Here is a 144179-nt window from a genome sequence, read left to right on the forward strand (position 1 = left end):
TGCATGTACAAAATAAGTTTGCAGACAAAATCACTGAAGAAGTACCTCAACCCAAAAATTGCAATTGTCTGGGGAATTCCTCTGCCAAGAATGACCAAAGAGTTGGCTATGACCAGGTGCCTGAGAATCAAATCAGTGGTCCTTAATATACAGTCATTGTAGAAAAGGACTAAATGATAATAAAGCAGAGAGAAATTTCCCAGGATTCCAACTGCAGACTGTGATAAGAGCATCAGTCCCATGGCCACGTCTCTGGAGTCCATTCCCTCTCTCAGCAGTTATTCCTCTGAATGATTGCAACCGTTCTTCCTGTGAACAAAATGACTCATTAAAAATTTTGTAGTGAGGCTCAGTGGTTTAGACCTGTAGTCACCAGCTCCTCAGGAGGCTGGGGCAGAAGTGTGGTTTGAACTAGGCATTAAAACTCAGCCTGAGAAATATTGCAGTCTCTGTCTCTGGGTGTGTATTTTCACCAAGTACAACTTTCATTGTGAAAATATCAAGATGTACATATGAATGGGGGGGTTCCCAGATTATCTTCTTAGAGAATTCAACTTTAAAAATCAGGTGATGATAACCTGGAGGAAGCAATGGAAAATGAGAGCAGTGGAGAGAAGCATAATTCAACATGTGCAGCATAAACTGATATTTGATAGTCATTTTGAAAAAAAAAAAGAGAACTATTTTGATCCCCTCAGTGGAAATGAGTCCTTACTTTTTCATTATCTTTTTTTTCTTTTGTTTTCTCCTCTTTTATGTGTTTTGCTGTGCTCACTGGTTCACACACATATATACATACACAAATTTGTTAATTTTTCCCTCACCGTAGCATTTTTAAATGTCTATCATTTTTAGAATATTTCCTTGCCTTGTCTATTGAGGGTTGGGGTTTTGATGAGTAATCTGGGTTTGTTTTCTATTGTTTTCATTTGTCTGTTTGTATGGTTTATTTTCTCTCTTTTCTTCTGTGACAGCCAAATTCTACTATTTTCTCTTGCATTCTCCCTTTGTTACTTTTAACTTTCCATTCTTCTTTTTTAAAAATATTTTTAGTTGTTGATGGACCTTTATTTTACTTATTTGTATGTGATACTGAGATTTGAACCCAGTGCCCCACACATGCTAAGCAAGTGCTCTTCCACTGACTAAAACTTCAGCCTTTTCCCTCCTCCCTTAAACATGCTACATCTCCTCTGCATTCTCTCATTCAATCTTTCAAATCATGAACTCTTTTACACCTTCTTATCACATGTCCTTTTCTCTTAGTTAACTCTGTTCTTACCATCTTTTAGCACTAATTGTTTATATAACTCCTGACACCACCATTAATGCTGTTGCAATTATTACTGCTGTGGGTGCCATTCTTGACACCTCTTGTTGCTTTAATGGCAGATAGAGCTCGTGGTTACTTATTGTTTTTGTTTGTTTGTTTGTTTGTTTGTTTGTTTTTGCTGCTGGAAATTGCTGACCCTACCATTTCTGTTTTTTGTTGCAATTAGCAATGTAAATGGCATAGTAGGAACCAAGTATTTAGTTTAATGCTGTATAATGTTTACATAGGTTGTTGTTTATTGTTTGTTTGCCCCTTTTCTGTGAAGTGCTGGAGTCTATAATGACACTATGAGTTCACAGGGTAGAAACTCTGCTGCTGAAATAAATTCAGTCAATGACATACAAATTAATGACACTCAATCTTCAGCTATACCTTAATATAAAGAATAAAAGAAACAAACAGCTGAACTAATGACCAGGCCCCAAGTAGAAACATCTAGGGGTGGGCCCCCAGGTCCCACCTATCAACATCCAATGCTATAGTTGAAACATAGAGAAGTAACCCAAAGACAGCACACCCATGAGAAGTTCTCAATACAGATCTCTCTAGGACACTTTTTTAAAAAAATAGACTATATTCTAGGTTACTATGTAAGTCTTACAAATACAAAAAGAAAAATGCTATTATCCTGTGAATCCAATCAGATCAGAATGCAATGAAACTACCAGTCAACAGCATGATATATAGAAATCATAAAAAATACACAGAAATTGAAAAATACATTTTTAAGTGAGGGATAAATAATAGAATAAATGAGAGAAGAAATAAAAAGTTTTTAGAAATAAATGAGAACAGAGATAAAACATACTAAAATTCCTGGGACAGTATAAAGGCAGTTCTAAGAGGAAAATTCATAGCATTGAATGCCTTCACTAAAAAAAATCAGAAATATCCCCAATAAATAATCTAATGCTAATTTAATGCTAAAAATGAAGACCCTTAATTCACCAAAGTAGGAGGTTACAAGATCAATGTTCAGAAATCAATAGCTTTACCATATTCTAACAGTTACACTGCTGGGAAAGAAATCAGGAAAACAATCCCATTCACTGTAACCTCAAGAAAAAATATATAACTGGCAATAAATCTAACAAAGGAGGTGAATTATTTCTATAATTAAAAGTACAGAACCCTGAAGAAAGATATTAAAAAGAACCTTAGAAAATACAAAGACCTCACATATTCTTGGATAAGCAGAATTAATTTTATCAAAATATCTGTATTTTTAAAAACATTATACAGATTCCTTGAAATCATCATCAAAATACCAAATAACTTTCTCCATAGAACTAGGAAAACAGTCCTAAAATTCACTTGAAATAATAAAAGTCCCAGAACAGCCAAAGCAATCAGGAGCAAGAGTAGTCCTAGAGAAAACATAATACTGTACCTCAAATTATACCACAGAGTTATAGGAGAAAAAGAGCAGATATTGGCATCAAAAAGATATGAAGTCCAATGAAATAGAAGACAGAGAGTTACAGCCATTTGATACTTGACAAGATTGGCAAAAATATATGTTGGGAAAAAAGAGCCTTTTTAACACATGGAACTAGGAAAAAATGGATAACCATGTGTAGAAGAATAAAATTAGATCCTTATCTCTAAACCTGATCAAAAGTCAAATAAGTGGATTAAAGACTTAGGAATTAGATTATTTGGGTGAGTTTTTGCTGTTTTAGTAGGAATTGAACCCAGAGGCACTTAGTCTTCAAGCTACATCTTCAGCTCATTTTTATGATTTATTTTGAAACCGGGTCTCTCTAAGTTGCTTAGGACCTTGCCAAATTGCAAAGTCTGGAAAAACTTTGCTACCTCTAGAACAAGAAATAGACTCAACATCGCAACATATTGGTGCAGACACCAACTTTCTTAACAAGACCCCATAACTCAAGAAATAAAACCAAGAGAGATGACATCAAATTAAAAAGCTTCTTAATATCAGTGGAGATCATGAAGAGAGATTCTGCAGAATAACAGAGAACCTTTGCTAGATTCTCTTCTGACAGAGGGTTAACATTCAGAATACATAAAGAATTCAAAATGTGTAACATCAAAAGTAAAAACGACACAATACAAAACAAACAAGTATCCCCTGGGTGCAGTGATGAAAGTCCATAATCCCAGCAGTTTGGAAGGTTAATCAATAGGATTGGGAGTTCAATTCCAGACTTTGCAATTTGGCAAGGTCCTAAGCAACTTAGAGAGACCCTGTTTCAAAATAAATAATAAAAATGAGCTGAAGATGTAGCATGAAGACTAAGTGGCCCTAGGTTCAATTCCTACTAAAGCAACAAAAACTCAGCCAAATAGTCAAATCAATAAATGGGTTAATGAAGAGGCATTCCCTCCCCCCCAAAAAAGAAATATAAATGGCACTCAAATATATGAAAAAAAAAAGTGTTCAACTAGCTGGAAATAAGGGAAATACAAATCAAAAGTACACTAACATTCCATCTCACTCCAGTTAGAACAGCAATCATAAGAATACAATAATAAATGATGGCAGGTAAGTGGTGAAGGAGGTTCACTCACTGTTAGTGTGACTGTAAATTAGTTCAACCACTTTGGAAAGCAGTATGGATATTTGTCAAAAGATTAGAAGTGGAACCACCATATGACCCAGCTATCCCACTCCTTGGTATTTATCCAAAAGAACAAAACTGACCTACTATAGTGTTGCATGCACATCAATATTTAGTGTAGACCTATTCATCATAACCAGGTTATGGAACAGACCAGGTGCCCATCAGGAGATGAAGGAATTAAGAATATTATTCACAATGGAGTTTTATGCAGCCATTATAAAGAATGAAATTATGGTATTTCCAGTAGGTGGATAAAACTGGAGAGCATCATGCTAAGTGAAATAAGAGACTCAGAAAATCAAGGAGTAAATGGTTTCTCTCATAGGTGGAAGCTAGTGTGAAGTAAGGGGATCGGGGAAGGGGTCTTACGAGGGAAGAGAGGTGGAGCCAGAGAATCAGATTAAGGGGGAGGGAGAAGGGACAGAGAAGGGAGGAAATGGGGAATGAATATGACAATATTACACTATGTCCATGAATACATAGGCCACAGTGAATTCCACCTGTATGCATATCTATAAAGGGCAATTAAAATTGATAAATAAAAGGAAAACCAGTACAATTGGCAAAGAAAAATGGAAAGAAGGAGAAGGAGAGAGAAAGAGGAAGCACTTGGGACTGATACGGAGCATGGTTGGTTAAGTCAAAAGGAACCTACTATACTGCAAAACTATAATGCACCAATAAAAGCAAAAGTCATAGTAGAACAAAAATAAAGTAGAATAAATAAATAATTATTGAAAAATACTTTTTTCTAAACCATGACGCATGAAATACTAATAGCTAATAAAATAGGATAAAATTAAGTCCCTAGAAATTTCATTCTAAAAGCTTATATTGACCAATACCTATTAAACTTCTGATAAACAAATGCAAGTTTTGAAAGGCAAAAGAAAGATTTACATGGAATATGAAGACCAGGAACTCCTGGGCGCTGTGTGGATTGAAACACAAATCAATACACGTCAGGGACTTGGGTTAAGGTGAGAACATTAATAAACCAGAGGAAACAACACAAAGTACCTTTGGTCCTGAAAACCACTGTCCAACACTCATAAAGATATGTCCCTTACCTGGTGCATTCCAAATTTATCAGGGGAGGAATTCTCACCTCAAGCATCACACACCATAGGTGATTCCTTGGAGACACAATTTCTATCTCCACTGAGAGGATCAGAAATGGATGCTGGTCTGGATTTCTGTTCAGTATTAAGACATTCTCATGGTTTTATCCTCATCTTCACTGTAGGCATGAAGACATGGTAAAAACAGCTACAATGATACCGATTTGGTCCATGATGTACTGTGGACAGCAGGGTGCTTTAACTACCACAGTGCTTCAGCACCTACACAACCAGATTTCAGTATCAACATCTGGGATTATTAACAATAGTCAACCTCAGTGAGGACTTGATTACATTCCATCTGGAGCCATCCTGGGTTGACACCAGGTCAGGGACACGACCCCTGTTACTAACTCAGCTCATAACACAAAAATTCTTCCTCTCCCTGTGTACAACAGGCTCCAAATCTATTTCTACTCCAAATTCTCTTCCTCAAACTTCCCTCCTTACACACTCTGTCTCAGAGACGCAAACAGAAAACACTCACTGTGCTTCTTGTGTGCAAGGTGGTGGGCTCAGTGTGAGGTCCTGACAGCCAGCATGGAGGGAGGGAGGCAGCTGGGCCCTGAGATAAAGGTCTGTGCTCCTGTAACCTCTCTTCCCCTCAGGGCTGCAATTATCACTTCACTTGTAGAAGCAATGACAGTGCAGGCCTAGGGACACTGTTGAAAAACTTTTTTTTTTCTCACTTGCTAATTACTAAGGCAATTATGAGTTCCTTGTTAGTAACTTCAAAGTAAATGTTGAGGAGTTTGAGAGAGGTTGTTGCTTTTCCATGATCCCTGGAGGCTCATAGGGTCTCATATGGAAGGTTCAGAAAATTTTGAGGTGTGACCTATGAGGGACTTGCCAAGAATTTGTGTGTCTCACTGGACTCCAGGCTTGCCTGAGTTCTTCTACCCTAATTATTATTAATTCTTAATATTCAGATATTTGAGTTTCTGAGTCTCAAAAACAAAAAAACAGAAAGAAATGGAGCAGACAAAATAAATACATATATGCATAAATAAAATGGGAGAAATCTGAGAAGGATGTCTAATGAGATAAAAGGAAAAGCAAAAATATAATGTCATGATTTAGAATGACCTGGACTTATTTGTATAATTGAATATGACTTAATTTGAATATTATGATACGAAATATTGTAGGAAAATTAATTTATGAATATTACCCCAGCAGCGGTAGGAAGTCAAATCAAAACAGTATCACTAGAAGAGAGAAGTTTATGAAACTCTTTCACAAACTCTCCAGCATTAGAGGGATCATATTTATTGAGTCTCATACAAACAGATGCTACCACCTCAATCCAACAGCACTAAAAGTTTTTCAGAATCATTAAACATAATTTTCAGGCAAATTAAAGAAATTTTCATTGATAGGCTAAAGAAGTAAGGAAAAAAGGTGAATTTTCATGGTCAAAAACATCGTTTGGTTTATGAAAAGTTGAACCATGTCCACCCTCTATTTGTCCATGAGGGTTTTATGCCAAAGTAGAGGTTGAGGGACACAGGAAACAAAAGATAACAATCACCTCTGACCCATCTGTCAGTCTGGGGATTCCCCTCAATCACTCTTGGACTCCAAAACTCCCTAGAAGCACTCATGACATTCACAGAAAACTGTTGTGCCCATGATTACCATTCATTGTAGGTTAGGGATGCATGTTACAGCCAGCCCAGGGCAGACGCTGACAGGCAGAGTCTAGGGGAGGATCCCTCTAGCCCAAGACCAGCTTTCATTAAAGAAGATGCGAATCATGAGAAAATGTTAGGGAGTTTTAAATTAAAGAGACAAGACTCTAATTACCTTTAAAATCAGCTCCAGGATGGCTTCTCCTAGCTCCAGCCTCCAACCATCATTGTGCTAGAGAGGTTTACTGAAGAGGCTAGCGAGAGAGAGAGAGAGAGAGAGAGAGAGAGAGAGAGAGAGAACAAGGCAGGGAGTGAACTTTTATTGGGGTACAAAAATTTCAGGGGAAAATCCCATCCAATGAAATTAAGGGGGGTAGCATCCCAAGGTCAGGGGCAATGATTGAGTCTTTGGGGGCAGTGGCCAGACACACCTCTGCACAGACAAGCCCTCAGACCTGGAGAAGGGTGGGAAAGCTCTGACACAGCTGTGTCTAAGCTCTTGTCACCCACACTGTTGCAGTAATTCACTTGCAGGTCAGCATGGGAAAAGAAAGAAGAAGCAGAGCAAGCTAAGCAGCAGCAGAAAAAAAGTCCTTTATTGTGTACAAGCAATCTTTTTATAGTATTGTGAACAAAGAAGGCAGCCTTCCTGGGGAAGGCGCCTCCTTAGGACTGAACCATACATTGCAGCCACTTCTGCACAGTGGGATAGGACCTCTACTTTCGCCTGCATTGTTTTATAAATTAGAAGGGGGAACTGTGGTAAGCCATTGTTGTAGATTGTGGCCGCCATTAGAAGATGGCGCCAGCTTCCACTGTGACCTGTGGTAAACAAATCCTTTTATGGAGAGTTGGCACGCTATCCCTTGCCACCCTATAAGAAAGATCCACGTGGCGGCTTAAGATTGGTACGTGGGAGGCTTTATTAGGCTGTGCTTGGGCGCTCGGGAGTAGAGGGGGTCACTAAAAGATACTTTAATCAAGGCCTGAATAAACTGCTGAAAGAAGATTCCTGAGTTGCGTCTTCCTTGAGGGCAAGGGGTCGCGACAAGTGGTGCTGAAAACCCGGGAACCAGAACTTTCAGCAGTCAGGGGTGGTGCACCGGTTAGTCCCAGGTAAGTGGGACCCGCGGTCAAAGCGGAGGTCAGTCCCAGATAAGTGGGACCCGCGGTCAACGCGGAGATTAGTCCCAGGTAAGTGGGACCCACTATCAAAGCGGCAGCTCCTCTGTAAAGCCAGAGAGAGCATTACATCTTATTGCAGCTGCACTGTGTACTTTCGCTCTTACTTTCACTTTGGTTTTTTGTGTGTCTTTTGTTGTCATGGGTGCCGTATCTTCAAGTCCGCTTCTCCTGGCCCTAGATAACCTGTTACGTTCCAAGGGCCTAGAAGTGAAACGTAGTACTTTACAGAGATTTTTACAGAAGACAGATATTGCTGCACCGTGGTTTGCGTTCTCGGGCAGCCTTACTATACCTAGCTGGGATAAGTTAGGCACAGATCTTGACTTTGCTTCTGAGCAGGGCATATTAGAGGGTGGGGTGATACCCCTTTGGAAGATGATCCGTAGTTGCCTCGCAGATGGCAGATGTCAGGAAGCACTTACTAAAGGACAAGAAGTTTTAGAGCAATTACATGAAGAAAGATCAGAAATGGCAGGCAGTGAGGTATTTCAGGAGGGTGGGAGTGTGCGGAGCGAGAAACAGGGGAGGAGGCGATTGTCTCTGGCACAGAGTGAGATATTTCAGGAGGAAGGGAATGTGCAGAGCGAGAAACGGGGGAGGAAACGCTTGTATCCAGATCTCAGTACACTGCACACACTCCCATGCAAAAGTGGGTCAGAAGAGGAGGAGGATGAGCAGGAGGAGCTCGGGAGACTGTCTCGTCAGCTAGGGAGTCTAACTATGGGAGAAGGGAACAAAAATAAACAGGAGCTCAAGAAAAATGATCCTCCGGACCCGCCGCCGTACGGTGGGGGTGTTTCGAGGAAAGCTTTCCATGCCCAAACATGGAGGGCTGTTAACACTGAGATGGGTCTTGCTTATCCAGTTTTCCAGGATGACAATAGGGGAAGATTCCATGAGCCCTTAGATTTCAAAATTGTGAAGACCCTGGCAGAGTCTGTGCGCACTTATGGGGTGGATGCCGCCTTCACACTAACTCAGGTGGAGAGTCTGTCTAGATACTGTATGACTCCCTCTGATTGGGCTAGCCTTGTTCGGGCTTGTGTCTCTCCAGGCAAATATTTGGACTGGAGAGCCTTTGTGCTAGAGGGCGCTGTAGAGCAGGCCGCCCAAAACTATGCGGCAGGACACCCCCATTGGGACAAGGATATGCTTTTGGGACAAGGCAGATTTGCTAATCAACAGACAGGATTCCCTCCTGAGGCATATGATCAAATTAACAACATTTGCATTCGGGCATAGAAGTCACTTCCAAATAGAGGAGAGGTGTCTGGTAACTTAACTAAGATTCTGCAGGGCCCTACAGAACCCTTTTCAGATTTTGTAGCAAGGATGGTGGATGCCGCTGGAAAGATTTTTGGGGACCCTAATAGGTACCTACAGGGGCGTAAGCATCCTGTGCAAGGTCATCAAAAGCTTAACAGGTTTGGTCTGGGTTTTTCCTAGGGGCCACTGGGGCTCAAATACCCATAACATGGCTCACCGAGGAGCCTGTTTGGGTGCCTCAGTGGCCTCTTCCCTCGGCTAAACTGGCAGCAGCCCATGATATAGTCAAAGAACAACTTGATTTGGGTCACATCCAACCTTCTACTTCTCCATGGAATACTCCCATATTTGTCATTAAGAAAAAATCAGGGAAGTGGCGCCTACTGCATGATCTACGAGCAGTTAATGCTCAGATGCAACTTATGGGGCCCATTCAAAGAGGGCTGCCTCTGCTCTCCTCTGTTCCTCAAGGCTGGCACATAATTGTTATTGACATTAAAGACTGTTTCTTTTCCATTCCTTTGCATCCTAAAGATTCACAACGTTTTGCTTTCACCCTTCCCTCGTGTAATCACGAGGAACCAGATCAAAGGTTTGAGTGGGTGGTGTTGCCACAGGGGATGGCTAACAGTCCCACGATGTGCCAGATGTATGTGGGGAAGGCACTCGCACCTCTCAGACATGAGTATTCCTCCACCAAGATCATTCACTATATGGATGATGTGTTATTGGCCGCAAAATTAGAACAGACAGTTAATGAGGCTTATAAAGAACTCGTGATGCTGTTGGCTCAACATGGACTGCACATCGCACCTGAAAAGGTTCAAAAGGGGGATTCTATCAGGTATTTGGGAGCGACAATTGGGTATGACAAATTAAAACCGCAAAAAATTACCATCAGGACTCAAGATTTCCAAACTCTAAATGATTTTCAAAAATTGCTGGGAGATATTAATTGGATAAGAGGATATTTACATATTCCTAATATTGTGCTCCAGCCTTTGTATGCTATTCTTAAGGGTGATCCAGATCTTGCTTCCCCTCGTAGCCTCACTACTGAGGCTAGAGCAGCCCTTATAAAAGTAGAACAAGCTATACAGCATGCCACTCTATGCAGACTCCAGAGTGATAAACCTTTCCAGTTATGTGTGCTTGCCACTATGCGGCAGCCTACTGGGGTACTGTGGCAAGATGGGCCTTTACTATGGATCCACCCACATGTATCCCCAGGAAAATCCTTAGAATATTATCCTGATGCTGTTGCAGCATTGGCACTTAAAGGGATTCAACAAAGCATTCAATTTTTCGGCCAATCACCTTCTTCTCTTATCATACCCTACACTAAAGCTCAACTTAATGTTTTATGTGCTACTCTAGACAACTGGGCTATTCTGTGTTGCTCATTTCAAGGGGGTATTGATAATCACTACCCTTCTCATCCATTACTCCATTTTGTTAAAGAACATCCCATCATTTTCCCTAAGGTAGCTTCATCCAGTCCTATTCCGGGGGCTGTTAACATTTTTACTGATGGTTCCAAGTCTGGAATGGGAGCTTATGTAATTAATGACTCTCCCCCTATCCAGCATCAATTTGCTCCTGGAAATCCACAATGGGTAGAACTACAAATTGTTATTGAAGTTTTTAAACAGTGTTCTTTTCCTTTTAATCTTATTTCGGACTCCAGCTATGTGGTACAAGCACTAAAAGTCCTGGAGGCCGTGGGAACTATTAGTGATGCCCACAATGTGTCTGTTTACTTTACTCAGCTTCAACAACTTATCTCTAACCGCACTGCTTCTTTTTATCCAATGCACATCAGGGCTCACACTTCTCTTCCTGGTCCGTTATCCCAGGGTAATGCCTGTGCGGACTTAGCCACTAGAGGCCAATTGATATGCTTGGCTTCCTCCTTAGAGGGGGCTAAGTTGTTTCACCAAAACTTCCATGTTAATGCACTAACGCTACGCAGGCGTTTTTCCATTTCAAGAGCGGATGCTCGGCAGATAGTATTGCAATGTCCCCATTGTGTCACATTTCTTCATCCCCCTAATTATGGAGTAAACCCACGGGGATTGAAGCCATTGGTTGTTTGGCAAATGGATGTGACACATATACCTGACTTTGGTAACCTCAAGTATGTGCATGTTTCCGTTGATACGTGCTCTGGAGTTATCCATGCTTCTGCTTTATCGGGAGAAAAGGCACGTAATGTCATTACTCACTGTTTAGAGGCATAGGCAGCATGGGGTGTACCTGCATCCCTTAAGACTGATAATGGACCTGCTTATACTGGCAGACAATTTACAGCTTTTTGTTCTACTATGGGAGTGCAACTTACTCATGGTTTGCCTTACAATCCTCAAGGACAAGGCATTGTTGAGCGTGCTCATCGCACCTTAAAGGAAACTTTACAAAAACAAAAAGGGGTAATAGGAGCTGAACACACTCCTAAAGAACGCCTGTCCTTAGCTCTCTTTACCACTAATTTTTTGAATTTGGATATTCATGGTCGCTCTGCGGCCGATAGACATGTGTCCCCTCAGCCCTCTGTGATTGGCTATGTTAAGTGGAAGGATGTTCTTACGGGCCAATGGAACGGCCCTGACCCCATGCTGACATGGGCACGAGGATCTGTATGTGTTTTTCCCCAGGATCATACGGAACCGTTGTGGGTCCCTGAACGCTTGACAAGAAGAGTCTCGACATCAACTGACCAGCAACAAGAGATACCACAACAATCCTGTGATGAGGATCTTCATTCAATTCTCTGTTGTATAATGCCACATTGCCTCCTGCAATGGTCTGTGTCCAATCCCCTTTCTTATTCCTTTTGGCTAAGGCCACCTCGTCGGGGATGCTGGATTGTTCTCATACTACCTGTCTCTTATCTGAATGTTGGAATGGTTCCTGGACTGTAGCAGTGGTTATGAAAATTCCAACTTTTGTCCCAATCCCGGTCACTGCGGATCCTGATAAATTCCCTATTGTTGAGCTACTTAGAGTCCGCAGAGATTTTGGAATCACAGCGGCTATAGTGACAGCCGTGGCGGTATCTGCTGCTGCAGCGGTTACCGCCGGAGTGGCTATGGCCAATCAAGTACAAACTGCTGCCACCATTAATCAAGTTGTCCAACAAACTTCCACCATACTTGAATCCCAAAATACAACTAATCAACATATTTTGTCAGGGATTTTAGCTGCCAACCAAAGAATAGATTTACTCCAAGCTCAGGTAGAAGAATTGGCTGACTTAGTGCTTTTGGGTTGTGTTGACCAACGTGCACATTTATGCATAACCTCTGTCAGATTTAATGATTCCAGGAATGCTTCCCGCATCATTGGCGAATATTTGGCAGGAAATTGGTCCATCGAAGCGGAAGACATGATCCAGTCTCAACTAACCCAGATAGCTGTCTTGAATAGCACTCGTGTTGATCCCGTGACTTTGAGTCAATTCACCAATTGGATATCTTCTGCTTTTTCCTTTTTTAAAGAGTGGGTGGGGGTAGGCATTTTTGGTGCAATGTGTTGCTTTGGTATGTTTCTCTGTTTGTGGTTTCTCTGTCGCCTCAAGGCCCGCAATGCTCACGATAAGGCTATGATCATCCAAGCTTTTGCAGCTTTAGAAAATGGCATGTCTCCGCAAATCTGGCTTGCACATCTTAAACAGTGATTTTCTGGGCATGGCCACTGCACCCCAAGTTAATTTCACATTGCACTGGGATTGGCATGTCCTCTTTCTTATTCTCCCCCAGTACTGAATAGCCCTTGCACTCTGCAGGTCTTGTTACCATTGCACGCAGATGGGTTTTAGGACTGGTCTTTCTTCTCGGCTACAAACTCTTTACTTTCCTCTGGGACTTAGGGATTGTGTTGCCAACTAAAAATTTGTTATTGTTACCAGGCTACCTGTGTTGCCCTACTTCTCGCCGTCGTCACGATGCAGGATGCGAGGCAAAGCACTGCACTTGAGTGATCCCTCAACGAACCTCAAGGAAAGCATGTCCTATTACATGCGGGTTTGACGTCCACGCCCCCGCCCTACGAAAAAAGGCGTCGGCTGATATGGGGTCAGGTCTGGGGAAGGCGCCTCCTTAGGACTGAACCATACATTGCAGCCGCTTCTGCACAGTGGGATAGGACCTCTACTTTCGCCTGCATTGTTTTATAAATTAGAAGGGGGAACTGTGGTAAGCCATTGTTGTAGATTGTGGCCGCCATTAGAAGATGGCGCCAGCTTCCACTGTGGCCTGTGGTAAACAAATCCTTTTATGGAGAGTTGGCACGCTATCCCTTGCCACCCTATAAGAAAGATCCACGTGGCGGCTTAAGATTGGTACGTGGGAGGCTTTATTAGGCTGTGCTTGGGCGCTCGGGAGTAGAGGGGGGTCACTAAAAGATACTTTAATCAAGGCCTGAATAAACTGCTGAAAGAAGATTCCTGAGTTGCGTCTTCCTTGCGGGCAAGGGGTCGCGACACCTTCCAACATCAATAAATTAGGCCTTTCAGCTAATTAAACATAGCATACAGAAGTTTTACTTTCTAATCAGAAGTGACCCGCTTATCATGGCTAATCTATTTTCGACCCAGAGTATGTTGAGCTCTGCTCTTTGTTAAGAACAGATAATAAATTTTTTCTCAGCGCCCTCCTAGCCCACTTGGCAGAACATCCCATATGCAGGCAAGTCCTCCCAAGGACAGCAGACACCTCGTTTTCAAGCATGTCTGCTGTTACCTATCTATACCTTGACAGAATATCCCGTTTGCAGGCAGACTCCATCAAGGACAGTAATAGTAACGCAGTTACATCTGATTCTCTACACACACAGGGAGCTAACTCAAATCACGTGTGAAGATGGCCTCCTACCTATTCCCTCTTTTTTCTTTTAAAAAGCATGTGATGATTTACTCTCTTGAGTCTCTGCACTATTGCTCTGAAGATTTGCCATCCTATAATTACAACACAAAAAAGAATTAACAGCAAAGAGAACAATCCAATAATGTACCAGGCTGAGTGTTTAAGAATATTTCCAGGTTAAATCCATTTAATTCCTCCAATATTTGATTAGCCAAAGAAGAACGATCTGAAAAATCAGCTCTATTATTTTGAATATCTTGATATGGTGATGGAGTTTCAAAAGATCCAAGCTATTATTATTATTTTGCCAAATATCCAACAAATGGTTCTTAACCTTCTCTCAATCCCAGAGAGAAGCATTGTACTTGGCAGCTGTAACACACGCATATTTATAATTTGTGTGACATTTAAGCCTTTCCTTAACCTTTAAAGCCAAAAGTTCATTACCTATATTTATAACAGTCATCTCTAAGGTGTTTAACTTAATCTCAATCCTTTCATTAGTATTCACTTGATTGCACATAGCCTTGGAAGTATTTTGGGCTAAATTATTAAGAAATTTTTATGTTGAAAATTTGAGATAAAGTTAACGAGGCTGTGACAGTGGATGCAATGAAAGAAACCAAGGCCAAAACTCCCACAATTATAATTCCAATGGCATGTCTAGGTCTCACTAGCTGGGTATGAATTTGCTGTAAGACTTGAAAAAACAGCATCAGCGTACCATGGCTCTGAAATATTAGCAGGCAATAAAACAAAAGAGGGCTGATGAAATACCAGCAGTACTTTTCCTCTATTATATCTAGTAATACAATTGGTTAGGTTACATTTGTTACATGTTACAACATATCTGTCATCTATCCAATTAGCTTTTACATTTCTAATCATTAAAACATAAGGAGATTTGACACAGGTTCGTAAACCATAGCAAGATTCCTCCTTACAGCTCTTGCCAACAAATTTTGGTAAAGGCTTGTTTGTAAAATGTAAGAACTTTGAGGCAGCAATTAAGTGCCAAACAACTTTTTTAATACTATCTTCACTATCAGTCAAAATATTGCTAACAAATCCTGCTGGTGTCTTAGCAGAACTTTTTTGTAATTGTCTTTATCAATTTTTGGAGACCAGTCTAAAATATACCCACTATCTTTAAACACCTTATGTTGTACAGGAAAAGTATTTACACAATCTATCCATCTAGGAAAGGTGCCAATCTCAATTGTAGAACTACTAGGACAATGAGGTATTCGTGGAAGTTTTGCAGAAAAGACTGGTTTGTTATGGGAAAGTCTCATTTTGATCACTGATCTAGTATAAGGTTTTAAGTCTCCATAAATAGTATGATTAACAATCTAGGTCTCCTAATCACTGTCTTTTCTTCAAATGATACTCTGAGACAGCCAGCATGTTTATCATGGGACCAACACAAAGGTAATTGGGCACTGTGCCAGAATAATTAAATCTAGTCATGTGATTGGGAGTAATATGAGTATCTGTAAATACTCCCATCATGAATGAGTCATTAGTAAACACTGGAATAGATTCTCCAATCCACACAGCTGGGTGTACCAGGGGTGGATCTGGGAAATATGTCCAGTAAGTGCCTGCTCAACTCCCTTTTGCCTGACAGCCCCGCAGGGCAATCACTGTAGCTAACATCATCAGTGAACTCTCATTCCTCCTAGGAGTTGAATTATTTGTTAAGCGTGTGTTGTCAGCTTCTTCACATCTTCCCATGGTATCAGCTTTTCAGCTGGGTCATGCTGGTTCCTCTTCATTCTTCTTCAATATCTCTTCCTTTTGAGTGGAGGATTCTCTGGATCTATTTTCAGTCCTTGGAATCTCAGTTCTATCTCTTCCATGTCTGATTGTGTGTTCAGGCACCCAGATATGACGAAAAGCAGAAGAATACAACTGACACTAGGATTGATGTATGTATACACATGGATGCATATCCAACATGATCCTGCAATCTGTACACATGGAAAAATGAGAATTCATACCATATTTGAATCAAATGTATGATATGTCAAGATCATTGTATTATCTTGAGCAACTAGTAAAAAAAGAGGAAGAGAGCATTATGTAGCTTAGGATAGCAAGAACATATAAGTACAAGAAAATCCAAAAGTTAAGTTTGAGCTGGCATGGTGATACACACCCATAATCTCAGGGACTCAGGAGCCTGAGACAGGAGGATCACAAATTCAAAGACAGCCTCAGCAATTTAGTGAGGCCCTGTCTCAAATTTAAAAATTAAAATTTTAAAAAAAGTTAGTTTACCACTAACTCAGTGGTAAAGCACCCCTGGGTTCAATCCCCAGTGTGGTGGTGGTGGTGGTGGTGATGATGATGATGATGATGATGATGATGATGGAGGAAAAAAGAAAATAGAAAAGTTTGGGTTAAAGATCAGGAAAATCAGTCAGATGCAGTGGCACATGCCTGTAATCCCACCAGTTCGGGAGGCTGAGTCAGGAGCATCCCAAGTTCAAAGCTGGCTCCAGCAATTTTGCAAAGCCCTGGGTAACCCATCCTGTCTCAAAAAATAAATAAATAAAAAGGGCCAGGGATGTGGCTCAGTGGTTAAGTTTCCCTGGGTTCAATCCCTGGTGCCAAAACAAATAAACAAACAAAAAAGATCAGGAAAATCTTCCTGAGACCTATCATTTTGCTGTTCAGTCTCCTGAGGAAGTGATAGACACTTTATCTCCGGAGGCAGATATTTAAAGTTATTAAAATAAATAAATAAATAGATAAATAAATAAATAAAGATTTAAAATAAACAAGGCATGGTTGAGGCTATTTTGGGCAGTCATAAACCTATTCCCCCCTTTTAGTTTTTGTAATTGCAGCTTAATAGATAAATGAGCTTGTTCCACAATGGCTTGACCTTGGGGGTTATAAGGAATCCCTGTTTTATGGTCAATTAGAAACTCTTGGCAAAATTGTTGAAAATAAGAGCTTACATAAGCTGGTGAACTATCTGTTTTAATCTGTAAATAAAATACTAACACAGCAAAGGCTTCTAGGCAGTGAGAAATTACATGTTGAGTATTTTCTTTTGTACGTGCTGTGGCAAAAAATAAATTTGGAATGTGTATTAGCTATCACATGTACATAACATTGCTTACCAAATTGAGGAATATGAGTTACATCCATTTGCCATATTTGATTTGGTTTTCATCCACGGGGATTTACCCCTGATGGCAGAGATGGAGTGTGAATAACACACTTAGGGCAGTGACTTACAATTTGATGAGCTTGTTCTCTGGTAATATTAATTTTTTTACGTAAGCTTGAAGCATTTTGATAATGTAAAGAATGTGAAGCTTGTGCACAATCATATGGAGACATCTGTTGACAAACATCTACCAATTTATCAATCTTGTCATTACCTGAAGTTAAAGGTCCTGGAACATTAGAGTGAGCTCATATGTGACCTATGAAACATGGGTATTTTCGCATTTGCATCGCCTTTTGTAGATTATGAAATAATTTAAATAGCTCTTGTGATGAGGTATAACCAATAACTGAAGTTTCAATATTTTTGGTAATTCAAATTGCATACAAGCTGTCAGAATAAATATTAATAGGCTCATTTGTAAAGTAATTTAAGGCACAAATGAGAGCTTGTAGCTCTGCACTTTGGGCAGAAGTATATGAGGTTTGTATTACCTCTGTGTGAACATGACTATAAAAACCTGCTTTACCTGAGCTTGAACCATCAGTTAACACTGATAGGGCTCCATTTATGGGCTGGGCATGTACAATCTTTGGAAAAATAAGTGGTGTTATTGATGCAAATTGAATAATTTTATCACAAGCATAATGACTTTCTATCTGATCAGGAAAATCAGCAAAAGCTATTTACCATAAACTAGAAGCTTGAAAAAGCCAATTATTTTGATGAACAGAAAATGGAATAATTATAATATCAGGTTCAGACCCAATTAATTGCAAAACTCTCATTCTACCTTTAATTACTAATTAAGCAATAAGGTCATGAAAAGGAATTAATGTCTTTTGGGGAGAGTGGGCTAAATGAATCCACTCAATAACTCCCAATCTTTGCCATATAGCTCCCACTGGGGTACGCACAGTTGGAAATATTAATAAATACATTAGTTCTTGAGGATTAATTCTAGTAAGCCATGCATTTTTAATTGCAATTTCAACCTTTTTTAAAGCTGTTCTAGCCTCTATTGACAGCTGACATGGAGAGGTTGGAAAAGGATATCCTTGTAATATCTGAAATACAGGACTTAAATCAGAAGTATTCAGTTTTAAGGATGGCCTCAGCCAATTATTATGTCCTAATAATTTTTGAAAGTCATTAAGTGGGAAGGTATATAAATCCTCCAAAGATAAACTTACCATAACCCTTTTTACTTTAAACTTTTTAAATTTGGATTCATCAGGGCTTAGTGCTGTGGAAAGGCACATGTGTCCAAAAAATACACATAAGCCAAAGGTACTTTGGAAGGATATTCTAACTGGACAATGGAAAGGTCCTGACCCAGTGATTGTCTGGAGTCGGGGGTGTTTGTGTGTTTCCACAGGGAGTACAGCAGAGAGACTAACTAAAGTGATTTCTACAGACCAAAAAGAGGATGATTTGGCTCAAATCCATAACAGTTGATATCCAGAACTCCAGTTCAGCTATTCTTACATCTGTGACAATGGTTCTCCCACACCTGGAGGAGTGAGCACCATTAAGGCCTATTTCAAATGTAAAAAACCTTGAGGCTTACTTGTGGCAATACCTTCAAACCCATATGCAAGTTACAGGAAGAAGGATGAGATATCAAAAGAAGAGTCAAACGCAGGTGATAGCCAGGATGCTTCTTTCTATTTTATTTTTTGAGCTCATACAGATCTAGGTTAATGTTTTTCTGATCAGTTTTATTTTTTGATCAACTGTGGAGTTTTTAAACATTGCAATGGAAATTTCACCTGTGAAAAGCTACAAGGCCTCTACTATTGTGTTATGTGTGCACACTTGTGTTATGTGTTGTATGTTATGTGTGCACACTTGTGTTATGTGTTGTATGTCTGTATGTGCATATGTCCATATATCATTTATGAGGAGCACTCATGAAAAATTTTTTAAAAATGGATCCAAATATCTTTTATTGACATGATTTAAACAGTTTAATTTAAATTGGGTAAACAGATGAAAGTAAAGATATCTTTTAAATTAAGCTTACAAGTTTTTCTAGGTATTCAAAATTTGATGTCTATGAAATAATCTACCTAAATTCAGAAATTTACAAGGATTTTTTTAAAATGTGAACAAAAAAGAAGGTTAACAGATCTGTTTGTTTACTTTCACCTTTGCTTTTCATTATATCCAACAATTTTGTTCAGGATAATGTACTAAATTGATCAGAAAATTGTTTTCTTAGTGCCTGCTGGAATGCTACACAATTTTCTTTAGCCATCATAATTTTCTTTAGCCATCATTTCCAGAATTCCTACCTCCATCCCAGTGCCAGTAAAGACAAAAATAGAAGAATTTCCAGTATTATTGAAACAGCAAATGAGACTTCGGAATTACAGCTGCCATCATCATAGCTGTTGCTGTTTCGGCTGCTACTACTACAGCTTCTGCGATAGCTATCACAACAAACTGTATAAACTGATGCATCAAAATGAGTAATGTAACTCAACAAGTAATGCTCAAAGAGTCGATTTACTTTAAGAAGAAATAGATATATTAATGGATTCCTCTGATGTAAGCTGCTTACAGAACTTACCTGGACTGTGTATCATTTATATGCATTTTGAACTAATCTATAGATAATTGTAATAGTAGCAGGGTATATTTGCTGACAGTGTCATTGGTGGTAAAATTTTTCCAAGGGCTTCTTACTTGGAGTCGTTATTGGCTTGGTATCGTGGCATTCTCCTTCTGCTTGTGGCAGGTTGTTTATGGTGTTTGTATAAAAACCACTATTGTGGTTATCCACAAGTATGGTTAAATATATTGGGCCGGTAGTCAAAGATGGGTAAGATCCAATTACAATGGTACCAACCTAAGCCAGGAGGCTGACGATTTGAGGTCAGACCATCTAATGACGGGTAAGGACCATATGTAGTATTGGACAACCTAAAACAGGCAAGATCCCTAAACCACATACTTGTTGTTTAATAAAACAGAAGGGAGGAGATGTTGGGGACCCCATATCAAGTCAAGATGGCACCTGGCAGTTTGCCAGGAGGAGTGGTTTGTGAGGCAATGCCACTGAGCCATTAAGATGGTAGGGATTAATTATTGGCTGATTGCTGTAACTGGATGATGCTAATTGAGTCAAGCTGTGTGTAATCAATTAGGTATATATACCTCTGAAGTTTTGTAATAAGGCGGGTCCTGCTACCTTGGGTGCCCACTACCTTGAGTTCCCGCTCAGTTCCTGCTGAGTTTCCCCGTATGGGCCACCATTTGCTACAATCTGGCTGGGCGAAATAACCAGGAGGTGACAAGCAACTTGAAGTTGAAGCGGGAACTGCTTTATTGTGGGGAAACTCAGCAGGGAAGAAAGTCCGAGCTTCAATGATCCCATAGGCTGAATTGCATGGTTTATTGCCCTTAAATCCTGTAGTAATCTCCAATTACCTGACTTTTTCTTAATAACAAAAATGGGGGTGTTCCAAGGACTAAGCGTTGATTCTATATGACCAGCCTGAAGTTGTTCCTCAACTAACACAAGAATTATCTTAAGTGTTTCTATTGAGATGAGCCACTGAGAAATCCATATAGGCTCTTCTGTGAGCCAGGTCATCCTTTCTGCTGTCTTTTGGATTGGGGAGACACTCAGGGCCCCTAGTAAAAGTTTTAGTTTGGAGTATTTACTAATCTGTCGAGGATACTGGTTTGTAAGCAGATACTTTCCCTGATAAGTTCCCTCATTATCTCCAGGAAAAAGCCCTTGATTAATTTCCTCAAATGATCTCATAGAATTTGGAGTTACTAATAATAATCCTATTTTGCTTAATATCTCTTCCCCATAGGTTTACTGGTAAGGGCTCTAACACATAAGATTTTAAAACTCCACTGTTTTCATCAAGATCCTCCCAATGGAGATATTCTGAACTTTGAGCAGGCTGTGAGATTTGTCCAATTCCCTCTAGGTTAGCTGGTGCTATATATAAGGGCCAATTTTTAGGCAAGAAGTGACTAGACAGGATAAATATGTTGGCCCCTATGTCCACTACACCTTTGAACTTTTTATGATTAATTTTCATTTCCAGTAGTGATTGAGACCAGTACACTCTGGTGGTTTGGAAACAGAATTTACTTGTGGGTGTCCATTCGAATTACAGGGTAATAAAATTAATTTAGCAAATGTATTTTTTGGAGTAAGCCAAAGTGCATAATTTGATTTTAGAGTAACATTTAATTATCCTTCAAAACAAGAATCTATTACTCCAGGTATTACCTTGATGGCCCCTTTTAAATTGTTACATCCCCAAATTAACCCTATAGTTTCTCTAGGGAGTGGCCTGAAAATCCCAGTAGGGATTTGTTGTGGCCCTAATTTAGGATTTAATTCAATTGTCATTGAGGGTCGTAAAGAAACTATGAGATTCGCTCTGGTAAAAATGGCGGCTCTCCATGGTCAGCGGTGATGATGATAAATTGCACCACATTCCTTCTGGTTCTCCTGGTTTTGGGGCCCAGGGGTGGGCCGACCTTAATTTTTTGCCTTCCTACTAGGCGGAAGTGAGGGCAGGAAGGCGGGCTGATCAGCTCCATCTTGGTCAGCCACATGGTCTTCAACCCTGTAATATCTATTACCAACAGCAGAGGGAGCCCTGGGCTTAAAATCACGAACATTACAATTCCGTGTGTAATGCCCATTCCTTCCAATGAAAGCATCCCCTTCAGGGTCTGCATACTAAATCTTGAGGCTGCAGAGTTTGTTTTAAAGCCGCAGCGAGCTAATTGTTTGTAAATGGGCTATATCAATATCAGAACACAAGTGAATAAATTCTGAAACTGTGCCCTTTTTTCTATGGGGTCTGAGAACATCCTGACAATATTTATTTGAATTTTCAAATGCCAGTTGCTTAACAATAAACTCACAAGCACCTGGATCGCCAATGGAATGGTTAGCAGTTTGGTAGAGTTGCGCTACAAAATCAGAATAAAGCTCATTGGCACCTTGTTTAACTTTAGTCAGAACTAAGTTAGATTGGTCCCTGGAGGCAATCTGTCTCCAGGCACGCTTTGCACAGGCTATAATCTGATAATACACTGCAAATTTATAACTTAGCTGCCTTTCTAAATCAATAAATTCACACATTCCTAAAAACATTTCCACGGGTGTTTGGAAATCTTACCTCTGATTCTTTTATGCTTGCTCAGAACAAAAATCTTTCCAGTATGATCTCCAAAGTAGAAAATCCCCCCCCCCACTCAAGCAAGCCTTGGCAATGGAAATCCAGTCACTGGGTGGGAGCAGTTGAGAGCATATAGTCTTAAGCAAGCTCTGCAGGAATGGTGAATTTGGACTGTAGACCTCGCAGGCATTTTTTAAATCTTTAATAGCTTTAAAAGAATTACTGTGTGGACGCCAACATGCTGGTCTTGATCATTAACTTGTGCAAAAACTGGGAAGAGCTGAAATTTGCTAGTATCTTCCCCAGCTTCCTGTGCCATCCTAATTCCCCACTGGAATAAAGTAAGAAAAGTCATTAATAGCTCAGAGGATCTGTTAAAATTCATTCTGTTAACAGACAATGGCCAAATTTGAATGGCCGGGGCAGGTGCTGTTATGTACAGCCTGTTGAAATGTCCTGGTAGGTCTTGGATTTCATTGTTCAATTCCTCTCCCTCAGACTTGGATTCCTCTGTAGATTCTCCCCTGTGGCCATGTTGAATCTGGGCTTCTAAGCCACATGGAGGAGGACTTTCTATCTCTCTATGAATACCTTCTATATTTTCCTCTCCAGGAGTAGGACATTCTATCCCCCCAGAGGCTTCCTCTCTATGATTTTTCTCTCTATGATCTTCCTCCAGACTACTCTGGTTTGGTTCAGGCAGGGCTAAGTTTTTTACTTTTGGTTTTGTCCAAGGTTTTTTTGTTTGAATATAATTTGTCTTCATTTTTTTAGCTGACTTAGAGGAAAAGAGATTTCCTTAGCCTCAGGCAATTTTCCATTTGAATACACTTAATGGCTCTCTGAATACCTTTCAATAGATCTTCAGGGGGCCACAGACTATGGCCCATGTAATCCAAAAGACAGTTCTATAATGCAGTCCAAACCTTTGGAATATTCTCAAAGTTTCCAGGTAATTCATTAGAAAGGCAAATTTTATGTAATTTTCTTCCTAATTTGTCCCATGTATGTAAATTTGGTGAATCTTGGTCATAAAACCAAGGGCAAAATTCACCTACAACCTTTAAGAATTGTAGCAACTGAGTCTTTTTAACTTGCTTCCCCTTCTGATTAATTATTGTCTCTAAAATAGTTAAATATATGTCTTTATCAGTAGAAGTTGAATTCCCCATTATTAAAATTTTTAATGTCCCTTCACTCCAAAAACTGCCTGGTACTTCCATGACCTTAAAAAATGTCACAAATTCCATATTTTTATAGCACACTCCCAAACTCAACTTAGTCAATATACTTATGCTTCACTGCTGGGTACCACTTCTGCCACTCCACCAGCGCTGGCTTCATAAAAGAAGGTTTGATTCATGAATAAATGCTAGGGAGTTTTAAATTAAAGAGACAAGACTCTCATTACCTTTAATACCAGCTCCAAGACAGCTTCTCCTAGCTCCGACCTCCAGCCACCTAATGTGGTGGTGAGGTTTACAGAAGAGACTAGCAAGAGAGAGAGAATGCCCCAGGGAGTGGGCTTTTATTGGGGAACAAAAACTTCCCGGGAAAATCCCATCCAATGAAGGTTAAGAGGGGCAGCATCCCAAGGTCAGGAGCGATGATTCTGTCTTCGGGTCAGTGGCCAGACATGCCTCTGCATGAACAAGCCCTCGGACCTGGGGAAGGGTGGGGAATAGCTCTTACACAGCTGTGTCTAAGCACCTCACACCCAGCCAGAGAGGTAACTCAAATCACGTGCAAGGATGGCCTCCCAGAGATAGTGTTCACTTTGATATTTTATTCAAAAGACACAGCTGGGGAATAACCATAATATGTAGATAAATGAAAAATACATGTCACTTGTTTACACAAGTTAATAAACCAGAATAACAGAAAATAAGGAAAGCAGATTTTATGCTGAAGAATTCAGCAGTTGTACTTGGTATAAGGAATCTAAAATTAATGTGTTTTACATCTTTTTTCTCAAATATTTTTGGATGGACAATAAAATAAAATCTAAGTGATATACATGTGCACATACTCAGGTACACACATACACACACAAGAACACGGTATAATAAACAAGTGTATGTGTTGATTGTCATTCTTGGAGATATGACTATATCACTATTCTTTCAATTTGTGAGTACAAATGAAGAAACACATAAGAATTGTGCAAAAGTCTACAATTTACATGTTCCTCCTGACATTGGGGATTTTCCTATTTCTTATTCCAGAGAGACTGAGCCTGGATGCACTGGAGTCCCTGCTCATGAGCAGAAAGGGGCTGACAGCTGGGAAACTCCCAGAAACTATTGCACCCATCCTTACAAGCAGTCAGTGGGGATTATAAATAACAACCACACAAACCTGAAAGATGCAGGAAAGTGTGTAAAAAAACACAAAGGTTCTCACCAGGAGAAGGATGGTTTTGGTGGATCTGAAATCAGGGGAGGACCTGGGGGTGCTGGTCTTGTGAACATACTGCATTCTCTAGTTGTGCCTGTGCAGTATGAGCACCATGGAGCTGCTGGCCCAGAGCATGAGCCCCACACACAGGGCATCAGAGAATGTTACCAATACTGCATACAATGATAGTGAGTTTTTGTCAGGATGAATGGAAGAGCAGTATCCATAATCTTTCATGCTTGTGATAATATTTTTGCTCCTTTTTCTAGTCATATATGAAATAATCATAATATTTACAAGCAGGTACAGAATCCAACTCAGGTATATGGAGAAACTAATGTATTTGGGAGATTTCACTTTAAGCTTTGAAAAGCTGGAATTCTCAGGACTAATCTTCATGACTTGGAAGACACTCAGGAGGCAAGTGCTGCCAATGGACAAACCAATGCCCACCCTGTGAAGATAGAAAAGCAGCTTGCACCCAAAATCACTGAGAAAATCTTTCACTCCAAAAGCTGCCACTGTCTGTGGAACTCCTCTAACCAGAAGAGCTAACAATTGGCCACAATCAAGTGCTGAAGAATCAAGTCTGTGTGTCTTATCTTGAATCCCACGAGGTAATGGACCAGATAATGGAGGAGAAGAGAGGAATTACCCAGAGCTCCAGTCTGTGACAGGAAGATAATACCTACAGACACATCACTGGCTGCCATTCTGCCAGTTCTCTGCTGTGCCACCAGTGGGTACAGCAGGGAACAGGAGGACTAGAATCTACATATCCTGTCAACCAAAATCCAGTATTGCCCACTCTTGAGAGTTACCACTCTGAAAACTTACAAATGGTCTTATTTCACTAGCAGGTTTTAATGAGGTTAGTATGGAAAGTCAAGGCAGGAAGTGTGTGTAAATCCCTGTTGTGAAGCCAGCACATGATGATTCATCTTCAAACATGAGACAGGAGCTGAGATGAGCAGGAGAACTTGTGCACACATTTGTTTAGTCTCTGTCCAGATTCACACTCTGTTCAGGTGTACAGAGGGGTCTGGAACCTGGCTGAGTGCTTCAGAGAGCACAGCAAGAACCATCAAGCTTCCCTAAAGGTCACAAGCAGGTTCTTCTATCAATCCAGCTCATATTTTCTTCAATTTTTCTATATTCATATTGTGATCAAAATTACTGACATTTTTAAGTTTTTATTGTAAAATATTTCCACTTACTTGAAAATATTTACTTGGTGTAAAATGTCACTTATGAAGGAACATTTAGATATTGACTCTAATGACAACAGAAGCACTTAGGAACTACACCACTGCAGGCACCTGTGCCATGGTTAGTCCCATGCAGAGAGGCAGGACTGACTCCACATCAGGACAGCTCCCCCATGACTCATATGGTTGATTGTTAGGAACACAACCTCAATGGCCCTTATAACAGATATTTTGACACACTCTTAGGCTATGCTGTACATCTTGGAATACAAAGAAGTAACACGTGACAAAAAGAGTATAGTGTAGAAACAAAATATTCACTTTTTTAGAAGACTCAGAAATGAGTTAATTAATACTTAAGAAAAAATGTTTCAAAAAAACAAGATTAGTGAATGATAATACAATAGGAGCCATCCATAAAAATTGGTATGTGTGAGTATTTAAAACTTGAAATACTAGAATTTTTGCATTCATTTGAATGCATATATTTTAAAAAATTATTAGGTAAAAAAATTAGGTCCACTTGTTTCTTAATAGATGGTGAAGAGCTTTCCTATGCCCCCTGCACATTCATACCATGCTCCACTATCAGATTTCTATGCCACATGGGGCATTCAATACAATCAGAAGATATCCCACATGAAAAAAATTTAAAGCTCTTACAGTTGGTAATAGAATTCTGTAATATTCTTGTCGACTTTTCCATACATGTCCCTTTCTACAGTACAGAGAAATGGCCTCATTATCCTTGAATTGTGATGCTTTCAGGATTGCTACAATTACTCTGTCTGTTGGCTGCACCACTCTGAGAGTCAGAGAAAATGTTCTGCCTGAACAGTCACCATCAGCTCTCTCTCTGCACAGGACTAAGAAGATTCCTGTCAGCTCCTCCTACTCCACACACAGACAGAGATATACTGTGAGTCTGGACCTAGAAATCATGAAGATTTAGTGTAGACTTCCTGTGAGGGAAACTGAGCAGCTGGGTGACTTTAAAACAACCTCCTTGTGCACCTTGAAAATCACATTTAATTTTCACTTGGACTAAACCACAGCAATCCCCGTCAGTAAGAATCACATTGAGTTAAACTAGGACCCATGGTGGTTTGGCATTTAGGATAGGATCCATTATCTTTGCTACCTGGAGCCATTCTTCATCAACCATTTTAATACTGTGTGGCTCTGGCTTCTGGAGGGTTCAATCAAGTGTCTCCTTTTCAGCTGTGATCACTTACCCAGACTCTTGATGGGTCTCTTCCCACAGATGCTGCTCTCAGAGTCACCCTGAGTCACTCTCCAGGCTCTTCCTCTCTGCCAGGATGGTGACCTCAGTGCAGAGACCTCTCTGACCAAGACATGTGCTGCAGGGAGGCGGCCAGTTCCTGAGATATGGGTCTGTGGCTCTGTGACCTCACCTCACTGTGCCAGCAGCAGCAATGGCTGTGCAGGCTGGGGGAGCTAAGGACACTGATGAAAACTTTCTCCCCAGGTGACACTTACGAAAAACAATTTTAAACTTTCTTCATAACATGTCTTCAGAGGATATTATAGTGTTTGGAGAGACTCTTATTTATCCATGAACCTGGGAGATGAACAGGATGTCACTTGGAGGGGTTGGGAAATACTGAGGTCTGTCATATGAAGAGCTGGCAGTGAGCTTTGCATGTCTCATATTATTTCTTACTTCCCTAGGAAAATTTCTACCCCAAATCTAGGTGCTTCCAATTCTTTATTTCAATGAATGGCACCATATTGTAGGTATGAGCAGAGAAATGCAAAGAGAGAAAACACATAGGAAGGATATTATACAGGTACAAGGAAAGGAGAGAATGTGATGCTAGTAGTTCACCTTGGAAGGCACGAAATTCATCTCACAAAGATGAGTGAATTCATTGGATACATTTACGTAATTGAATGTTAATTCATATCATAATTTTGTGAATAAATATGCCCTGTCAATATTGACCTCCACTACTGACAGGAGGGAGAAACAGAGCAATGTCCATCAAACAAACAGAATATAATAAAAGGCTCCTTCAACAATGTCATAAACAGGATTTTCTGACTTGTCTGAGCCAAGATTTCTGTAAATACCAGATATTCAAGGGATACAAACATTAATTTAGTAGCCCCATGGGGTGACCACAGCACAGGAGCCCTTTCAGTTACTGTACTCCCTCCAGCCCTGCAAGGACAATGTACGCACTGAGGCACCTTAACTGATGCTGTGAGATCTACCATCCAGGTGAAAACCTGTGGTGTGAACACAGATGAGTTTTGGGCAGTGACAATAAATGAGAGTGAGACTGAAGTGCTTAAAAGAATAAGGACATGAGGAATGGATGGGCAGGGAAAAAGATGGTAGAGCTACTGTGATATGAAGGAGAGAGAGTGCAAAAGAGAGAAGGTAAATGCCAAAAAGGCAAAAACTCATTAATTATCCAGAAAAAGCTCATGGACATGCCTAGGTGTAGGCACACATGGGGTGAGGAGCCAAGGGACACAAGGACATAGGGTTAACCAGGTAAAAGAGACATGGGGTACATGGTCACACAGGAATGAAGATGCTTCTGTGGATGGGGACAGGATACAAAATAATGTTGAAGGTTGCTGGATGCAAAGCCTCTGAGGTGTTCATAGCTCCATGTGGTGGGAAGATGTGAACACAACCAGGGGAACTGTGTCCAAAACAGGCCCAGATTGTGACAAAAAAGTGAGTCTATGCAGAGAAAATGAGCCTTGGAGGAGACAAATTAGACAGAGAACAATGAAAGAGCTGAGGAAGGTGGTGGGGGGAAGAGCTAAGGGGGCCATGAGGCTAAAAGTGGAAGGAAACACAAATGTAAATGTGTACACTTCTAGATTTCAGGACTAATATGAGTCCCCACAACCATGCGGTGTAACTGAGTGACAGAAAAGACACCCGTGAAACAGGGAAAGTGTCTTGATTGAGGACCAGGCACACGTGGAGGACATAATATGAAGAGCTGTGCCCCAGGAGGAAGGTGGAGGACGATGGCCCTGGCTGCAGTCGCATTGGAGCCTGAATTGGGTGTTGAGAAGGCTGAGTTGACCTTGGACATTTGGTTGTATGGGGCCCAGGGGCCCTGGGGACAGACTGAGGTAATGGATTTGAGAATGGATACAAGAGAAGACAGAGCTCTGATGATGAGTCTTGTTGGGTTAATGGAAGGCAGAAGCGCAGTCCTGAGGCCACTAGGAGAGACATCACTGAGAAATGAACATGAAATGTGTCACAACACAGCTGTGTGTGGGTTGGGCGTGGAATGGGTTCATGGCTCTAAGGGTTGGGAGAGCTTCATTGTGTGACTACAGCTCAGAGTGAGGAGCCAAGCCTCCCTGAACAGTAGGGGAACATGCGTTCAGACACAGCCCTGCTTTTGGAGGGGTGACTGACAACTGACTTTGTGTACATTTGTGGTGTACACGAGGAATCCACATGGGTAGATACTATGGAATGATTACCAAAAACCAGGTAATTTACCTACGTATCATGTAATGTACTTAACTTGTGTGGGGGACATTGAAGATCTCTCAGCACATTAGAAGCACACAACACTGTCTTGCTATCTGCAGGTTCCATGCTGTACAGCAAATGACCAGGGTTCATTCATGTAGTAATGGAACTTTGTGCACTAACAATAATCCCCCATATCTTTCACTACCCACCTCTTTACAGCCCTTCTTGCACTCTGTTTCTGTAAAGTTAACTTTTGTAAAAGTTAAAAGTTTGGAGTCTGGTGGGGCAATGTTAAGACATAGTGGAACTTTTATGAGATGACCCTGGTGGAGGTTGACAGGTCACTGGGTCTTTGTCCATTGAAATAATCAAGGTATTTCTCATGAGATTCTCCTAATTCTCAGGAAAGGGTTGATATAAGAGTCTGCTCTCTAGTTTTCAAATTCACCATGTGATCTTTCACACACACATTCCTCTCATGTTGCCCACCATCTCATTATGACACACAATGCACCCACACATGAACTGAGCTAATGTGGGTGGCATGCTTATGAGGATGCTAAACTGTGAAATATGATATCTCTCTCTCTCTCTCTCTCTCTCTCTCTCTCTCTCTCTCTCTAATACAAAACAATGTAAAATAAAGATATTGTGTCCACCTAAAACTTAAAAATAAATAAATACTTTTAAAAAAATACCCGACTTCTTGTGTTTTGACATAGAAGAGGCTAATAAACAATCTTTCTGCGATATCTATATGAGATCATTAGACTCTTCTCTCGGGATTGCACAGACCCTCTTTGATCCTGATTTCAGCCTCCTCAGATCATCTCTTCCTTACGATGATCTACATTTTCATTCTGTATTTTAAATAATAAAGCTTTGGGGCATCAGTTCTTCTGACATCCATGTTTTCACACCACACTTGGGACTTTTACCTGGCCAAGAAGTACAATCTGGAAATAAGGCAGTGAGCCATCCCAAGGCACAATATCTGGAACATATTCATTAGAGTGGGACAAGTTTACAGTTGGCTTTAGTATTGTATCACAAGGAGGATTTTTTTCAAAAAAAATTATCATAGTATTGACATTATTCATTGTTGGGTGAGCATGATTTTGTGATGGGAGCCCTTAGATGACCTGTCCCTCACTTCCCATTTCATGGCCTTATAACTCACTCCCATGACTCCTCTCCATAAAGGTGGAGGATCTGGGGACTCCTCAGGCACAGCTCTTCCAATGGATCTCCAGAGCCTTTGATGTTTTAGGTGTTTCTCTTCCTTTCCTGGACTCTCAGTTCTCTCTGCACTCAAAGACATTTTCCACCCTTAAAGTCGATGTTACCCTAGGCTGCTTATTAGCATAAACAACCTTGAACAACAGTCCATAGAAAAAACAGAACATCCATTGTCCTGTGTAATGTTCACATCACAGAAAAATCAAGAGAATTCTATTTCCATCAGGCCCACATGTGTATTTATATACTCAATTCACATACACATTTTTTTAAAATAAAGGTGTATTTGGATTTTGATGTTTTAGTGAATTTTGACATTTTTATTTCTTTTGTATGTACATATCTGTTTCGAGCTCAGAATTCAGAACCAGGGACATAGGGCAAACCAAGTCTTGAGATATATAGCTGAATGTCATTGTAGTATTAAGGGATACCAATAGGGCTATAAACTCTAAACAGTAACCACTTGTCCTCATTTCTCATTAGGGAATAGCCAATAGTCCATTCTTAAAGAAAAGATACATAGAACCTCTTAATCTGCAAAAGATAAAGTGACCCAGATTATATGCAGGCCACTTTAGGAAGCTTTCCATTGCTGTGACAAAGGCACCCAACAAGGATTACCTAGAGGAGGAAGATTATGTGAGTTCATGGTCTCAGAAGGCTGAGTGCATTGATGACTGATGTCATTCCTCTGGGCCCAAGGTGAGGCAGAGCATCCAGGGAGATGACATGGAAGAGGGTACCTGCTCCCCTCAAGGCAGACAGGAAGCAGAATGGGAAGACATGAAGAAGCCACAAGGAAAGATGCCCTCTTCCAGTGCTCACACCCAGTGACATGTCTCCCCCAGTGACACTACACCTGACTACAGTTCCAAAGGATCAGTCCATTCAAACTAATGTGGATGGGTAAAGTTACAGCTACCACAATGGAATCACTTCAGCTCTGAATATCCCTAAATTAGCACAGGAGATTTATATCCAAGCCATAAAATAAGCCAAACTAATGTGTAACTATAACATAGCTGGATATATATTGAAATGTTCATTTCATGAAATGTATGTCTCTCAAACCTTGGATTAAAAAAAAATTGCCCAGCTACCCCCACATCATCAGACATCCCAGTGTGGAAGCAGACCAACTCCATCTTGAAAAACCTTCCTCACCACTTTAAGGTGGCCATGGCTACCAGTTTGGATCACCATTTGTGCAGGCACCTGATTTCCAATTCCTTCCCCCTCCCCAATGGTGTTAACTAGGCACAGTGGCCACCTAGCACAAGAAGAGCTCTCAGATGGACAGGAGTGCAGTGGGGACAGGGCACCACCCACCTTGAGTGAGCCTGGGGGTGACAGATCCGGCAGTTGGGACCTGATAAATAAGAGAGTGAAGGGGACTAAAGTCTGGAGCATAACAGAGAGAACAGGATTTGGGAAATCTCCAGGCAAGAGAGGGAGACAGTACCAGGGTCTCAAGTCAGACAAGTGGTCACAAAAAAAGACCCGTGAGGCACTGTTTCCCTGCTGGGACTGGTGGGCAGCACTCCCCGCTTCCAGATGCTCCACACCAGATCCAGTCTTCACACCCTTGTTGCCTACACCATCCTGAGGGTAGGGACACCTAGTGAATGAGACCACCCCACCTACTGCATGAGAAGAGAAAGAAACGGATCTGTAAGAGTATTTTTTCTTTCTTTTTTTCTCCTCTTCTTTCTCTTATACCCCTCTATTCTCTGGTCCTCACATCCCCAACATATGTAAAACCAAGAACTTTGCATGAACTGGGACTTTGAGAACTGAGTGACCTAATTAATATAATATAAAGGAATTGCATAAGCCCTTTCTTCTTCTTCTTTTTTTTGATTCTTTTTCTTCTCTTGTTTTTTTCTCTATTTCTTTCCTTTTTTTCTCTTTCTTCTTCCTTCACCCTTCAAATCATACTATTTTAACATCTTGTATTTTTCTAAAAACATATGTGTGTTTTATGTACTCTCCTGTCTTCCCATGTAATTGTCTACCACAAATTACCTCCTATCTATTCTCCTGCTACTAACCCTCTTCACTAGATTTCTCCTTAACATTTCCTAAGATATATTAACTATATATGCTCACATCTTCTCCCCTAAATATATCGTCTTATGCTTGACCCCGGTTCATTATCCACTGCCAGAAACTGTAAACCGTTTTATGAAACTACTGACTATATTTAAGATAATAATTGAATCCAACATTTCTGGACATTGAGACTAAACTGTAAATGTCTTAATAACAACAATCTGTTCATAGGTAATGTATTGTTTATATTGGGAACTGTTGAGATTGTCCTTCCCCACAAAGGAGAGATCTTGGAAATCTACAAGAGCACTACAATTTTATAGGGTAAAAAAAAAACATACCAGATCCACAGAGTGGAAAGGAAGACACATGAGCAACATGAAAAGACAAAGGAAGAAAGTACCATAAACAAATCAAGACAACACATCATTAGAAGCATTGGCAGCTACAGCAGAAAAATTACAAAGATTTCAAAATATACAGGGTTAAAACCTTTTGGAATATCAAAGAAGACATAAAAGAACAAATACAGACAGTGAAAGGCACTTCAACAATGAGCTACTGCTGGAGTCCAGCGCCAACGAGGGTCTCAGGAGACGAACGAATGGTGAGGAGTCGGTGAAAGGGGGTGGAGAAACAACACAGACACCAAAATGAAGGTGCTGAATCCCAATCTTTACTTGTGAAGTTAATCATATATACTTTTCATTTTGGCAGGATCACAGTACTTTGTGGTTACAAAACAGGAATCATTATTCAAAGAAACAAAGTATTATGTAACTACAATTAGAAGAGAAGAATGTATCTTGGCTTATGCATAAGCAAGCATTTTTCCTTTCAGTCGCATTTTGCTTTTGAGCTGTTTCTGCTTAGTTAACTTTTAATAATAGTTAGAAATGTCCCAAACTATTGGCCTATACCTTGACTATTCTTTCTTGACTTACTGACTAGAACCAGTGTCATGGTTACGGCCAGTGGTTATCTTGAAAAGAGAGGCTACTAATTTTAATCAAACAAGAGTAAGAGCACAAACCATTGTGCACAGGAACAAGAACAAGTTGCCCAGTACTAAACACTAATCTGTCTTCTTAACATTAATTCTTCTTCTCTAAATTTTAATTTAATTTCTCAAAAACTTCCTTGACAGGAATACAGAAAGTTTTTCATTAAACATTAACAATTTACACTCCACAGCTGAATCATTGCATTTAGAGCATACAGATCTATTCTTTAGAAGTAGTTGCATTAATTGGGAAAGTCATGTTTTTTTTTCTTCATACTTAATGTTCATATGAGAAGCTGCAACTATACTTATTAAAGGAATACAAAAACAAACAGCCCATTCCCAGAAACATACTGTGCTCCTCCAGAGTATGGAAACTTGTGCCATCCACCTCAGTAGGGCCTTGCCATTGCCTGAGTCAGGGGAGGGGAGCAGCAAGCTACATAAACAAATCCAAGAAGCAAAAGATCACCTCCACAGAGAGAAGAGGCTCTACAAAAAAACAGAAATCCTTGAAATGAAAGAAATAATAAACCAAATTAAAAACTCAAATTAAAGCATCAAAAACAGAACAGAGCACTTAGAAGATAGGACATCAGACAATGAAGATCAAAAAAGTCACCTTGAAAAGAACATAGACACACAGTGAAAATTATAAGAACCCATGAGCAGAACATTCAAAAAATATGGGATAGCATAAAAAGACCAAATTTAAGAGTTATTGGGATAGAGGAAGGCATAGAGGTCCAAACCAAAAAAATGGACAATCCATTCAATGAAATAATATCAGAAAGCTTTCCAAACATTAAGAATGAATTGGAAATCCAAATTCAAGAAGACTACAGGACACCAAATGTACAAAATTACAACAGAACCACACCCAGGCACATTACAATGAAAATGCCCAACATACAGAATAAGGAGAGAATTTGAAAAGCCACAAGAGAAGGGACTCTGATTACATATAAGGGAAAATAAATTAGGATAATGGCAGATTTTTCAACATAGACCCTGAAAGCTAGAAGATCCTGGAACAACATATATCATGCTCTGAAATATAATTGGTGCCAACCAAAAACCTTCTAACCATCAAATTAACCTTGAGATCAATAAATGGAAAGGAATCAAACTGAAAAGTTTTTTTCTCAGCAAAAGAAACAATCTTTGAGGTGAACAGAGCCTACATCCTGGGAGCAAATCTTTATCCCTCAGACATCAGATAGAGCACTAATCCCTAGGGTATATGAAGAACTTAAAAAGCTAATCACCAAAAAACAAATAACCCAATCAACAAATGGGCCAAGGAGCTGAACAGACACTTCTCAGAAGAAGATATACAATGAATCAACAAATATATGAAAAAATGCTCATCATCTCTAGATTAGAGAAATGCAAATGAAAACTACTCTAAAATATCATCTCATTTCAGTCAGAATGGCAGCTATTATGAAGACAAAGAGCAATAAGTGTTGGCGAGCTTATTGGGGGGAAAGGTACACTCCTACATCTCATATATTGCTGGTGGGACTGCAAATTGGTGCAGGCAATATAGAAAGCAGTATGGAGATACTTTGGAAATCTGGGATTTGATGCCGCTATCCCTCTCCTCAGACTATACTCAAATAACTGAAAAACAGCATACTACAGGGACACAGCCACATCAATGTTTATAGCAGCACAATTCAAAACAGCTAAACTATGGAGCCAACCCAGATGTCTTCAGTGGATAAATGGATTAAAAATGTGGTGTATATATACAATGAAATTTTATTTAGCAATAAAAGTGAATAAAATCATGGCATTTGCAGGTAAATGGATGGCATTGGAGAAGAAATGCTAACTGAAGTTAGCTAACCCCAAAAAACAAATGACGATTGTTTTCTCTGATATAAGGAGGCTGACTCATAGGGAGGGAAAACATGGGAGGAATCGATGAATTCTAGTTAGGGAAGAGGGGAAGGAGGAAAGGGAAGAGGCAGGAGATTATCAAGGATGGTGGAATGTGATGGACATCATTATCCAAAGTACATGTGTGAAGACTCAAATTGGGTGTCAACATACTTTATATACAAACAGAGATATGAGAAATTGGGGTATATATGTGTAATAAGAACTGTAATGCAAAAACATACATGTATAAAGACATCAATTGGTGTGAACATACATTATATACAAAATATGAAAAATGTGCTCTATATGTATAATAAGAATTGTAATACATTCCACTGGCATGGATTTAAAAAAAATAAAATCAATTTTAAAAAAAGAAGAAAATTAAAGGGATAAAAATAGGAAAAAGTAAAATTTCTTCTTTGCAATTAATATAATCCTGTGTTGAGAAGGTACACACAAAATACTTGCAAAATATTTGTAGAGGTGATAAATTCAGTAAAGTAGCAGAATATAAAATCAACACAAAAATCAGTCAATTTTCTATATGCAAACAATCAATCTACTGAAAATGACATTAGAAAAGTAATCCCATTCACAATAACACCAAAATTAGAATACCTAGGGATAAATCTAACGAAGAATATGAAAGACCTCTAAAATTAAAACTAGAAAACAATAAAGAAAAAAATTGAAGTAGAATGTAGAAGATGGAAAGACAACCCATGTTTTGAATAGGAAGAATGAATATTATAGGACTGAACATATAATCAAAACCACTTTAAATCTTTAATGCATACTAACTAAAATATCAATGACAATCTTCACACAATGAAAAAGTGACACAAAAGAGTTCTCATAAGAAATGAGATAGAAAAAAAAATCAACATATAGGAAATCATAAATGACCACAAATAGACAAGAGGAAAATAGATATTCCAAGAAACATCACAATCGTCACAGAAAATTAAGACAGAATATTAAAATCTACAAAAGAAAAAAAGCATCAGATCACATTAAGAGGCAAATCTTAGGATATCCCATTGAGATTCACCTTTGAATTCAATGTCTTACATACATAAAAACTTACATACATACTAACTCTGCAAATAAATGGTCTCTACTACCCAATTAAAAGACATAGATTAGCAGAATAAATCAAAAGGCAAGACCCAACTGGATGCTGTTTGCAAGAGACTGATCACAGAGGCAAAGATGCCCAAAGGCTGAAGTTTGTAAAAGGACATTTACATATCACACAAATGGGATCTGAAAACAATCAGGAGGAGCTAGCTATTCTCAGATGAAACCAAAGGAGATTTAAAGCAAACATTAACCAGAGAAGAACAGGATATTCTAGTAAAAGGAACAATTCAAACAGAAGTAAATACAGTAGTAAATACACATGCTCCAAAAGTCAGGACCAATTAAATAAAATAATTCTTGACATTAAATTCCAGATACACAGCAATAAAATAATACCTAGTGATGTTAACACACTTTTGTCACCAATAGATAGGTCATCCAGAGATAAAATCAACAAAGATATTATCAATGTAAATAATACTTTCAACCCAATGGACCTAATAGACATTTAGAATACACCTCACCATGTCACCTCTTCCTCTCACACACATTATTCCCCTAATATCATCCAGCATCTTTTGACATAACCCAGGAGACTCACAGGAACTGAGCTGCTGTTGGTGCCATACTTGTGATCTTCTAAAAACCATGAGACAAACTCTTCTCTCTTCAGGGAACTGAGCTTCTGGGGATTTGTCATAGAAGTGGGAAACAGGCTTATGCATGTTGCCTCCTATCCCTGTGTGAGATGCAGAGACTCTTCCCTCTGGAAGATTCCCAGTTCTACATCCAGCCTTCAGGCTCTCCTGACTTCAGTCTCCTGGGGTCATCTCTCCACCTGGGATGGGCTACATTCTTCTGTATCTTTGAAACCTGCAGCTTCATGGAACAGGCACCCAAACCTCTTCTCTCCTTGAGGCTTGTCCTTGGACACACAGCACCCAGGAGGGTTCACAAGTCCACAAACACAACCTGAGGATGAGGCAGGGAGTTCTCCAAGGCCTTGTGTCTGTGGCCTGTTTGTTGTAGTGGGACAAGTCTACAGTGCCCTCTGACATGGGCTCATGGGCAAGGTGCACTTAAATACATGTGTAACCCAGAATGTGGGCAACCAGCATTCATGGCAGAGGCTGCATGGCCCTGTTCCCATGAGAGTCATTTACTTGGGATGGCTTTATATCTCCTCTAGACATCTGTTGTTGTAGCTTGAGGATCTGGACACTAGGGCATATCATCTTCTATGGATCTCCTAAATTCTTGCTGTTCTTTGGTTTCAGTCTTGTTTCTCTCTACAGTAACCAAACCTGGATTCTGCCCCCAAATTTGACACAATCTCTATCACTGAAGACTCTCAATTACCTTCAACCTCCATGAATGAACAGGATGTGTCAAGAACAGCACATGCACCCGCCCTTGAGAAATGAGCACACACAGGAAACTAAATCAACATGAAAAAATATCAAGACTCATTTCTTCACTGTGTTCATGCTAGAAACGGTTTCCATGAGTGAATACTTTAGTAAAACACTGATTCAACAAATTCAGTCATTAGGACCAACTTGGATTTATTTTCTTCAACATCATTTAATAAAGATTGATGTGACTAGGCATTCAGACAAGGAAGTTAATACCTGTAGTCCGAGCTACTCAGGATCTGGGGCAGGAAGATTGCAAGTTTGAAGCAAGCCAGAGCAATTTAGTGAGACCAAGCTACAAACACAGTGTTTTATAAAGGAGGCTGGGATATAACTAAATGGTAAAAACCTTGCTTTACATGCAGAATGCCTCATGCTCAATCTCCAGAACAGCAAAAACAAACAAAGAAATAAATAAGAAAGCCAAAATCAAAGTGACATTAAAGGATTCTGTGCACAAGAATGAGGTCAACCCACCCTACTTACCTGCACCATTCCCAGGTCAATTCTACATGCAACTAGCTGAAATACCCTTGTGTCACCCTAGAAAGCTGTGTGAAGTGAGCAATTAAATAGTTGATAATTGTGCATAAACATACAATCAACACACTTGTGATAAGATTTGGGAGGGTTGCACTCCAGAGCCTGGATAGAAAGGAATCTAGGTAATGTAAAGACATGATGTGGTCATCCAAAAAACCACAGAAAATAGCAGAGAAATCTTTACCAACCACACATAGGATTATACAAAGTAGGAAATGAGAAGCAAAGGGCTTTTTGCAGAGCTCACAAAGCCCAAGGTGGTTCTGGGGCACAGCCAGCATCATGCTACACCCTCCACACAGCAGGGATTCCCAGTGCCTTCCAGACATTTTATTTTCTTAAACAATGAAGAATTTAAAGATGTCTGCAGACACATTAAGAGCAGTTACCAGCAGGATGTTAATATTTTCAGCAAATAGGCTGAAAATTTTCTCACTTGGATGAGGATGTTACAATCTACACCATCTGGAAGTGGGGTAGGTAACCAATAAAACATGACCAATTACCTGGTAGATAATGTGTGCCCATACATATCACTGGATCAAATGGTTGTAATGCTAAAAGAACCACAGGGCCACATGGGGAGAGTGCCCTTTAGAGCTGAGCATGAATATGGAGTCCCAGCAGTCAGGAAGTGGAGAGAAGCTGGAATGAAGGTGTCCATGTGTCCTTCAAGGAGCCTGCAAGGCATACAAGCTGCATAAAGAGCTACTTTTTTAAATTCTGGATGGTCACTTGACTGAACACAAAGGATTGAACATCGGTGCAGAGGAGGAGTTATCCAGAGCATTGCAAAAAGCCTTGGCTGTGCCAACAAGCACATCTCATTTCTGACAGATGATAGAGGCCAGTGCTGCAGGGGAATCAGATGTGGGTGCAGCTGTGTTGGGGAGACCAGTGATGGGAGTTAGCAGATGAGGACCTTCCACAATCTCATGACTTCCCTAGCACACCCTACCTGCCTCCTCAACACAGAGGAGGGTTCTAGGAAGACCTAACTGCACCTCAAATTTGTTCCCTTGGGTATGGTTTTATTCTAGGAGTAAATACCTCACTCATACGTATGTATGTATGCCATGTGTGTATATATGCTCAAATTAATCTTCATAGATACATAAGAAAAGGAAATCTTCAATTGTGTAAAAACACAACTTTTTAAAATATGCTTGATATGTAGAACTTCTTTGAGAACAGAGCACTAAAACTTATTGAGGATAAGTGCAGTATACAGAGAAGAATTGTTAAAACACGTATCAAATGCTTTATTTATCAGGGTGTATATGAAAATGGAAAGCTACTTTTGAGAGTTATGTAGAAGCCTATTGTTTTTAATTCCAGAATGACTTTAGAGATGTTCCTAATAATAATTCATTGCCTACATTAACTGTGAGTTAGGTTTACAACAGCTGCATTTTACATTTTCCTTCCTGGGGAGAGAAGACCAGTATATTTGTTTCTTCTTGGAAAGCATGAAGAATTTAGAAGAAAACTCACTTGATCCATGAATATCTGTTACTTCAGGAGAAAAGTGTTTATTATGTGGCACCCACAGTGGCCACATCAATGAAAATGGTGTGCTGAGGTAGCAGTCTCATTAGAGATGTAGTTCTTGATGTTTAATAAATCAGACCTTACCCTGCTGCTTCTGATCACCAGAGATTCTAACTGTCGTAGCACAGTTTAAGAACACATGCCAATTGCTATTTACTATTTTGAAAATTCTGTAGAAATTAGTTGCTTACAGCAAGAAGTGTCCTCCCATGTAACATTTTCCTCTCAATTGAATGTGAAAAATGTAAATTTCATAACAGCATTATTTTTTCAGGTTTAATTCTAATAATATTTTGCTTTTCTTCATGTTCAGGTTAATAAAAGCATTTTCTTCTTCAAAAATATAAAAATAAAAGTACGAGTACCTGATGGGTTGAAATTCCTAGAAATATTTGGTAAACTCGGGTCATACATGCTAAAGGCAAGCCTATATAAACCTATAATCAGAAAAATGTGTGCAATTTGTAGATATTTATACAGAAAAATATGTTCACATATATACATGTATGTGAAGAAACACATGAAAGTATCATGAAAACATGTCACACATCCCACATGTCAATGCTGATCATGATGCTCCAAACTGAGAGAAAATAATATGTCCTACTGATCAGTTTCTGCTGCATATCCAAATGCCTACACAATGCCTTATAAAGAAAGAAAATTTATTGAACTACATTCTGGAGATTCAGGAGCATGGTGCCTGCATCTGCTCAGCTCTGGTGAGGGCCTCATAGGAGATGGAATTACAAAGGTAAAAACAAGTACAATAGAGACCACAGAGCAGAACTTGAGTAAGAGACAGTGGAGACAGCTGCACTGGCTATAGTAAACACATGTTCACATGGAAACTAATAACCCATCATTAATCCCTGCCAAGGTGACCTTCCCATGACCAACCACCTTTTATTGCATCCACTTCTCAAAGGTTTCACCACACAACAAATCACACTGGGGTAAAAACTTCCAACACGTGGAATTTAGGTTGGAAACATAAATCACATCCATACTAGAACATGTGTGCATCAAGGGAGAAATACTAGAATTGTTTGAAATTTCTGCAGTTAGATTCTATCATCAACAACATGGGAAAATACAAATTTGAAGCATATGGTTTTTCTTTTTTTTTAATTGATTTTCTCTTTTTAAATACATGCAGTGGAATGCATTACAATTCTTATTACACATATAGAGCACAATTTTTTATATCTTTGTATGTAAAGTATGTTCACACCAATTCATGCCTTTATACATGTACCTTGTGGGGATTATTTGCATTACAATTCTTATTACACATATATACCACATTTTTTCATATCTCTGTTTGTATATAAAGTATGTTGACACCCAATTTGAGTCTTCACACATGTACTTTGGATAATGATGTCCATCACATTCCACCATCCTCACTAATCCCTTTCCCTCTCACCCCTCTTCCCTATCTAGAGTTCGTCAATTCCTCCCATGTTCCCCCTCCCTACCCCACTATGAGTCAGTCTCCTTATATCAGAGAAAACATTCACCATTTGTTTATTTGGGATTAGCTAACTGCACTTAGCATTATCTTCTGCAACACCATCTGTTTACCTGCAAATTCCAGAAGCATTTGGAATTTTCAAAGTCAAATATAAAACAGATGATGTTGAATGATTTTATTTATGTAAAGTGCAGAACGTTGAAAGTGATCTCTAATGTTTGAGGTCACATACTGGTCACTATTGGAAACACATACAGGAAAGAGGAATCATACCAATTAGGATATTGTTACCATGTAGCAGCTGCTTGCACAGGTGTTTTCAATTTGTGAAATTTGATTAGAAACACATGCCAACACATACATACAAACGTTTCAAAGATACATGTCACTTATTCAATATTAAGTAGTGAACTAAAATTTATTAGTACACAGTGTTGTAAACAAACAAGGTAGACATTAAATAAAGGTAAAACCTAATTAGCTTATGAAAAGAAGAAATATTGCATTGTGAAAATCACAGCACAGAAATCAATAAATTCAATATAAGCTGTTTAATAAAGAGGCCATCGGTAGACCTTTGCTTCCCATCTTGTCCAAGATTACATGAAAAATGTCTCATTTCATTGCAAAAGACTTGATAGTGTTCATTTTGAGATTTCCTTCAAAAGACACAGGGAAACATAAACATAATATGTAGATAAATGAAAAATATGTATCACTTGTAAATAAAGTAAAATAAAGAAAGCAGATTTTATGCTGAAGAATTTGGCTGTTGTTGTAATTGGTCTGAAATTTATATTTATTACATCTACTTTTCCCAAAATATTGATATTGTTGGGTGGACAATAAAGCCAAACCTAAGTGGTATACATGTGCACTTACTCAGGTACAGATACACACACACACACACACACACACACACACACACACACACACACACATGCACACACTGTAATAAAAAGCACATGTGTGTTGATTGTCATTCTTAGATATATAACTGTATCACTATTTTAATTTGGGAGTACAAATGAAAAAACAAGAAAGAATTGTGCAAAGCCTACAATTTACATGTTCCTCCTGACATCAGGGATTTTCCTATTCCTTATTCCAGAAAGACTGAGCCTGGATGCACTGAAGTTCCTGCTCATAAGGAGAAAGGGGCTGACAGCTGGGAAACTGACAGCAACTATTGCACCCATCTTTACCAGCAGCCAGTGGGGATTATAAATAATAATCATACAAATTTGGAAGATGCAGGAAAGTGTATAAAAAGACACAAAAGTGCTCACCAGGAGGAGGATGGTTTTGGTGGCTCTGGACTCAGGGGAGGACCTCAGGGAGCTGGTCTTGTGAACATACTTCATTCTCTGCTTGTGCCTGTGCAGGATGAGCACCATGGAGCTGCTGGCCCAGAGCATGAGCGCCACACACAGGGCATCAGGGAATGTCAGCAATGCAGAATGCAATAATTGTGAGGTTTTGTCAGTGTGAACAGAAGAACAGTATCCATAATCTTTCATGATTGTGATATTATTGTTGCTCCTTTTTCCAGTCATATGCGAAATAATTATAATATTTACAAGCAGGTACAGAATCCAGCTCAGGTATATGGAGAAACCAATGTATTTAGAAGCTTTCACTTTAAGCTCTGAACAACTGGAGTTCTCAGGACTGATCTTCATGGCCTGAAAGACACTCAGGAGGCAGGTGCTGCCAATGGACACACCCCTGCCCACCCTGTGAAGATAGAAAAGCAGCTTGCATCCAAAATCACGGAGGAAATCTTTCACTCCAAAAGCTGCCACTGTCTGGGGAACTCCTCTACACAGGAGAGCTAACAAGTTGGCCACAAGCAAATGCTGAATCATGAAGTCTGTGTGTCTTACCTTGAACCCCATGAGGTAATGGACCAGGAAATGGAGGAGAAGAGAGGAATTACCCAGAGCTCCAACCACAGTCTGTGACAGGAAGATGATACCTACAGCCACTTCACTGGCTGCCATCCTGCCAGTTCCCTGGTATCCCAGCCAGAGGGTCCTGGAGGAAAACAGGAGGCCTGGGCTGCACGTGTCCTATCAACCAATATCCATTATTTCCCACACTCCAGAGTTTATACTCTGAAAACTTATTTAAGGTTTTATTTTCACTAGCAGGTTTTAATGAGGTTCATGACTAGTTAAGAAGGAAGTGTGTGAAAATCCTTGTTGTGAAGACAAAACATGGTGATTCCTGAATCTTCATGACACGACTCAGGGGCTGAGATGACCGGGAGAATTTGTGCACACACATGTTAAGTCTCTGTCCAGACTCATACTCTGATCAGGTGCACAGTGGGGTCTTGAACCTGGCTGAGCATTAACTAAGAGCATAGCATGAACCATGATGCTTTCCTAAAGGTTGTGAGCAGGTTCTTCTATCAATCCAGCTCATAGTTACTTTCATTTGACTATATTCCTATTGCCTTCAAAACCAATAGTATTGTTTAACTTTTCATTGTAAAATGTTTTGATTTAGATGTAAATATTTATTCTATGTACAAGGTCAATTATGAAGGAACATTTTGATATTTTAATACCTGCAGATGCACTGAGGGAACTCTAGCCCTGCAGGTACCTGTCCCATGGTAAGCTATCTGCAGTGAGGCAGGAATGGCTGCACATCAGGACAGCTACCATATGACTCATGTGGTTATGTTTTAGGAGCACAGCTCAGTGGCCCCTGTGATAGGAATTTTGCCACATTCCCAGGCCATGCACTGTTTCTTGGAATACCAAGAAGTAACACATGATTAAAGAGCATAGTGTAGAAGCAAAATATCCGCTTCTTCAGAAGATACAAATATGAGTTGTTTAATATCTAAGAAAAAATTCCAAGAGGTAAGATTATTAAATGATACTACAATAGGATCCATCCATGAAAATTGGTATGTGTGGTCATTTAAAAATCAAAATACTAGAATTTCTGCATTGATTTGACTGAATATATTTAACAAAATTTATTGGGTAAAAAAATTAGGTTCACATGCTAGTGAACACATGGTGAAGAGCTTTCCTGTGTCCCCTGCACATTCATACCCTGCTCCACTATAAGATTCCTATGCCACATGGGGCATTCACTACAATCAGAAGATATCCCACAGGAAAAAAAATATAAAGCTGTTACAGGTAATACTGGAATTCTGTAATAACTTGTTTACTTTTCCATACATGTTCCTTTCCACAGTATAGAGAAATCAACTCACTATCCTTGAATTCTTACGCTTTCAGAATTGCTACAATTACTCTCTCTGTTGGCTGCACCATGCTGAGAGTCAGAGAAAATGTTCTGCCCAAGCAGTCACCATCAGCTCTCTCTCTGCACAGGACTAAGAAGATTCCTGTCAGCTCCTCCTACTCCACACACAGGCAGGAGATACTATGAGTCTGGACCTAGAAATCATGAAGATTTAGTGTAGACTTCCTGTGAGGGAAACTGAGCAGCTGGGTGACTTTAAAACAACCTCCTTGTGCACCTTGAAAATCACATTTAATTTTCACTTGGACTAAACCACAGCAATCCCCGTCAGTAAGAAGCACAATGAGTTAACTAGGATCCATGGTGGTTTGGCATTTAGGATAGGATCCTTTTATCTTTGCTACCTGGAGCCATTCTTCATTAACCACTCTAATACTTGTGTGACTCTGGCTTTTGTAGGGCTCAACTGAGTGTCCCCTTTTCAGCTGTGGTCACTTACCCAGACTCTTGATGGGTCTCTTCCCACAGATGCTGCTCTCACACTCACCCTGAGTCACTCTCCAGGCTCTTCCTCTCTGCCAGGATGGTGACCTCAGTGCAGAGGCCTCTCTGACCAACATGTGTGCTGCAGGGAGGTAGCCAGGTCCTGAGATATGGGTCTGTGGCTCTGTGACCTCACCTCCCCTGGGACCTGCAATTACCACTGTGTCAGCAGCAGCAATGGCTGTGCAGGGTGGGGGGACTGAGGACACTGCTGGAAACTTTATCCCAGGTGTCACTTATGAAAAACAATTTTAAACTTTCTTCATAACATGTCTTCAGAGGATATTCTAGTGTTTGGAGAGACTCTTACTTATCCATGATCCTGGGAGACCAACAGGGTGTCACTTGGAGGGGCTGGGAAGTACTGAGGCCTGTCATTTGAAGGGCTGGCAGTGAGCTTTGCATGTCTCATTATATTTCTTCCTTCCCTGGGAAGATTTTTACCCCAAATCTAGTTGCTTCCTGTTCTTCATTACAATGAATGGCATGATATTGAAGGTATGAGCAGAGAAATGAAATAAGGGAAAACTCATAGGAAGGATGTTAACACAGGTGTAAGGAAAAGAAAGAATATGAAGCTAGTATCACCCTGGAAGTTACTGGATTCTTCTGCACAAATATGGGTAAATTCATTGGATAAATTTATGTAATTGAATGTTAATTTATATTCTACTTTGTGAATAAATACGTCCTCCCAATATTGACTGCCACTACTGAAAGGGGGAGGAACAGAACAATATCGCTCACACAGAAAGAAGTAAAAGTCTCCTTCAAAAATGACATCAGCCAGATCAGTTCGACTTGTCTGAGCCAAGATTTCTGTCATATCAAATCTAATATTAATTTACTAATTAACATTAGTAACATTAATTTCCAATTAATTATAAATTACTTATAATGGTATTAATAATTACTAATATTAATTCATCCCTGCAAGGACAATATATACACTGAGATACCTTAAGAAGTGCTGTGAGATTTACCATCCAGGTGAAAACCTGTGGTGTGAACACAGGTGTTTGGGGCAGTGACACTCAATGGGAGTTATATTGAAGTGGTTAAAATAATAAGGACATGATGAAATGGTAGACTGGAAAACAGGCCTGAATTGGGTGTTGAGAAGGCTGAGGGTGGACCTTGGACATTCGGTTGTGTGGGGCCCAGGGGGGTGGACTGAGGTAATGGAGTTGAGCGTGGATACAAGAGAAGACAGAGCTCTGATTATGAGTCTTATTGGGTTAATGGAAGGCAAAGGGCTGTCCTGGGGCCACCAGGAGAGACATCACTGAGGAACGGACATTAAATATGACACAACACAGCTGTGGGAGGCCATCCTCACATGTGATTTGAGTTACCTCCCTTACTGGATGAGAGGTACTTAGACACAGCTGTGTCAGAGCTTTCCCTACCCTTTTCCAAGACCGAGGGCTTGTCCATGCAGAGGCGTGTCTGGCCACTGCCCTGAAGACCCAATAGTAACCTCTCACCTTGGGATGCTGCCCCCCCTTAACCTTCATTGGATGGGATTTTCTCTGGAATTTTTTGTTCCCCAATAAAAGTCCACTCCCTGTCATGTTCTCCCTCTCTTGCTAGTCTCTTCTGTACTGCATTAGGTGGCTGGAGGTGAGAGCTAGGAGAAGCCATCCAGGAGCTGGTATTAAAGGTAATTAGAGTCTTGTCTCTTTAATTTAGAACTCCTTAGCATTTACTCATGAATCGAACTCTCTTTAATGAAGCTAGCTCTGGTCGCATGGCGGATGTGGTGCCCCAAGTAAGGCTCATGAGTTAATTGACTAGGTTGAGTTAGGAAGTGTGGTATAGAAATACAGAATTTGTGTCATTTTTAGAGTCATGGAAGTACCAGGCAGTTTTTGAAGTGAAGGGACATTAAAAAAATTTTTAATGATGGGGAATTCAACTTCTACTGATAAAGACATGTATTTGACTATTTTAGAGACAGTAATTAATCAGAAGGGAAAGCAGGTTAAAAAGACTCAGTTGCTACAATTCTTAAACATTGCAGGTGAATTTTGCCCTTGGTTTTGTGACCAAGATTCACCAAATTTACATACATGGGACAAATTAGGAAGGAAATCACATAAAATTTGCCTTTCTAATGAATTACCTGGAAACTTTGAGAATATTCAAAAGGTTTGCACTGCATTAGAGACCTGTCTTTTTTATTACATGGGTGATAGTCCATGGTCCCCTGAAGATCTATTGAAAGGTATTCAGAGAGCCATATTCAAATGGAAAGATTGCCTGAGGCTAAGGAAATCTCTTTTCCTCTAAGTTGGTTAAAAACTAAAACAAATTATATTCAAACAAAAAACCTCGGGGCAAAACCAAAAGTAAAAAACTTAGCCTTGGCTCAACCAAACAGGAGTAGTCCAGAGGAAAACCATAGAGAGGAAAACCATAGAGAGGAGGCCTCCAGGGGGGATAGAAAGTCCTTCTCCCGGAGAGGAAAAGCCAGAGGAGATTCATAGAGAGATAGAAAGTCCTTCTCTTCCACAGACTTAGAAGCTCAGATTCAAGATGGCAATAGGGAAGAATCCCCAGAGGAATCACAGTCTGAAGGAGAGGAATTGGACAATGAAGTCCAGGATTTACCAGGGAATTTTAACAGGCTGTGCTTAATAGCACCTGCCCCATTTGAATTCAGCCATTGTCTGTTGAAAGGACGAATTTTAACAGATACTCTGAACTGGCAATGACTTTTCTTACTCCATTCCAGCAGGCAATTAGAAAGGCACAGGAAGCTGGGGAAGATACTAACAATTTTCAACTCTTCACAGTTTTTAACAGGTTAATGATCAAGACCAGCATGTTTGCATCCACATGGTAATTCCTTTTAAAACTATTAAAGAGTTAAAAAATGCCTGTAAGTTCTACGATTCAAATTCACCATTCATGCAGAGCTTGCTTGAGACTATCTGCTCTCAACCGCTCCCACCAAGTGACTGATTTCCATTGCTAGAGCTTGCTTAAGTGGGGGGAATTTTTTACTTTGGTGGTCATATTGGACAGACTTGTTCAGAGCAGGCAGAAAGTAATCGGAGTCAAGATCTTCAAACACCCGGGGCCATGTTTTTAGGAATGGGTGAATTTCTTGATTTGGAAAGGCAACTAAATTATGAATTTGCAGTGTGTGATCAGATTACAGCCTGTGCAAAACGTGCCTGGAGACAGATTGCCTTCACTGACCAATCTAGCTTAGTTTTGACCAAAGATAAGCAAGGTGCCAATGAACTTTATTCTGATTTTGTAGCGTGGCTCTACCAAACTGCAAATGGCTCCATTGAAGATCCAGGTGCTTGTGAGTATATTGTTAATCAATTGGCATTTGAAAATGCAAATAAATATTGTCAAGATGTTCTCAGTCCCCATAGAAAAAAGGGGACAGTTTCAGAATCACTTGTGTTCTGATATTGACCCAGCCCATTTACGAACAATTACACTTGCAGTGGCTATAAAACAAACTCTGCAGCCCCAAGAATTAGTACGCAGACCCTGTGGGAGATGCTTTCATTGTGGGAGGAATGGCCATTACGTGCAAAATTGTAATGTCCATAATTTTAAGCCCAGGGCTCCCTCTGCTGTTGGTAGCAGATATTACAGAGTTGAAGACCATGTGACAGGCCAAGATTGCGCTGATCAGCCCACCTTCTGGCCCTCATTTCCGCCTAATAGAGAGTCAAAAAACTTCCAGTCAGCCCATCCCCAGGCCAGAAAAACAGGGGAATCAGAAGAAAGGTTGCACAATTTAACATCATCACAGCCAACCATAGAGAGCCACCATTTTTACCCAAGCGGATCTCACAGACAGTTTCTTTATGACCCTCAAATTATCTCCATAGGGAGGATCCTGATGGGAATAGTGGAGTTTTTAAACCTTATATGTTAGAATCCTTACCAGTAAACCTATGGGGAAGAGATATATTAACCAAAATGGAATTATTATTAGTAACTCCAAATTCCATGAGGTCATTTGAGGAAATTAATCAAGGGCTTCTTCCTTGAGACAATGAGGGAACTTATCAGGGAGAGTATCTGATTACAAACCAGTCTCCTCAACAGAGGTTAGTAAATATTCCCAGCCAAAATTTTTACTAAGGGCCCTGAGTGTCTCTCCGATCCAAAAAACAGCAGAAAAGATCACCTGGCTCACAGAAGAGCCTATATGGATTTCTCAGTGGCCCATCTTAGGGGAAAAACTTAAGATAATTTATATGTTAGTTGAGGAACAACTTCAGCCTGGTCATATAGAATCAATGCTTAGTCCTTGGAACACCCCTATCTTTGTTATTAAGAAAAAGTCAGGTAATCGGAGGTTACTACAGGATTTAAGGGCAATAAACCATGCAATTCAGCCTATGGGATCATTTCAGCCCAGACTTCCTTCCCCCACAGAAATTCCCTTAAAATATAGGTTAATGGTAATAGATCTAAAAGATTGTTTTTTCTTGATAAGGTTGCATCCTGAGGATTGTGAAAAATTTGCTATTAGTGTCCCAGCAATTAATTTTAAAGAACCTGTTAAAAGATATTGCTGGAAAGTTTTGCTTCAAGGGAGGCATAATAGTCCAACTATATGTCAAAAATTTGTGGGTCAAGCGATAACTCCTATAAAAAATAACTTTCCTGATGCATATATTATTCATTTTATGGATGATATATTATTGGCTCATGCTAATTCAGAAGTACTTTCAGAAATTTTTACTAAGATAGAGGCTTCACTTACAGTAATGGGTTTGTGCATTGCTCCTCAAAAGATACAAAAGATGCCTCCCTTTCAATATTTAGGTCAGATGATTCAAAGATATACAATCTGTCCTCAAAATCTACAGGTAAAAGTTAAGGAATTACATACCCTTAATGACTTTCAAAAATTATTAGAAGATATTAATTGTCTGAGGCCATCTTTAAAACTAACTACTTCTGATTTAAGTCATTTATTCCAGGTATTGCAAGGAGATTCTTCTCCAACCTCTCTTCATTAGCTGACAATAGAGGCTAGAGCAGCTTTAAAAAAAGGTTGAAAGTACAATTAAAAATGCACAACTTACCAGAAGTAATCCTCAAGAACTAATATATTTATTAATATTTCCAACTGTGCATATCCCTATGGGAGCCATAGGGCAAAGATTAGGAGTTATTGAGTGGATTCATTTAGCCCACTCTCCCCAAAAGACATTAATTCATTTTTAAGACTCTATTGCTCAATTAGTAATTAAAGGCAGAATGAGGGTTTTATAATTAATTGGATCCGAACCTGGTATTATAATTATTCTATTTTCTGTTCAACAAAATATTTGGCTTTTTCAAACTTCTAGTTTATGGCAAATAGCTTTTGCTGATTTTCCTGGTCAGATAGAAAATCATTACACCCGTGATAAAATTATTCAAATTGCATCAATAACACCACTTATTTTTCCAAAGACTGTATGTGCCCAGCCCATAGATGGAGCCCTGTCGGTGTTCACTGATGGTTCAAGCTCAGGTAAAGCACGTTTTTATAGCCATGTTCACACAGAGGTAATACAAATCTCATATACTTTTGTCCAAAGAGCAGAGCCACAAGCTCTTTGTGCCTTAAATTACTTCACAAATGAGCCTATTAATATTTATTCTGACAGCTTATATGCAGTCATAGTTATCAAAAATATTAAAACTTTAGTTATTGGATTTCCCTCATCACAAGAGCTATTTAAATTATTTCATAATCTACAAAAGGTGGTGCAAATGCGAAAATAACCATGTTACAGAGGACACATACAAACTCACACTAATGTTCCAGGATCTTTAACTTCAGGTATAACAGAATTAATAAATTGATAGCTGTTTGTCAACAGATGTCTCCATATGATTGTGCACAAGCTTCGCATTCCTTGAATCTTCAGAATGCTTCTAGCTTATGTAAGAAAAAAAATTAATATTACTAGAGAACAAGCTCGTCAAATTATAAGTCACTGCCCTAAGTGTGTATTTCACACTCCATCTCTGCCATCAGGGGAAATCCCCATGGATTAAAACCAAATCAAATATGACAAATGGATGTAACTCATATTCCTCTATTTGGTAAACTTGTTATGTACATGTAATAGTTGATACACATTCCAGATTTTTTGCCACAGCACATACAAAGGAAAATACTCAACATGTAATTTCTCATTGTCTAGGAGCCTTTGTTGTGTTAGGATGCCCTTTATAGATTAAAACAGATAATGCACCAGGTTATGTAAGCTCTTCTTTTCAACAATTTTGCCAAGAGTTTCAAATTGACCATAAAACAGGGATTTCTTATAACCCCCAAAGTCAAGCCATTATGGAATGAGCTCATTTATTTATTAAGCTACAATTACAAAAATTAAAAGGTAGGAATAGGTTTATGACCCCCCAAAAAATAGCCTCAACCATGCCTTGTTTATTTTAATTTTTTTTAAATTGTGACGCAGAAGGTCACACTGCAGCTGAGAGACACATGTCTTCCACAACAACAGGCCCTTTAGGCAGAGTTTTCTGGAAAGACTTACAGACTGGTCAATGGAAAGGCCTAGATCCAGTGATTATGCTGGGCAGAGGTCATGCTTGTATTTTTCCAGAAGGTGCTTTCCGTCCTATCTGGGTGCCTGAACACACAATCAGATATGGAAGAGATAGAACCGAGATTTCAAGGACTGAAAATAGACCCAGAGAAGCCTCCACTCAAAAGGAAGTGATATCGAAAAAGAATGAAGAGGAAGCAGCATGACCTAGCTGAAAAGCTGATACCATGGGAAGATGTGAAGAAGCTGACAAAACACGATTCATGAATAATTCAACTCCTAGGAAGGAATGAGACTTCATTGATGATGGTAGCTACAGTGATTGCTCTGCGGGGCTGTCAGGTAAAAGGGAGTCAAGGAGACACTTACTGGATATATTTCCCAAATCCATCCCTGGAACATCCAGAAGTGTGGACTAGAGAGTCTATTCCAGTGTTTAATAATGATTCATTCATGATGGGAGGATTTACAGATACTCATATTATTCCCAATCATATGACTAGATTTAATCATTCTGGCTATAGTGCCCAATTACCTTTGTGTTGGCCCCATGATAAACAGGCTGGCTGGCTGAGAGTATCACTTGAGGAAAACACGGTGATTGGGAGACCTAGACTGACTTATCATACTATTTATGGAGACATAAAACCTTATATTAGATCTGTTATCAAAGTGGGACTTTCCCATAACAAACCAGTCTTTTCTGCAAAACCTCCACGAATACCTTATTGTCCAAATAGTTCTACAATTGAGATTAGCACTTTTCCTTGATGGATAGAATGTGTAAATACTTTTCCAGTACAACATAAGGTGTCTAAAGATAGTGGGTATATTTTAGACTGGCCTCCAAAAATTGATAAAAGACAATTATGAAAAAAAATCTGATATGACATCTGCAGAATTTGTTAGTAATATTTTGACTTATAGTGAGGGTGGTATTCAAAAAGATGTTTGGCACTTAATTGCTACCTCAGAGTACTTACATTTTACACACAAGCATTAACCAAAATTTTTTGGCAAGAGCTGTAAGGAGGGATCTTGCTATGGCTTATGAGCCTATGTCCCAATCTCCCTATGTTTTAATCATTGGAAATGTAAAAGTTAAATGGATAGATGACAGATATGTTATAACATGTAACAAATGTAACCTAACCAATTATATTACTAGATATAATAGAGGAAAAGGAGTGCTGGTACTTCATCAGCCCTCTTTTGTTTTATTGCCTGCTAATATTTCAGAACCATGGTACACTGATGCTGATTTTCAAGTCTTACAGCAAATCCTTACCCAGCTAACGAGACCTAGATGTGCTATTGGAATTATAATTGTGGGAGTTTGGGTCTTGGTTTCTTTCATTGCATCCACTGTCACAACCTCAATAACTTTATTTCAAAATATTCAACATGCAAAATTTCTTAATAATTTAGCCCAAAATACATCCAAGGCTCTGCACAATCAAGTAAATATTGATGAAAGGATTGAGATTAAGTTAAACACCTTAGAGGCGACTGTTCTAAATATAGGTAATGAACTTTCAGCTTTAAAGTTTAAAGAAAGTCTTAAATGCCACACAAGTTATAAATGTGTGTGTGTGTTACAGCTGCCAAGTACAATGCTTCTCTCTAGGATTGGGAGAAGGTTAAGAACCATTTGTTTGGTATTTGGCAAAATAATAATAATAGCTTGGATCTTTTGGAACTCCATCATCATATCCAAGATATAATAGAGCTGACTTTTCAGATCCTTCTTCTTTGGCTAATCCAATATTGAAGGAATTAAGTGGATTTAACCCTGGAAATATTCTTGAACTCTTGGCCTGTTACATTATTTTATTGTTCTCTTTGCTGTTAATTCTTTTTTTGTGTAGTAATTTTAGGATGGCGAGTCTTCAGAGTGAGAGTGCAGAGTTCCAAGAGAGTAAATCATTACCTGCTTTCCAAAAGAAAAAAGGGGGAATATGTGGAAGGCCATCCTCACACGTGATTTGAATTACCTCCCTGGTTGGGTGAGAGGTGCTTAGACACAGCTGTGTCATAGCCTTCCCCACCCTTCTCCAGGTCCAAGGGTTTGTCTGTCTGCCCACTGCACCAATAACCCAATCATCACCCCTGACCTTAAGATGCTGCCCCCCTTAACCTTCATTGGATGGGATTTTCCCTGGAATTTCTTGTTCCCCAATAAAAGTCCACTCCCTGGAGTGTTCTCCCTCTGTCACTCATCTCTTCAATAAACCTTGCTACTGCATTAGGTGCCTGGAGATGGGAGCTAGGAGAAGCCAACCCAAAGCTGGTTTTAAAGGTAATTAGAGTCTTGTCTCTTTAATTTAAAACCCCTAGCATTTACTCATGAATCGAACCTTCTTTAATGAAGCCAGTGCTGGTCAAGTGGCAGACACAGCTGTGTGGGGGTTGGGTGTGGAATGGATTCATGTCTCTGAGGGATGGAGGAGCTTCAGTATGTGGCTACAGCTCAGAGTGAGGAGCCAAGCCTGCCTGAACAGTAGAGGAACATGTGTTCATACTCAGCCCTGCTTATGGAGGGGTGACTGATAACTGAATTGTGTACATTTTTGTTGTACATGAGGAGCTCACATGGGTAGATACTATGGAATAATTACTGAAAACCAGTTAATTTATCTACCTATCATGGATATATTTAACTTGTGTGGGGGACATTGAAGATCTCTCAACAAATTTCAAGAACACAACCTTGTCTTGCTAACTGCAGTTTCTATGTTGTACAGCAGATCCCAGAGTTCATTCATGTGGCAATAGAACTCTGTGCCCTTCCAACCAGCTCCCCATGTCTCTCACTAACCATCTCTTTACAATACTCATTCCACTCTTTTTCTGTGAAGTTTACTCTTTTAGAAGCCACATGGGTGAGATCAAGCAGTATTCTTTTTTGTTGTTTATTTTGTTGTTGTTGTTTTGGCAGTGCTGGGGATTAAACCCAGACCTTGTGCATCTGAGACAAGCACTCTACCAAGTGAGTTATATCCCAGAACCTCCAACAGTATTCTTATTTCCAATTACATGCTGCCCTCCAGAATCATTGGTCAGCACAGGGGCAGGATTTTCCTGGGTAGAAGGCTCAGTACCATTCCCCTGCATGTTAATGGACACACCACCTCTCCTACACACCTGCACACCCTGGTGGACATCACATCTCACCTTGCTGCTGTCTTGCCTGTTGTGAACAGTGCTGCAGTGAACCTGGAGGTGCAGACATCTTGTTGACTATGAATACTTTCCTTTAGATGCACAGCAGGGAGTGCGATTGCTGCCCCACAGGTGAGTTTTACTCTCCATTTTCAGAGGCATCCTCCTGCGCTTTTCCATGGTGGGTGTGCCAGGTTACCTGATCTCCCACATAATCTTCCCAAGGTTGACTTGCCCCATATTCCTGCCAACACTTGTTTTCTCTGGTGTTTTTCATATTAATCATCCCAACACTTTGTGGGGTAATATCTCCTTATATTTTTGTGCATTTTATAGATTAGTCTCTACAAGCAAAATTGACATATATGCTGGCCACTCTGTCTTCTTGAAAACTACATATACTCACATACTTTGTCCAATTTAAAAATGATAAATTTTACTGTGAATATTAAATTAGAAAACAGGACACCATAAATATAGCAAAATGGTCACTAGAATAGAACAAACTCATCCAAAGTCTCCCATAAATACACATGTCAAGAACACTAATCATGTGATTATGTGGTAAAAATGCTATTCAGAATACAGAACCTCTAACATAGTCAGTATATTATACCTGAGATTTCCTTAACTGTTCACCCTATTTCCTATCTGGTGGGTTTTTACCCACAGCCATGGGTAGATGAATATTTATATGAATCCCATGTTCTGTGGAGTCACTTTCTTCCTTTAAGAGATTGCCAGCTCTGGCAGAGCTAGTCTTCCCAAGGCTGGGGCCACCTTGACTATCCCCAAACTGCAAATAACAAGAACATCTAAAAAATATAATGAGTCCAGTGATTAACAGTTGTCAAATAGACTAATACAGACAAAAACTGAACTGAAAGCCACACAGAAGAGTTTGAAAAACACTTGTGGTCACATAGGGCCCTTTTTTCAAATATACTTCATGTGTTCCTCTTTCCCACATCTTGATCTGAACACTCTTCTATGCAGCTCTAGATACCCAGGTCTTCCTAGGTGACCTGAGGACAGGGAGAAAGAAGCAACAGAGAGGGAAATCTCTCTTGCAGCAAGCATGTTTGCAGTAGAGGTCAGATCACTCTTTTTCCAGGTGGTCACAAAAAAAAAAGTTCCTCCTGCATCTGCCTCAGCATGATGTCTGTGTTTGCAGTCTATACCTTCAACTTTGTTTTCTCCCCCTTGTGTTATACCAGATACTGCTTTGTTCTTCTGAGCCAGTGTGCTGTGTTTACCATATCCACTTGTATGAAGTGGATTTAGTCTTTGCCAAGATTGGTGTTGAGTTTGCTTTTCTGCAAAGGAATTTACCATTCTTTCTTTCCTGGGTGGAGTTCACCACTGCCTATGCCTCGCTCTGCCCTTTCATGGAGTTTTGGAAGGGCTCACCCTTCCTTGTAAAAATTGATGACTTTACCACTTGATGTGGTGTGTCTCACAAGGATTTTAATTAGAAGCTTGGTGTCTGATGTGGCAATGTTAAGAGGTTGTGGGACTTTTATTTCTAGGTGTTTTAATTTTGGTGTTATTGTTTTAATTTTCGTGGTATTGTATCTGCAGACACATTAGGAGAGGTTACCAGCAGGGTATTAATATTTTCAGGAAACAGATTAAAATTTTTCCCACTTGGATGGGGCTGCTACAATACCTAAGCACCAGAGACTGGGGTAGGTAATGAAAAGTACATAATCCAGTGGTCTGGTACATAATGTGTGCCTGCACATATCACTGGACCAACAGGGTGTAATGCTAAAAGGACCACTGGGCCACATGTGGAGGGTGCCCTTTAGAGCTGGGCATGAAGATGGAGTCCCAGCAGTCAGGAAGTGGAGAGAAGCTGGAGTGAAGGTGTGCATGTGTCCTTCAAAGAATATGCAAGGCACACAAACTGCAAAAGGAGGTATTTTTAAAATTCTGGACGGTTATTTGACTGAACCCAAAGAATTGAACATCAGTGCAGAAGAGGAGTTATCTAGAGAATTGCAAAAAGCCTTGGCTGTGCTAACAAGCACATCTCATTTCTGACACATGGTAGAGGCCAGCACTGCAGGGGAAGCAGATGGGGTGCAGCTGTGTTGAGGAGACCAGTGAAGGGAGTTAACAGATGAGGACCCTTCCACAGCCTCATGGCATCTGCAGCACACTCTACCTTCCTCCTTGACACAGAGGAGGGTTCTAGGAAGACCAAGCTGCACTTCACACTTGTCCCCTCGGGTGTGGTTTTATTCTAGGAGTTAACTAGCTCACTTATACATATGAATGTATGCCATGTATGTATGTACAGGCTCAAATTAATCACCATGGATACGTAAGCAAAGCAATTCTTCAGTTCTGTGAAAACAAACTTTTTCAAAAATTATTGATATGTAGAAATTCTTTGTGAACAGAACTTTAATCCTTATTGAGAATAAGTGTAGAATACAGAGAAAAGTTGCTAAAATACATATCAAATATTTTATTAATCAGGTTGTATTCAAAAATAGAAATCTACTTTGGAGAGTTATGTAGAAGCTTGGTGTTTTCCATGCCAAAATGACTTTAGAGATATTCGTAATAATAATTCATTGACTACATTTAATTGTGAGTTAGAAGGTTTACAATAGCTGCATTTCACATTTGACTCCCTGGGGAGAGAAGACCATTATTTTTCTTTCTATTGGAAAGTATGAAGAATTTGGAAGAAAACAAGTTTGATCAATGAGTACCTGTTACTTCAGGAGAAATGTGCTAATTTTGTGGCACCCACAGCCCACACTGGCCACATCAATCAATATGGTGCACTCAGGTAGCAATCTCTTTAGAAATGTAGTTCTTGATGTTTAACAAATCAGAACATATCCTGCTGTCTCTGATCAGCAGAGATTCTATGTCATAGCACAGATTAAGAGCATATGCCAATTGCTACTTACTATTTTAAAAAATCGGTATGAATTAGCTCATTGCACCAGGAAGAGTCCTCACATGTAACATTTTCCTCTCAATTGAATGAAAGAAATGTAAATTTCAAAAGAGCATTATTTATCCATGTTTAATTCTAATAAGATTTTGGTATTTTTCATATTCAGATTAATAAAAGCATTTTCTTCTTCAAAAATATAAAAATAAATGTAGGTGCACAGAATGGGTTGACATTCATAGAAACATTTGGGAAACTCTAGTAATATATGCTAAAGACAAGTAGATATAAACCTATGGTCAGAAAATGTCGGTTATTTGTAGATACTTATATGTACATATATGTTCCATATATATGTGTGTGCAAAGATACACATGAAAGTACCATGAAAACATGTCACACATCCCACATGTCAGTGCTGATCATGATGCTCTAATGTGTTGTACTGATCAGTTTCTGCTGCCTATCCAAATGCCTACACAAACACCTTATAAAGAAAGGAAATTTATTGAACTACATTTCTGGAGACTCAGGAGCATGGTGCCAGCATCTGCTCAGTCCTAGTGAGGGCCTCACAGCAGATGGAATTACAAAGGTAGAAGCATGTACAGAAGAGACCACAGAGCAGAACAGGGAGCAAGAGACAGCAATAATCCATCATTAATCCCATCCTAGTGACCCCCCCATGACCAACCATCTTGTATTGCACCCACTTTTCAAAGGTTTCACCGCCCAGCACATAACACTGGGGCAAAAATTACAACTCATGGACTTGGGTTGGAAACATAAATCACATCCAAACCACAGCATGTGTGCATCAAGGGAGAAACGTTAGAATTGTTTGAAATCCTTTATTGAGATCCTATCATCAACAACATGGGAAAATACAAATTTGAAGAATATGGCATTTTCAAAGTCAAATATAAAACAGCTGATGTTAAATGATTTCATTTATGTAAATTGCAAACCGTTGAAACTGATCTCTATCCTTAGAAGTCACATACTGGTCACTCTTGGGGACACATACAGGAAAGAGGAGTCATACAGACTAGGGCTTTGTTTTACCATGTAGCATTTGCTTGCACAGGTACAATTTGTGAGATTTTATTAGAAATGCATGCCAACACATACATACAAACATTTCAAAGGGACTTATCACTGATTCAATAATAAGTAGTAAAATAAAATTTATTAGTACCCAATGTCGTAAATGACACAGATAGACAGTAAATAAAGAATAAATTCTAGTTATCTTATGAAAAGAAGAAATATTGCATTATGAAAATCACAGTACCAAAATCAATGAATTCAATATAAGCTGTTTAATAAAGAGGACACCAGTAGCCTTTGCTTCCCATCATGTCCAAGATTATATGAAATGTATGTCTTATTTCATTGCAAAGGTAAACATTTGATAGTGTTCACTTTGACATTTTCTTCAAAAGACACAGCTAAGGCATAACTATAACTTGTAGATAAATAAAAAATACATGTCACTTGCTTACACAAGCTAATAAACTAGAATAGTAGAAAATAAAGAAAGCAGATATTATGCTGAAGAATTCAGCAGTTGTTGTACTTGGTATATGATATCTAAAATTTATATTTGTTACATCTCCTTTTCCCAAATATTGTTGGATGGACAATAAAACCAAATCTAAGTGATATACATGTGCACCTACTCAGGTACACACATACACACACATGGACACAATATAATAAATAAGTCTAGGTGTGTTGAGGGTCATTCTTGGAGATATTACTGTATCACTCTTCTTTCAATTTGTAAGTAAAAATGGAGAAACATGTATGAATTGTGCAAAAGCCTACAACTTACACGTTCCTCCTGACATTGGGGATTTTTCTATTCCTTATTCCAGAGAGATGAGCCTGGATGCACTGGAGTTCTTGCTCATGAGCAGAAAGGGGCTGAGAGCTGGGAAACTCCCAGAAACTATTGCACCCATCTTTACCAGCAGCCAGTGGGGATTATAAATAAAAATCATACAAACCTGAAAGATGCAGGAAAGTGTGTAAAAAGACACAAAAGTGCTCACCAAAAGAAGGATGGTTTGGGTGGCTCTGGACTCAGGGGAAGACCTGGGGGAACTGGTCTTATGAACATGCTGCATTCTCTGCTTGTGCCTGTGCAGGATGAGCACCATGGAGCTGCTGGCCCAGAGCATGAGCCCCACACACAGGACATCAGGGAATGTTACCAGTACTCCATACAGTGATAGTGAGGTTGTGTCAAGACGAACAGAAGAGCAGTATCCATAATCTTTCAGGCTTGTGATATTATTGTTGCCCCTTTTTCCAGTCATATGTGAAATAATCATAATATTTACAAGCAGGTACAGAATCCAGCTCAGGTATATGGAGAAACCAATGTATTTGGGAGCTTTCACTTTAAGCACTGAACAGCTGGAATTCTCGGGACTAATCTTCATGGCCTGGAAGACACTCAGGAGGCAGGTGCTGCCAATGGACACACCCCTACCCACTCTGTGAAGATAGAAAAGCAGCTTGCATCCAAAATCACTGAGGAAACCTTTCATTCCAAAAGCTTCCACTGTCTGGGGAACTCCTCTACACAGGAGAGCTAACAAGTTGGCCACAATCAAGTGCTGAAGAATCAAGTCTGTGTGTCTTACCTTAAACCCTATGAGGTAATGGACCAGATAATGGAGGAGAAGAGAGGAATTGCCCAGAGCTCCAACCACAGTCTGTGACAAGAAGATGATACCAACAACCACATCACTGGCTGCCACCCTGCCAGTTCTCTGCTGTGCCAGCCAGTGGGTCTGGCAGGAAACAGGAGGACTGGACTGAACATGTCCTATCAACCAAAATCCAGTATTGTACACTCCTCAGAGTTACCACTCTGAAAATTTACAAAAGGTCTTATTTCACTAGCAGGTTTTTATGAGGTTGGTATGGATAGTCAAATCATGAAGTATATGTAAATCCCTGTTGTGAAGGCAGCACATGGTGATTCATCTTCATGACATGAGCCAGGTGCTGAGATGACTTTGCTGATGACCAAGAGAACTTCTGAACACAGATATTAAGTCTCTGTCCAGATTCACACTCCAATCAGGTACAGAGGTGTCTTGAACCTGGCTGACTGTTTACAGAGAGCACAGGAAGAACCATCAAGCTTCCCTAAAGGTCGTGAGCAGGTTCTTCTATCAATCAGATCATATTTTCTTCCATTTGTCTATATTTATATTGTCTTCAAAACTAGTGGTATTTTAGACAATTCATTGTAAAATGTTCCAATTTACTCTGAAATATTAATTCTATGTGCAAGGTCACTTATGAAGGAACATTTAGATATTGACTTAATGACTGCAGATGCACTGAGGGAACCACAGCCCTTCAGACACCTGTGCCATGGTGAGTCCCATGAGGGAGGCGGGACTGACTCCACATCAGGACAGCTACCCATGATTCATATGGTGAATTGTTAGGAACACAAGCTCAAGGGCCCTATCTCAGGAATTTTGCCAATTCCCAGATCTTCTCCTAAGTCCTGGGATACTAAGAAATAACACATAATTAAAGAGTATAGTGTAGAAACAAAGTATTCACATTTTAGAAGACTCAGATATGTGTTAATTAATACCTAAGGAAAAATGTATCAAAAAAACAATATTAGTGAATGATATTACAATAGGAGCCATCCATGAAATTTGGTATGTGTTAGTATTTAAAAGTTGAAATACTAGAATTTCTGCATTCATTTGAATGCATATATTTAACAAAATTTATTGGGTAAAATAATTTATGTCCGCTTGCTACTTAACAGATGGTGAAGAGCTTTCCTATGTACCCTGCACATTCATACCCTGCTCCACTATAAGATTCCTATGCCAAATGGTACATTCACTACATTGAGAAAATATTAGACCTGAAAAAAATATGAAGCTCTTACAGATGGTAATAGAATTCTGTAATAACCTTGTCCACTATTTCCATACACGTTCCTTTCCATAATACAGAGAAATGGCCTCACTATCCTTGAATTCTTAGGCTTTCAGTATCGGTACAATTACTCTCTCCATTGGCTGCACTATGCTGAGAGTCAGAGAAAATGTTCTGCCTGAGCAGTCACCATCAGCTCTCTCTCTGCACAGGACTACGAAGATTCCTGTGAGCTCCTCCTACTCCACACACAGGCAGAGAGATACTATGAGTCTGGACCTAGAAATCATGAAGATTTAGTGTAGACTTCCTGTGAGGGAAACTGAGCAGCTGGATGACTTTAAAACAACCTCCTTGTGCACCTTGAAAATCACATTTAATTTTCATTTGCACTAAACCACAGCAATCCCCGTCAGTAAGAATAACAAGTAGTTAAATTAGGACCCATGGTGGTTTGGTATTTAGGATAGGATCCTTTTATCTTTGCTACCTGGAGCCATTCTTCATCAACCATTTTAATACTGTGTGGCCCTGGCTTCTCGAGGGTTCAACCGAGTGTCCCCTTTTCAGCTGTGGTCACTTACCCAGACCCTTGACGGGTCTTTTCTCACAGATGCTGCTCTCACACTCACCCTGAGTCACTCTCCAGGCTCTTCCTCTCTGCCAGGATGGTGACCTCAGTGCAGAGGCCTCTGGACCAAGACGTGTGCTGCAGGGAGGCCGCCAGCTCCTGAGATATGGGTCTGTGGCTCTGTGACCTCACCTCCCCTGGGACCTGCAATTACCACTGTGCCAGCAGCAGCAATGGCTGTGCAGGCTGGGGGGCTGAGGGCACTGCTGGAAACTTCCTCCCCAGGTGTCACTTATGAACAACAATTCTAAACTTTCCTCATAACATGTCTTCAGAGGATATTCTAGTGTTTGGAGAGACTCTTACTTAGCCATGATCCTGGGAGACAACAGGGTGTCACTTGGAGGGGCTGGGAAGTACTGAGGTCTGTCATATGAAGGGCTGGCAGTGAGCTTTGCATGTCTCATATTATTTCTTACTTCCCTAGGAAAATTTCTACCCCAAATCTAGGTACTTCCAATTCTTCATTTCAATGAATGGCACCATATTGTAGGTATGAGCAGAGAAATGCAAAGAGAGAAAACACATAGGAAGGATATTATACAGGTACAAGGAAAGGAGAGAATGTGATGCTAGTAGTTCACCTTGGAAGTCACCATATTCATCTGCACAAACATGAGTGAATTCATTGGATACATTTACACATTGAATGTTAATTCATATCATAATTTTGTGAATAAATATGCCCTGTCAATATTGACCTCCACTAATGACAGGGGAGAGAAACAGAGCAATATCCATCAAACAAAATGAATATAACAAAAGGTTCCTTCAACAATGACATCAGCAGGATTTTCTGACTTGTCTGAGTCCAGATTTCTGTAAATACCAGATATTCAAGGGATACTAACATTAATTCAGTAGCCCCACGAGGTGACCACAGCACAGGAGCCCTTTCATTACTGTACTCCCTCCAGCCCTCCAAGGACAATGTACGCACTGAGGCACCTTAACTAATGCTGTGAGATTTACCATCCAGTGAAAACCTGTGGTGTGAATACAGGTGGGTTTTGGGCAGTGACACTAAATGGGAGTGAGTCTGAAGTGGTTAAAAGAATAAGGACATGAGGAAAGGGTGGACAGGAAAACAAGATGGTAGAGCTCCTGTGATATGGAGGAGACAGAGTGCAAAATAGAGAAGATAGATGCAAAAAAGAAAAAAAAACTCATTATCTATCCAGAAAAAGCTCATGGACATGGCTAGGTATAGGCACACCTGGGTTGAGGAGCCAAGGGACACAAGGACATAGGGTTAACCAGGTAAGTGAGACATGGGGTGCAAGGTCACACAGAAATGAAGATGCTTCTGGGGATGGGGACAGAATACAAAATAATGTTGCAGGTTGCTGAAGGTAAAGCCTCTGAGGTGTTCATAGCTCCACGTGGTGGGAAGTTGTGAACACGGATGGGGGAACAGGGACTGCATTAATTTGTTGTCCAAAACAGGCCCAGAGTGTGACAAAAAAGTGAGTCTATGCAGAGAGAATGGGCCTTGGAGGAGACAAATTAGACAGAGAACAATAAAAGAGCTGGGGAAAGGGGTGGGGAAAGAGCTAATGAGGATGATGGCCCTGGCTGCAGTCACTTTGGAGCATGAATTGGGTGTTGAGGAGGCTGAGAGTTGACCTTGGACATTTGGGTGTGGGGCCCAGGGGCCCTGGAGACAGACTAAAGAAATGGAGTTGAGGGTGGATACAAGAGAGGACAGAACTCTGATGATGAGACTTGTTGGGTTAATGGAAGGCAGAAGGGCTGTCATGAGGCCACTATGAGAGACATCACTGAGGAACAGACATTAAATATGTCACAACACAGCTGTGTGGGGGTTAGCATGGAATAGATTCCTGGCTCTAAGGATGGGGGAGATTCAGTGTGTGGCTACAGCTCAGAGTGAGAAGCCAAGCCTCTGTGAACATTAGGGTAACATGCATTCAGACTGAGCCCTGTTTATGTAGGGGTGACTGACAACTGAATTTGTGTACATTTGTGGTGTACATGAGGAATTCACATGGGCAGATACTATGGAATGATTACCAAAAATCAGGTAATTTACCTACGTATCATGTAATATACTTAACTTGTGTGGGGGACATTGAAGATCACTCAGCAAATTAGAAGCACATAACACTGTCTTGCTATCTGCAGTTCCATGCTGTATAGCAGATCCCCAGGGTTCATTCATGTAATAATGGAACTTTGTGCACTAACAATAATTTCCCATGTATTTCACTATCCACCTCTTTACAATCCTCATTACACTCTGTTTTTGTAAAGTTCACTTTTGTAGAAGTTAAAAGTTTGGTGTCCTGTGTGGCAATGTTAAGAGGTGGTGGAACTTTTATGAGATGACCCTGGGGGAGGTTGACAGGTCACTGGGTCTTTGTCCATTGAAATAATCAAGGTATTTCTCATGAGACTCTCACTAGCTCTCATGAAAGGGTTGATATAAGGGTCTGCTTTCTAGTTTTCAAATTCACCATGTGATCTCTTACACACACATTCCTCTCATGTTTCCCACCACCTCCATATGACACACAATGCAGCCACACAGGAAATGAGCCAATGTGGGTGGCATGCTCATGAGGATGCTAAACTGAAATATGATTTCTCTCTCCCTCTCTCTCTCTCTCTCTCTCTCTCTCTCTCTCTCTCTCTCTCTCTCTCTCTCTCTCTCTCTCTCTCTTTCTCTCTCTCATACCCAAAATGTAAAATAAAGATATTGTGTCCACCTAAAACTTAAAAATAAATAAATACTTTTAAATAAAATACCTAAATTATTGGGTTTTGACATAGAAGAGGCTAATAAACAAGGCTTTCTGTGATATCTATATGAGATCATTAGACTCTTTTCTCGGGATTGCACACACCTTCCTTGATTCTGATTTCAGCCTCCTCAGATCATCTCTTCCTTACTATGATCTACATTGTTATTCTGTATTTTAAATAATAAAGCTTTGGGGCATCAGTTCTTCTGATATCCATGTGGTCACACCACATCTGGGACTTTTACCTGGCCAAGAAGTACAATCTGCAAATAAGGCAGTGATACATCCCAAGGCACAATATCTGGAACATATTCATTAGAGTGGGACAAGTTTACAGTTGGCTTTAGCAGTGTATCACAAGGAGGATTTTTTAAGAAAAAAATAATTTATCTATAGTATTGACAATATTCATGGTTGGGTGAGCATGATTTTGTGATGGGAGCCCTTAGATGACCTGTCCCTCACTTCCCATTTCATGGCCTTATAACTCACTCCCATAACTCCTCTCCATATAGGTGGAGGATCTGGGGACTCCTCAGGCACAGCTCCTCCCATGGATCTCTAGAGTCTTTGATGTTTTAGGTGTTTCTCTTCCTTCCCTGGACTCTCAATTCCCTCTGCACTCAAAGACATTTTCCACCCTTAAAGTCGATGTTACCCCAGGCTGCTTATTAGCATAAACAACCTTGAACAGACAGTGTATAGAAAAAATGGAACATCCATCCTCCTGTGAAATGTTCATGTCACAGAAAAATCAAGAGAATTCTCTTTCCATCAGGCCCACATGTGTATTTATATACTCAATACACGTACACATTTTTTAAATAAAGGTGTATTTGGATTTTGATGTTTTAGTGAATTTTGACATTTTTATTTCTTTTGTATGTACAGATCTTTTCAAGCTCAGAATCCAGGACCAGGGACACAGGGAAAGCCAAGTCTTGAGATCTTTGGCAGAATGTCATTGTAGTATTAAGGGATACCAATAGGGCTATAAACTCTAAACAGCTACCACTTGTCCTCATTTCTCATTAGGGAATAGCCAATAGTCCATTCCTAAAAAAAAGATACATAGAACCTCTTAATCTGCAAAAGATAAAGTGACCCAAATTATATGCAGGCCACTTTAGGAAGCTTCTCATTGCTGCGAAAAAAGCCTCCAACAAGGATTACCTAGAGGAGGAAGATTATGTGAGTTCATGGTCTCAGAATTCTCAGTGCATTGACGACTGACATGATTCCTCTGAGCCCAAGGTGAGGCAGAGCATCCAGGGAGATGGCATGGAAGAGGGTACCTGCTCCCCTCAAGGCAGACAGGAAGCATAATGGGAAGACAGGAAGAAGCCACAAGGAAAGATGCCCTCTTCCAGTGCTCACACCCAGTGACACGTCTCCCCCAGTGACACCACACCTGACTACAGTTCCAACGGATCAGTCCATTCAAACTAATGTGGATGGGTAAAGTTACAGCTACCACAATGGAATCACTTCAGCTCTGAATATCCCTAAATTAGCACAGGAGATTTATATCCAAGCCATAAAACAGGCCAAACTACTGTGTAACTATAACATAGCTGGATATATATTAAAATGTTTATTTCATGAAATGTATCTCTCTCAAACCTTGGATTAAAAAAAAAGTACCCAGCTACCCCCACATGATTAGACATCCTGATGCTGGAAGCAGACCAACTCCATCTTGGAAAACCTTTCTTGCCACTTTATGGTGGGCGTGGCTACCAGTTTGGATGCCATTTGAGCAGGTACCTGATTTCCAATCCCCAATGGTGTTAACTAGGCACAGTGGCCACCCAGCACAAGAACAACTCTCAGTTGGGCAGGAGTGCAGTGTGGACAGGGCACTGCCCACCTGGTGTGAGCCTGGAGGTGAGAGGTCCTGCAGTTGGGACCTGATAAATAAGAAAGGGGAGGGGACTAAAGTCTGGAGCATAACAGAGAGATCAGGATTTGGGAAATCTCCAGGCAAGAAAGGGAGATGAACCAGGGTCTCAAGTCAGACAAATGGTCACAAAAAAAGACCCGCAGGGCACTGTTTTCCTGCTGGGACTGGTGGGTGGCACTCCCAACTTCCAAACGCTCCACACCAGGTCCAGTCTTCACACCCTGGTTGCCTACACCATCCTGAGGGTAGGGACACCTAGTGAATGAGACCACCCCACCTACTGCATGAGAAGAGAAAGAAACGGATCTCTAAGAATATTTTATCTTTCTTTTTTCTCTTATTCTTTCTCTTATACCCTTCTATTCTCTGGCGCTCACATCCCCAACATATGTAAAACCAAGAACTTTGTGTGAAAAAGGACTTTGAAAACTGAGTCACCTAATTAATATAATATAAAGGAATTGCATAAGCCCTTTTTTTTTCTTTTTTTTGCCTCTTTTTCTTCTCTCATTTTTTTCTCTATTTCTTTCCCTTTTTTCTCTTTCTTCTTCCTTCACCCTTCAAATTATACTATTTTAACATCCTGTATTTTTCTAAAAACATATGTGTTTTGTTTTATGTACTCTCCTGTCTTCCCATGTAATTGTCTACCCCAAATTACCTCCTATCTATTCTCCTGCTACTAACCATCTTGACTAGATTTCTCCTTCACATTTCCTAAGATACATTAACTATATACCCTCCCATCTTCTCCCTTCAACATATTGTCCTATGCCTGACTGCCAGTCCATTGTCCACCACCAGAAACTGTAAAACTTTTCATGAAACTACTGATTATATTTTAAATATTAACTGAATCCAACATTTCTGGACATTGAGACTAATCATTAAGAGATTAATCATTGAGACTAATCATAAATGACCACAAATAGACAAGAGTAAAAGAGATATTCCAAGAAACATCATAATCATCACTGAAAATTAAGACAGAATATTTAATCTACAAGAAAAAAAAGTATCAGGTCACATTAAGAGGCAAATCAATAAGATTCACTTTTGAATTCTCAACTCAAGACACCAATATTAAAGAAACACTAGAATGAGGTATTCTAAGCTGAAAAAAAAAAAACCTTTGCATCAAGATTGCTATATCCCCAAAAAAAATCTATTTCAAAATGAGTGGGGAAATTAAAACATTGCATGACAAAGATAAACTCAAAGAAATCACAACAACCAAGTTATAGCTATGAAAACTATGCAAAGATATGCTGCACACAGAGAAATCCAGAACAAACCCCAAAGATATCAAGGGGATGATGCCTACTGTAAGAGTAAATGAAAAATCTAAATCAAATTAAATATAGCAAAAATATCAGAAAACTACAAACTTATATTCAAGCTAACTCTAAAAAATGGTCTCTACTTCCCAATTAAAAGACATAGATTAGCAGAATAAATCAAAAGATAAGATCCAACAGGATGCTGTTTGCAAGAGACTGATCACAGAGGCAAAGATGCCCACAGGCCAAAGTTTGTAAAAGGACATTTACATATCACAAAAATGGGATCTGAAAACAATCAGGAGGAGCTAGCTATTCTCAGATGAAACCAAAGGAGATTTCAAGCAAAAGTTAACCACAGAAGGACAGTACATTCTGCTGAAGTAACAATGCAAACAGAAGAAATAACAGTAGTACATACACATGCTCCAAATGTCAGGACACGTTAAATAAAATTATTCTTAACATTAAATTCAATATATACTACAATAAAATAATACCTAGTAATTTTAATTCACTTTTATCACCAATAAATAGGTCATCCAAAGATAAAATCAACAAAGATATTACTAACGTAAATAGAACTATAAATCCAATGGGTCTAATAGACATTTAGAATACACCTCACCATGTCACCCCTTTCTCTCACAATATTATTCCCCTAATATCATCCAGCATCTTGTGACATAGCCCAGGAGACTCACAAGAACTGAGCTGCTGTTGGTGCCATACTCATGATCTACCAAAGCCATGAGACAAACTCTTCTCTCTTCAGGAAACTGAGCTTCTGGGGATTTGTCATAGAAGTGGGAAACAGGCTTCCGCATGTTGCCTCCTATCCCTGTGTGAGATGCAGAGACTCTTCCCTCTGGAAGATTCCCAGTTCCATATCCGGCCTTCAGGCTCTCCTGACTTCAGTCTCCTGGGGTCATCTCTCCACCTGGGATGGGCTAAATCCTTCTGTATCTTTGAAACCCACAGCTTCATGGAACAGGCACCAAACCCCTTCTCTCCTTGAGGCTTGTCCTTGGACACACAGCACCCAGGAGGGTTCACAGGTCCACAAACACAACCTGAGGATGAGGCAGGGAGTTCTCCAAGGCCTTGTGTCTGTGGCCTGTTTGTTGTAGTGGCACAAGTCTACAGTGCCCTCTGACATGGGCTCATGGGCAAGGTGCACTTAAACACATGTGCAACCCAGAATGTGGGCAACCAGCACTCATGGCAGAGGCTGCATGGCCCTGTTCCCATGAGAGTCATTTACTTGGGATGGCTTTATATCTCCTCTAGACATCTGTTGTTGTAGCTTGAGGATCTGGACACTAGGGCGTATCATCTTCTATGGATCTCCAAAATTCTTGCTGTTCTTTGGTTTCAGTCTTATTTCTCTCTACAGTAACCAAACCTGGTTTCTGCCCCCAAATTTGACTCAATCTCTATCACTGAAGGCTCTCAATTGGCTTCAAGATCTATGAAAGAACATAATGCAGAAAAAAGAGCACATGAACCTACCCTTGAGACACAGGAAATGCAACCAATGTGGAACAATGTCAAGACCCATTTCTTGAAATCGCCCCGCAGCTAGAGTCTGCGGCGCGCGCTGGGAAACGACAAGATAGCAATGCAAAGATACAGTGCTGCGGATTCTGCGGGCTCCTGCCAGCTGTTCAATTACTGTACTCAGTGCTGAATTCTGGGTTTGAAACGGGGAAGGAAGCAGTCCAATTCGGTTCTCCACACCGGTCAGACCACAGAGGAAGCCAGCGGCCACCATCTTGGAGAGCTAACGTCACCATCCCTGTTTTCGACTGATCGCAGCTCATTCAGCTATAGAACAGGTAATTTCAGGCTGCCATTCGCCTGCGTCTCGCAGACAAATTACTCAGGCTCAGTGCTAAAGAACCCGCGGAGAACACACACGGAGCCCAGATCGGCTGCATTCAAGCTCCGGTTCGCCTGCGTCTCGTGACTCAGCACTAACAATCCCGCTGAAATAACTGGTCGGCCCCTCTGAATTTACAGAGGTAAAAGCCAACTGAGCAGTGGCCACAGGATTGAAACGGGGCTTGGGAGAGAGACAGTCAGGACCCACCCATTGCATTGGTCACCCGGCAAAGGGAACAAACGGTCACCATTTGCATGGGATACCACCATGGCAGAGAACTGACGTCACGGGAGGAGGCGATAACTTCACTGAAACCAGCGATGACAGGTGTGTAATCCCCGAGCCTTCCCTCTCCACACAGTGGGGAAACCTTAAGGGCCCCTCCCAGCTCTCCTGTAAGGACCCCTCCCAGCTCTCCTGTGAGTGCAATAGCCAGACCGAGGGAATCAGGAGTGGCGAGGGACTTGCGGTGTGGAACTCCCTGCTACCGCTCCCACCCGTGCTGACAACTGAGGTCTCTTGCACCAGATACCAGGGACGTGGCTACCGGAGGCAAGCAAATTCACTGGGGGTTCTCAGCCCCAAGCTCTACAAACTTAGGGTCTGAGGGAGGCAAACAGGGAGAGTGTGCCCAGGCACTCATGAAAACAGGGCTCCCAGGAGCAGCAGACCTGGCGTGTAGCCAGTATTGTGGTGAGCATCTCAGGTGAGCGGGGCCTGGCTCGAGGAAACACAAGAGAAGGCCCTAGACACTCAGGATTGGAGACCCACCCAGTCTGGGAGGAAGAGCTGCTGCACAGTGATTGGTTCCCACCTATTGAGAGGAGAAGCTTGGCCCAGTTGGTACAGCTCCACCTACTGGATGAGAAGTTAATCGAACTCTATGACTGCATTTATTATTACTATTATTATTTTTTTTTTAGTTTGGGTTTTTTTTCTTTCATTTTCATTTTTTTGTTGTTGTTGTTCTTTAAATTTTTTTAATGTTTTTAATTTTTTTAATTTTTTTATTTTATTATTATTATTATTATTATTAAAAATTTTAATTTTCTTTTTTAAATTATCATTATTATTTTTTAAAAAAACTTTTTTTTCCTTTCCTTATTTTCTATTTTTTTCTTTTGTCTTTTTATTTCTTTTCAAATTTCTTACTCCTCCTTCCTTGAATTCTACCTGCCTACTCTCATTCTTTAGTGACTTCTTTCCTTCCCTTCTAATATCTTTCCTCCCAAGCATCAAATAAATTTATAAGAGTAAACAGTAACTCAGCAATCAAACAGAACAAGAAGTAACATGAGCAGCATAAAAAAAACAAGGAAGAAAGGGAGTACAAACAATGAAGGACTGCCTAAATATTCAGGAGGACCTAGAGTCACCAGAAAAATGGTCATATAAAGAACTCAAGGAATACCTTAGACAGATGGAATGGAAACTTAAAGAGGATATGAGACAGCAAATCCAAACAGTGAAAGAACACATTGAAAATGAATTACATAAACAGATAAAAGAAGAAGTAAAGCATCTTTATTAGGAGATAGAGATTATTAAAAAAATCAAACAATAATTCTAGAAATGAAGGAAACAATAAACCAAAGTAAAAACTCAATTGAGAGTATCACTAACAAAGTGGAACAATTAGAAGCCAGAACGTCAGATAATGAAGAAAAAATATATCATCTTGAAAAGAGTCTAGCCATCTCAGAAAGGCTGGTAAAAAAATCACGAGAAAAACATCCAAGAGATATGGAATAACATAAAAAAACCAAACCTACAAATCATCAGGATAGAGGAAGGTACAGAGATTCAAACCAAGGGAATGAGTAAACTTCTGAATGAAATAATTACAGAAAACTTTCCAGAAATAAAAAAGGAAACAGATATACAAATTGTTGATGCACACAGAACACCGTGCACACAAAATCACAGTAGATCAATGCCAAGACACATTGTTATGAAGATAGCCAATATACAGAACAAAGAGAAAATATTAAAAGCTACAAGAGAAAGGAGACAGATTACATTCAGGGGTAAACCAATAAGGTTAAAAACGGATTTTTCATCACAGACGCTGAAAGTGAGAAGATCCTGGAATAACGTATTTCAAACACTGAAAGACAATGGATGCCAACCAAGAATTCTGTATCCAGCAAAATTAAGCTTCAGGTATGACAACGAAATAAAAATCTTTCATGATAAACAAAAGCTAAAAGAATTTGCAGCCAGAAAACCAGCATTGCAAAGCACCTTGAGCAAAACACTACACAAGGAAGAAATGAAAAACAACAACCAAAACCATCAGTGGGAAGTGCCTCGGTAATGACAGAGGGCAGGGGGGAAAGCTAATCATGGAGAAACAAACTAAATTTTAAAAAAAAAAGATAAATAATCAAACATGGCTGGCAGTACAAACCATATATCAATAGTAACTCTAAACGTTAATGGCTTAAACTCTCCAATAAAGTGACATAGGCTGGTAACATGGATTAAAAAAACAAATTCAACAATATGTTGCCTCCAGGAGACACATCTGATTGGAAAAGACATACACAGGCTGAAGGTGAAAGGTTGGGAAAAAATATACCACGCACACGGTCCTCGTAAGCAAGCAGGGGTGACCACCCTCATATCGAATAAAATCGATTTCAAGACTAAGTTAATCAAAAGGGATAAGGAAGGACATTATATACTGTTAAAAGGAACCATTCACCAACAAGACATAACAATTATTAATATTTATGCACCAAATAATGGTGCTGCGACGTTCATAAAACAAATTCTCCTCAAGTTCAAGAATCAAATAGATCACAACACAATAATTATGGGTGACTTCAACACACCTCTCTCACCATTGGACAAATCCTCCAAACAAAAGTTGAATAAAGAAACTATAGAACTCAATATCACAATCAATAACCTAGACTTAACTGACATATATAGAATTTATCAACCATCATCAAGTGGATATACTTTTTTCTCAGCAGCACATGGATCCTTCTCAAAAATAGACCATATATTATGCCATAGGGCAACCCTCAGTAAATATAAAGGGGTGGAGATAATACCATGCATTTTATCTGATCATAATGGAATGAAACTGGAAATCAATGATAAAAGAAGGAAGGAAAAATCCTACGTCACATGGAAAATGAACAATATGTTATTGAATGATAAATTGGATACAGAAGACATAAAGGAAGAAATCAAAAAATTCTTAGAGATAAATGAAAACACAGACACAACATATCGGAATCTATGGGACACAATGAAAGCAGTTTTAAGAGGGAAATTCATCGCCTGGAGGTCATTCCTCAAAAAAAGGAAAAACCAACAAATAAATGAACTACACTTCATCTCAAAGCTCTAGAAAAGGAAGAGCAAAACAACAGCAAATGTAGCAGAAGGCAAAAAATAATTAAAATCAGAGTGGAAATTAACAAAATTGAAACAAAAGAAACTATTGAAAAAATTAACAAAACTTAAATTGGTTCTTCGAAAAAATAAATAAATAAGATCGACAGACCCTTAGCCATGCTAACAAAGAGAAGAAGAGAGAGAACTCAAATTACTAACATACAGGATGAAAGAGGCAATATCACAACAGACAATTAGAAATTATTTTGAAAACCTATATTCCAATAAAATAGAAGATAGCAAAGACATCGATAAATTTCTTAAGTCATATGATTTGTCCAGACTGAGTCAGGAGGATACACACAATTTAAACAGAACAATTTCAATGGATAAAATAGAAGAAGCAATCAAAAGACTACCAACCAAGAAAAGCCCAGGACCGGATGGGTATAGAGTGGAGTTTTACAAAAAATTTAAAGAAGAATTAATACCAATACTTTTCAAGTTATTTAAGGAAATAGAAAAAGAGGGAGCTCTGCCAAATTCATTCTATGAGGCCAATATCACCCTGATTCCGAAACCAGACAAAGACACCTCAAAGAATGAAAACTACAGACCAATATCTCTGATGAACCTAGATGCAAAAATCCTCAATAAAATTCTGGCGAATCAGAAACAAAGGAACATCAAAAAAATTGTGCACCATGATCAAGTAGGATTCATCCCTGGGATGCAAGAATGGTTCAATATATGGAAATCAATAAATGTTATTCACCACATCAATAGACTTAAAGATAAGAACCATATGATCATCTCGATAGATGCAGAAAAAGCATTCAACAAAGTACAGCATCCCTTTATGTTCAAAACATTAGAAAAACTAGGGATAACAGGAACTTTCCTCAACATCGTAAAAGCTATCTATGCTAAGCCTCAGGCTAGCATCATTCTGAATGGAGAAAAACTGAAGGCATTCCCTCTAAAATCTGGAACAAGACAGGGATGCCCTCTATCACCACTTCTATTCAATATGGTTCTCGAAACACTGGCCAGAGCAATTAGACAGACGAAAGAAATTAAAGGCATAAAAATAGTAAAAGAAGAACTTAAATTATCACTATTTGTGGATGACATGATTCTATACCTAGAAGATCCAAAAGAGTCTACAAAAAAACTACTAGAACTAATAAATGAATTCAGCAAAGTTGCAGGATATAAAATTAACACGCATAAATCAAAGGCATTTTGTATATCAGCGACACAACTTCTGAAATGGAAATGAGGAAAAACACTCCATTCACAATATCCTCAAAAAAAATAAAATACTTGGGAATCAACCTAACAAAAGAGGTGAAAGATTTATACAATGAAAACTACAGAACCCTAAAAAGAGAAGTAGAAGATCTTAGAAGATGGAAAAATATACCCTGTACATGGATAGGCAGAACTAACATCATCAAAATGGCGATATTACCAAAAGCTCTCTATAGGTTTAATGCAATGCCAATCAAAATCCCAAAGGCATTTCTTGTAGAAATAGATAAAGCAATCATTAAATTCATATGGAAAAATAAAAGACCCAGAATAGCAAAAGCAATTCTAAGCAGGAAATGTGAATCAGGCGGTATAGCCATACCAGATTTCAAACTATATTACAGAGCAATAGTAACAAAAACAGCATGGTACTGGTACCAAAACAGGCGGGTGGATCAATGGTACAGAATAGAGGACACAGAGAATAATCCACAAAGCTACAACTATCTTATATTTGATAAAGGAGCTAAAAGCATGCAATGGAGGAAGGACAGCATCTTCAACAAATGGTGTTGGGAAAACTGGAAATCCATATGCAACAAAATGAAACTGAATCCCCTCCTCTTGCCATGCACAAAAGTTAATTCAAAGTGGATCAAGGACCTTGATATCAAATCAGAGACTCTGCATCTGATAGAAGAAAAAGTTGGCTCCGATCTACATATTGTGGGGTCGGGCTCCATATTCCTTAATAGGATACCCATAGCACAAGAGTTAATAACAAGAATTAACAAGTGGGACTTACTTAAACTGAAAAATTTTTTCTCAGCAAGAGAAACAATAAGAGAGGTAAATTGGGAGCCTACATCATGGGAACAAATTTTTACTCCTCACACTTCAAAAAGAGCCCTAATATCCAGAATATACGAAGAACTCAAAAAATTAGACAATGAGATAACAAATAACCCAATCAACAAATGGGCCAAGGACCTGAACAGACATTTCTCAGAGGAGGACATACAATCAATCAACAAGTACATGAAAAAATACTCACCATCTCTAGCAGTCAGAGAAATGCAAATCAAAACCACCCTAAGATACCATCTCACTCCAGTAAGATTGGCAGCCATTCTGAAGTCAAACAACAACAAGTACTGGTGAGGATGTGTTGAAAAGGGTACTCTTGTACATTGCTGGAGGGACTGCAAACTGGTGCTGCCAATTTGGAAAGCAGTATGGAGATTCCTGGGAAAGCTGGGAATGGAACCACCATCTGACCCAGCTATTGCCCTTCTTAGACTATTCCCTGAAGGCCTTAAAAGAACGTACTACAGGGATACTGCCACATCGATGTTCATAGCAGCACAATTCACAACAGCTAGACAGTGGAACCAACCCAGATGCCCTTCAACAGATGAATGGATAAAAAAAATGTGGCATTTATATACCATGGAGTATTACGCAGCACTTAAAAATGAGAAAATCATGGAATTTGCAGGGAAATGGATGGCACTAGAGCAGATTATGCTTAGTGAAGTTAGCCAATCCCTAAAAAATAAATACCAAATGTCTTCTTTGATATAATGAGAGAAACCAAGAACAGAGCAGGGAGGAAGAGCACGAAGAAAAGATTAACATTAAACAGAGATATGTGGTGGGAGGGAAAGGGAGAGAAAAGGGAAATTGCATGGAAATGGAGGGAGACCCTCAATGTTATACAAAATTACATATAAGAGGTTGTGAGGGGAAGGGGAAAATAAACAAGAAGGGAAATGAATTACAGTAGATGGGGTAGAGAGAGAAGATTGGAGTGGAAGGGAGTGGAGGGAGGATAGTAGAAGATAGGAAAGGTAGCAGAATACAACAGTTACTAATAGGGCATTATGTAAAAATGTGGATGTGTAACCGATGTGATTCTGCAATCTGTATTTGGGGTAAAAACGGGAGTTCATAATCCACTTGAATCTAATGTATGAAATATGATATGTCAAGAGCTTTGTAATGTTTTGAACAACCAATAAAATAAAATTAAAAATAAATAAATAAATAAAATTATAAATTTAACAACTTCTAATAAAAAAAGACCCATTTCTTCCCTGTGTTCATGCTAGAAACTGTTTCCATGAGTGAATACTTTAGTAAAACAGTGATTCAACAAATGCAGTCATTGGTTTTATTGGCTTCAAGCAACATTTAATAAAGATTGATGGGACTAGGTATTCAGACAAGGAAGACCTGTAATCCCAGGTACTCAGGAGCTGGGGCAGGAAGATTGAAAGTTTGCAGCCAGCCAGAGCAACTTAGTGAAACCATGCTGCAAACACAGTGTTTTATAAGAAGGCTGGGATGTAACTAAGTGGTAGCAAACTTGCTTCACATGCAAAATGCCTTATGCTCAATCTACAGCCCAGCAAAAACAAAGAAATAAATAAGAAAGCCAACACCAAAGTGACATTAAAGGATTCTATGTACAAGAATGAGGTCAACCCACACTACATACCTGCACCATTCCCAGGCCAATTCTACATGCAACCAGCTAAAATACCCTTGCTTCCCTAGAAAGCTGTGTGAAGTGAGCAATTAAATAGTTGATAATTGTGCATAAACATACAATCAACACACTTGTGATAAGATTTGGGAGGGTTGCACTCCAGAGCCTGGATAGAAAGGAATCTAGGTAATGTAAAGACATGATGTGATCAATCCAAAAAAACACAGAAAATAGCAGAGAAATCTTCACCGACCACACATAGGATTATACAAAGCAGGAAATGAGAAGCAAAGGGCTTTTTGCAGAGCTCATGAAGCCCAAGGTGGTTCTGGGGCTCAGCCAGCACCATGCTCCACCCTCCATAGAGCAGGGATTCCCAGTGCCTTCCACGTATTTTATTTTCTTAAACAATGAAGAAGTTAAAGATGTCTGAGACACATTAGGAGAGATTACCAGCTGGATGTTAATATTTTCAGAATGTAGGCTGAAAATTTTCCCATTTGGCTGAGGCTGTGACAATCTGTACACCATCTGAATGTGGGGTAGGTAACCAATAAAACATGGCCCAATTACCTGGTAGATAATGTGTGCCTGCACATATCACTGGACCAACAGGTTGTAATGCTAAAAGAACCACTGGGCCACATGTGGAGGGTGCCCTTTAGAGGTGGGCATGAAGATGGAGTCCCAGAAGTCAGGAAGTGGAGAGAAGCTGGAATGCAGGTGTCCATGTGTCCTTCAAGTAGTATGCAAGGAAGACAAGCTGCCAATGGAGGTATTCTATAATTCTAGATGGCCACTTGACTGAACAGTCAGATTGAACACCAAGTGAAGAGGAGGAGTCCACCATGCGGCCAGCGCAATGGTTTCATTAATGAGGTTCTTGGCATAAAAGTTACCTAGCAGAGATCGAAATAAACACACAGACTCAGTTACCTTTTTCGATGACCAGGTCTGAGATGGCTCCCCTCTCTGGTTCCCTCCTCTAACCGGCCAGCAGAGCAGCAAGGATTACTCAGGGCTAGCAGGAGAGAGAGAGAGCGCACGCCAGGGAGTAGCCTTTTATTGGGGAGCAAGAAACTCAGGGGATAATTCCATTCAATGAAGGTTGAAGGGGGGGCCACACTCCAAGGTCAGGGTCAGTGATTGGGCCTCCAGGGTCAGTGGTCAGTTACACCCCCACACGGACAGGTTCTCTCAACAGGAGAGGGCCGGGAAAGCTCCAACGCAGCCAGAGCGCCTCAGACCCTGCCCGGGAGTCACCCAGTCACGTGTGAGAATGGCTCCCGACATATTCCCCTTTCTTTTCGTAAAAATGAGGCGGTGGTTCACTCTCTGGAGTTTCTGCATTCTTGTTCTGAAGACTCGCCATCCTACAATTACAATGCAATAGAGAATTAACAGCAAAGAGAATAATCCAATAATGTACCAGGCCAAGTGTTTGAGAATATTTCCAGGGTTGAATCCATTTAACTCCTTCAATATTTGGTTAGCCAAGGAAGAAGGATCTGAAAAATCAGCTCTATTATTTTGAATGTCTTGGATATGGTGATGAAGTTCCAGAATATCCAAGCTATTATTACTATTTTGCCAAATACCTAACAAATGGTTTTTAACCTTCTCCCAATCCCAGAGAGAAGCATTGTACTTGGCAGCTGTAACACAAACATAATTATAATTAGCATGGCATTTAAGCCTTTTTTTAAATTTTAAGGCTGAAAGTTCATTACCTATGTCTATAACAGTTGCTTCTAAGGCGTTTAATTTAGTTTCAATCCTTTCATCAATATTTACTTGATTACGCAGAGCCTTGGAAGTATTTTGAACTAAATTATTAAGAAATTTTGCATGCTGAATATTCTCAGACAATATCAGAGACGCAGAGACAGTTGATGCAATAAAAGAGACTAGCGCCAAAACACCAACAATTATAACTCCAATAGCACGTTTAGGTCTTGCCAGCTGGGCATGAATTTTCTGTAAGACTTGTAAACCAGCATCAGCATACCATGGCTCTGAAATATTAGCAGGTAATAAAACGAAAGAGGGCTGATGAAGTATCAGCACTCCTTTTCCTCCATTATACCTAGTAATACAATTGGTTAGGTTACATTTTTTACAAGTAACAATATATCTGTCATCTATCCATTTAACTTTCACATTTCCAATAATTAAAACATAAGGAGATTGGACACAAGCTCGTAAGCCATAGCAAGATCCCTCTTTACAGTTCTTGGCAATAAATCTTGGTAAGAGTTTGTCTGTAAAATGTAAGAATTTTGAGGCAGCAATTAAATGCCAAATACCTTTTTGAATACCACCTTCACTATAAGTCAAAATATTACTAACAAATCCTGCAGGTGTCATAGCAGAATTTCTTCATAATTGTCTCTTATCAATTTTTGGAGACCAGTCTAATATACACCCACTATCTTTAGACACCTTATGTTGTACAGGAAAGGGATTTATACAATCCATCCATTTAGGAAAGATGCCAATCTCAACTGTAGAACTATTTGGACAGTGGTGTATCTGTGGAGGTTTTGCAGAAATGACTGGCTATTTATGGGAAAGTCCCATCTTAGTTACTGATCTAGTATTAGGTTTTAAATCTCCATAAATAGAATTATTTGTCAGTCTAGGTCTACCAACTGCTGTCTTTTCTTTGAATGATACTTTCAGACAGCCAGCATGTTTATCGTGGGACCAACACAAGGGTAATTGGGCACTATAGCCAGAATAATTAAATCTAGTCACATGATTGGGAGTAATATGAGTATCTGTAAATCCTCCCATCATGAATGAGTCATTAGTAAATACTGGAATAGATTCTCCAGTCCACACAGCTGGGTGTACCAGGGGTGGATCTGGGAAATATGTCCAGTAAGTGTCTACTTGATCCCCCTTTACCTGACAGCCCAGTAGGGCAATTACTGTTGTTACCATCATCATTGGGGTCCTGTTTTCTCCTAGGTCTCGAAGTATTTGGGAAGCCTGGGTTATTAGCTTCTTCACATCTTTCCATGAAATCAGCTTTTTGGCTGGGTCAATCTGGTCTTTCTTTATCCTTTTTCGATATCTCCTCCTTCTGGATGGGGGCTCCTCTGGGTCGATCCTCAGTCGCTTGAATCTGGGTTCTATCTCTTCCATGTCTGATAGCACGTTCAGGCACCCAAATAGGACGAGAAGAAGTTTCTGGGAAAATACAAGCATGCCCTCTGCCCCATATAAGCACCGGGTCTGGGCCCTTCCACTGGCCGGTGTGTAAATCTTTCCACAAAACTCTGCCTAAAGGGCCTGTTACTGAGGGAGACATTTGTCTCTCAGCAGCAGTGTGAACTTCTGCGTCACAGTTTAAAAAATTTAAAACAAACAAGGCATGATAAAGGCTATTTTGGGAAGTCATAAGCTTATCCCCCCTTTTTAATTTTTGTAATTGAAGTTTAATAGATAAATGAGCTCGTTCTACAATGGCTTGACCTTGGGGGTTATAAGGAATTCCTGTTTTATGATTAATTTTAAACTCTTGACAAAATTGTTGAAAAGAAGAGCTCACATAAGCTGGAGCATTATCTGTTTTAATCTGTATAGGGCATCCTAAAACAGAAAAAGCTGCTAGGCAATGAGAAATTACATTTTGAGTATTTTCCTTAGTACGTGCTGCGGCAAAAATAAATCTAGAATAAGTGTCCACTATGGCATGCACATAACATTGCTTACCAAATTGAGGAATATGAGTTACATCCATTTGCCAGATTTGATTTGGTTTTAATCCACGGGGATTTACCCATGATGGCAGAGATGGAGTGTGAATAACACACTTAGGGCATTGGCTTACAATCTGATGAGCTTGTTCTCTAGTAATATTAAATTTTTTACGTAAGCTAGAAGCATTTTGATGATGTAAGGAATGGGAAGCTAGTGCACAGTCATATGAAGACATCTGTTGACAAAAGGCTACTAATCTGTCAATTTTGTTATTACTTGAAGCTAAAGGTCCTGGAAGATTAGTATGAGCTCGTATATGTCCTATGAAACATGGATATTTCTGCATTAGCACTGCCTTTTGTAAATTATGAAATAATTCAAATAACTCTTGTGATGAAGTATACCCAATAACTGAAGTTTCAATATTTTTAGTAACTCTGACTGCATATAAGCTGTCAGAATAAATATTAATAGGCTCATTTGCAAAGTAAGTTAAGGCACAAATCAGAGCTTGAAGATCTGCTCTTTGGGCAGAAGTATAAGAAGTTTGTATTACCTCTGTGTGAACACGACTATAAAATCCTGCTTTACCTGAACTAGATCCATCAGTGAACACTGATAAGGCATCATCAATAGGATGGGCATGTACAATCTTTGGAAAAAATAAGTGACGTTAATGATGCAAATTGTATAATTTTATCACGAGGATAGTGACTATCTATCTGGCCAGGAAAATCAGCAAAAGTGATTTGCCATGAGCTACAAGTTTGAAAAAGCCAATTAATCTGTTGAACAGAAAATGGAATAATTATGATATCAGGTTCAGATCCAATTAATTGTAAAATCCTAGTTCTACCCTTAATTACTAATTGAGCTATAGAATCATGAAAAGGAATTAGTGTTTTTTGAGGGGAGTGAGATAAATAAATCCACTCAATAACTCCTAATTTTTGCCATATGGCTCCTGTTGGTGTATGTTCAGTTGGAAATATTAATAAATACACCATTTCCTTAGGATCAACTCTAGTAAGGTGTGCATTTTTAATTGCATTTTCAACTTTCCTTAAAGGTGTTTTAGCCTCTAAAGTTAGCTGACGTGGAGAGGTTGGAGAAGGATTTCCTTGTAATATCTGAAACAAAGGACTTAACTCAGAAGTAGTTAGTTTTAAGGATGGCCTCAGCCAATTAATATCTCCTAATAGCTTTTGAAAATCATTAAGGGTATGTAACTCCTTAATTCTTATCTGAAGATTTTGAGGACTGATTGTGCGTCCTTGAATTATCTGACCTAGATATTGAAAAGGAGACACTTTTTGAATTTTTTGAGGAGCTATGCATAAACCCATTGCTGTAAGCGAAGTCTCTAACTGAGTAAAAATTTCTGAAAGCACCTTTGGATTATCATATATCATCCATAAAATGATATATCATCCATAAAATGAATAATATATGCATCAGGAAAGCTATTTCTTATGGGATCTATCGCCTGGTCTACGTATTTTTGGCACAGAGTAGGACTATTACGCATTCCCTGTGGGAGTACTTTCCAGCAATATCTTTTAACAGGTTCCTTAAAATTAATTGTTGGGACAGTGAAAGCAAATCTCTCACAATCTCCAGGATGTAACCTTATAGAGAAAAAACAGTCTTTTAAATCTATTACCATCAAGCTATAATCTAAAGGGATGGCTGTGGGAGAGGGAAGTCCTGGCTGTAAGGATCCCATAGGCTGAATTGCATGATTTATTGCCCTTAAATCCTGTAGCAATCTACAATTTCCTGACTTTTTCTTAATAACAAAAATAGGTGTGTTCCAAGGACTAAGCGTTGGCCCTATATGACCAGCCTGAAGTTGTTCCTCAACTAACCTATGAATTATTTTAAGCTTTTCCCCTGAGATGGGCCACTGAGAAATTCATATAGGCTCCTCTGTGAGCCAGGTGATTTTTTCAGCTGTCTTAGGGATTGGGGAAGTACTCAGGGCCCCTAATAAAAATTTTGGCTTGGAGCATTTACTAATCTTTGTCGTGGAGACTGGTTTGTAAACAGATACTCTTCCTGAAGGGTCTTCTTATCATCTCCAGGAAAATACCTCTGACTAACTTCCTCAACTGATCTCATAGAGTTAGGAGTAACTAATTATAATCCCATTTTGGTTAAAATATCTCTTCCCCATAGATTAGCTGGTAAAGTCTCTAACACATAAGGCTTGAATACTCCACTGTTCCCATCGGAATCTTTCCAATGGAGATAGTTGGCACTTTGAGCGGGCTGTGAAATCTGTCCTATGCCCTCTAGGTTAGCTGGCGCTACATGTAAAGGCCAGTTCCTTGGCCAGAACCTACTAGAAAGAACAGAGATATCAGCCCCTGTGTCAATTATTTCTAGGAATTTTTTATTATTAATTTTAAGTTCTAATAAAGGACGCTCTTGTCATACTAACTGTGACCAGTATACTCTGTCCGGTGGCTTAGAAGCTGAACCTACCGGCAGATGTCTCCCTGCATCACAGGGCAATAAAATTAATTGGGCAAATGTATCTCTTGGAGTGAGCCTTAGGGCATAATTGGATCTTACAGTAACATTTAATTGTCCTTTAAAATCTGAATCTATCACACCAGGTATCACCTCAATGGCTCCCTTTAAATTATTACGTCCCAAAATTAAACCTATACTATTATCAGGAAGCGGCCCGAAAATCCCAGTAGGGATTTGTTCTGGTCCTGATTCAGGACTTAATTCAACTGTCCTTGAAGGTCCTAGGAAAACTGTCTGCGATCTACGTTCTGGTAAAAATCGCTCCGGAAAAAATCGCGGGCTGTCCTGGTCGGCGCCAGTGACGTCACACGACCTTTCCTCGAATTCCCCGTATTGTTGCTCGGCCCGGGAAGGGGCCGAGCGGAAGTTTTTTGTCCTCCCGCTAGGAGGAAATGACGACGAGAAGGCGGGCTGATCCGCGCCATCTGGATCCGCCATGTGGGGTCAAGTCCTGCAATATCTATTATCGCCAGTAGATGGAGCCCTGAACTTGCGCATGCGACACTCCCGCGCAAAATGATTGTTTTTTCCACAAACGTAACATTTTCCGCAGGGTTTTCGCCCTAAATCCTGTGACTTTAAGGTTTCTTTTAGGGCTGTGGCTAAAGCTACAGTCTGTAAATGTGTAGAGTCCACATCAGAACACAAGCGAATGAACTCAGAAACTGTGCCCTTTTTACGGTGAGGTCGGAGAATATCTTGACAGTACTTATTTCGTTTTCAAATGCCAGCTGGCTGACTATGAATTCACTCGCCCCTGGGTCTCCGATAGACCGGTTTGCAGCCTGGTACAACTGAGCTACAAAATCTGAATAATGTTCACTGGCACCTTGCCTGATTTTGGTAAGAACTAAATTGGATTGGTCCTTAGAGACTATTTGTCTCCAGGCATGCTTTGCACAATCAGTTATTTGATTGTATATTACAAAGTCATAATTTAACTGTCTTTCTAAATCAGCAAATTCACCTGTCCCTAGAAACATTTCTCCTGGTGTTTCTATATTACGTTTCCTATTCAGTTCTGCCTGTTCAGTACAAAAATCAGTCCAATAAGTTCTCCAGAGCAAGAAATCTCCCCCGCTCAGACAGGATCTGGCTACAGAAATCCAGTCGCTAGGAGGAAGGGGCTGGGAGCAAATATTATCTATCAGACTCTACGAAAGGCGAATTTGGACCGTACGTCTCACATGCACTTTTTAGTTCCTTAATGATTTTAAATGGAATTACAGCATGAACTCTAACTCTCTGATCTTGCTCATTAACTTGCTCAAAAACGGGAAAAAGTTGAAAGCCACTAGTATCCTCCCCCAATTCCTGAGCCTTCTTAATACCTCACTGGAATGGGGTAAGAAAGGTCATTGTTAATCTAGCATACCTGTTAAACTTTGTTCTTTTAGCAGGTATGGGCCGAATTTGAGTAGACTGGGCAGGTGGTGTTAAACGCAGCCTGTCGAAATTTCTCTGTAAATCCCAAATTTCAACATCTGATTCTTGTCCCTCTGACTCTGAGACAAGGTCAGATTCTGCGCTATCACCATTTTGAATTTGGGCTTCTAAGTCACGTGGCTGAGAGGAACTCTGAGCCCCTCTAGGAATCTCTTCTGCATTTTCCTCTCCAGGAAGATCGTTTACCTCCCTTGGAGGGCTTTCTAGGACCTCGGAGGTATCTCCTCTGTGATATTGCTCTCCATAATCTCCCTGCAGAGTAGCCTGATTTTGCAAGTTTAAATTTACATTTTTAACTTTGGGCCTGGCCCCTAGAACCTTCGTTTTTAAGCGGCTTAAAGGAAAAGGAATTAACTTAGCCTCAGGCGGATTTTCCATTTGAATAGACTTGATGGCCTGTTGAATGCCTTTTAGCAGGTCCTCAGGGGGCCACGAACTCTGGCCCATATATTCAAAAAGACAAACTTCCAAAGCCTTCCAGGTTCTCTGAATATTATCTATGCCTCCAGGTAATTCATTAGAAAGACAGACCTTTTGTAACTTTCTTCCTAATTTCTCCCAAGTAAGTAAATTTGGAGATTCTTGTTCACAAAACCAAGTAAAATATTTACCTACAATCTCTAAGAATTGTAATAACTGAGCTTTCTTTATCTGTTTTCCTTTCTGATTAATTATACTATCTAAAATAGTCAGATACATTTCCTTATCCGTAGAAGTTGAATTTCCCATTTTAATTAATTTAACGTCTCTTTCCTTCAATATCTTAAGGTACTTTTGTGACCCAAATTGTCACCACTTCCTTTTGTGACCCAAATTGTCACCACTTCCTTTATCTTTTACTTTTTTCTTTATCTTTATAGCGCGCGCTCCCACTCAATCTAGCTAATCTAGAATGCCCCACGTTGGGCGCAAATTCTACCATGTGGCCAGCGTAATGGCTTCATTAATGAGGTTCTTGGCATAAAAGTTAGCTAGCAGAGATCGAAATAAACACACAGACTCAGTTACCTTTTTCTATGACCAGGTCCGAGACGGCTCCCCTCTCTGGTTCCCTCCTCTAACCGCCCGGCAGGGCAGCAAGGATTACTGAGGGCTAGCAGGAGAGAGAGAGAGCGAGCACGCCAGGGAGTAGCCTTTTATTGGGGAACAAGAAATTCAGGGGATAATTCCATCCAATGAAGGTTGAAGTGGGGGCCGCACTCTAAGGTCAGGGTCAGTGATTGGGCCTCCGGGGTCAGTGGTCAGTTACACCCCCACACAGACAGGTTCTCTCAACAGGAGAGGGCCGGGAAAGCTCCGACACAGCCAGAGCGCCTCAGACCCTGACCGAGAGTCACCCAGTCACGTGTGAGAATGGCTCCAGACAGAGGAGCATTGCAATAAGCGATGGCTGGGCCAAAAAGCACATCTCATTTCTGACAGATGGTAGAAGACAGCGCTGCAGGGGAAGCAGCTGTGGGTGCAACTGTGTTGGGGAGACCAGTGAAGGGAGTTAACAGATGAGGACCCTTCCACAGCCTCATGGCATCTGCAGCACATTCTACCTGCCTCCTAGACACAGAGGAGAGTTCTAGGAAGATCAAACTGCACCTCACACTTGTCCCCTCAGGTGTGGTTTTATTCTAGGAGTAAATAGCTCACTCATACGTATGTATGCCATGTATGTATGAATATGCTCAAATTAATCTTCACGGATACATAAGCAAAGCAAATCTTCAAAGCTTTACACACAAAGTTTTGTTGTGTAAAAACAAAACTTCTCTTTAAAGATGCTTGATATGTAGAAAATCTTTGAGAACAGAGCTCTAACACTTATTGAGGGATAAGTGCAGTATAGAGAGAAGAATTGCTAAAACACATCAAATACTTTATTTATCAGGTTGTATATGAAAATGGAAAGCTACTTTTGAGAGTTATGTAGAAGCCTATTGCTTTAAATCCCAGAATGACTTTAGAGATGTTTCTAATAATAATTCATTGCCTACATTTAATTGTGAGTTAGGTTTACAGCAGCTGCATTTCACATTTGCCTCCCTGGGAGAGAAGACCAGTGTATTTGTTTCTTCTTGGAAAGTGTAAAGAATTAGGAAGAAAACTCCCTTGATCAAAGAGTACCTATTACTTCAGAAGAAATGTGCTTATTATGCGACACCCACAGCCAACACTGGCCACATCAATGAAAAAGGTGCACTGAGGTAACAGTCTCATTAGAGATGTAGTTCTTGATGTTTAACAAATCACACCTTATCTTGCTGCCTCTGATCAGCAGAGATTCAAACTCTGCTGTAGCACAGTTTAAGAACACATGCCAATTGCTATTTACTATTTTGAAAATTCTGTAGAAATTAGTTCATTACACCAAGAAGAGTCCTCACATGTAACATTTTCCTCTCAAATGAATGTGAGACATGTAAATTTCATAACAGCGTTATTTATCCAGGTTTAATTCTAATAAGATTTTGCTTTTCTTCATGTTCAGCTTAATAAAACCACTTTCTTCTTCAAAAATATAAAAATAAAAGTACGAGTAACTGATGGGTTGAAATTCATAGAAATATTTGGTAAACTCTGATCATACATGCTAAAGGTAAGCCTATATAAACCTATGTTCAGAAAAATGTATGCAATTTGTAGATATGTATACATAAACATATGTTCGCATATATACATGTGTGTGAAGACACACGTGAAAGTATCATGAAAACATGTTGCACATCCCAATGTCAGTGCTGATCATGATGCTCCAATGTGTTGTACTGATCAGTTTCTGCTGCCTATCCAAATGCCTACACAAACACCTTATAAAGAAAGCAAATTTATTGAACTACATTTCTGGAGACTCAGGAGCATGGTGCCAGCATCTGCTCACTCCTAGTGAGGGCCTCACAGCAGATGGAATCACAAAGGTAGAAGCATGTACAGAAGAGACCACAGAGCAGAACAGGGAGAAAGAGACAGTGGAGACAGCTGCACTTGCTGTAGGACAACCCATGTTCTCATGGGAACTAATATAATCCATCACTAATCCCCTCCTAGTGACCCCCACATGACCTACCACCTTGTACTGCACCCACTTCTCAAAGGTTTCACTGCCTAACACATAACACTGGGGCAAAAATTCCAATACATGGAATTTGGGTTGGAAACATAAATCACATCCACACTACAGCATGTGTGTATCAAGGGAGAAATGCTAGAATTGTTTGAAATTCCTTCAGTTAGATTCTATCATCAAAAACATGGGAAAATACAAATATGAAGCCCATGAAATTTTCTTCTTTTTTCTTTTTTTTAATTCATTTTGTCTTTTTAAATACATGACAGTGGAATGCATTACAATTTTTATTACACATATAGAACATAATTTTTATATCTTTGTATATAAAGTATGTTCACACCAATCCATGCCTTTATACATGTACCTTGTGGGGGTTTTTTGCATTATGATTCTTATTACACATATATACCACAATATTTTATATCTCTGTTTATATATAAAGTATGTTGACACCCAATTTGAGTCTTCACACATGTTCTTTGGATAATGATGTCCATCACATTCCACCATCCTTGCTAACCCCCTGCACTCTCCCTTTCTCTCCCACCCCTCTTCCCTATCTAGAGTTCATCTACTCCTCCCATGCTCCCCCTCCCTACCCCACTATGAGTCAGCCTCCTTATATCAGAGAAAACAATCAGCATTTGTTTATTTGGGATTAGCTAACTGCACTTAGTATTATCTTCTCCAACACCATCTGTTTACCTGCAAATTTCAGAAGCATATGGAATTTTCAAAGTCAAATATAAAACAGCTAATGTTGAATGATTTTATTTATATAAAGTGCAAAACATTGAAAGTGATCTCTACAGTTAGAAGTCACATACTGGTCACTATTGGGAACACATACAGGAAAGAGGAGTCATACCAACTAGGATATTGTTTTACCATATAGCAGCTGCTTACACAGGAGTTTTCAATTTGTGAAATTTGATTAGAAACACATGCCAACACATACATACAAATGTTTCAAAGATACATATCACTAATTCAATATTAAGTAGTGAACTAAAATTTACTAGTACCCAGTGTTGTAAACAAACAAGATAGACATTAAATAAAGGTTAAAACCTAATTAGCTTATGAAAAGAAAAAATACTGCATTGTGAAAATCACAGCACAAAATTAATAAATTCAATATAAGCTGTTTAATAAAGAGGACATCAGTAGACTTTGCTTCCCATCATGTCCAAGATTACATGAAACATGTCTCATTTCATTGCAAAAGACAAACACTTGATAGTGTTCACTTTGATATTTCCTTCAAAAGACACAGCTGAAACATAAACATAATATGTAGATAAATGAAAAATACGTGTCACTTGTAAATAAAGAAAGAAAAATAATGAAAGCAGATTTATGCTGAAGAATTTGGCTATGGTTGTAATTGGTATATGGAGTCTGAAATTTATATTTGTTACATCTACTTTTACCAAAATATTTTTGGGTGGAAAATAAAGCCAAATCTAAGTGGTATACATGTGCACTTACTCAGGTACACATACAAACACACATGCACACACTGTAATAAAAAAGCACATATGTGTTGATTGTCAATCTTAGAGATATGACTATCACTATTCTTTTTATTTGGGAGTACAAATGAAGAAATGTAAGAATTGTGCAAAGCCTACAATTTACAAGTTCCTCCTGACATTGGGGATTTTCCTATTTCTTATTCCAGAGACACTGAGCCTGGATGCACTGGAGTCCCTGCTCATGAGCAGAAAGGGGCTGAGAGCTGGGAAACTCCCAGCAACTATGGCACCCATCTTTACCAGCAGCCAGTGGGGATTATAAATAACAATCATACAAACCTGAAAAATGCAGGAAACTGTGTAAAAAGACACAAAAGTGCTCACCAAGACAAGGATGTTCTTGGTGGCTCTGGACTCAGGGGAGGACCTGGGGGAGCTGTTCTTATGAACATGCTGCATTCTCTGCTTGTGCCTGTGCAATATGAGCACCATGGAGCTGCTGGCCCAGAGCATGAGCCCCACACACAGGACATCAGGGAATGTTAGCAATGTTGCATACAGTGAGTCTGTGTTTCTGTGATAAGGAACACTAGAACAGTATTCAAAATTTTTCATGCTTGTGATATTATTGTTGCCCCTTTTTCCAGTCATATGTGAAATAATCATAATATTTACAAGCAGGTACAGAATCCAGCTCAGGTATATGGAGAAACCAATGTATTTGGGAGCTTTCACTTTAAGCACTGAACAGCTGGAATTCTCAGGACTAATCTTCATGGCCTGGAAGACACTCAGGAGGCAGGTGCTGCCAATGGACACCCCCCTGCCCACCCTGTGAAGATAGAAAAGCAGCTTGCATCCAACATCACTGAGGAAATCCTTCACTCCAAAAGCTGCCACTGTCTGGGGAACTCCTCTACACAGGAGGGCTAACAAGTTGGCCACAATCAAGTGCTGAATCATGAAGTCTGTGTGTCTTACCGTGAACCCCATGAGGTAATGGACCAGGTAATGGAGGAGAAGAAAAAAATTGCCCAGAGCACCAACCACAGTCTGTGCCAAGAAGATGATACCTACAGCCACATCACTGGCTGCCATTCTGCCATTCCCTGCTGTCCCAGCCAGAGGGTGCTGCATGGGAACAGGAGGCCTGGGCTGCACGTATCCTGTCAACCAAAATCCAGTACTGCCCACACTCAAGAGTTCCCACTCTGAAAACTTACCTAAGGATTTATTTTCACTAGCAGGTTTTAATGAGGCTCATGACTAGTTGAGGCAGAAAGTGTGTATAAATCCCTGTTGTGAAGGCATCACATGGTGATTCCTGAATCTTCCTGACATTACACAGGGGCTGAGATGACCAGCAGAACTTGTGCACACACATGTTAAGTCTCTGTCCAAACTCATACTCTGATCAGGTGCACAGAGGGGTCTTGAACCTGGCTGGGTGTTTACAAAGAGCATAGCATGAACCATCAGGTTTCCATAATGGTAATGAGCAGGTTCTTCTATCAATCCAGATCATATTGACTTCCATTTTTCTATATTCCTATTGTCTTCAAAACTAGTGCTATTCTTAAACTTTTCATTGTAAAATGTTTCCATTCACTTGGAAATATTTATTCTATGTACAAGGTCAATTATGAAGGAACAGTTAGATATTTTAATACCTGCAGATGCACTGAGGGAACTCTAGCCCTGGAGGCACCTGTCCCATGCAGAGTTACCTGCAGCAGGGAGGATTGACTCCACATCAGGACAGATACCCCAAGACTCATATGGTTGTGTGTTAGGAACACAGCTCAGTGGTCCCTGTCACAGAAATTTTGGCACATTCCCAGGCCATGTACTCTTTCTTGGAATACCAAGAAGTAACACATGATTAAAGAGCATAGTGTTGAAACAAAATATTCACTTCTTCAGAAGATACAAATATGAGTTATTTAATAACCAAAGAAAAAATATTTCAAAGAGGTAGGATTAGTAAATGATAGTACAATAGGATCCATCCATGAAAATTGGTATGTGTGGTCATTTAAAAGTCAAAATGCTAGAATGTCTGCATTGATTTGAATGAATATATTTAACAAAAATTTATTGGGTAGAAAAATTTAGGTTCACATGTTAGTGAACAGATAGTGAAGAGCTTTCCTATGTCCCCCGCACATTCATACCCTGCTCCACTATAAGATTCCTATGCCACAATGCATTCACTACAATTAACAGATATCTGACATGAAAAAAATAAAAGCTCTTACAGGTAGTACTAGAAACCTGAAGTAATCCCATCCATTATTTCCTTTTCACAATATAGAGAAATGGGCTCATTATCTTTGAATTCTTAGGCTTTCATGATTTCTACAATTACTCTCTCTGTTGGCTGCACCATGCTGAGAGTCAGAGAAAATGTTCTGCCTGAACAGTCACCATCAGCTCTCTCTCTGCACAGGACTAAGAAGATTCCTGTGAGCTCCTCCTACTCCACACACAGGCAGGGAGATACTATGAGTCTGGACATAGAAATCATGAAGATTTAGTGTAGACTTCCTGTGAGGGAAACTGAGCAGCTGGGTGACTTTAAAACAACCTCCTTGTGCACCTTGAAAATCACATTTAATTTTCATTTGCACTAAACCACAGCAATCCCCGTCAGTAAGAATCACATGTAGTTAAATTAGAACCCATGGTGGTTTGGTATTTAGGATAGGATCCTTTTATCTTTGCTACCTGGAGCCATTCTTCATCAACCATTTTAATACTGTGTGGCCCTGGCTTCTGGAGGGTTCAACCGAGTGTCCCCTTTTCAGCTGTGGTCACTTACCCAGACTCTAGATGGGTCTCTTCCCACAGATGCTGCTCTCAGAGTCACTCTGAGTCACTCTCCAGGCTCTTCCTCTCTGCCAGGCTGGTGACCTCAGTGCAGAGGCCTCTCTGACCAAGATGTGTGCTGCAGGGAGGCGGCCAGCTCCTGAGATATGGGTCTGTGGCTCTGTGACCTCACCTCCCCTGGGACCTGCAATTACCACTGTGCCAGCAGCAGCAATGGCTGTGCAGGCTGGGGGGCTGAAGACACTGCTGGAAACTTTCTCCCCAGGTGTCACTTATAAAAAACAATATTAAACTTTCTTCATAACATGTCTTCAGAGGATATTCTAGTGTTTGGAGAGACTCTTACTTAGCCATGATCCTGGGAGACAACAGGGTGTCACTTGGAGGGGCTGGGAAGTACTGAGGTCTGTCACATGAAGGGCTGGCAGTGAGCTTCGCATGTCTCATTGTATTTCTTTCTTCCCTGGGAAGATTTCTACCCCAAATAAAGTTGCTTCCCATTCTTCATTTCAATGAATGGCACCAGATTTTAGGTATGAGCAGAGAAACGGAAAGAGAGAAAACACATAAGAAGAATATTAAAACAGGTACAAGGAAAAAAGAATGTGGTGCTAGTAGTTCACCTTGGAAGTCACCAGATTCATCTGCACAAACATGAGTGAATTCATTGGATACATTTACACATTGAATGTTAATTCACATCATAATTTTGTGAATAAATATGCCCTGTCAATATTGACCTCCACTACTGACAGGAGAGAGAAACAGAGCAATATCCATCAAACAAAATGAATATAACAAAAGGTTCCTTCAACAATGACATCAGCAGGATTTTCTGACTTGTCTGAGCCAAGATTTCTGTAAATACCAGATATTCAAGGGATACTAACATTAATTCAGTAGCCCCATGAGGTGACCACAGCACAGGAGCCCTTTCATTACTGTACTCCATCCAGCCCTCCAAGGACAATGTACACAATGAGGCACCTTAACTAATGCTGTGAGATTTACCATCCAGTGAAAACCTATGGTGTGAACAGGTGGGTTTTGGGCAGTGACACTAAATGGGAGTGAGTCTGAAGTGGTTAAAAGAATAAGGTCATGAGGAAAGGGTGGACAGGGAAACAAGATGGTAGAGCTCCTGTGATATGGGGGAGAGAGTGCAAAATAGAGAAGATAGATGCAAAAAAGAAAAAACTCATTATCTATCCAGAAAAAGCTCATGGACATGGCTAGGTATAGGCACACCTGGGTTGAGGAGCCAAGGGACACAAGGACATAGGGTTAACCAGGTAAGAGAGACATGAGGTACATGGTCACACAGAAATGAAGATGCTTCTGGGGATGGGGACAGAATACAAAATAATGTTGCAGGTTGCTGAAGGTAAAGCCTCTGAGGTGTTCATAGCTCCACGTGGTGGGAAGTTGCGAACATGGATGGGGGAACAGGGACTGCATTAATTCGTTGTCCAAAACAGGCCCAGAGTGTGACAAAAAATTGAGTCTATGCAGAGAGAATGGGCCTTGGAGGAGACAAATTAGACAGAGAACAATAAAAGAGCTGGGGAAGGGGGTGGGGAAAGAGCTAATGAGGATGATGGCCCTGGCTGCAGTCACTTTGGAGCATGAATTGGGTGTTGAGGAGGCTGAGAGTTGACCTTGGACATTTGGGTGTGGGGCCCAGGGGCCCTGGAGACAGACTAAAGAAATGGAGTTGAGGGTGGATACAAGAGAGGACAGAACTCTGATGATGAGACTTGTTGGGTTAATGGAAGGCAGAAGGGCTGTCATGAGGCCACTATGAGAGACATCACTGAGGAACAGACATTAAATATGTCACAACACAGCTGTGTGGGGGTTAGGCATGGAATAGATTCCTGGCTCTAAGGGATGGGGGAGGTTCAGTGTGTGGCTACAGCTCAGAGTGAGAAGCCAAGCCTCTGTGAACATTAGGGTAACATGCATTCAGACTCAGCCCTGCTTTTGGAGGGGTGAAGGACAACTGAATTTGTGTACACTTGTGGTGTACATGAGGAATCCACATGGGTAGATACTATGGAATGATTACCAAAAATCAGGTAATTTACCTACGTATCATGTAATATACTTAACTTGTGTGGGGGACATTGAAGATCACTCAGCAAATTAGAAGCACACAACACTGTCTTGCTATCTGCAGTTCCATGCTGTATAGCAGATCCACAGGGTTCATTCATGTAGTAATGGAACTTTGTGCACTAACAATAATCTCCCATGTATTTCACTATCCACCACTTTACAATCCTCATTACACTCTGTTTTTGTAAAGTTCACTTTTGTAGAAGTTAAAAGTTTGGTGTCCTGTGTGGCAATGTTAAGAGGTGGTGGAACGTTTATGAGATGACCCTGGTGGAGGTTGACAGGTCACTGGGTCTTTGTCCATTGAAATAATCAAGGTATTTCTCATGAGACTCTCACTAGCTCTCATGAAAGGGTTGATATAAGGGTCTGCTTACTAGTTTTCAAATTCACCATGTGATCTCTTACACACACATTCCTCATGTTTCCCACCACCTCCATATGACACACAATGCAGCCACACAGGAAATGAGCCAATGTGGGTGGCATGCTCATGAGGATGCTAAACTGAAATATGATTTCTCTCTCTCTCTCTCTCTCTCTCTCTCTCTCTCTCTCTCTCTCTCTCTCCCCAAAATGTAAAATAAAGATATTGTGTCCACCTAAAACTTAAAAATAAATAAATACTTTTAAATGAAATACCTAAATTCTTGGATTTTGACATAGAAGAGGCTAATAAACAAGGCTTTCTGTGATATCTATATGAGATCATTAGACTCTTCTCTCGGGATTGCACACACCCTCCTTGATCCTGATTTCAGCCTCCTCAGATCATCTCTTCCTTACTATGATCTACATTGTTATTCTGTATTTTAAATAATAAAGCTTTGGGGCATCAGTTCTTCTGACATCCTTATGGTCACACCACACCTGGGACTTTTACCTGGCCAAGAAGTACAATCTGGAAATAAGGCAGTGAGACATGCCAAGGCACAATATCTGGAACATATTCATTAGAGTGGGACAAGTTTACAGTTGGCTTTAGCATTGTATCACAAGGAGGATTTTTTAAGAAAAAAATAATTTATCTATAGTATTGACAATATTCATGGTTGGGTGAGCATGATTTTGTGATGGGAGCCCTTAGATGACCTGTCCCTCACTTCCAATTTGATGGCCTTATAACTCACTCCCATGACTCCTCTCCATATAGGTGGAGGATCTGGGGACTCCTCAGGCACAGCTCCTCCCATGGATCTCTAGAGTCTTTGATGTTTTAGGTGTTTCTCTTCCTTCCTTGGACTCTCAATTCCCTCTGCACTCAAAGACATTTTCCACCCTTAAAGTCGATGTTACCCCAGGCTGCTTATTAGCATAAACAACCTTGAACAGACAGTGTATAGAAAAAACGGAACATCCATCCTCCTGTGAAATGTTCATGTCACAGAAAAATCAAGAGAATTCTCTTTCCTTCAGGCCCACATGTGTATTTATATACTCAATACACGTACACATTTTTAAAATAAAGGTGTATTTGGATTTTGATGTTTTAGTGAATTTTGACATTTTTATTTCTTTTGTATGTACAGATCTTTTCAAGCTCAGAATCCAGGACCAGGGACACAGGGCAAGACAAGTCTTGAGATCTTTGGCAGAATGTCATTGTAGTATTAAGGGATACAAATAGGGCTATAAACTCTAAACAGCTACCACTTATCCTCATTTCTCATTAGGGAATAGCCAATAGTCCATTCCTAAAGAAAAGATACATAGAACCTCTTAATCTGCAAAAGATAAAGTGACCCAAATTATATGCCACTTTAGGAAGCTTCTCATTGCTGTGAAAAAAGCCTCCAACAAGGATTACCTAGAGGAGGAAGATTATGTGAGTTCATGGTCTCAGAATGCTGGGTGCATTGAAAACTGACATGATTCCTCTGAGCCCAAGGTGAGGCAGAGCATCCAGGGAGATGGCATGGAAGTGGGTATCTGCTCCCCTCAAGGCAGACAGGAAGCATAATGGGAAGACAGGAAGAAGCCACAAGGAAAGATGCCCTCTTCCAGTGCTCACACCCAGTGACACGTCTCCCCCAGTGACACTACACCTGACTACAGTTCCAACGGATCAGTCCATTCAGACTAATGTGGATGGGTAAAGTTACAGCTACCACAATGGAATCACTTCAGCTCTGAATATCCCTAAATTAGCACAGGAGATTTATATCCAAGCCATAAAACAGGCCAAACTACTGTGTAACTATAACATAGCTGGATATATATTGAAATGTTCATTTGTTGAAATGTATCTCTCTCAACCCTTGGATTAAAAAAAAAGTACCCATCTATCCCCACATGATTAGACATCCTGGTGCTGGAAGCAGACCAACTCCATCTTGGAAAACCTTTCTTGACACTTTACGGTGGGCATGGCTACCAGTTTGGATGCCATTTGAGCAGGTACCTGATTTCCAATCCCCAATGGTGTTAACTAGGCACAGTGGCCACCCAGCACAAGAACAGCTCTCAGTTGGGCAGGAGTGCAGTGTGGACAGGGCACTGCCCACCTGGTGTGAGCCTGGAGGTGAGAGGTCCTGCAGTTGGGACCTGATAAATAAGAAAGGGGAGGGGACTAAAGTCTGGAGCATAACAGAGAGATCAGGATTTGGGAAATCTCCAGGCAAGAAAGGGAGATGAACCAGGGTCTCAAGTCAGACAAATGGTCACAAAAAAAGACCCGCAGGGCACTGTTTTCCTGCTGGGACTGGTAGGTGGCACTCCCAACTTCCAAACGCTCCACACCAGATCCAGTCTTCACACCCTGGTTGCCTACACCATCCTGAGGGTAGGGACACCTAGTGAATGAGACCACCCCACCTACTGCATGAGAAGAGAAAGAAACGGATCTGTAAGAGTATTTTTTCTTTCTTTTTTCTCTTATTCTTTCTCTTATACCCTTCTATTCTCTGGCCCTCACATCCCCAACATATGTAAAACCAAGAACTTTGCGTGAAATAGGACTTTGAGAACTGAGTCACCTAATTAATATAATATAAAGGAATTGCATAAGTCTTTTTTTTTCTTTTTTTGCCTCTTTTTCTTCTCTCATTTTTTTCTCTATTTCTTTCCCTTTTTTCTCTTTCTTCTTCCTTCACCCTTCAAATTATACTATTTTAACATCCTGTGTTTTTCTAAAAACATATATGTGTTTGTTTTATGTACTCTCCTGTCTTCCCATGTAATTATCTACCCCAAATTACCTTCTATCTATTCTCCTGCTACTAACCCTCTTCACTAGATTTTTCTGTCACATTTCCTAAGATACATTAACTATATACCCTCCCATCTTCTCTCTTCAACATATTGTCCTATGCCTGACCGCCAGTCCATTGTCCACCACCAGAAACTGTAAAACTTTTTATGAAACTACTGATTATTTTTTAAATAATAATTGAATCCAACATTTCTGGACATTGAGACTAAACTGTAAATGTCTTAATAACAATAATTTGTTCATAGGTGATGTATTGTTGATATTGGGATCTGTTGAGATTGCCCTTCCCCACAAAGGAGAGATCTTGGAGCCCTACAAGAGCACTACAAATCTATAGGGTAAAAACAATAACACACCAGATCCACAGAGTGGAAAGGAAGACACATGAGCAACATGAGAATACAAGGGAAGAAAGTACCTCAAACAAATCAAGACAATACATTATAAGCATTGGCAGCTACAGTAGAAAAAATTACAAAGATTTCAGGATATACAGGGTTAAAACATTTTGGAATCTCAAAGAAGACATAAGAGAACAAATACAGGATGTGAAAGTCCAGTTCAACAATGAGCTACATAAACTAATCCAAGAAGCAAAAGATCACCTCAACAGGAAGATAGAGGTTCTTAAAAAATAAGACAGAAATCCTTGAAATAAAAGAAGTAATAAACCAAATTAAAAACTCAAAGCATCACCAATAGAGTTGACCACTTAGAAGGTAGGACATCAGACAATGAAGATCAAATAAGTCATCTTGTAAAGAACATAGACCAGAGTGAAAATGATAAAAAAAAAAAAAACATGAGCAGAACATACAAGAAACATGGGATAACATAAAAAGAGCAAATTTAAGAGTTATTTGGATAGAGGAAGGCATAGAGGTACAAACCAAAGGAATGAACAATTTATTCAATGAAATAGTGTCAGAAAACTTTCCAAACATTAAGAATGAATTGGAAATTCAAATTCAAGAAGCCTACAATACACCAAATGTTCAAAGTCACAACAGACCCACACCAAGGCACATTATAATGAAAATGCCCAACATACAAAATAAGGAGAGAATTTTAAAAGCCACAAGAGAAGGTACTCTGATTACATATAAGGGAAAATCAATTAGGATAACATCAGATTTTTCAACACAGACCCTAAAAGCTAGAAGATCCTGGAACAATATATATCAACTTCTGAACAATAATGGGTGCCAACCAAAAATCTTGTAACCAGCTAAATTGAGCTTTAGATCAATAAATGAGAAAGAACCAAACTAATTTTTTTTTCTCAGCAAAAGAAACAATCTTTGAGGTGAACAGAGCCTACATCCTGGGATCAAATCTTTACCCCTCAGACATCAGATAGAGCACTAATCTCTAGGGTATATAAAGAACTTAAAAACCTAAGCACCAAAAAAACAAATAACCCAATCAACAAATGGGCCAAGGATCTGAATAGACACTTCTCAGAAGAGGATATACAATCAATCAACAAATATATGAAAAAATGCACATCATCTCTAGCAATTAGAGAAATGCAAATCAAAACTACTGTAAGATATCATCTCACTCCAGTCAAAATGGCAGCTATTATGAATACAAATAACAGTAAGTGTTGGTGAGGATGTGGGGAAAAGGTATACTCATACATTGCTGGTGGGACTGCAAATTGGTGAAGCCAATATGGAAAGCAGTATGGGGACTCCTTGGAAATCTGGGAATAGAACCAGCATTTTACCCAGCTATCCCGCTCCTCAGACTATATTCAAAGAACTTAAAAACAGCATATTACAGGGACACAGCCACATCAATGTTTATAGCAGCACAATTCACAATAGCTAAACTGTGGAGCCAACCTAGATGACTTCAGTGGATGAATGGATTTAAAAATGCAGTATATATACACGATGGAATTTTATTTAGCAATAAAAGAGAATAAAATCATGGCATTTGCAGGTAAATGGATGGCGTTGGAGAAAACAATGCTAACTGAAGTTAGCTAACCCCCTAAAAACAAATGCCGAATGTTTTCTCTAATATAAGGAGGCTGACTCATAGTGGGGTAGGGAAGAGGAACATGGGAGGAATTGATGAATTCTAGATAGGGAAGAGGGGAGGGAGAGAAAGGGAAGAGGCAGGGGATTAGTAAGGATGGTGGAATATGATGGACATCATTATCCAAAGTACATGTGTGAAGACCTGAATTGGGCGTCATCCTACTTTATATACAAACAGAGATATAAAAAATTGTGGTATATATGTGTAATAAGAATTGTAATGCAGGGTCTGGGGATGTGGCTCAAGTGGTAGTGCGCTCGCCTGGCATGCGTGCGGCCCAGGTTCGATCCTTAGCACCACATACAAACAAAGATGTTGTGTCTGCCAAAAACTAAATAAGAAATACTTAAAAAATTCTCTCTCTCTCTCTCTCTCTCTCTCTCTCTCTCTCTCTCTCTCTTAAAAAAAAAGAATTGTAATGCAAAAACAGTATATGTATAAAGACATGGATTGTGAACATACTTTATATACAAAATATGAAAAATTGTGCTCAATATGTATAATAAAAATTGTACTGCATTCCACTGGCATGTATTTTAAAAAATAAAATCAATTTTTAAAAAAAGAAGAAAATTAAAGGGATAAAAATAGGAAAAAAATAAAATTACTTCTTTGCAAATAATATAATTGAGAAGGTACACACAAAATACCACCAAAACATTTGTACAGGTGATAAATTCAGTAAAGTAGCAGAATATAAAATCAACAGATAAATCAGTCACTTCCCTATGCAAACAATGAATCTACTGAAAATGAAATTCAAAAAGTGATCCCATTCACAATAACACCAAAATTAGAATACCTACGGATAAATCTAACCAAGGATATGAAAGGCCTCTAAAAATAAAATAGAAAACAATGAAGAAAAAAATTGAAATAGAATGTAGAAAATGGAAAGACAACCCATGTTTTGGATAGGAAGATTGAATATTATAGGACTGAACATATAATCAAAACGACTTTAAGTATTTAATGCATACTAACCAAAATATCAATGACAATTTCACACAATGACAAAGTGACACAAAAGAGTTCTCATAAGAAATGAGATAGAAATGAGCAAATAGAAAATCATAAATGACCACAAATAGACAAGAGTAAAAGAGATATTCCAAGAAACATCATAATCATCACTGAAAATTAAGACAGAATATTTAATCTACAAGAAAAAAAAAGCATCAGGTCACATTAAGAGGCAAATCAATAAGATCCACCTTTGAATTCTCAACTCAAGACACCAATATTAAAGAAACACTAGAATGAGATATTCTAAGCTGAAAAAAAAATTTGCATCAAGATTGCTATATCCCCGAAAAAATCTATTTCAAAATGAGTGGGGAAATTAAAACATCGCATGACAAAGATAAACTAAAAGAAATCACAACAACCAAGTTATAACTATGAAAACTATGCAAAGATATGCTGCACACAGAGAAATCCAGAACAAACTCCAAAGATATCAAGGGGATGATGCCTACTGTAAGAGTAAATGAAAAATCTAAATCAAATTAAATATAGCAAAAATATCAGAAAACTACAAACTTATATTCAAGCTAACTCTAAAAAATGGTCTCTACTTCCCAATTAAAAGACATAGATTAGCAGAATAAATCAAAAGATAAGATCCAACAGGATGCTGTTTGCAAGAGACTGATCACAGAGGCAAAGATGCCCACATGCCAAAGTTTGTAAAAGGACATTTACATATCACAAAAATGGGATCTGAAAACAATCAGGAGGAGCTAGCTATTCTCAGATGAAACCAAAGGAGATTTCAAGCAAAAGTTAACCACAGAAGGACAGTACATTCTGCTGAAGTAACAATGCAAACAGAAGAAATAACAGTAGTACATACACATGCTCCAAATGTCAGGACACGTTAAATAAAATTATTCTTAATATTATATTCAAGATATACTACAATAAAATAATACCTAGTAATTATAATTCACTTTTATCACCAATAAATAGGTCATCCAAAGATAAAATCAACAAAGATATTACTAACGTAAATAGAACTATAAACCCAATGGGTCTGATAGACATTTAGAATACACCTCACCATGTCACCTCTTCCTCTCACACACATTCTTCCCCTAATATCATCCATCATCATGTGACATAGCCCAGGAGACTCACAGAAACTGAGCTGCTGTTGGTGCCATACTCATGATCTACCTAAACCATGAGACAAACTCTTCTCTCTTCAGGGAACTGAGCTTCTAGGGATTTGTCATGTTGCCTCCTATCCCTGTGTGAGATGCAGAGACTCTTCCCTCTGGAAGATTCCCAGTTCCACATCCAGCCTTCAGGCTCTCCTGACTTCAGTCTCCTGGGGTCATCTCTCCACCTGGGATGGGTTACATTCTTCTGTATCTTTGAAACCTGCAGCTTCATGGAACAGGCACCAAACCCCTTATATCTTTCATGCTTGTCCTTGGACACACAGCACCCAGGAGGGTTCACAGGTCCACAAACACAACCTGAGGATTAGGCAGGGAGTTCTCCAAGGCCTTGTGTCTGTGGCCTGTTTGTTGTAGTGGGACAAGTCTACAGTGCCCTCTAACATGGGCTCATGGGCAAGGTGCACTTAAATACATGTGTAACCCAGAATGTGGGCAACCAGCACTGATGGCAGAGGCTGCATGGCCCTGTTCCCATGAGAGTCATTTACTTGGGATGGCTTTATATCTCCTCTAGACATCTGTTGTTGTAGCTTGAGGATCTGGACACTAGGGCATATCATCTTCTATGGATCTCCAAAATTCTTGCTGTTCTTTGGTTTCAGTCTTGTTTCTCTCTACAGTAACCAAACCTGGATTCTGCCCCCAAATTTGACTCAATCTCTATCACTGAAGGCTCTCAATTAGCTTCAACCTCCATGAAAGAACATAATGCAGAAAAAACAGCACATGAACCTACCCTTGAGACATGACCACACTCAGGAAATGCAATCAATGTGGAACAATGTCAAGACCCATTTCTTCACTGTGTTCATGCTAGAAACTGTTTCCATGAGTGAATACTTTAGTAAAACAGTGATTCAACAAATGCAGTCATTAGGACCAAGTTGGTTTTATTGGCTTCAAGCAACATTTAACAAAGATTGATGTGACTAGGCATTCAGACAAGGAAGACCTGTAATCCCAGCTACTCAGGAGCTGGGGCAGGAAAATTGCAAGTTTGCAGCCAGCCAGAGCAATTCAGTGAGACTATGCTGCAAACACAGTGTTTTATAAAGAAGGCTGGGATGTAACTAAGTGGTAGCAAACTTGTTTCACATGCAAAATGCCTTATGCTCAATCTCCAGCCCAGTAAAAACAAACAAAGAAATAAATAAGAAAGCCAACACCAAAGTGACATTAAAGGATTCTGTGCACAAGGATGAGGTCACCCACCCTACTTACTTGCACCATTCCCAGGCCAATTCTACATGCAACCAGCTGAAATACCCTTGCTTCCCTAGAAAGCTGTGTAAGTGAGAAATTAAATAGTTGATAATTGTGCATAAACATACAATCAACACACTTGTGATAAGATTTGGGAGGGTTGCACTCCAGAGCCTGGATAGAAAGGAATCTAGGTAAAGACATGATGTGGTCATCCAAAAAAACACAGAAAATAGCAGAGAAATCTTCACCGACCACACATAGGATTATACAAAGCAGGAAATGAGAAGCAAAGGGCTTTTTGCAGAGCTCATGAAGCCCAAGGTGGTTCTGGGGCTCAGCCAGCACCATGCTCCATCCTTCACACAGCAGGGATCCCCAGGGCCTTCCAGGTATTTTATTTTCTTAAACAATGAAGAAGTTAAAGATGTCTGAGACACATTAGGAGAGGTTACCAGCAGGATGTTAATATTTTCAGAAAGTAGGCTGAAAATTTTCCCATTTGGCTGAGGCTGTGACAATCTGTACACCATGTGAATGTGGGGTAGGTAACCAATAAAACATGGCCCAATTACCTGGTAGATAATGTGTGCCTGCACATATCACTGGACCAACAAGGTGTAATGCTAAAAGGACCACTGGGCCACATGTGGAGGGTGCCCTTTAGAGCTGGGCATGAAGATGGAGTCCCAGCAGTCAGGAAGTGGAGAGAAGCTGGAATGCAGGTGTCCATGTGTCCTTCAAGGAGCATGCAAGGCATACAAGCTGCCAACGGAGGTATTCTATAATTCTAGATGGCCACTTGACTGAACAGACAGATTGAACACCAAGTGCAGAGGAGGAGCATTGCAAAAAGCTGTGGCTGTGCCAACAAACACATCTCATTTCTGACAGATGGTAGAGGCCAGCGCTGCAGGGGAAGCAGATGGGGTGCAGCTGTGTTGGGGAGACCATTGATGGGAGTTAACAGATGAGGACCTTCCACAGCCTCGTGGCATCTGCAGCACACTCCACCTGCCTCCTCGACACAGAGGAGGGTTCTAGGAAGACCAAGCTGCACCTCACACTTGTGGTTTTATTCTAGCAGTAAATAGCTCACTCATACGTATGTATGCCATGTATGTATGAATATGCTCAAGTTAATCTTCACGGATACATAAGCAAAGCAAATCTTCAGTTGTGTAAGAACAAAACTTCTTTAAAGATGCTTGATATGTAGAAATTCTTTGAGAACAGAGCTCTAACACTTATTGAGTGATAAGTGCAGTATAGAGAGAAGAATTCCTAAAACACATCAAATACTTTACTTATCAGATTGTATATTAAAATGGAAAGCTACTTTTGAGAGTTATGTAAAAGCCTATTGCTTTAAATCCCAGAATGACTTTAGAGATGTTTCTAATAATAATTCATTGCCTACATTTAATTTTGAGTTAGGTTTACAACAGCTGCATTTCTTCCTGGGAGAGAAGACCAGTGTATTTTTTTCTTCTTGGAAGAAAACTCACTTGATCAATGAGCACTTGTTTCTTCAGGAGAAATGTGCTGATTATGTGGCACCCACAGCCAACAGTGGCCACATCAATAAAAAAGGTGCACCAAGGTAGAAGTCTCTTTAGAAATGTAGTTCTTGATGTTTAACAAATCAGACCTTATCCTCCTGCCTCTGATCAGCAGAGATTCTAAATCTGTCGTAACACAGTTTAAGAACACATGCCAATTGCTATTTACTATATTGAAAATTCTGTAGAAATTAGTTCCTTACACCAAGAAGACTCCTCACATGTAACATTTTCCTCTCAATTGAATGTGAAAAATGTAAATTTCATAACAGCGTTATTTATCCAGGTTTAATTCTAATAAGATTTTGCTTTTCTTCATGTTCAGGTTAAGAAAAGCTTTTTTCTTCTTCAAAAATATAAAAATAAAAGTATGAATTTCAACCTGATGGGTTGAAATTCATAGAAATATTTGGTAACTCCGATCATACATGCTAAGGCAAGACTGTATAAACCTATGATCAGAAAATTGTGTGTAATTTATAGATAATTATACATAAACATATGTTCACGTATATACATTATGTGAAGAAACACATGAAAGTACCATGAAAACATGTTGCACATCCCACATGTCAGTGCTGATCATGATGCTCCAATGTGTTGTACTGATCAGTTTCTGCTGCCTATCCAGATGCCTACACAAACACCTTATAAAGAAAGCAAATTTATTGAACTACATTTCTGAAGATTCAGGAGCATGGTGCCAGCATCTGCTCAGTCCTGGTGAGGGCCTCACAGCAGATGGAATCACAAAGGTAAAAGCACTTACAGAAGAGACCACAGAGCAGAACAGGGAGCAAGAGACAGTGAAGACAGCTGCACTTGCTGTAGGACAACCCGTGTTCTCATGGAAACTAATATAACCAATCATCAATCCTTTCCAAGGTGACCTCCCCATGACCAACCAACTTGTATTGCATCCTCTTCTCAAAGGTTTAACCACCCAAGAAATCACACTGGGAATTTCCAACATGTGAAATTTAGGTTGGAAACGTAAATTACATTCATACGAGAACATGTGTGCATCAAGGGAGAAATGCTAGAATTGTTTGAAATTCCTTCAGTTAGATTCTGTCATCAACATCATGGGATAATACACATTTGAAGCCTATGAAATTTTCTTCTTTTTTCTTTTTTTTTAATTGATTTTTTCTTTCTAAATACATGACAGGGGAATGCATTACAATTCTTATTACACATATAGAGCAAAATTTTTATATCTTTGTATATAAAGTATGTTCACACCAATCTATGCCTTTATACATGTACCTTGTGGGGTTTTTTTGCATTATAATTCTTATTACATATATATATACCACAATATTTTATATCCCAGTTTATATACAAAGTATGTTGACACCCAATTTGAGTCTTCACACATGTACTTTGGATAATGATGTCCATCACATTCCACCATCCTCACTAATCCCTTGCCCTCTCCCTTTCCCTCTCACCCCTCTTCCCTATCTAGAGTTCATCTACTCCTCCCATGCTCCCCCTCTCTACCCCACTATGAGTCAGTCTCCTTAAATCAGAGAAAACATTCAGTATTTCTTTATATGGGATTAGCTAACTGCACTTAGCATTATCTTCTACAACGCCATCTGTTTACCTGCAAATGCCAGAAGCATATGGAATTTTCAAAGTCAAATATAAAACAGCTGATGTTGAATGATTTTATTTATGTAAAGTGCAAAACATTGAAAGTGATCTCTTCTGTAGAAGTCACATACTGGTCACTATTGGGAACACATACAGGAAAGAGGAGTCATACCAACTAGGATACTGTTTTACCATGTAGCAGCTGCTTGCACGTGTTTTCAATTTGTGAAATTTGATTAGAAATGCATGCCAACACATACATACAAATATTTCAAAGATGCGTATCACTAATTCAATATTAAGTAGTGAACTAAAATTTACTAGTACCCAGTGTTGTAAAAAAACAAGGTAGACATTAAATAAAGGTTAAAACCTAATTAGCTTACGAAAAGAAGAAATATTGCATTGTGAAAAATCACAGTACAAAATCAATAAATTCAATATAAGCTGTTTAATAAAGAGGACATCAGTAGACTTTGCTTCCCATCATGTCCAAGATTATATGAAACATATGTCTCATTTCATTGCAAGAGACAAACACTTGGTAGTGTTCACTTTGATATTTCCTTTAAAAGACACAGATGAGGGGCTGGGGATGTGGCTCAAGCGGTAGCGCACTCGCCTGGCATGCGTGCGGCCCAGGTTCGATCCTCAGGACCACATACAAACAAAGATGTTGTGTCCGCCGATAACTAAAAAATAAATAATAAAATTCTCTCTCTCTCTCTCTCTCTCTCTCTCTCTCTCTCTCTCTCTCTCTCTCTCTCTCTTAAAAAAAAGACACAGATGAAACATAAACATAATATGTAGTTAAATGAAAAATATGTGTCACTTGTAAATAAAGAAAGTAAAACAATGAAAGCAGATTTATGCTGAAGAATTTGGCTGTGGTTGTAATTGGTATATGGAGTCTGAAATTTATATTTGTTACATCTACTTTTCCCAAAATATTGCTGGGTGGACAATAAAGCCAAATCTAAGTAGTAAACATGTGCACTTACTCAGGTACACATACACACACACATGCACACACTGTAATTAAAAAAGCACATGTGTGTTGATTGTCATTCATAGAGATATGACTATCACTATTCTTTTAATTTGGGAGTACAAATGGAGAAATGTAAGAATTGTGCAAAGCCTACAATTTAGATGTTCCTCCTGACATCAGGAATTTTCCTACTCCTTATTCCAGAGAGACTGAGCCTGGATGCACTGGAGTTCCTGCTCATGAGCAGAAAGGGGCAGAGAGCTGGGAAACTCCCAGCAACTATGGCACCCATCTTTACCAGCACCCAGTGGGGATTATAAATAACAATCACACAAACCTGAAAGATGCAGGAAAGTGTGTAAAAAGACACAAAAGTGCTCACCAAGACAAGGATGTTCTTGGTGGCTCTGGACTCAGGGGAGGACCTGGGGGAGCTGTTCTTATGAACATATTTCATTCTCTGCTTGTGCCTGTGCAGGATGAGCACCATGGAGCTGCTGGCCCAGAGCATGAGCCCCACACACAGGACATCAGGGAAGGTTAGCAATGCTGCATGCAGTGAGTATATGGTTCTGTGATGATGAACACTAGAACAGTATTCAAAATCTTTCATGCTTGTTATATTATTTTTGCTTCTTTTACCAGTCATATGTGAAATAATTATAAGATTTACAAGCAGGTACAGAATCCAGCTCAGGTATATGGAGAAACCAATGTATTTGGGAGCTTTCACTTTAAGCTCTGAACAACTGGAGTCCTCAGGATTAATCTTAATTGTCTGGAAGACACTCAGGAGGCAGGTGCTGCCAATGGACACCCCCCTGCCCACCCTGTGAAGATAGAAAAGCAGCTGGCATCCAAAATCACTGAGGAAATCTTTCACTCCAAAAGCTGCCACTGTCTGAGGTACTCCTCTACACAGGAGGGCTAACAAGTTGGCCACAATCAAGTGCTGAATCATGAAGTCTGTGTGTCTTACCTTGAACCCCATGTGGTAATGGACCAGGTAATGGATGAGAAGAGAGGAATTACCCAGAGCTCCAACCACAGTCTGTGACAGGAAGATGATGCCTACAGCCACATCACTGGCTGCCATTCTGCCATTTCCTGCTGTCCCAGCCAGAGGGTCCTGCAGGGGAACAGGAGGCCTGGGCGGCACGTATCCTGTCAACCAAGACCAAGCATTGTCCACTCCCCAGAGTTACCACTCTGAAAAATTACCTAAGGTTTTATTTTCACTAGCAGGTTTTAATGAGATTCATGACTAGTTGAGGCAGGAAGTGTGTATAATCCCTGTTGTGAAGGCAACACATGGTGATTCCTGAATCTTCCTGACATTACACAGGGGCTGAGATGACCAGGAGAATTTGTGCACACACATGTTAAGTCTCTGTCCAAACTCATACTCTGATCAGGTGCACAGAGGGGTCTTGAACCTGGCTGGGTGTTTACAAAGAGCATAGCATGAACCATCAGGCTTCCATAATGGTAATGAGCAGGTTCTTCTATCAATCCAGATCATATTGACTTCCATTTTTCTATATTCCTATTGTCTTCAAAACTAGTGCTATTCTTAAACTTTTCATTGTAAAATGTTTCCATTCACTTGGAAATATTTATTCTATGTACAAGGTCAATTATGAAGGAGCAGTTAGATATTTTAATACCTGCAGATGCACTGAGGGAACTCTAGCCCTGGAGGCACCTGTCCCATGCAGAGTTACCTGCAGCAGGCAGGATTGACTCCACATCAGGACAGATACCCCAAGACTCATAGGGTTGTGTGTTAGGAACACAGCTCAGTGGCCCCTGTCACAGAAATTTTGGCACATTCCCAGGCCATGTACTCTTTCTTGGAATACCAAGAAGTAACACATGATTAAAGAGCATAGTGTTGAAACAAAATATTCACTTCTTCAGAAGATACAAATATGAGTTATTTAATAACCAAAGAAAAAATATTTCAAAGAGGTAGGATTAGTAAATGATAGTACAATAGGATCCATCCATGAAAATTGGTATGTGTGGTCATTTAAAAGTCAAAATGCTAGAATGTCTGCATTGATTTGAATGAATATATTTAACAAAAATTTATTGGGTAGAAAAATTTAGGTTCACATGTTAGTGAACACATGGTGAAGAGCTTTCCTATGTCCCCTGCACATTCATACCCTGCTCCACTATCAGATTCCTATGCCACATGATGCATTCACTACAATTAACAGATATCTGACATGAAAAAAAATATAAAGCTCTTACAAGTAGTACTAGAAACCTGAAGTAATCCCATCCATTATTTCCTTTTCACAATATAGAGAAATGGGCTCATTATCTTTGAATTCTTAGGCTTTCATGATTTCTACAATTACTCTCTCTGTTGGCTGTACCATGCTGAGAGTCAGAGAAAATGTTCTGCCTGAACAGTCACCATCAGCTCTCTCTCTGCACAGGACTAAGAAGATTCCTGTGAGCTCCTCCTACTCCACATACAGGCAGGGAGATACTATGCGTCTGGACCTAGAAATCATGAAGATTTAGTGTAGACTTCCTATGAGGGAAATTGAGCAGCTGGGTGACTTTAAAACAACCTCCTTGTGCACCTTGAAAATCACATTTAATTTTCATTTGCACTAAACCACAGCAATCCCCGTCAGTAAGAATCGCATTGAGTTAAACTAGGATCCATGGTGGCTTGGCATTTAGGTTAGGACCCATTATCTTTAGAGCCATTCTTCATCAACCATTTTAATACTTGTGTGGCTCTGGCTTCTGGAGGGTTCAACCGAGTGTCCCCTTTTCAGCTGTGGTCACTTACCCAGACTCTTGATGGGTCTCTTCTCACAGATGCTGCTCTCACACTCACCCTGAGTCACTCTCCAGGCTCTTCCTCTCTGCCAGGATGGTGACCTCAGTGCAGAGGCCTCTCTGACCAACACGTGTGCTGCAGGGAGGCGGCCAGCTCCTGAGATATGGGTCTGTGGCTCTGTGACCTCACCTCCCCAGGGACCTACAATTATTACTGTGCCAGCAGCAGCAATGGCTGTGCAGGCTGGGGAGCTGAGGGCACTGCTGGAAACTTTCTCCCCAGGTGACACTTATGAACAACAATTCTAAACTTTCTTCATAACATGTCTTCAGAGGATATTCTAGTGTTTGGAGAGACTCTTACTTAGCCATGATCCTGGGAGACCAACAGGGTGTCACTTGGAGGGGCTGGGAAGTACTGAGGTCTGTCACATGAAGGGCTGGCAGTGAGCTTTGCATGTCTCATATTATTGATTCCTTCCCTGGGAAGATTTCTACCCCAAATCTAGTTGCTTCCTGTTCTTCATTACAATGAACAGCACCAGATTGTAGGTATGAGCAGAGAAATGGAAAGAGAGAAAACACATAGGAAGGATATTAACACAGGTACGAGGAAAAGAAAGAATGGACGCTAATAGTTCACCTTCAAAGTCACCGGATTCACCTGCACAAAGATGACTGAATCCATTGGATACATTTACGTAATTGAATGTTAATTTATATTCTACTTTGAATAAATATGCCCTCCCAATATTGACCTCCACTAGTGACAGGGGGGAGGAACAGAACAATATCCATCAAACAAAATGAAATAAAATTCTCCTTCAACAATGACATCAGCAGGATCAGTTTTACTTGTCTGAGACAATATTTCTGTAATATCAAACCTAATATTAATATTACTAATTAATATTAGTAACATTTATTTCAAATTAAGTATAAATTACTTATATTGGTATTAATAATACTAATATTAATTCAGTAGCCCCAAGTGGTGACCACAGCACAGGAGCCCTTTCATTACTGTACTCCCTCCAGCCCTCCAAGGACAATGTACACACTGAGGCACCTTAACTGATGCTGTGAGATTTACCATCCAGGTGAAAACCTGTGGTGTGAACAGGTGGGTTTTGGGCACTGACACTCAATGGGAGTTATATTGAAGTAGTTAAAAGAATAAGGACATGAGGAAAGGTCTACCACGTGGCCAGCGCATTGGTTTCATTAATGAGGTTCTTGGCATAAAGTTAGCTAGTGAGATCGAAATAAACACACAGACTCAGTTACCTTTTTCTATGACCAGGTCTGAGACGGCTCCCCTCTCTGGTTCCCTCCTCTAACCGCCCGGCAGGGCAGCAAGGATTACTCAGGGGTAGCAGGAGAGAGAGAGAGTTATCACGCCAGGGAGTAGCCTTTTATTGGGGAGCAAGAAATTCAGGGGATAATTCCATCCAATGAAGGTTGAAGAGGGGCCGCACTCCAAGGTCAGGGTCAGTGATTGGGCCTCCGGGGTCAGTGGTCAGTTACACCACCACACGGACAGGTTCTCTCAACAGGAGAGGGCCAGGAAAGCTCCGACACAGCCAGAGCGCCTCAGACCCTAACCGGGAGTCACCCAGTCACGTGTGAGAATGGCTCCCGACATGTCCCCCCTTTCTTTTCGTAAAAATGAGGCGGCGGTTCACTCTCTGGAGTTTTTGCATTCTTGTTCTGAAGACTCGCCATCCTACAATTACAATGCAATAGAGAATTAGCAGCAAAGAGAATAATCCAATAATGTACCAGGCCGAGTGTTTAAGAATATTTCCAGGGTTGAATCCATTTAACTCCTCTAATATTTGGTTAGCCAAAGAAGAAGGATCTGAAAAATCAGCTCTATTATTTTGAATGTCCTGGATATGGTGATGAAGTTCCAAAATATTTAAGCTATTATTATTATTTTGTCAAATACCTAATAAATGGTTTTTAACTTTCTCCCAATCCCAGAGAGAAGCATAGTACTTGGCAGCTGGAACACACACATACTTATAATTAGCATGGCATTTAAGCCTTTCTTTAAATTTTAAGGCTGAAAGTTTATTACCTATGTCAATAACAGTTGCCTTTAAGGCGTTTAATTTAGTTTCAATCTGTTCATCAATATTTACTTGATTACACAGAGCCTTGGAAGTATTTTGAGCTAAATTATTAAGATATTTTGCATGCTGAATATTCTGAGACAATGTCAGAGACGCAGAGACAGTTGATGCAATAAAAGAGACTAGCGCCAAAACACCAACAATTATAACTCCAATAGCATGTTTAGGTCTTGCCAGCTGGGCATGAATTTGCGGTAAGACTTGTAAACCAGCATCACCATACCATGGCTCTGAAATATTAGCAGGTAATAAAAGAAAAGAGGGCTGATGAAGTATTAGCACTCCTTTTTCTCCATTATACCTAGTAATACAATTGGTTAGGTTACATTTTTTACAAGTAACAATATATCTGTCATCTATCCATTTAACTTTTACATTTCCAATAATTAAAACATAAGGAGATTGGACACAAGCTCGTAAGCCATAGAAAGATCCCTCTTTACAGTTCTTGCCAATATATTGGTAAGGGTTTGTCTGTAAAATGTAAGAATTCTGAGGCAGCAATCAAACGCCAAATATCTTTTTGAACACCACCTTCACTATAAGTCAAAATATTACTAACAAATCCTGCAGGTGTCATAGCAGAATTTCTTTGTAATTGTCTCTTATCAATTTTTGGAGACCAGTCTAAAATATACCCACTATCTTTAGACACCTTATGTTGTACAGGAAAGGGATTTATACAATCCATCCATTTAGGAAAGGTGCCAATCTCAATTGTAGAACTATTTGGACAGTGGTGTATCTGTGGAGGTTTTGCAGAAATGACTGGCTTATTATGGGAAAGTCCCATCTTAATTACTGATCTAGTATTAGGTTTTAAATCTCCATAACTAGAATTATTTGTCAGTCTAGGTCTACCAATCGCTGTCTTTTCTTCGAATGATACTTTCAGATAGCCAGCATGTTTATCGTGGGACCAACACAAGGGTAATTGGGCACTATAGCCAGAATAATTAAATCTAGTCACATGATTGGGAGTAATATGAGTATCTGTAAATCCTCCCATCATGAATGAGTCATTAGTAAATACTGGAATAGATTCTCCAGTCCACACAGCTGGGTGTACCAGGGGTGGATCTGGGAAATATGTCCAGTAAGTGTCTACTTGATCCCCCTTTACCTGACAGCCCAGCAGGGCAATTACTGTTGTTACCATCATCATTGGGGTCCTGTTTTCTCCTAGGTCTCGAAGTATTTGGGAAGCCTGGGTTATTAGCTTCTTCACATCTTTCCATGAAATCAGCTTTTTGGCTGGGTCAATCTGGTCTTTCTTTATCCTTTTTCGATATCTCCTCCTTCTGGATGGGGGCTCCTCTGGGTCGATCCTCAGTCGCTTGAATCTGGGTTCTATCTCTTCCATGTCTGATAGCACATTCAGGCACCCAAATAGGACGAGAAGAATTTTCTGGGAAAATACAAGCATGCCCTCTGCCCCATATAATCACCGGGTCTGGGCCCTTCCACTGACCGGTCTGTAAATCGTTCCACAAAACTCTGCCTAAAGGGCCTGTTACTGAGGGAGACATTTGTCTCTCAGCAGCAATGTGACCTTCTGCATCACAGTTTAAAAAATTTAAAACAAACAAGGCATGATTAAGGCTATTTTGGGGAGTCATAAGCCTATTCCCCCCTTTTTAATTTTTGTAATTGAAGTTTAATAGATAAATGAGCTCGTTCTACAATGGCTTGACCTTGGGGGTTATAAGGAATTCCTGTTTTATGATTAATTTTAAACTCTTGACAAAATTGTTGAAAAGAAGAGCTCACATAAGCTGGAGCATTATCTGTTTTAATCTGCATAGGACATCCTAAAACAGAAAAAGCTGCTAGGCTATGAGAAATTACATTTTGAGAATTTTCCTTAGTACGTGCTGTGGCAAAAATAAATCTAGAATAAGTGTCCACTATGACATGCACATAACACTGCTTACCAAATTGAGGAATATGAGTTACATCCATTTGCCAGATTTGATTTGGTTTTAATCCACGGGGATTTACCCCTGATGTCAGAGATGGGGTGTGAATAACACACTTAGGGCATTGGCTTACAATCTGACGAGCTTGTTCTCTAGTAATATTAAATTTTTTATGTAAGCTAGAAGCATTTTGATGATGCAAGGAATGGGAAGCTAGTGCACAGTCATATGAAGACATCTGTTGACAAAAAGCTACAAGTCTGTCAATTTTGTTATTACCTGAAGCTAAAGGTCCTGGAAGATTAGTATGAGCTCGTATATGTCCTATGAAACATGGATATTTCCGCATTAGCATTGCCTTTTGTAAATTATGAAATAATTCAAATAACTCTTGTGATGAAGTATACCCAATAACTGAAGTTTCAATATTTTTAGTAACTCCGACTGCATATAAGCTGTCAGAATAAATATTAATAGGCTCATTTGCAAAGTAAGTTAAGGCACAAATCAGAGCTTGAAGCTCTGCTCTTTGGGCAGAAGTATAAGAAGTTTGTATTACCTCTGTGTGAACACGACTATAAAATCCTGCTTTACCTGAACTAGATCCATCAGTGAACATTGATAAGGCTTCATAGGATGGACACATACAATCTTTGGAAAAATAAGTGACGTTAATGATGCAAATTGTATAATTTTATCACGAGGATAGTGATTATCTATCTGGCCAGGAAAATCAACAAAAGCTATTTGTCATGGGCTAGAAGTTTGAAAAAGCCAAATAATCTGTTGAACAGAAAATGGAATAATTATGATATCAGGTTCAGATCCAATTAATTGTAAAATCCTAGTTTTACCCTTAATTACTAATTGAGCTATAGAATCATGAAAAGGAATTAATGTTTTTTGAGGGGAGTGGGATAAATAAATCCACTCAATAACTCCTAATTTTTGCCATATGGCTCCTGTTGGGGTATGTTCAGTTGGAAATATTAATAAATACACCATTTCCTTAGGATCAACTCTAGTAAGCTGTGCATTTTTAATTGCATTTTCAACTTTCCTTAAAGCTGTTTTAGCCTCTAAAGTTAGCTGACGTGGAGAGGTTGGAGAAGGATTTCCTTGTAATATCTGAAATAAAGGACTTAACTCAGAAGTAGTTAGTTTTAAGGATGGCCTCAGCCAATTAATATCTCCTAATAGCTTTTGAAAATCACTAAGGGTATGTAACTCCTTAATTCTTATCTGAAGATTTTGAGGACGGATTGTATGTCCTTGAATTATCTGACCTAGATATTGAAAAGGAGACACTTTTTGAATTTTTTGAGGAGCTATGCATAAACCCATTGCTGTAAGCTTAAGTCTCTAACTGAGTAAAAATTTTTGAAAGTACCACGGGATTAGCATGAGCCAATAATATATCATCCATAAAATGAATAATATATGTATCAGGAAAGCTACTTTTTATGTGATCTATCGCTTGGTCTACGTATTTTTGGCACAGAGTAGGACTATTACGTATTTCCTGTGGGAGTACTTTCCAGCAATATCTTTTAATAGGTTCCTTAAAATTAATTGTTGGGACAGTGAAAGCAAATCTCTCACAATCTCCAGGATGTAACCTTATAGAGAAAAAACAGTCTTTTAAATTTATTACCATCAAGCTATAATCCAAAGGGATGGCTGTGGGAGAGGGAAGTCCTGGCTGTAAGGATCCCATAGGCTGAATTGCATGATTTATTGCCCTTAAATCCTATATCAATCTCCAATTTCCTGACTTTTTCTTAATAACAAAAATAGGTGTGTTCCAAGGACTAAGCGTTGGCTCTATATGACCAGCCTGAAGTTGTTCCTCAACTAACCTATGAATTATTTTAAGCTTTTCCCCTGAGATGGGCCACTGAGAAATCCATATAGGCTCCTCTGTGAGCCAGGTGATTTTTTTCAGCTGTCTTAGGGATCGGGGAAGTACTCAGGGCCCCTAATAAAAATTTTGGCTTGGAGCATTTACTAATCTTTGTCGTGGAGACTGGTTTGTAAACAGATACTCTTCCTGAAGAGTCTCCTTATCATCTCCAGGAAAATACCTTTGACTAACTTCCTCAACTGACCTTATAGAGTTAGGAGTAACTAATAATAATCCCATTTTGGTTAAAATATCTCTTCCCCATAGATTAGCTGGTAAAGGTTCTGTGCTGTCGCCATTTTGAAATTGGGCTTTTAAGTCACGTGGCTGAGAAGAACTCTGAGCCCCTCTAGGAACCTCTTCCAGATTTTCCTCTCCAGGAAGATCCTTTACCTCCTCTGGAAGACTCTCTAGGACCTCGAAGGTATCTCCTCTCTGATATTGCTCTCCATAATCTCCCTGTGGAGTAGCCTGATTTTGCAAATTTAAATTTACATTTTTAACTTTGGGCCTGGTCCCTAGTGCCTTTGTTTTTAAGTGGCTTAAGGGAAAAGGAATTAACTTAGCCTCAGGTGGATTTTCCATTTGAATAGACTTGATGGCCCATTGAATGTCTTTTAGCAGGTCCTCAGGGGTCCACGAATTTTGGCCCATATATTCAAAAAGACAAACTTCCAAAGCTGTCCAGGTTCTCTGAATATTATCTATGCCTCCAGGTAATTCATTAGAAAGACAGACCTTTTGTAACTTTCTTCCTAATTTCTCCCAAGTAAGTAAATTTGGAGATTCTTGTTCACAAAACCAAGGACAATATTTACCTACAATCTCTAAGAATTGTAATAACTGATCTTTCTTTATCTGTTTTCCTTTCTGATTAATTATACTATCTAAAATAGTCAGATACATTTTCTTATTCGTAGAAGTTGAATTTCCCATTTTAATTAATTTAACGTCTCTTTCCTTCAATATCTTAAGGTACTTTTGTGACCCAAATTGTCACCACTTCCTTTTGTGACCCAAATTGTCACCACTTCCTTTATCTTTTACTTTTTTCTTCATCTTTATAGCGGGCGCTCCCACTCAATCTAGCTAATCTAGAATGCCCCCCTTGTGAGCGCCAATTCTACCATGCAGCCAGCGCAATGGTTTCATTAATGAGGTTCTTGGCATAAAAGTTAGCTAGCAGAGATCGAAATAAACACACAGACTCAGTTACCTTTTTCTATGACCAGGTCCGAGACGGCTCCCCTCTCTGGTTCCCTCCTCTAACCGCCCGGCAGGGCAGCAAGGATTACTCAGGGCAGGAGAGAGAGAGAGTGATCACGCCAGGGAGTAGCCTTTTATTGGGGAGCAAGAAATTCAGGGGAGAATTCCATCCAATGAAGGTTGAAGGGGGGGCCGCACTCCAAGGTCAGGGTCAGTGATTGGGCCTCCGGGGTCAGTGGTCAGTTACACCCCCACACGGACAGGTTCTCTCAACAGGAGAGGGCCGGGAAAGCTCCGACACAGCCAGAGCGCCTCAGACCCTGACCGGAAGTCACCCAGTCACGTGTGAGAATGGCTCCCGACAGAAAGGGTGGACAGGGAAACAATCCTGAATTGGGTGTTGAAGAGGCTGAGAGTTGACCTTGGACATTTGGTTGTGGGGGGCCCAGGGGCCCTGGGGCGGACTGAAGAAATGGAGTTGAGGGTGGATAAAAAAGAAGACAGAGCTCTGATGGTGAGTCTTGTTGGGTTAATGGAAGGCAGAAGGGCTGTCCTGAGGCCACTAGGAGAGACATCACTGAGGAACGGACATTAAATATGTCACAACACAGCTGTGTGGAGGTTGGGTGTGGAATGGATTCATGGCTGAGAGGGATGGGGGAGGTTCCATGTGTGGCTACAGCTCAGAGTGAGAAGGCAAGCCTCCCCGAACAGTAGGGAAACATGCGTTCAGACTCAGCCCTGCTTATGGAGTGGTGACTGACAACTGAATTTTTGTACATTTGTGGTGTACATGAGGAATTCACATGGGTAGATATTATGGAATAATTACTGAAAACCAGTTAATTTACCTACTTATCATGCAATATGTCTAACTTGTGTGGGGAACATTGAATATCTCTCAGCAAATTTCAAGAACACAACCTTGTCTTGCTAGCTGCAGTTCTATGCTGTACAGCAGATCCCAGAGTTCATTCATGTAGTAATGAAACTCTGTGCACTTCCAACCATCTCCCCATGTCTCTCACTACCCACCTCTTTACAATACTCATTCCACTCTGTTTCTGTGAAGTTTACTCTTTTAGAAGCCACATGTGCGAGATCAAACAGTATCTTTTTTATTGTTTGTTTGTTTTGCCAGTTCTGATGATTGTGCATCTGAGACAAGCACTCTACCAACTGAGCTATACCCCAGCCCCTCCAACAGTATTCTTATTCGCCACTTCCATGTTGCCCTCCAGGATCATTGGTCAGCACAGTAGCAGGATTTCCCTGGGTAGAAGGCTCAGTACCATTCCCCTGCATGTTAATGGACACACCACCTCACCTACACACCTGCACACTCTGGTGGACATCACATCTCACCTTGCTGCTGTCTTGCCTGTCGTGAACAGTGCTGCAGTGAACCTGGAGTTGCAGACATCTTGTTGACTATGAATACTTTCCTTTAGATGCACAGCAGGGAGTGGGATTGCTGCCCCACAGGTGAGTTTTACTCTCCAATTTCAGAGGCATCCTCCTGCGCTTTTCCATGGTGGGGTGCAGGTTACCTGATCTCCCACATAATCCGCCCAAGGTTGACTTGCCCCATATTTCTACCAACACTGTTTTCTCTGTTCTTTTTCATATTAACCATCCCAACACTTGTGGGGTAATATGTCCTTGTGTTTTTGTTCTTTTTACAGATTAGTCTCTACAAGCAAAATTGACATATATGCTGGCCACTCTGACTTCTCTAAAACTACATCTACTCACATACTTTGCCCAATTTAAAAATGATGAATTTTACTGTGAATGTTAATGTAGAAAACAGGACACCATAAATATAGCAAAATGGTCACTAGAATAGAACAAACTCATCCAAAGTCTCCCATAAATACACATGTCAAGAACACTAATCATGTGATTATGTGGTAAAAATGCTATTCAGAATACAGAACCTCTAACATAGTCAGTATATTATACCTGAGATTTCCTTAACTGTTCACCCTATTTCCTATCTGGTAGGTTTTTACCCACAGCCATGTGTATATAAATATTCATATGAAACCCATGTTCTGTGGAATCAATTTATTCCTTTAAGAAATTGCCAGTTCTTGCAGAGCTAGTCTTCCCAAAGTTAGGGACCACCTTGACTATCCCCAAACTGCAAATAACAAGAACATCTAAAAAATATAATGAGTCCAGTGATTAACAGGTGTCAAATAGACTAATAAAGACCAAAACTGACCTGAAAGCCACACAGAAGACTTTGAAAAACACTTGTGGTCACATAGGACCTTCTTCCTTTCTTCAAATATACTTTATTTTTTCCTCTTTCAAACATGTTGAACACTTCCTAGGAGACCAGAGGACAGGGAGAAAGAACCAACAAGGAGGGAAATCTTCCTCATAGGAAGCATGTTTGCAGCAGAGGTCTCTCTTTTTGCAGGTTGTCACATAAAAGTTGTCAGGGGACAAGGGAAGTAGTTAACCCTGGAAGAGTATATAAAAAAAAATAAAGAGACACTAACTAGTTGGAAAAAAAAAGAAAGAATCAAGTCTGGAAGGCAACTATGCTCAAAAAAAAGTCTGTGTGCCTTACCCTGCACCCAGTGAAGTAAAGGCCCAGGTAATGGAGGAGAAGAGAGGAATTGCCCAGAGCTCCAACCACAGTCTGTGCCAGGAAGATGATGCCTACAGCCACATCACTGGCTGCCATCCTGCCAGGTCCCTGCTGTCCCATCCAGAGGGCCCTGCAGGGGAACAGGAGGACTGCACTGCACATTTCCTGTCAGAAAAACTTAGAGTTGACCACTCTCCAGAATTCCCACTGCGAATATTGAATGCTTCTCTCTCTCTTTTTTAAATTTTGCAATTCTATTTTTTATTGATTTTATTATTTTTAATACATGCCAACAGTGGAAAGCATTACAATCTTTATTACACATATAGAGCACAATTTTTCATATCTCTGTATATAAAGTATGTTCAAGTCAATTTATGCCATTAAGCATGTACTTTTTTGCAGTATAATTCTTATATATATATATATATATATATATATATATATATATATATATATATCACAATTTTTCATATCTCTTTTTGTATATAAGGTAGTTGACACCCAATTCAAATCTTCATACATGTACTTGAATGCTTTTCTGAAACAGTAGGTTCCATGAGGGTTTGTGTGAATTTGTAAAAGAAGGAATTATGTACCATTCCTGTTATGAAAGCAGCACAAGGCAACTTATTTTTTTTCCTGACATGAGGCAGGTACTGAGGTGATTTGCACATTGACTAGGATAACTTGATTATGCAGAAGGTAAACATCTCTCTTAAGCCATGCTCAGATGAAGAATGGGAGGGACTTGAGACTGGCTTAGTGGTAGTTGTCAATCCAGGGAACAAGCATGCCTCATTTACAGCAGTTGGGATTTTTTTTTTTAACAATTCACTACTGTGTTTAGTTTGGCTTTTCTAAATTCCTATTATTTTTTAAACTAATGGAATTTTAGATTTTCACTGTAACTTATTTCCATTCGCTTATAAATAATTATTCTAAAAGCCAAAGTCTATTTTGACAGAACACTGAGACATTTTGTTAATGCAGAAGTTCTGAGGAAGCTATAACCCAGAAGGCACCTGTCCCATGGTAAGTTATGTTCAGGGAGATAGGCCTGGTCCATATCAGGAGTGCTACCAGAGTACTCACTTGGTTTTGTGTTAGGGACACAAGTACAGCCCCTTCTGACCACCAGACTACCGCGTGAGGTCAAGCCCAGAGGCCTAGATCCACCCACACTAGTCCATGCTGGATCGAGGGTCTCAGTAGGCCCAGTTCACCCCTACCCTGGTGGGGCAGACACTGCCAGAGCCTAAACATTGGCATAGGATCACGTCTTACAACCAGCGACTACAAGGGGAGGTCAAGCCCAGCATCCCAGATCCACCCACTCCACTTATGCAGGCCCCAGACCCAGGATGCAGTAGCATCCATTAAGGGACATCAGCAGTGTCTGGAAGCCCAACATAAAGGTGACATACAGATAATCTGCACGGGTACTACAAGAATATAGGGAAGAAACCATAATACCTCAGATTCACACTGTAAGAAAGGAAGACACATAGACAACATGAAAAAAACAAGGGAGGAAAGTGCCCCAAACAAACCAGGACACTATAATATCAAAACCCATGGACAAGAAGGTTGATGAAAAGTCAGAGAAAGAGTTAGAAGGTTCATAATTAAAGATCTGTGAATTAAAGAATGACCTAAATGAACAAATACAGGCAAAACTTGATCACTCCAACAATGAGATAGTAGAGCAAATACAGCTAGCAAAAGATTACTTCATGAGACAGATAGAGAACCTGAAAAAAAAACAGTCAGAAATCCTTGAAATGAAGGATACAATAAATCAAATATAAAACTCAATAGAAAGCATAACCAACAGACTACATCACTTGGAAGAAAGAACATCAGATAATCAAGACAAAGTATACAATCTGGAAAATAAAGTTGATCACAGTGAAGAAAGTTAGAAATCATGAATAGAAAGAACATCCAAGAATTATGAGACAGCATCAAAAGACCAAATCTAAGAGTTATTGGGATAGAGGAAGACACAGAGTTTTAAACCAATGGAATGCACAATCTCTTCAATGAGATAATATCAGAGAATTTCTGAAGCATAAAGAACAAACTGGAAAACCAAACACAAGAGACTTACAGTTCACCAAATGAACAAAATATAACAGACATTCCTTTATGTATAAATGCACATTATAATAAAAATTCCTAACATACAGAATAAGAATAGAATCTTAAAAGCCACAAGAGAGAGGAATCAGATCACATATAGGGGAAGACCAATTCATATCCCAGCAGATTTTTCAACCCAGATCCTCAAAGCCAGGAGAACACAGAACAACATATACCAAGCTCTGAAAGAAAATGGATGCCAACCAAGAATCTTTTATCCAACAAAACTGAACTTTAGATTTTATGATGAAATCAAAACCTTTCATGATAAACAAAAGTTAAAAGAATTTATAACTAGAAAGCCTACTCTTCAGAACAACCTCAGTAAAATATTGCAAGAAGAAAAAATGAAAATCAGCAGATGGGGGGATTATAGTAAAGGAAAATCTAATCAGAGGAGAAACCAGATCACATTAAATACCAAAAATAAACAAAAATGGCTGGGAATGTGAATCATGACTCAATAATAATCCTGAATGTTAATGGCCTAAACTCACCAATCAAAAGACAAAGACTAGCAGATTAGATTTTAAAAAGTCCAAGAGACTCAACTCATAGGAAAAGCTATTCACAGACTGAAGGTGAAGGGTTGGTAAAAATCATACCACTCACATAAACTGTGGAAGCAAGCAGGGGTTTCCATCCTCATATAAAATAGACTTCAAAGTAGTCAATCAAAAAGGATAAAGGGGGACACTACATAGTGCTCAAGGGAACCACACACCACCAAGACTTAACAATTATAAATATATATGCCCCAAACAATGGAGAATCTACATTCATCAAACAAACTCTTCTCAAGTTCAAGAGTCAAATCGACCCCAACACAAAATTTTGGGTGATTTTAACCCACCTCTTTCATCACTACATAGATCTTCCAAACAAAAGTTGAACAAAAAAAACTATAGAACTCAATAATACAATCAATAACTTAGACTTAAATGACATATATAGAATATTTCATCCTTCCATGAGAGAATATATTTTCTTCTCAGCAGCACATGGATCCTTCTCTGAAATAGAACATATACAATGCTGCAAAGAATCTCTTAGCAAATATAAAAAGTAAAGACACTACCTTGCATTCTATCAGATCATAATGGAATGAAATTAGAAGTCAATGATAAAATGAGAAATAAAATACACTGCAACACCTGGAGACTAAATAATATGCTACTGAATGAACAATGGGTTGCAGAAGACATCAAGGAGGAGATTTTTTAAAATTAGAGGTAATACAACATATCAAAATCTCTGGGACACTATGAAAGTGGTTCTAAGATGAAAGGTCATTGCATGGAGTTCATTTCTTAAAAGAAAAAGTCAACAAATTAATGACCTCAGACTACATCTCAAAGCCCTAGTAAAAGAACAACAAATCAGCAGCAAAAGCGGTAGAAGGCAACAAATAATTAAAATTAGAGCTGAAATCAATGAAATTGAAACAGAAGAAACAATTGAAAAAATTGACAAAACAAAAAGTTGGTTCTTTGAAAAAATAAATAAAATTGATAGATCCTTAGCCATGCTAATGAAGAGAAGAAGAGAGAGAGAACGCAAATTAACACCATCCATGATGAAAAAGGTAATATCACAACAGACACTACAGAAATACAGAGGATAATTAGAAATTATTTTGAAATCTTATACTCTAATAAAATAGAAGACATTGAAGACATCAATAAAGTAGCATGATATAAAATTAACACCCATAAATCAATCACATTCCTATACATCACTGATGAATCAACAGAAAGACAAAATAGGAAAACCACCCCATTTACAATAGCCTTAAAGGAAATTTGGGAATCGAACTAACAGAAGAGGTGAACAACCTCTGCAGTGAAAACTACAGAAGGCTAAAAAGAAAGGAATTTTAAAAGACTATAAGGAAAATAAAAAGAGACCCAGAGACAAGATGCAGAGGCAGGAAAGATGGCTGCTCATCAAAGCGGCCTTGTTTATTTATACCAATAGATTACGCCAGGTCATTAGTGCCATAACTACATTATTGTTTATTGTGTCATCAGCTAGGTTACAGAGTTAGCAACAGTGCGCAGCTTATTCCTCAGTTACACACTATAGTTACAATGTGCAATGTTAGGAGCTTTGTGTAGCTCTCAAGAAAGTCCATTGTTTTAAGTAATGTTAGTGGGCAGGTCCAGTAGGACCAGAGCTTGGTGAAGCATTATAGTTATCTAGAAAGTCCCTTGATTCCCAGGAGCTATGTGCCTGAGTCAAGGTTGAGGCTGATGAGACTCTTGCACAGAGCCTCCTCATGTAGGGCATTGCTACAGCAGCCAGGCATCCGGTGCCTTTGCACAGAAGCTTTCCTAGCCACCAACCAGGCCACAGTCATGAAGCTAACAGAGACCTCAATCCCAAACACAGAACCCCTACAGCAGACCTTAGAAGATGGAAAGATCTCCCATGTTCTTGGACAGTCAGATTCAATACTGTCACAATGGCACTCCTATAAAAATCGTTATATATACTTAATGCAATTCTCATTAAAATTCCAATGTCATTCTTTATAGAAATAAAAAAGTGATTAAATTCATTTGGAAATATATAGAGGCCCATAATAGTCAAAACAATTCTCAGTGAGAAATGTAAAGCAACAGGTAAAACAATAGCAGACCTTAAAGTATGTTACAGAGCTACAGTAACAAAAATGGCATGATATTGGCACCAAAACAGACATGAAGACCAGGGTAAAGAAGAGAAGACACAGAGTCAAACCCACATAAATATAGTTATCTCATACTTGACAAAGTCACCATAAACATACATTGGAAAAAAATCCTCTTCAACAAACAGTGCTGGGAAAACTGGAAATTTGATGTACCAAAAAGAAATTAGATCACTATTTCTTACCCTGACCAAAACAAATCAAAATAAACCAAGGGCCCAGGCATTGGACCAGAGACCCTGCGTGTATAAGAATAATAACTAGACCCAAATCTCCATCGTGGTGGCTTAGGAACTGAATTCCTCAACAAGAATCCTAAAGCACAAAAAGTAAAATCATGAGTAAATAAATTGGGTTGTATCAAACTAAAACGTTTCTTCACAGCAAAGGAAACAATCGAACATGTGAAAAGAGAGCATACAGAAGGAGATTAAATCTTGGCCCTGTGCACCTCAGAGTGTTAATCTTCAAGATGTAAAGAGAACTCAAAAAATGAAACACCAAAAAAATAAAAAGGAAAACCCAATAAATACATGGGAATCAGAACTGAACAGATACTACAGAGAAGAAGAAATATGATCAGTCAGCAAATATACTTTAAAAATGTTCAACATCTCTAGCAAATACAGAAATGCAAATTAAAACTTCCCTGAGATTCATCTCACACCAGTCAGAATGGCAATTATGCAGAATATAAGTAACAATAAATGTTGGTGAGAATGTGGGGGAAAAGATACACTCTTACATTGCTGGTGGGTCTGCAAATTGGTGCCAGCACCCTGGAAAGCAGTATGGAGATTCCTTAGAAATCTTGGAATGGAACTTTTATTTAACCCAGTTACTCTCTTCAATTTATTACTGAAATGACTTAAAACCAGATTACTATACTGACACAGCCACATCAATTTTCATAGCAGCTTAATTCACATTAGCCAAGCTATGGAACTAACCTAGTTGCCCTTCAACAGTTGCATGGCTAAAGAAAACGTGGTGTATATATAAACAATGGAATATCAGCCTTAAAGAAGAATAAAATGATGATGTTTGCTGGTGAATGTATGGAAATGAAGATTATCATGCTAAGTGAAATAAGCCAAACCCCACCCCACCCCCAAAAAAAGATAATGTTTTCTGTGATATGTGGATGCTAACACACAATAATGGGAGGGAGGGGGTGTGGTGAGCCGCTTCTGCAGATTATGGTCGCCATTGCAGGATGGCGCTGGCTCCACTGTGGTCTGTAACAAACAACTCCTTGTTTGGGAGAGTTGGTGCATGGTTTCTCAGCACCCTGTGAGAAAGTTCCACGTGGCAGCTTCGCATTGGGGCTTGGGATGCTTGGGAGGGGCATCCGACGAGGAATTAGAAGAAATATCAAGGGCCTGAATAAACTGCTGAAAGAAGATTCCTGAGTTGTGTCTTCCTTGCGGGCAAGGGGTCGCGACAAGTGGTGCTGAAAACCCGGGAACCAGAACTTTCAGCAGTCAGGGGTGGTGCACCGGTTAGTCCCAGGTAAGTGGGACCCACGGTCAAAGCGGAGATCAGTCCCAGATAAGTGGGACCTGCTATCAAAGCGGAGATTAGTCCCAGGTAATTGGGACCCGCTATCAAAGCGGAGATTAGTCCCAGGTAATTGGGACCCGCTATCAAAGCGGAGATTAGTCCCAGGTAATTGGGACCCGCTATCAAAGCAGCAGCTCCTCTGTAAAGCCAGAGAGAGCATTACATCTTATTGCAGCTGCACTGTGTACTTTCGCTCTTACTTTCACTTTTGTTTTTTGTGCGTCTTTTGTTGTGTCATGGGTGCCGTATCTTCAAGTCCGCTTCTCCTGGCCCTAGATAACCTGTTACGTTCCAAGGGCCTAGAAGTGAAACGTAGTACTTTACAGAGATTTTTACAGAAGACAGATATTGCTGCACCGTGGTTTGCGTTCTCGGGCAGCCTTACTATACCTAGCTGGGATAAGTTAGGCACAGATCTTGACTTTGCTTCTGAGCAGGGCATATTAGAGGGTGGGGTGATACCCCTTTGGAAGATGATCCGTAGTTGCATCGCAGATGGCAGATGTCAGGAAGCACCTACTAAGGGACAAGAAGTTTTAGAGCAATTACATGAAGAAAGATCAGAAATGGCAGGCAGTGAGGTATTTCAGGAGGGTGGGAGTGTGCGGAGCGAGAAACAGGGGAGGAGGCGATTGTCTCTGGCACGGAGTGAGATATTTCAGGAGGAAGGGAATGTGCAGAGCGAGAAACGGGGGAGGAAACGCTTGTATCCAGATCTCAGTACACTGCGCACACTCCCATGCAAAAGTGGGTCAGAAGAGGAGGATGATGAGGAGGAGGAGCTCGGGAGACTGTCTCAGCAGCTAGGGAGTCTAACTATGGGAGAAGGGAACAAAAATAAACAGGAGCTCAGAAGAAGAAGAAAAAAAAAAATGATCCTCCGGACCCGCCGCCGTACAGTGGGGGTGTTTCGAGGAGAGCTTTCCATGCCCAAACATAGAGGGGGCTGTTAATATTTTTACTGATGGTTCCAAGTCTGGAATGGGAGCTTATGTAATTAATGACTCTCCCCCTATCCAGCATCAATTTGCTCCTGGAAATCCACAATGGGTAGAACTACAAATTGTTATTGAAGTTTTTAAACAGTGTTCTTTTCCTTTTAATCTTATTTCGGACTCCAGCTATGTGGTACAAGCACTAAAAGTCCTGGAGGCCGTGGGAACTATTAGTGATGCCCACAATGTGTCTGTTTACTTTACTCAGCTTCAACAGCTTATCTCTAACCGCACTGCTTCTTTTTATCCAATGCACATCAGGGCTCACACCTCTCTTCCTGGTCCGTTATCCCAGGGTAATGCCTGTGCGGACTTAGCCACTAGAGGCCAATTGATATGCTTGGCTTCCTCCTTAGAGGGGGCTAAGTTGTTTCACCAAAACTTCCATGTTAATGCATTAACGCTGCGCAGGCGTTTTTCCATTTCAAGAGCGGATGCTCGGCAGATAGTATTGCAATGTCCCCATTGTGTCACATTTCTTCATCCCCCTAATTATGGAGTAAACCCACGGGAATTGAAGCCATTGATTGTTTGGCAAATGGATGTGACACATATACCTGACTTTGGTAACCTTAAGTATGTGCATGTTTCCGTTGATACGTGCTCTGGAATTATCCATGCTTCTGCTTTATCGGGAGAAAAGGCACGTAATGTCATTACTCACTGTTTAGAGGCATGGGCAGCATGGGGTGCACCTGCATCCCTTAAGACTGATAATGGACCTGCTTATACTGGCAGACAATTTACAGCTTTTTGTTCTACTATGGGAGTGCAACTTACTCATGGTTTGCCTTATAACCCTCAAGGACAAGGCATTGTTGAGCGTGCTCATCGCACCTTAAAGGAAACTTTACAAAAACAGAAAGGGGGAATAGGAGCTGAACACACTCCTAAAGAACGCCTGTCCTTAGCTCTCTTTACCATTAATTTTTTGAATTTGGATATTCATGGTCGCTCTGCGGCCAATAGACATGTGTCTCCTCAGCCCTCTGTGATTGGCTATGTTAAGTGGAAGGATGTTCTTACGGGCCAATGGAACGACCCTGACCCTGTGCTGACATGGGCACGAGGATCTGTATGTGTTTTTCCCCAGGATCGTACGGAACCGTTGTGGGTCCCTGAACGCTTGACAAGAAGAGTCTCGACATCAACTGACCAGCAACAAGAGATACCACAACAATCCTGTGATGAGGATCTTCATTCTGCTAAGTGCTCTGGCTCTGGTGCTGGTGCCGATGGCACAGGCGACACCAATGCGGTGGTGGGCAGTGGCACGGGCATGGCCAATGCCGATGCCGGTTCACGGTAATTCTAGTGTCCTCCCCACTCTTTTTTCAAGCTCATGTGAGATGTCTGCTCCCTGTGCCTCTCCTAGAGGGGACATGGAGAGAATTTTTAATCAATCTCAAGTTAATCTCACAGGAGTTTTTTGTTTCAGCCTTAGAAACGCTAATTGCATTAGCCTTAAGACCAAAAATTTGACTAACTGGGAGGACCCATTGCGGTCCAATCAGGTCTCAGGAAGCATTATCAGTGCTGTATTGAGCAAGGTAGCTTCGGGGAAGCAATCAGGCTCAGAGACCCCCGCAAACAGCAGCTCTGCTCTTAACATAACTACCTTGGCTATTATCTCCGAGGTACTAATCCCAGTGCCTCCTTCTTCTAGTAGTATTTATAATGCCACTCATTTCAAGGCCTCTCCTTACTGTTCCCCTAATCTTGGTTTCCCCCCAATATTTACGCCTTGTCAGGATCATTCTTGGGAGAAACATCAAGTTGCTAAAGGTTTCTCCCTTTCCCCCTCTCTTAATAGGTATGTTTATAACTTTAACAATAGTGCCAGCTCCTCTACAGGAGTAGGTTGGTCCTGGTTTCAATGGCTGATTTCCAATGAAAAGGGGGCTTCAGCCGATATTTCTGCACTGGCTCAGTTGGTAGGAGCCAAAAGTTGGCTGGCTAATATTTCTGGTACTGTTAGGGAAAGTGAACAAGGTAATAGACTTACATCTGTTTCATTCAACTCTCTGTTGTATAATGCCACATTGCCTCCTGCAATGGTCTGTGTCCAATCCCCCTTCTTATTCCTTTTGGCTAAGGCCACCTCATCGGGGATGCTGGATTGTTCTCATACTACCTGTCTCTTATCTGAGTGTTGGAATTGTTCCTGGACTGTAGCAGTGTTTATGAAAATTCCAACTTTTGTCCCAATCCCGGTCACTGCAGATCCTGATAAATTCCCTATTGTTGAGCTACTTAGAGTCCGCAGAGATTTTGGAATCACAGCGGCTATAGTGACAGCCGTGGCGGTATCTGCTGCTGCAGCGGTTACGGCCGGAGTGGCTATGGCCAATCAAGTACAAACTGCTGCCACCAATAATCAAGTTGTCCAACAAACTTCCACCATACTTGAATCACAAAATACAATTAATCAACATATTTTGTCAGGGATTTTAGCTGCCAACCAAAGAATAGATTTACTCCAAGCTCAGGTAGAAGAATTGGCTGACTTAGTGCTTTTGGGTTGTGTTGACCAACGTGCACATTTATGCATAACCTCTGTCAGATTTAATGATTCCAGGAATGCTTCCCGCATCATTGGCGAATATTTGGCCGGAAATTGGTCCATGGAAGCGGAAGACATGATCCAGTCTCAACTAACCCAGATAGCTGTCTTGAATAACACCCGTGTTGATCCCGTGACTTTGGGTCAATTCACCAATTGGATATCTTCCTTTTTTAAAGAGTGGGTGGGGGTAGGCATTTTTGGTGCAATGTGTTGCTTCGGTATGTTTCTCTGTTTGTGGTTTCTCTGTCACCTCAAGGCCCGCAATGCTCACGATAAGGCTATGATCATCCAAGCTCTTGCAGCTTTAGAAAATGGCAATTCACCTCAAGTCTGGCTTGCGCAGCTTAAACAGTAAATCTTTGACATGGTCGTTGCACCCCAAGTTATTATAACATTGCACTGGGATCAGCATGTCTTTCCTCATTATTCTCTTAGTGTTGGAAAGCCCTTGCACTCTGCCGGTCTTGCTGCCATTGCATGCAGGTGGGTTTCCACACTAATGCTTCTCTATCACCTTAAAGTCCGTGCCTTTCTTTCAGGGTGCTGTCAACTCGTTTGTCGTTGTGTACAGCCACAGTTCAGCCTCAGTTGTCCCCCTTCGTCCACCTTCGTCACGATACAGGATGCGAGGCAAGGCACTGCACTTGAGTGATCCTTGAAGTGGACCTCAAGGAGAGCATGTCCTATTGCATGCGGGTTTGATGTCCACGCCCCGCCCCACGAAAAAAGGCGTCGGCTGATATGGCTTCAGATCTGGGGAAGGGCCCTCCTTAGGACTGAGCCATACTATGCAGCCACTTCTGCACAGTGGGATAGGACCTCTACTCTCGCCTGTATTGTTTTCAGAAAACAGAAGGGGGGAACTGTGGTGAGCCGCTTCTGCAGATTATGGTCGCCATTGCAGGATGGCGCTGGCTCCACTGTGGTCTGTAACAAACAACTCCTTGTTTGGGAGAGTTGGTGCATGGTTTCTCAGCACCCTGTGAGAAAGTTCCACGTGGCAGCTTCGCATTGGGGCTTGGGATGCTTTATTAAGGCTGGGAGGGGCATCCGACGAGGAATTAGAAGAAATATCAAGGGCCTGAATAAACTGCTGAAAGAAGATTCCTGAGTTGCGTCTTCCTTGTGGGCAAGGGGTCGCAACAAGGGGGAAATACTTTGAATTAGACGAAAGGGAATGAAGGGAAGAGAAGATGATGGGAATAGGAAAGACAGGAGAATGAATTGCACGTAACCTTTCTATGTTCATACAGGAATACACAACCAGCATTACTCTCATCATGCACGACCACGGGAATGCGAGTTATACTCCACGATGGACATGATGTCAAAATCCATCTACTATCCTGTGTAACTGAGAGGAACAAAAAAAATTTAAGAGACATAAGTACTAAAACAAACTCTCAGGAATCCTGGAGTCCAGTGAGTCGCACAACCTTTTGCAGGTCCCTCATAGGTCACAAGTCATTATTTCCTGAACTTTCCATAGGAGACCCTGTCAGCCTCAAGGGATCAGGCAAAAGCAACAGTCTCTCACAAACTCAACACCTATTCTGAAGTTACTAACAAGGAACTCATAATTGCCTTATTAATTAACAAGTGTGGAGAAAGTTTTTCAGCCTTGTCCTGGGCTCCCCAGGCCTGCAGTGTCCTTGCCTCTCCAGGTGAAGTGATAATTGCAGCCCTGAGGGGAAGTGAGGTCACAGGAGCACAGAGCTTTATCTCAGGGCCCAGCTGCCTCCCTCCCTCCATGCTGGCTGTCAGGACCTCACACTGAGCCCAGCACCTTGCACACAAGAAGCACAGTGAGTGTTTTCTATTTCAGTTTTCTACTTCTGCAGAGTCAGTAAGGAAAACAATTCTGAGCATGTGCTTGTGTTGGCAGAGGGAAAAAGCAGATTCTGGGTTAGGAAGAGATTCAGGATAAAGATAAAGAAGGAAAAGAAATAATTCCTTCACTATGAGCTCAGTAGTAAAAGAAGAAGTGTCCCTGACCTGATGCCAATTTTCCTGGCTCCTAAAGTTATTTAATAAAATACACACTGAGGATATTTATAGGGGAATAATACCATCAATAGTAAATTCTTACTTAGAAGGGGCTTAGCGACTGTAGTAGCAACTAATCTGCTCTTCACATTACTTTAGAAAACCATAGAATATATTTTGAAGTGCTATGATGTCTGTGTGTATAAAGCCTTCATGCCTAAAGATAAGGATAGAACTGTGAGGATCACCTCCTTATGTACAGAAGCCCAGACCTGGGACTATTTCTGGAATAAAGGATGCTCTTTTCCAATTGTACATTACAATCCACCTCGTGTGGAGCGAAATCCCTGTGTTGAGATGGCTGAGCAAAACTTCTCTCCCTGCTGAACACACAAGGGAAAGTAACATTATAAGGATGAGAATTGGACAGTGGTTGTCAGGACCAAATTAATCTGGTAATTTCTCTGGTTTAATAATACTTCAATATTAATCACACACACGACAATTTCCTTTTTATTTCAATTTTTTCAATGCAGAAGAATGCACATGTGCCAGCTTCTACTGACATATCTTGTGTATTGAATGTCCTCCACAAGTCCTGCTTCATTACTGAAACTTTGACCATGTAGCTGTGAAATCAGTGAGGACTTCATTTTTATCTTTAATTATTTTATCAGATATTAGTACTTCATGTGCCATTGTTCAGTACCAAGGCAATATTTATGAATAATTCATTTATAGATTCCACAACACTTTTATTCCTGCAGTTGCAACAAATGAATACTTTCTTTGTGGAAATAAATCTTTGTTTAGAAGGGATTTTATCCCACCCATTGTCAAGTTAAAATACATAGTTTCCTAGCATCTGTTTTGATTCTTCATAACAATTTTTCCTCCTTTATTTGTTTTTAAATTTTTATTTGTGCATTATAGTTATGCATAATACTGGGGCTCATTTTGACATAATTATGCATGCATGGAATATAATTTTCTCCATTTTCAGTTCTCATTACTTCACTTTCCCTTACCTCCACCATCTCACTCTTCCCTTGTAGAACTTAAACTTGGGCCAGTCTTGCATACATTAAATCCAACATGGACACAGGGCAATCTCTGGAGGGCTGCATGAGCATTCATCAGATTGGAATTGCTGGCATAGATGTTTGTATCTGATCCAGTAAGTGGACACCACCAGCTTTTCCACATGTTTGCACCAATTTTAACACCCATTGCTAGTTCATGAGATTCCTGAGCTATTGCATCCTTCCCAATCATGGTATTTTCTAACATTTTACTTTAAATTCAGGTTGGTGTGTGCTTATACTGGAGAGTGCTTAAATAAAGACATTGAACTTTTCTCCCATCTTTATTATTCATTGAATGATTTTTTTGTCTTTATGTAACTGTTGAAATTATTTGATTTTTTATTTTTTGTGCATTCTGTAACACTAATTATCACTGGATACATTAAATTCTATATTTCTTCCTTAGTTACTTGATCGTGCACACTTCTTTAATCTTCTGTGCAAAAGTATGTTTAATTTTTCTGAAAAACATTTTTGCTGTCAGATGGAAATGGTAGCATTTGCTTATATGACACACCAAAAATGACCATTTGTTGGCTGATCCTCTAATTGTGGTGATTTTATTTGTGAGATACTGTTATAAGCATCTCCCTTCTAATGTTCTGATTAGACTTTCTCCCACTGCTGGGATAATATTCATAAAATAATTGTGCCTACAATATTTTCCTAACATCATTTCCACATAATTTTAAGTTCTAGTATACAAATGAGTACAGTTTCCTAATTTCAGTAACAGCACTATGATCTTCCTTTTGCTCTTACCTTATGAGAAATCCTTCTAAGATTGCTTTCTCACATTCTCCTTTGTTTTTTCCAGACTGTGTTAGAATTGTGAAGCATAAGTATCTGAATACTAAGAATTAGTAAAATTTTGAATTAGGAGATCTCTAAGTTCCTCATAGGTCCCAGCTCAATATTTCCTACACATTCCAAGAATACACTTTCAACCTTAAGGAATCAAGGAAATGAAACAGCCTTTCCAAAACTCCTCGACACTCATTCTGAAGTTACTAACAAGGAACTCATAATTGCCTTATGAATTAACAAGTGTGGAGAAAGTTTTTCAGCCTTGTCCTGGGCTCCCCAGGCCTGCACTGTCCTTGCCTCTCCAGGTGAAGTGATCATTGCAGCCCTGAGGGGAAGTGAGGTCACAGGAGCACAGAGCTTTATCTCAGGACCCAGCTCCCTCCCTCCCTCCATGCTGGCTGTCAGGACCTCACCCTGAGCCCAGCACCTTGCACACAAGAAGCACGGTGAGTAGTTTCTAATTCTGTCATAAAAGCTCAGTGTGTAAGAAGAGAGATTTGGGGAAGTACCCATCTCTGAAAAAGGATTTTGAGAGATGGAGATCTAGTGTCATTGTAGACAAGGAAAGGAATAATTTTTTTGTTATTTTGCATTAGCCTGAGGCCAATACGTGATGGCTCCAAATAGAATGTAATAAAGTCCTCAGTGAGTGTGACTATTATTGATAATCCCAGATGTTGATAGTGAATCTTGGGTGTGGAAGTGCTGAAGCATTGTGGTAATTAAAGCACCTCTGTCCACAGACACTACATAAATCATAGAATAAATCATACATATTATTGGAGCTGTGTTTATAATGCCTTCATGCCTACAATAAAGATGAGGATTAAGGGCAGAATCACCTTATCCTGAACAGAAATCCAAACCAACATCTGTAGCCAATTCATTCAGAGGAGACAGAAATCGTGAATCACCTGTGGTGTGATGCTTGTAGTGAGAATTCTCCTGATGAACTTGGGAACACAACACATAAGGGAAGTAACTTTATGAGTATTAAACATTGGTTGTCAGAACCAAAGGTGTCTTTTTTGTTTCCTCTGGGTTATTAACATTTTCATTTTAATTCCAATCCCATGAAATGTATTTCTTTGTGTTTCTATTCATAGAGTGCCCAGAAATTCCTAGTATAGAGATTCTATTTTATTATTTCTTGCAAAGTGCTTTTAAAAACCTTTTTACCAATGGTTTCATAGGTGTTGGTACACATAAGCTTTTCACCTGAGATGAATGACAACTAAATTTCTATCCTTCAGCATTTTATCACAAACTACTATATCATGTTTCATTGTTTAGAGCCAAAGTATGATTGTTCAACTATATATACCTTCCAGTATATTTTTGCCTCTGGAATGATAATATTTATATTGCCAATCTAAATATTGAGTACGTCTTGCTTTGATTGAATTCAGAGATTTCAATCACTACATTAGTGCACTACATTTTATTAGGATCTATAAAGTCTCATTTCTAATTCATATTTCTCTATATATTAAGCCTTTAAACCAAATGCAAAGGTCATACTAGACTAAAATCTTCCCTAAATTTGTTATTCATTGAATAGTGATTTCCTGTGGTTTTTGTTGGAACATAATGCTTATTTCAATTCTGTTGTTCATTCTATATAAGTTTTTCCCACTTGGTACATTAATCTCCTTTGCAACACCATGTGCAAATTGATCTTAGTTTAACTAGATAAAATTTGTCATTTCAACCATATTCTTCAGGAATGTCTGATGTTTGATGTACAATTTGTTACCAAGTAGTACAAAAATATTCTATTATTGTTGAAAATGTTCCATGTGTTTTCTTTCAGATTTAAACCAGAACTGAATCTTTATATGGTGTAGGTGGTGATTGATATTGTCTCTTCTTCAATATGATCAGGATATTCTAGTTGATCCTGAAAAATTATTGATTTATGCATTCTGTCCACTGCTCACTTTTTATTGCTTCTCCCAAGGTATCACCATCTGATCTTTAATGACTTCTCTAAGAAAATAGGGTGGGAATTTTCCCCATCAACATATGCATCTTCTTGTCTTTGCCAATTCCCATGGCTGTTGCTGTGTTTCCCAGGATGATCTCAATCTCCTAGCTCAAGAGTTCCTCCTGCCTCAGCCTCCTGAGTCACTGGTGTCTACTGGTGCACACCACAGTGTCTGGCTACAAAAATTTAAATGAGTCATTTCACTCATAGAAAACAAACGGTACTGTGCTGGATGACAGAATGGCCTACAGAGACGTGGCAATAGGATTGATGTTCTTATCACAAACCACAGTTGGAATTCTGGGAAATTACTTTCTTCTTCACCACTATCTAGTCCTCTCCTGCAACAAGTGCCCATTAAGGTCCAAGAATTTGATCCTCAAGCACCTGAGTATAGCCAATTCCCTTGTTATTCTCTCTAATGGAGTTCCCCAGACAATGATAGCATTGGGGATAAAATATTTCTTGAATGATCTTGGATGCAAACTTATTTCATATATTCAACGAGTAGGCAGGAGTGTTTCCATTAGCATCATCTGCCTCTTGAGTATCTTCCAAAACATCACAGTCAGCCCCAGGAACTCCTGTTGGAGGGATCTTAAAGTAATAGCTCCAAAGCACATTGGCTTCTCTGTATCCCTCTGCTGGATACTTTACATGATGGTAAATTCCATGTTTCCTCTTTATGTGCTTAGCAAATGCAGTACTAAAAACACAACAGAGAAAATTGATTATGGGTATTGTTCTATTGTGGGTCGAGACAAAATCATAGAGTCATTATACGCAGCCTTATTTGTATTTCCTGAAGTTGTCTTTTCTGGGCTCATAATCTGGTCCAGTGGCTCCATGGTTCTCCTTCTGTACAGGCACAAGCAGCGGGTTCAGCACATTCACAGCATTAAAGTTTCCCCCAGATCCTGCCCTGAGTCCAGAGCCACCCAGAGAATCCTTGTCCTGGTGGGCACCTTTGTGACTTTCCACACCCTCTCCTCCCTATTGAATGCTTACATTGCCCTTTCCTCTAATCTCAATTGGTGGTTGTGGAGGATCACCAGCATCATTTCCCTGTGTTTTCCCACTGTGAGTCCCTTTCTTCTCATGATACATGACTCCACAGTATCCAAGGACTGTTTCAACTGGATAAAGAAGAAAATTATTTTGTCTAATGTACATAAATTTTAAATTTTTGCACAATGCCTAATTTTTTAGTTATTAGTCACCATCACAACAGAGAAACCTGGAAGAGTCACTTGTCTCTATGTTGTAACCCTAATGGATATCGGAGTCCTCAGCTGGCTGACTATGGGACATATGTGAGCATCATGGATGGGATTGACCTTGTGTTCTCATCCTGATGCAACAATCCTTTGAGAGTAACCATTATTTATGATGCTGAGGCACACTAAATGAATTCATTCTCTGTCCTTAAAAGTGAGTTAAATCACAATGTTAAACAAGGGTTGGACTGCTCCAAACTCCGCCAGACACAAATACAGAGGAAAAATGAGTGGTGGATATTGCTAAAGGAAAATTCTTCATGTATTTATCATGAATGTTTTATCTTATTGAAAGCTTCTGTTGTTAGCTTGAAGTTTATTGCAGCAAGAGCCTTGGGAGATTAGGATATACAGTTTACATTTCTGTAACAGAATTATTTTTTACAAATGGAAATAAAGGTAACATCCCCCTCTAGGGAAAATGGTGAGGCGGGGTTTTTAGCTGTTCTGTTTCCCTACATGCAGGGAACCTCAGGTGTTGCCAAACTCCTTTCCTGTGCAGCATCCCCCTCGGCCACTCCACACCACCCAGTCTGCAGTTGGTTGGCAGAACAGTGCTCCTACTGCCTGCTATGCCACAAGAAAAGAAGAAGTGCCTGGGGTCTTCCCTAGAGCCTGCACCTCTCTACTGGCATCTATACAAGAGTTGCAGCATGATCTCACACTTTCAAACTCTGGGCAATAAAACACAACTATGATACAAAATCAGTAGAGAGATGTTTAGCTATTCCTTCCAAACCTTGTATTTGTTACTTTCTAAATCACAGTCATTTTTGTTAGAGAATTTTTTAATATTTATTTTTTAGTTTTTCGGCGGACACAACATCTTTGTATGTGGTGCTGAGGATCGAACCTGGGCCACACACATGCCAGGCAAGCACGATACTGCTTGAGCCACATCCCCAGCCCATCATCATTATACAGAATACATGTACGATGTTGTGAGGAGAAAAAGAAAAAAAAAGTGTGTCACATTAGATTGGATAAAGAGAAATGATGGGAGGGGAGGGGAGGGGAAGGGGGATAGGAAGGGCAGCAAAATAGAATAGACATTATGATTGCTGTGTGTATATAGGTAACTCTATGACCAGTGTGATTCTACAATCTGTACAATCAGAAAAATGAGAAATTATACCCCAATTGTTTCAAATGTAGGAATTGCCAATATCATTGTAATGTCATGTATAGCTAATAAAAAAAGAGAAAAAAGATATTCAAAACACAGGCCCTTGCCTGAGGGAGCAGAGAGAAAGGTGCTAGAAGCACCTTCAGAGTCACTTTCTTTTTTTCGGGAAATGGAAAGTACTTGTGTCACCAATGCCTTTTACTGTTGAGACTCTCTTTCTTTGACATTGGTGTTTTTCTGACCATTAAAGGGATGACTTCTTAGAAAAAAAATAAATCACAATCATCTTATGTAGTTAGGCTAGGTTGTACACAGGAAAACCAAAAGATCCTTGTACAGCAGACAGTGTTCAATAGAATGTAAGTTGTTGGTGGCAGAAGGGATATGAGGCGAATCACAGCAGGAACAATGGTGGAACACTGTCTCTTGACAAGTGGGTGATGAGAGAGTCCTCATGGGCACACATTCCTAGAGAACTTTGGAGGTGAAACTCATTATTATACAGGATATAACTTATTTTCCCTTGATTGCCCTGATAAATCTATTCTTATCACCCATACTATATCTTCTAAAAATGCCACAGAAGAAAGTATTTTCTGTGAATGAATCTATGAGGAATATTTGAGAGAGCTATAATTTTTTTATAATCTTAGCTTATGTAAGAGAATCTTAGCTTATGGAAAAGGCTGAATTGAGCATAGAGGAGATCCAGATAAGCGAACAACTTAGGTATTAGCATAAATTCCATGGAAAATGCTAGTATTTCCAGGTTATCAGAGTGATATGGTAAAAGTAAGATCTTCAAGAGGAGAAAATAGACTTAGAAAGTACTTGCAACATATGTGGAATAAATAGATTTTTTTTCTAAAATGTGTCTTTTGTATGCTTAGACAATAGAGATGAAATAAAGAGTGGCCCAGAGCAGAGTAGGTAGTGGACCTGGCTGTTCACATTAAGATCTGCTGCATTGAACAATGGAGGGTCTCATGCATTACTTTTTCCTTATACAGCAGTTGTATTCTAACATCCTCGATGCATTCCTAAATACACACATAGTACTGAACTACATACACTGTTTTTCTATATATGTAAATATACATATGATAAAGATCAGGTTATCTTTAGGGATACAAAGACATTAATTAATAACAGTCACTTGCAATAATGTAGAAAAGTTACAAAACTATATTCTAATGAGAGTGGGGTGAAAGTGCTCTGCTCTATGGAATTCTCCATTTAAACTGAAGTTGACCACAGATAACTGGCACTGTGATGGTGCACTGCATACCCAATGCTACCATCACATAGTCAACTAGAAGCAAGGTAGTTTCCATCTAGAGCAGCTCATTAAATCCACACCGGAAGTTACAAAGGAGTCTTCTTTAATTTTAACTTGGCTTAGTCAATACCCATCTCCTCAGCTCCAAGGCTGACCTGAAGGCAACCACTGCGCAGCTATAGCACAGTGAAAATCAACACCCTAGCAGAGGCTGAAGGGATCAAAATTATCATGATATGCCCTGAAAACCACAAAAACAGGATTTTTACACTTTAACCTGACAGCTTATTGATACTCATTTTTAAATAAGATACTCATATTTTTTAGAGAGAGAGAGAATTTTTTTTTTTTTTTTTTTGGCGCACACAACATCTTTGTTTATACGTGGTGCTGAGGATCGAACCCGGGCCACACGCATGCCAGGCGAGTGCACTACTGCTTGAGCCACAACCCCAGCCCAAGATACTCATATTTTTAATATGACTTAAAACTTGATCAAAGTGTGAACACTCTAACTCAAGAGCCATTTGTCAATGAACACCAGCAGCCATTTTGAACAGTGGAGAACAAGGGAGTGACAGTGTATGACTGCATGACACATGACACAAGAGGGCACAAGGAAAGTGGGAATGCTGGTGCAGAGCCTAAACACAGGACCAGAGAAAGAAGGAAAGGGCTTGCAGAGCAGTAAAAGTAAACCCGAGTACAGGTTGTGCATAGATAAAGCAATGCCAGGCTTACCAGTACCAAGGTAACCATGTACAAGGAAGTTAAGGTATAAACATATTGGGTTCTAGGAGGATAAAAATTTCAGGGTATTCCAGGAACAAAAGAGAACCTGGCAATGTAGAGTTAAAGGGCAAAGGGAAATGAAGGTTCTGTGGAAATCATGACAAGGGCATGCTGCCAGGAGGGGATAGAGATGGAGGAGGGGGGTCTTGGATGATAATGGATCAAAGCAGACACACAGTGTAAGTGTAGGAGCTGAAGCCTGGGGAGAAGACAGAGGAAAGAGATGCACAGAACGTGTGGGGAGTTAGGGAGTGCCACGGGCATGGGTGGGCTAAAAAATATGGGAGGAAGGACTGGGACAGCATGACAGGTAATGGACCTAGAGCAGGTACCCGGTTCACTGCGGAGCTGACAATGCCTGGAAGCTGAGCACTGAGACTGAGTTGGTGGGGCAGAGAACACAGGGAAGGGCCTGAAATGTTGGTTCTGGGAGTAGATACAAGGCCAGGAGAGAGAAGACCCTTGGGGTGGCATGTGTTGGGGGCAGATGAAGGTGAAGTGGGTGGTCCTTGTAATGTTCAGGGCATGGGATATTGGGGAACCCTATGGAGTAGAAGGGGTGAATGCAAGTGAGGGATGATAGATGTTTGGTGGCTCTAAAGGTCACAGGGGTGGAGAGATGAAGGATGTCACAGGGTATGTTAACGGACAAAACATCTCAGGCCTCCTGACTCTTTTTCTGACCCTGAGCATGGCTCTGTTGCACTGCTTCTCTCTGCACATGGCGGGGACACCTGAGAATGGCATGAGCTGCACCAACTGCACCCAGCTGAGGCCCAAATGCAGAGGAGGAGAATCATCCCATAGCAGACCATCTGCCCAGGTGCCAGGTGATAGTTTGGGCCTTTAGGATGCCCTGGATCAAGCTTGTGGTTTAAAGCAAAAATTATTAAATACAGAACCTTTGGGATGAGAAGCTCTTGTCCCTAATTACATACGATGATCCTCGTTTCTCATGATCTTTTGCCATCTGCTTATCCCTTTGGTGATTTTTATCTTAGATATATTTTGCCAATTTTTAATCTTAGTAGTTTTTTTTCTTGATTAGTTTTGATAGATCTTATAATAAGTCTTGTATAAAAGGCTTTTATCCTATATTCATTTTGCAAATATTTTCTCTCATTCTGTGGGTGGCTTGCCTTTCTCTTAAGAGTGTATTTCATGTTACTCCACTGCAAATTGGTGCAACCACTCTGGGAAATCAGTATGGAGATTTCTTGGGATGAAACCATCCTTTGACCCAGACAGTTATCCCACTCCTTGGGCTATACCCTAAAGACTTAAAAACAGCATACTATACTAATGCAGCTACTTTAATTGTTGTAGCAGTACAATTCACAGTTGCTAAACTGGTAACAACCTAGATGCCCTTCGATAGATGAATGGATAAACTGTGGTACATATACACAAAGAAATATTACTCAGCAATAAAAGAGAAGAAAACTATGACATTTGAAGATAAATGAAGGGCATTTGGAAAATATAAGAAAAGTAAGCCAATCTCATAAAACCAGGGTCCAAATGTTTTCTGTGATAAGTGGATGCCAATCCACATGGGGGCATGGGATAAGTGGAGGAACTTTGGATGGGGAAAAGGGGATGGGGATGGGGCAAAGGGGTAGGAAAGATTGTGTAATGAGAGAGACATCATTATTCTAGGTACACATATGATTGCATGAATGGTGTGACTCTACTTCATGCACAACCAGAGAAGTGAAATATTCTTTTCTATTTGTGTACAATGAATGGAAGAGATTTCAACTGTCATATATATATATATATATATATATATATATATATATATATATATATATAACTGATTAAAACTAATAAATAAATTTAGAAATACAAAAAAGGTGTATTTCACAGATCATATTTAATTAAAACAAAGTTCAACTGACTATTTTTCTTTTGTGAACAGTGCTTGGTTTGTATACCTGCAAAGTCATTGCCAAAATCAAAGTCACTATGTCATCTCCTAGACTTTTATAAGGCTTTTGTTTTACATTTAATTCTATGGTGCATTTGGATTAAGTTTTTGTGAATGTTGTAATTAATAATGATCCAAGTATCCATTAGGAAGAAAATGAAATAAATTATTGTGTATTCATTCATAAACTGGAATACCATTCATATATAGAAATTAGGGCTGATACATGAAGTGAACAGATAACTCAAAAACATTACACTGAATATAGAAGTTGTGACAGACCAGATAATGACCCCAAAGATGTGCACATCCTAATGCCCAGAACCTGTGAATATATTATCTATCACAAAGGGGACATTACAGGGCCTTTTGTCCCCCAAGTACCTAATTTCGACCCTATAGGCTTCCAATTCACCATTGTTCCCATGTTTTCTCCATCTGTGGCCTGAATATTCTCCCATTTACCAATTTCAGATACCCCAAGGTTGCTGACACCACAAATTCCCCATCAACCCCACACACCTCCTCTTTGATTCTCAAGACCCACATCACTGAGGCCCAGAGGCCCAGGACCTTAGTAAATGGACAGACCCTTAGGAAATGGAGACCTCTGAAAACAAAACAAGTTATGTTGAGCTGCTTCTTCACTTCAAGACAAACAGAACATTCAAGGTATGCTTACCAAAGATCAGACATTAATTAAAACATCACCACTGAGAAAGCTACAGAATGTGCCAGGAAGTTATGCAAGGTTGGATGGTTAGACAAGGTACATCTGACCCTCACATAGGGTGATTGTGAGGTGACTAGGTCTCCACAGTGGCCTCTCAACACTTTTCACACCAGGAAAAACCAACAATGGCTCCTCCACTTAGGGCCCCAGCACACCCTCAACAATCATCCATAGAGAGCTCACAGCTGGGCACCTCCCTCACCCTTTGAGACAAGGGCTGTCCATACTTCCAGTGCAAATTCTGTCAATGTTCTTCAGTAAACCTTTACCTGTGCCATGCTTTCTGAAGGGCCCCTCAATTCTGTAAAAGAGGTGGATGACCTAGAATACTTCCATTTAATATTCCCATCACAGGCCACATGGATGCTTCTAGTGAGGATCAGTGGTTCTCACAGAACCCTCTCAGCTCACTGGCGCCAAGGCCTTCTCAAAACCAGACTCTCTAGGACCACCTCCCTGCAAGTGTAGGTAATTCTGATAACCATCCTGTGGGCTGGGAAGGCAGCATTTGGTAAAGTGATGCTTAATAAAAATGGTAGAGTTTGCTGGTTGCTGGTCTTTTTACTTCTGAGGAACAACTCTCTGCTAGTGATAGTGTTCTGTTTAGACATCTACCACTGCTGGGCAATACACATAAAGTCATTTTTGTAAAACAGTCTGATATTATGATTTCCAAAGTGATTTACATCCCACTATAGAAATAAAAACAATGACATCTAATTAAACTTTGATTCTATGATCTTCCTTTTACTCTCTCCTCATTAGACATTCTTCTCAGATACTTTGAGTGATTCTATTTTTTTTTTGTTTTGTTTTTGTTTGTTCGCTGAACATTACAAAATGATACCACTTAGGAATGTGAAATTTAAAATGAACAAAATTTTTGTGGATATTTTTTTCTTTTTGATCTCTTTAAAAAATTAAGTGATTAAGTTGCCACTAATGTGACTAGGATAGCAAGGAGGGAAGATGTAACAAAGCCATTCTAAGAAAATAATAGTGGGGAAGAGATGGTGCTTGTATACACAAAAGCAGTCCAGGGAACGCATATGTTGTTGGTAGGACTTTGTATTGGTGCAGCTACTATGGA

At 39.9% G+C, this 144179-nt stretch overlaps 6 protein-coding genes across 6 annotated transcripts in view; 1 reads left to right on the plus strand and 5 right to left on the minus strand.

The window, feature by feature from the left end:
- The window catches only part of LOC143384263 (vomeronasal type-1 receptor 4-like), an 897-nt gene extending 634 nt beyond the window's left edge, over nucleotides 1-263 (minus strand). The window contains exon 1 of the mRNA XM_076839308.1: nucleotides 1-263. This exon is cut by the window's left edge and continues 634 nt beyond it. Coding sequence (XP_076695423.1) covers nucleotides 1-263 — 263 coding nt within the window.
- Nucleotides 264-42741: 42478 nt separating this feature from the next.
- Nucleotides 42742-43680, minus strand: LOC143384265 (vomeronasal type-1 receptor 4-like). Its single transcript, XM_076839309.2, has one exon. It carries the CDS (start codon nucleotides 43678-43680, stop codon nucleotides 42742-42744), a length of 939 nt encoding a protein of 312 aa, XP_076695424.2.
- A 16272-nt stretch (nucleotides 43681-59952) lies between these two features.
- Nucleotides 59953-84252, minus strand: LOC143384266 (vomeronasal type-1 receptor 4-like). The gene is made up of 2 exons (XM_076839310.1): nucleotides 83854-84252; nucleotides 59953-60885 (listed from the first exon to the last, which is right to left on the minus strand). Exons 1-2 carry the CDS (start codon nucleotides 84250-84252, stop codon nucleotides 59953-59955), a joined length of 1332 nt encoding a protein of 443 aa, XP_076695425.1.
- Nucleotides 84253-89955: 5703 nt separating this feature from the next.
- LOC143384267 (vomeronasal type-1 receptor 4-like) lies at nucleotides 89956-90894 on the minus strand. The gene has a single exon (XM_076839311.1). The coding sequence runs from the start codon at nucleotides 90892-90894 to the stop codon at nucleotides 89956-89958; it is 939 nt and encodes a 312-aa protein (XP_076695426.1).
- Nucleotides 90895-107707: 16813 nt separating this feature from the next.
- LOC143384268 (vomeronasal type-1 receptor 4-like) lies at nucleotides 107708-108646 on the minus strand. Its single transcript, XM_077105894.1, has one exon. It carries the CDS (start codon nucleotides 108644-108646, stop codon nucleotides 107708-107710), a length of 939 nt encoding a protein of 312 aa, XP_076962009.1.
- Nucleotides 108647-136192: 27546 nt separating this feature from the next.
- LOC143384269 (vomeronasal type-1 receptor 4-like) lies at nucleotides 136193-137134 on the plus strand. Its single transcript, XM_076839313.1, has one exon. It carries the CDS (start codon nucleotides 136193-136195, stop codon nucleotides 137132-137134), a length of 942 nt encoding a protein of 313 aa, XP_076695428.1.
- The last annotated feature ends 7045 nt before the right edge of the window (nucleotides 137135-144179 follow it).

The sequence above is a fragment of the Callospermophilus lateralis genome, chromosome 18 (genome assembly GCF_048772815.1).
Source record: "Callospermophilus lateralis isolate mCalLat2 chromosome 18, mCalLat2.hap1, whole genome shotgun sequence".
NCBI classification, from domain to species: Eukaryota; Metazoa; Chordata; class Mammalia; order Rodentia; family Sciuridae; genus Callospermophilus; species Callospermophilus lateralis.

Excerpts from the sequence above, each read along its gene's own strand:
- LOC143384265 (XM_076839309.2), bottom strand. The coding sequence starts at position 43,680 with ATGGCAGCCAGTGAAGTGGCTGTAGGTATCATCTTCCTGTCACAGACT.
- LOC143384266 (XM_076839310.1), bottom strand. The coding sequence starts at position 84,252 with ATGGCGGATCCAGATGGCGCGGATCAGCCCGCCTTCTCGTCGTCATTT. Across the intron at positions 60,886-83,853 it reads AAGGACAATTAAATGTTACT|ACCCACTGGCTGGCACAGCA; the intron begins GTAAGATCCAAT and ends GTTTCCTGCCAG.
- LOC143384267 (XM_076839311.1), bottom strand. The coding sequence starts at position 90,894 with ATGGCAGCCAGTGATGTGGCTGTAGGTATCATCTTCTTGGCACAGACT.
- LOC143384268 (XM_077105894.1), bottom strand. The coding sequence starts at position 108,646 with ATGGCAGCCAGTGATGTGGCTGTAGGCATCATCTTCCTGTCACAGACT.
- LOC143384269 (XM_076839313.1), top strand. The coding sequence starts at position 136,193 with ATGGCCTACAGAGACGTGGCAATAGGATTGATGTTCTTATCACAAACC.